This window comes from Bombina bombina, chromosome 3 (assembly GCF_027579735.1).
Source record: "Bombina bombina isolate aBomBom1 chromosome 3, aBomBom1.pri, whole genome shotgun sequence".
NCBI classification, from domain to species: Eukaryota; Metazoa; Chordata; class Amphibia; order Anura; family Bombinatoridae; genus Bombina; species Bombina bombina.
The window spans coordinates 1,124,134,633-1,124,278,811 of NC_069501.1; the positions used below are offsets into that span (position 1 = coordinate 1,124,134,633).

Below are 144,179 nucleotides of genomic sequence, written 5' to 3' on the forward strand. Positions count from 1 at the left end.
TTCATTAAAATCCACAGGCATCAAAGAGGTTAACTAGTAATTGATAACACAGAAAATAGTGCACTCCCTAAATACATACATGCACCTTTTCAAGTAGAGATCCACAATCCATGAGAAAACACAGGTTAGAGATAGAGTATTCTTACATAGCAAAGTAAGAAGAAGGGCACATTCCTTACATAGCAGCACTAAGCAGCAGGAGGATGACAGGCTCTTCCCTGAGAACGAAGGGGTTGTAAATGCAGGGCTGGGCTACTGAGGGAAGGATTTGATTTATAGGTGTTCTCTTATCAGGCAGCGTTCCCACTTGTCATATAACAGCTGCCGTTGTAGGCTGCATTTCCCCTCAGTTCTAAATCACTTAATATATTGTGCTAAGGCAGCAGGCTCTGTGTGTTAGTTAGAGCCGTTACAGGAAAGTGCTGAGCTCAGTATATGGGATTGCCTGAGGTCCCTAGCCCCCTACTGACTTCACAACAGTGTGTGTCCACCGGCTGCAATATACTTTATTTCAGGATCATCTCTCCTCCTGGGCACTCTGTGTTGTTAAGCAAGTTCTCACTGCAGCAGTATGGCTATGTGATGAGATCGTGACATGATGTTATTTTTTTCCTGATCTAAGGGACTGAAGATTCAGAATCATTAGCATTTCCCATTAGAAAATGCTAATGATTCTGAATCTTCAGTCCCTTAGATCAGGAAAAAAATAACATCATGTCACGATCTCATCACATAGCCATACTGTATTACTGCTGCAGTGAGAACTTGCTTAACAACACAGAGTGCCCAGGAGGAGAGATGATCCTGAAATAAAGTATATTGCAGCCGGTGGACACACATTCTTCTGAGTGACTGCTCTAGTCTGTTGGCCTGGCTGAGAGGGTATGCGAGTGACTGTGAGTGTGTATAGCATGGGGGGGGGGGAGGGGATTGGGGAATAGACCTTGATGACCCAAATAAACTGTTATTACTTACCGGTCTGTTTACTCTGACACCGGTCTCTCAGACAGTCCACTCTCTTGCTGCAGCTCCCCCTGTTCACTATTTCCCGCCAACAGCCGTCCCAGTCACTGCTTCAAACAAGCCCGGCCGGCACGCCTCCCTAGCAGCACTGATGCTGATTGGCTGTGGTCACCTCCATCTCATAGCGGCGGTTAAGAGAACCGCCTCTATTGGAGAGAGGCATGGGCCCGGTGAGACACCACTGGGTGGCGCTAGCTCATAGTGAGCACTAAACAGTAGCTAGCATCCATGTTGCGCAATTAATGGAGGGCAGCGGAGCAGCTCACTGCCTCTTAATTGCGCAACATGGATGGGAATGGATGGTATTGCATCTGTGGAGCCGGCAAGGGGGGGGGTATTGTAGCTGGGGGGGGCGTGGTCACAAAATGTACAAAAAAAATTACACAAACTTTATTTATTTTTTTTAATCATAAATAAAAACTTCTTTTTCTGATTGGACAGGGTAGGCACTGCCTCCCTTGCCTCCTATTACTGCACGTCACTGCATGTATGTGTGTGTATGTTTGTGTGTATGTATGTATGTATGTATGTGACTGTGTGTGTATTTATTTATGCATGTATGTGTGTGTGTGTGTGTGTGTATGTATGTATGTGACTGTGTGTGTATTTATACATGTATGTGTGTGTGTGTATGTTTGTGGAACCAGCAAATTACAGACCTTGTTACTACAGCATGGGGGGCGGGTGGTAAACAATGTCAGTCTATACAGTACCACTATATACAGTAAGGGGGGCTGGACCATGTCACAGACTACTGTGGTCACTTTATAAAGTACTGGGGCGGGTAGGGTCAGGCCAGCCATCTCACCGGAAGATTACAGACTTTGTCACTGACTCACTATATACAGTACTGGTGGGTTAAACAGTGTCACTATATACAGTAATAGGGGGTCAGACCATCTCACAGACTGTGGGCACAGGGTACCTCCTTTTGCAGACATGTAATCTGATTCACATTTTTTTTCTGTGTTAAATGTAAAAAAAAAGAAAGAAGATATGTATCTATTTCCCTTTTTTGGGGTGGGGGTAGGGGGGCCCTTCTTAGATTCTTGCACCTGGGCCCTGTGGTTTCTAGTTACGCCTCTGCTCCCGCCCCACTGATATTAAACATTACAAAAGCACAGTACCAAAGATGCTATAATGCAAGATAAACAACGTGCTGAGATGACTGTTAGACTTACATAAAAAAGCTTTAAGAGGAGCCTACTTCAGAGACAGCAAATTGATGCCATACAATCCAGAACCAGTATGGAGGGGAAGGTCAGAACACATTTATTTTGTCACAGAATATTCCCCATATAAGAAAAAATTATAACACAGTATTTATTGGTCTCTAGTGAGTCTGATACACAATTACAATTGATTGCATACAAAAAGGGGTGTAATTAACATGGTATTCTAGTTAAAATGGACCCTGTTAACAGCTGCACCAAACAAACATGGATAAAGTAACCTGGGTGCCTTAGGTGAATAAATGGAGGCCTACTTATCAAGGGCGCGATTCGATATACGGCCTAGTTTTCGGCGCAAGCGAGGAAACCCGCACTGCCCGTAATTTCACCTTGCACATCGGGGTATTACATATACCCCCCGCCGGCAGTTCCTAAAGTGCCGTAAGTCGGATAAACTAGCGATGTCCAGAAATGAGCGTAAATACAAATTTCTGGAGTCGCTAGTGACTTACGGCACTTTAGAAACTGCCGGCGCCTAAGAAAACTAACTAAAATTTGAAATAACCCGTAAATGTCTAACACGCCTCCCAAAAATAAGTACGACACGTATACCCCTTTATCCGCAATCCCCCCTCTCACTCCTAATAATAAATGTATTAACCCCTAAACCGCCATAGCCCACAATGCAATACACCTATTAAAGTATTAACCCCTAAACTGCCATAGCCCACAACGCAATAACCTATTAAAAGTATTAACCCCTAAACCGCCATAGCCCACATAGCCTATTAAATCTATTAACCCCTAATCTGCCGCCGCCAATGTCCCTGCCACTATAATAAAGTTATTAATCCCTAAACCTAACCCTAACACCCCCTAACTTAATTATTATTTAAATAAATCTAAATAATATTACTATTAATAACTAAAGTATTCCTATTTAAAACTAAATACTTACCTATACAATAAACCCTAAGATAGCTACAATATAATTAATAATTACATTGTAGCTATTTTAGGATTTATTTTTATTTTACAGGCAACTTTGTATTTATTTTAACCAGGTACAATAGCTATTAAATAGTTAATAACTATTTAATAGTTACCTAGTTAAAATAATTACAAAATTACCTGTAAAATAAATCCTAACCTAAGTTACAAATACACCTAACACTACACTATCAATAAATTAATTAAATAAAATACCTACAATTATCTACAATTAAATACAATTAAATAAACTAAACCATAGTACAAAAAAAACACAAAGACTAAATTACAAAAAATAAAAAATATTACAAGAAGTCAACCGCAATAACCTTCCAATGTACTTCTATTCTCTAAATTGGGTCACTCTTTTGGTATCTTTTATTGAAGAAGCAGAAATGCACTACTGGGAGCTAGCTGAACTCTGGGTGAGCAAGTAACATGCAGGCATATATGTGCAGCCATGAATCAGCAGCTCATGAGTCTACCTGGGTATCCTTTTCAACAGAGGATACCAAGAGAGCAAAGCAAGTTAGATAATAGAAGTAAATTGGAAAGTTGTTTAAAATAACATGCCATATCTGAATCATGAAAGAAAAAAAAATTGGGTTTCATGTCCCTTTAAGATTTGTACACATTTTAGCCTAACAGGCGCTTCCCTTCTCTACATTGTTACTTACATAATTTGATTAAGAAATTAGTTAAACTTAAAGGGACATGATACCCAAATGTTGAAGCAATTGAAAACACTGCAGCATCGCAGTAAAAAGCTGCTAGAAAATATCACCTGAACATCTCTAATGATTTTCAACCTTTTTTTTGCAGTGACACATTTTCTTTCATGTAATTAGCAAGAGTCCATGAGCTAGTGACGTATGGGATATACATTCCCACCAGGAGGGGCAAAGTTTCCCAAACCTCAAAATGCCTATAAATACACCCCTCACCACACCCACAATTCAGTTTTACAAACTTTGCCTCCTATGGAGGTGGTGAAGTAAGTTTGTGCTAGATTCTACGTTGATATGCGCTCCGCAGCAGGTTGGAGCCCGGTTTTCCTCTCAGCGTGCAGTGAATGTCAGAGGGATGTGAGGAAGAGTATTGCCTATTTTGAATGCAGTGATCTCCTTCTACGGGGTCTATTTCATAGGTTCTCTGTTATCGGTCGTAGAGATTCATCTCTTACCTCCCTTTTCAGATCGACGATATACTCTTATTTATATACCATTACCTCTGCTGATTTTCGTTTCAGTACTGGTTTGGCTTTCTACAAACATGTAGATGAGTGTCCTGGGGTAAGTAAGTCTTATTTTCTGTGACACTCTAAGCTATGGTTGGGCACTTTATTTATAAGTTCTAAATATATGTATTCAAACATTTATTTGCCTTGACTCAGGATGTTCAACATTCCTTATTTTCAGACAGTCAGTTTCATATTTGGGATAATGCATTTGAATCAATCATTTTTTCTTACCTTAAAAATTTGACTTTTTTTCGCTGTGGGCTGTTAGGCTCGCGGGGGCTGAAAATGCTTTATTTTATTGCGTCATTCTTGGTGCGGACTTTTTTGGCACAAAAAAATCTTTTCTGTTTCCGGCGTCATACGTGTCGCCGGAAGTTGCATCATTTTTGACGTCCTTTTGCGCCAAAAATGTCGGCGTTCCGGATGTGGCGTCATTTTTGGCGCCAAAAAGCATTTAGGCGCCAAATAATGTGGGCGTCTTATTTGGCGCTAAAAAATATGGGCGTCGCTTTTGTCTCCACATTATTTCAGTCTCAAATTTTCTTTGCTTCTGGTTGCTAGAAGCTTGTTCATTGACATTTTTTCCCATTCCTGAAACTGTCATTTAAGGAATTTGATCAATTTTGCTTTATATGTTGTTTTTTCTCTTACATATTGCAAGATGTCTCACGTTGCATCTGAGTCAGAAGATACTTCAGGAAAATCGCTGTCTAGTGCTGGAACTACCAAAGCTAAGTGTATCTGCTGTAAACTTTTGGTAGCTATTCCTCCAGCTGTTGTTTGTATTAATTGTCATGACAAACTTGTTAATGCAGATAATATTTCCTTTAGTAATGTACCATTGCCTGTTGCAGTTCCGTCAACATCTAAGGTTCAGAATGTTCCTGATAACATAAGAGATTTTGTTTCTGAATCCATCAAGAAGGCTATGTCTGTTATTCCTCCTTCTAGTAAACATAAAAAATCTTTTAAAACTTCTCTTTCTACAGATGAATTTTTAAATGAACATCATCATTCTGATTCTGATGACTCTTCTGGTTCAGAGGATTCTGTCTCAGAGATTGATGCTGATAAATCTTCATATTTATTTAAAATGGAATTTATTCGTTCTTTACTTAAAGAAGTACTAATTGCTTTAGAAATTGAGGATTCTGGTCATCTTGATACTAATTCTAAACGTTTAGATAAGGTCTTTAAATCTCCTGTGGTTATTCCAGAAGTTTTTCCTGTTCCTAATGCTATTTCTGAAGTAATTTCCAGAGAATGGGATAAATTGGGTAATTAATTTACTCCTTCTAAACGTTTTAAGCAATTATATCCTGTGCCGTCTGACAGATTAGAATTTTGGGACAAAATCCCTAGAGTTGATGGGGCTATTTCTACCCTTGCTAAACGTACTACTATTCCTACGTCAGATGGTACTTCGTTTAAGGATCCTTTAGATAGGAAAATTGAATCCTTTCTAAGAAAAGCTTATCTGTGTTCAGGTAATCTTCTTAGACCTGCTATATCATTGGCTGATGTTGCTGCATCTTCAACTTTTTGGTTGGAAACTTTAGCGCAACAAGTAACAGATCATGATTCTCATAATATTATTATTCTTCTTCAACATGCTAATAATTTTATCTGTGATGCCATTTTTGATATTATCAGAGTTGATGTCAGGTTTATGTCTCTAGCTATTTTAGCTAGAAGAGCTTTATGGCTTAAAACTTGGAATGCTGATATGGCTTCTAAATCAATTCTACTTTCCATTTCTTTCCCCCGGTAACAAATTATTTGGTTCTCAGTTGGATTCTATTATCTCAACTGTTACTGGTGGGAAAAGAACTTTTTTACCACAGGATAAAAAATCTAAGGGTAAGAACAGGGCTAATAATCGTTTTCGTTCCTTTCGTTTCAACAAAGAACAAAAGCCTGATCCTTCATCCTCAGGAGCAGTTTCAGTTTGGAAACCATCTCCAGTCTGGAATAAATCCAAGCCTTCTAGAAAGGCAAAGCCAGCTTCTAAGTCCACATGAAGGTGCGGCCCTCATTCCAGCTCAGCTGGTAGGGGGCAGGTTACGTTTTTTCAAAGAAATTTGGATCAATTCTGTTCACAATCTTTGGATTCAGAACATTGTTTCAGAAGGGTACAGAATTGGTTTCAAGATGAGACCTCCTGCAAAGAGATTTTTTCTTTCCCGTGTCCCAGTAAATCCAGTGAAAGCTCAAGCATTTCTGAATTGTGTTTCAGATCTAGAGTTGGCTGGAGTAATTATTCCAGTTCCAGTTCTGGAACAGGGGATGGGGTTTTATTCAAATCTCTTCATTGTACCAAAGAAGGAGAATTCCTTCAGACCAGTTCTGGATCTAAAAATATTGAATCGTTATGTAAGGATACCAACGTTCAAAATGGTAACTGTAAGGACTATCTTGCCTTTTGTTCAGCAAGGGCATTACATGTCCACAATAGATTTACAGGATGCATATCTGCATATTCCGATTCATCCAGATCATTATCAGTTCCTGAGATTCTCTTTTCTGGACAAGCATTACCAGTTTGTTGCTCTGTCGTTTGGCCTAGCTACAGCTCCAAGAATTTTTACAAAAGTTCTCGGTGCCCTTCTGTCTGTAATCAGAGAACAGGGTATTGTGGTATTTCCTTATTTGGACGGTATCTTGGTACTTGCTCAGTCTTTACATTTAGCAGAATCTCATACGAATCGACTTGTGTTGTTTCTTCAAGATCATGGTTGGAGGATCAATTCACCAAAAAGTTCATTGATTCCTCGGACAAGGGTAACCTTTCTGGGTTTCCAGATAGATTCAGTGTCCATGACTCTGTCTTTAACAGACAAGAGACGTCTAAATTGATTTCAGCTTGTCGAAACCTTCAGTCACAATCATTCCCTTCGGTAGCCTTATGCATGGAAATTCTAGGTCTTATGACTGCTGCATCGGACGCGATCCCCTTTGCTCGTTTTCACATGCGACCTCTTCAGCTCTGTATGCTGAATCAATGGTGCAAGGATTACACAAAGATATCTCAATTAATATCTTTAAAACCGATTGTACGACACTCTCTAACGTGGTGGACAGATCACCATTGTTTAATGAGGGGGCTTCTTTTGTGCTTCCGACCTGGACTGTAATTTCAACAGATGCAAGTCTCACAGGTTGGGGAGCTGTGTGGGGATCTCTGACGGCACAAGGAGTTTGGGAATCTCAGGAGGTGAGATTACCGATCAATATTTTGGAACTCCGTGCAATTTTCAGAGCTCTTCAGTCTTGGCCTCTTCTGAAGAGAGAATCGTTCATTTGTTTTCAGACAGACAATGTCACAACTGTGGCATACATCAATCATCAAGGAGGGACTCACAGTCCTCTGGCTATGAAAGAAGTATCTCGAATTTTGGTTTGGGCGGAATCCAGCTCCTGTCTAATCTCTGCGGTTCATATCCCAGGTATAGACAATTGGGAAGCGGATTATCTCAGTCGCCAAACGTTGCATCCGGGCGAATGGTCTCTTCACCCAGAGGTATTTCTTCAGATTGTTCAAATGTGGGAGCTTCCAGAAATAGATCTGATGGCGTCTCATCTAAACAAGAAACTTCCCAGGATCCTCAGGCGGAAGCAGTGGATGCATTATCACTTCCTTGGAAGTATCATCCTGCCTATATCTTTCCGCCTCTAGTTCTTCTTCCAAGAGTAATCTCCAAGATTCTGAAGGAATGCTCGTTTGTTCTGCTGGTAGCTCCGGCATGGCCTCACAGGTTTTGGTATGCGGATCTTGTCCGGATGGCCTCTTGCCATCCGTGGACTCTTCCGCTAAGACCAGACCTTCTGTCGCAAGGTCCTTTTTTCCATCAGGATCTCAAATCCTTAAATTTAAAGGTATGGAGATTGAACGCTTGATTCTTGGTCAAAGAGGTTTCTCTGACTCTGTGATTAATACTATGTTACAGGCTCGTAAATCTGTATCCAGAGAGATATATTATAGAGTCTGGAAGACTTATATTTCTTGGTGTCTTTCTCATCATTTTTCTTGGCATTCTTTTAGAATTCCGAGAATTTTACAGTTTCTTCAGGATGGTTTAGATAAAGGTTTATCCGCAAGTTCTTTGAAAGGACAAATCTCTGCTCTTTCTGTTCTTTTTCACAGAAAGATTGCTAATCTTCCTGATATTCATTGTTTTGTACAAGCTTTGGTTTGTATAAAACCTGTCATTAAGTCAATTTCTCCTCCTTGGAGTTTGAATTTGGTTCTGGGGGCTCTTCAAGCTCCTCCGTTTGAACCTATGCATTCATTGGACATTAAATTACTTTCTTGGAAAGTTTTGTTCCTTTTGGCGATCTCTTCTGCCAGAAGAGTCTCTGAATTATCTGGTCTTTCTTGTGAGTCTCCTTTTCTGATTTTTCATCAGGATAAGGCGGTGTTGCGAACTTCTTTTGAATTTTTACCTAAAGTTGTGAATTCCAAAAACATTAGTAGAGAAATTGTGGTTCCTTCATTATGTCCTAATCCTAAGAATTCTAAGGAGAAATCGTTGCATTCTTTGGATGTTGTTAGAGCTTTGAAATATTATGTTGAAGCTACTAAGTCTTTCCGAAAGACTTCTAGTCTATTTGTTATCTTTTCCGGTTCTAGAAAAGGCCAGAAAGCTTCTGCCATTTCTCTGGCATCTTGGTTGAAATCTTTAATTCATCATGCCTATGTTGAGTCGGGTAAAACTCCGCCTCAAAGGATTACAGCTCATTCTACTAGGTCAGTTTCTACTTCCTGGGCGTTTAGGAATGAAGCTTCAATTGATCAGATTTGCAAAGCAGCAACTTGGTCCTCTTTGCATACTTTTACTAAATTCTACCATTTTGATGTATTTTCTTCTTCTGAAGCAGTTTTTGGTAGAAAAGTACTTCAGGCAGCGGTTTCAGTTTGAATCTTCTGTTTATGTCTTTTATTAAACTTTATTTTGGGTGTGGATTATTTTCAGCAGGAATTGGCTGTCTTTATTTTATCCCTCCCTCTCTAGTGACTCTTGCGTGGAAAGATCCACATCTTGGGTAATCATTATCCCATACGTCACTAGCTCATGGACTCTTGCTAATTACATGAAAGAAAACATAATTTATGTAAGAACTTACCTGATAAATTCATTTCTTTCATATTAGCAAGAGTCCATGAGGCCCGCCCTTTTTTTGTGGTGGTTATGATTTTTTTGTATAAAGCACAATTATTCCAATTCCTTATTTTATATGCTTTCGCACTTTTTTCTTATCACCCCACTTCTTGGCTATTCGTTAAACTGAATTGTGGGTGTGGTGAGGGGTGTATTTATAGGCATTTTGAGGTTTGGGAAACTTTGCCCCTCCTGGTAGGAATGTATATCCCATACGTCACTAGCTCATGGACTCTTGCTAATATGAAAGAAATGAATTTATCAGGTAAGTTCTTACATAAATTATGTTTTTTTGTAGCCTAATACAAAAAAATAATTTTATTCAATTCAATTAAAGGGACACTGAACCCAAAATTTTATTTTATGATTCAGATAGAGCATGCAATTTTAAGCAACTTTCTAATTTACTCCTATTATAAATGTTTCTTTGTTCACTTGCTATCTTTATTTGAAAAAGAAAGTCCAGAACCATGGACAGCACTTGTTTATTGGTGGATGAATGTATCCACCAATCAGCAAAAACAACTCAGGTTGTTCACCAAAATGGGCCGACATCTAAACTTACATTTTTGTTTTTCAAATTAAGATACCAAGAGAGTGAAGAACATTTGCTAATAGGAGTAAATTAGAAAGTTGCTTAAAATTGCATGCTCTATCTGAATCACAAAATAAAAAAAAATTTGGGTTCAGTGTCCCTTTAAACTAATCTTTATTAGCATGAAAGTCACTACAACTGTATTGCCAAAGCTAGAGGCGCAATAAAAACAATCAAAATATCACTGAGAACAACAACCTGCATCAACAACAAAACATAACAGAAATGTCATTAAATGTGCAAAATTAAAAAAAATCCAGCATTTACCTTGCAGGGACAGGACTACACCCAAGACATGCCAGATTCCCAAGGATCCTGAGCGCCTCATCCTGCAGGGGGCAGTTGTGCCCGGGGTATGGACTGATCCTCAACACAAAGCCAACACCAAGCTCCCAAAACCAAGTCAGCAAAGAGCCAAAGCACATGAGCAGATTGTAGGCTTCCCTTAGACTGGCCAGAGTGGGTGAAAATCAAGGGTGGGACAACCACTGGATAGAGCAGGGTAGTTGCACCCCATAAGCTAAATACCAGTGGCCATGCAGGCCCCTTTAAGCCACAGACAAAGTTTGTATGTGGGTTAAAGGGGCCTGCATGGCCACTCTGGAGTTTTAGTTTATGGGGTGCAACTACCCTGCTCCAGCCAGTGGTTGCCCCCTCCCTTGATTTTCACCCACTCTGCCCAGTCTAAGGGAAGCCTACAATCTGTTCATGTGCTTTGGCTCTTTGTCAAACAACAACTCTCCTTTTACTGTCGTTTCTTGGCAAGTCACGTCAACAACAGATTTTAGATGGGATCTCTGGTTTTGACCGCTGGCGACCCTTTGTCACCAACATTCTTGCAGACACATCTTTAATATCATGCAACATCCACTCAGATCCCACAATATCAATGAAGTCACTCACGCCTAGATTACGAGTTTTGCGGTAACAGGGGTGCGTTGCTAACGAGCCTTTTTTTTTCTAACGATACCTTAAGACAACGCTGGTATTACAGGTTTTTTAAACCTGGCGTTAGCCGCAAAAAGGTGAGCGTAGAGCAAAATTTTGCTCCACATCTCACCTCAATACCAGCGCTGCTTACGGTAGCGATGAGCTGGCTAAATGTGCTCGTGCACGATTTCCCCATAGGAAACAATGGGGCTGAGCTGGCTGAAAAAAAAACCTAACACCTGCAAAAAAGCAGCGTTCAGCTCCTAACGCAGCCCCATTGTTTCCTATGGGGAAATTAATTTTATGTCTGCACCTAACACACTAACATAAACCCGAGTCTAAACACCCCTAATCTGCCGCCCCCGCTATCACTGACACCTACAAGCCAGACAGATAGCTTAGCATGCTAAGGCACTGTGGCTGAGCTCTGTAGCAACCCAAGGGTTGCAGGTTCGATCCCCGGCGAGGTCCACTCAGCCTTTCATCCTTCCGAGGTAGATAAAATAAGCAGCGCCTTGAGACCCTTACGGGGGATTAGCCGTGCTTTACAAGTACCCAATACATACATACATTATATTATTAACCCCTAATCTGCCGCTCCGGACACCGCCGCCACCTACATTATACTTATGAACCCCCAATCTGCTGCCCCCAACATCGCCGACACCTACATTATAGTTATTAACCCCTAATCTGCCCTCCCAACGTCGTCGCAACTATATTAAACTATATTAAATTTATTAACCCCTAAACCTAAGTCTAACCCTAACCCTAACACCCCCTAATTTAAATATAATTTAAAGATATCTAAATAAATTTACTACAATTAAAGGGCCATAATACCCAAATGTTTAAACACTTGAAAGTGATGCAGCATAGCTGTAAAAAGCTGTCTAGAAAATATCACCTGAACATCTCTATGTAAAAAAGAAAGATATTTTACCTCAAAAGTTCCTCAGTAGCCACCTCCCATTGTAAAGGATTTCCAAGCAGCATTTTAGTGTGTCTGTCCTAGGACAGCAGAAGGGATGAGCATTGTGCACTCTCATATTATTTCACCAATCAGGTAAAGGAAGCTTACTATGAAATCTAATGAGAGTTAAGTCAAATCTCATGAGATCGCAGTAAAAGAGTTCATGACCTCAGCACTGCTGATGCTGATTGGCTGCTGTTCATTTCTTCTTTTTTTTAAATTTTTTTTACCTGCAGCTGGGAGCAGCTGAGTATAACTTTTTACACAGAACTTACTCTGCTGAGCTGAGGAGACTGTGAGGTAAAATATCTTCCTTTTTTACATAGAGATGCTCAGGTGATATTTTCCTGTCAGCTTTTTACAGTTATACTGCATCAGTTTCAAGTGATTTAGCATATGAGTATTATGTCCCTTTAAATAAATTATTCCTATTTAAAACTAAATACTTACCTATAAAATAAACCCTAAGCTATCTACAATATAACTAATAGTTACATTTGTATCTAGCTTAGAATTTATTTTTATTTTATAGGCAACTTTGTATTTATTTTAACTAGGTACAATAGTTATTAAATAGTTATTAACTATTTAATAGCTACCTAGCTAAAATAAAGACAAAAGTACCTGTAGAATAAACCCTAACCTAAGATACAATTACACCTAACACTACACTATAATTAAACTAATTACCTAAACTACCTACAATTAATTACAATTAAATTAAATAAACTAAATTACGAAAGAAAAAAAAACACTAAATTACAGAAAATAAATAATTACACCTAATCTAATCCCCCTAATAAAATAAAAAAATCCCCCAAAATAATAAAAATCCCTGCCCTATACTAAATTACAAATAGCCCTTAAAAGGGCCCTTTGCAGGGCATTGCCCCAAAGTAATCAGCTCTTTTACCTGTAAAAAAAAGACAATACCCCCCCCAACATTAAAACCCACCACCCACACACCCAACCCTACTCTAAAACCCACCCAATCCCCCCTTAAAAAACCTAACACTACCCCCTTGAAGATCACCCTACCATGAGCCGTCTTCACCCAGACGGGCACAAGTGATCCTCCAGAGGGTCCGAAGTCTTCATCCTATCCGGCCAGAAGAGGACCTACAGACCAGTAGAAATCTTCATCCAGGCGGCATCTTAAATCTTCATCCTTCCGGAGCGGAGCTGGTCCATCTTCAAGACATCTGACGCGGAGCATCCTCTTCATCCGACGGCCGACGACTGAATGACTGGTCCTTTAAGTGACGTCATCCAAGATGGCGTCCCTTGAATTCCGATTGGCTGATAGAATCTATCAGCCAATCGGAATTAAGGTAGGAAAAATCCTATCGTTAGCCCATAAAACTCTTAACTACTGACTTTTAAATGCGGTAGGAGTGTTGACAGGAGAGGGTCTACTGCTCACTTCTTTCAAGACTCGTAATACCGGCGTTAGGCAAGTCCCATTAAAGGATACGCAATTAACGTAAGGGGATTTGCGGTAAGCTCGAGTCGCGGAAGAAAAGTGAGCGGTACACCTGTACCTGCCAGACTCGTAATACCAGCGGGCGTTAAAAAGCAGCGTTGGGACCTCTCAACGCTGCTTTTTAAGGCTAACGCAAGACTCGTAATCTAGCCGTCAGTTTGCTACATACCTGCATCAAAGCAGGCTCTGGCCCTGCTGCAGCACTGTCATCCATATACTACTCATTTTAGACCAGACAGTACCTATAAGCTGTCACCATGGTAACAACACACCACCCTCCTCCCGCTGCTTAGCATCTAGCACAGTCAGGGGTCTAGCGAGAGTTGCTAGTGCAGCTCAGCGAGAGCAGGCAGAGGATAACTTTGTTTTTAACTTCGGATCGGAAAAGGCTGTGGTTGTTATGGGAGCGCTCGTAGAAGCAAAGGAAGACGCTGAATTATTATCGGTGGCTTTTGTATTTGAATCTTCGTGCAAAGGCAATACATTCTCAGGTCTCTGTAACCTTATGTCTGTCAATGGCTCCTCCTGCAGGCACCGCACAGAGACTCTCTGCCGCATTAAATGAAAACCTGTGCAGTCATTTAATGCGGGCAGAGGGTCTCGGTGCGGTGCCTGCAGGAGGAGCCATTGACAAACACAAGGTTATAGAGACCTCAGAATGTATTGCATGGGTAGCCATGTGCTGTGGTAGGGGGGAAGGCTGCATTCCTATGCAATGTTCGCCACAATGACTGATCATCTCACTCAAAATAAAAAAACGGCCCAGAGTAAAAAACAAAAACAAGCAACAATTTTAAAAAAATATGTCACACTATTGTCAGTCTGCCGGCACACCTGATGATCTCTCACGGCACACTGGTTGAAAATCGCTTCACTCTATGGAATCAGGATGCTAGTCCCAGGACTTGCTAGGGAGCACAGGCATAGTCATGTTATTTTCCTACGCAGTTTAAGGAAGTTTACTATGAAATCTCACAAGATTTTAGTGAAATCTCATGAGATCACAGTAAAGAAAAGTGACATCAGCAGTGATTAAAGGGATACTGAACCCAATTTTTTTATTTCGTAATTCAGATAGAGCATGCAATTTTAAGCAACTTTCTAATTTACTCCAATTATCAATTTTTCTTTGTTCTCCTGTATTTGAAAAAGAAGGCATCTAAGCTTTTTTTTTTTGGTTCAGAACTCTGGAAAGCAATAGGAACAACCCAGGTTGTTCACCAAAAATGGGCCGGGATCTAAACTTATATTCTTGCATTTCAAATAAAGATACCAAGAGAATGAAGAAAATTTGATAATAGGAGTAAATTAGAAAATTGCTTAAAATTTCATGCTCTATCTGAATCACAAAATAAAAATTTTGGGTTCAGTGTCCCTTTAAGCTGATTGGCTGTTTTTGTTTTGTTTTTAACATGCAGCTTACTGTAGCTGAAGAATAACTGTTCACAGAGCTCTTACTATTGTGAGATGAATACATTTTGAGGTAAAAATCTTCCTTTTTTACATAGAGTTATTTTGTTGATATTTGCTTGTCAGCTTTTTAGAGTTCTGCTGCATCACTTTCAAGCGATTTAGGATAAAGGTATTACGTCCCTTTAATATTCAGGTAATTACAAATAGAAGAATATGATACAAGCATTCACTCTACAGTGTTCTCCACAGAAAATTTTGCAAGCCGGGTGCATTATGAAGTACCCAGGTGGGGTCAGTGTAATATTTTCTAATATTATATCATTTTCTGCTATCCGAAGGACAAGTTAATTGCATAATTTAACATAAATGTATTGAATGATAATTTGTGCAATAAAAAAATACATTTTTTAATATTAGCTCATTTTAGTTTAATATTGGATAAAAGCCTGGTAGTCAGTAAAATCAGCCGGGTCGTGCACCCGTTAAAGGGTCTTGGAGAGAACACTGCTCTATATCTTCAGAAGTGTGAATTTTTCAAACACATTGCTTCTCTTGAACAAGACACAGCTGGTGACCACTCAAAAGTTGCATATGCACATAGCTCCTAATAGCCAGCTGCCTCATGCACAGAAAAAGATAGGGAGTGTGCTTGTTTTTTTGTTTTTTTGTTTTTTTACAAATGTGTTAAATGGACATAAAGGAGCAATTGTAAAATGTGTTAATGTGCATTATTGCACTATTGCTTGAACAAAATTATGTGTTTAACTCGAGCAAACTCGGGTTAAACAAACTCGGGTTGCAATATAATAACGATCCTTAGCTGAGCATATATAGTAGGAATGTGCACGAAGGATCCGAATGTGGAAGTAGGCGGCCGCTTATGCCATTCAGATCTTTTAGTAGCTGGATTGATTCTAGTGAAACATCCCCAAACAAAGATCTGGATTAGCATAGATCTTAGTGTGGTGATCTTTTACTAGAATCGATTTGGCTATGAAAAGATTTAAATGGCACAAGCAGCCACCTACTTCCGCATTCTGATCCTAACGACATTACAAACCCCCCCCCAAACCCACAAAATAAAAATAAAAACATCTAAAAAACCTAAGCTACCCATTGCCCTGAAAAGGGCATTTGGATGGGCATTCCCCTTAAAAGAGCATTTAGCTCTTTTCTTTTACTGCCCAAACCCTAATCTAAAAATAAAGGCCACCCAAAAAACCCTTAAAAAAACCTAACACTAACCCCAAGACGATCCACTTACAGTTTTGAAATCCCGCTTGAACGATCTTCATCCCGGCGGCGAAGTCCTCATCCAAGCGGCGAGAAGTCTTCATCCAGGTGGCCTCTTCAATCTTTATCCAGGCGGAATCTTCTATCTTGATCCCGGCGGCACGGAGCGGGTCCATCCTGAAGACATCCGGCGTGGAGCATCCTTTTCATACGGTCGCCGCCGTACACTGAATCTTCAATGCAAGGTACGCGATCCAAGATGGCGTCCCTTGCATTCCTATTGGCTAAAATTTTTGAATCAGCCTATAGGAATTAGAGCTGCTAAAATCCTATTGGCTGTTTAAATCAGCCAATAGGATTTAAGCAGCTCTAATTCTATTGGTTGAATTAATTCAGTGTACGGCGACGACCGTATGAAGAGGATGCTCCAAGCCGGATGTCTTCAGGATGGACCCGCTCCGCACCGCTGGGATCAAGATAGAAGATGCCGCCTGGATGAAGATTGAAGAGGCCGCCTGGATGAAGACTTCTCGCCGCTTGGATGAGGACTTCGCCGCCGGGATGAAGATTGAAGAGGCTGTCTGGATGAAGACTTCTCGGCGCCTAGATGAGGAATTCTCCGCTGGGATGAAGATTGTTCAAGCGGGACTTCAAAAACTGTAAGTGGATCGTCTTGGGGTTAGTGTTAGGTTTTTTTAAGGTTTTTTTTTGGGTCGGTTTTATTTTTAGATTAGGGTTTGGGCAGTAAAAGAGCTAAATGCCCTTTTAAGGGCAATGCCCTTCCAAATGCCCTTTTCAGAGCAATGGGTATCTTTTTCTTAGCTTTTTTAGATAGTTTTTTTTTCATAAACAGAGACGATTTCTTTAGGGCAATGCCCTACAAAAGGCCCTTTTCAGGGCTATTGGTAGTTTATTCTAGATTCGTTTTTTTAATTTGGGGTGTTTATATTTTTTTTTAGGAAAACAGCTATTATCTTTAGGGCAATGCCTACTTTTAAGGGCCCTTGGTAGTTTGGGGGGGGGGGGTTTGTATACTGTTAGGGGGTACTTGTTTTTTTTGCAGCAAAAGAGCTGTTTAACTTAGGGCAATGCCCTACAAAAGGCCCTTTTAAGGGCCTACAAAAGGCCCTTGGTAGTTTATTCTAGATTAGGCTTTTTTTTATTTTGGGGTGTTTTTTTTAAAGGGTATTAGAATAGGAATAATTTTTTTTTTTTGGATAATTAAGTTTTGTTTTTTTGTAATGGTAGTTTTTTTTTATTTTTGTAATGGTAGTTTTTTTTTAATTTTTTGTAATTTTAGGTTTTAGTGTAAGGTAGCTTAGGTTTTATTTTACAGGTAATTTTGTATTTATTTTAACTAGGTAGTTATTAAATAGTTAATAACTATTTACTAACTAGTCTACCTAGTTAAAATAAATACAAACTTACCTGTGAAATAAAAATAAAACCTAAGATAGCTACACTATAACTATTAGTTTTATTGTAGCTATCTCAGGTTTTATTTCACATGTATTTAGTTTTAAATAGGTATTATTTAGTTAATAATTTTTAATTTAGCTATATTTTAATTATGTTAAAGTTAGGGGGTGTTATGGTTAGGGTTATGTTAGGGTTAGGTTTAGGGGTTAATATAGTTTAATTTAGGTTGTTGCGATGTGGGGGGCTGGCGGTTTAGGGGTAATAGGTTTATTTAGTTGATAATTGTAAGTTTAATTTAGCTCTATTTTAACTATGTTAAAGTTAGGGGGTGTTAGGGTTACGTTAGGGGTTAATAGCTTTATTTAGTTGCGGCAATGTCGGAGAGTGGCGGAATAGGGGTTAATATATTTATTATAGTGTATGCGATGTTGGGGTGCGGCGGAATAGGGGTTAATAACTTTAGTATAGTGTTGGCGATATCGGGAGCGGCAGATTAGGGGTTAATACCTTTATTTAGGTAGCAGTGATATCATGAGCGGCAGATTAGGGGTTTACAACTGTAGGCAGGCGTCGGCGATGTCGGGGGCAGCAAATTAGGTATGTTTAGACGTGGGGTTTATGTTAGGTTTAAACCGTATTTTCTTTTTCCCCATAGACTTCAATGGGGCTGCGTTACGGAGCTTTTCTTTCCGCGATCGCAGGTGTTAGACTTTTTTCTGACCTGCTCTCCCCATTGATGTCTATGGGGAAAGCATGCACGAGCACGTCAGAACAGCGCTTGTTTTATGTGCAGTATGGAACTTAAAAACCCCATATCGCTCGCACGAGCCTGTTTTTTTTAAAACTTGTAATGGCAGCGCTATAGGGGATTAAATAACACTAATTTTGCTGCGTTCGTTAATTTCCCTATAGCGCTCAAAACTCATAATCTAGGCGTTAGCAAGCTGGCATTCTGTCAAAGTCATTTCTTATTGTTGCTTTTAGGAACTCCTATATTTGCGTTGGTTGGTTGCTTTGACAACCTGTGTTAGGTTTTCCTTACAATGGGACGGCTTATGCTGGATACAACTCTTTACGTGTTTCTTATTTGGAGTACTATACATATGGATTGCAAGAATCGTGTCCTTGCTCTCTGTAACCATATTTGGTTCCGTTGTTTGACTTGGCTGCTATGGCAACCGTCTCAGAGATCGGATACAGTACATGCATTTACATATTATTTGCATGAAAGATATGCCAACAGTCCATAGTGCAGATCTGCCTTGTTTGTTTACATTTGCATACCTCCCAACATTTCAAAATTGCAAAAAATTTCAAATGTGGTGGGCGGGGCTTAAAAAATCATAAGACCAAAGTAATATAAATAAAATTCTAAATAAAATCATATATTTTAATACACATACGGCTAGATTTAGAGTTTGGCGTTAGCCGTCAAAACCAGCGTTAGAGGCTCCTAACGCTGGTTTTGGGCTACCGCCGGTATTTAGAGTCAGTCATTAAAGGGTCTAACGCCGCGACTTTTCCATACCGCAGATCCCCCTGCGCAATTTGCGTATCCTATCTTTTCAATGGGATCTTTCTAACGCCGGTATTTAGAGTCATGGCTGAAGTGAGCGTTAGAAATCTAACGACAAAACTCCAGCCACAGAAAAAAAACAGGAGTTAAGAGTCTGATTGGCTGATCGGAACAGCCAATAGAATGTGAGCTCAATCTGATTGGCTGATCGGATCAGCCAATCGGATTGAACTTGAATCTGATTGGCTGATTCCATCAGCCAATCAGAATTTTCCTACCTTAATTCCGATTGGCTGATCCTATCAGCCAATCGGAATTCGAGGGACGCCATCTTGGATGACGTCCCTTAAAGGAACCTTCATTCGTCGTCTAGTCGTCGGAAGAAGAGGATGGATCCGCGCTGGAGGTCTTCAAGATGGAGCTGGTCGTCATCGGATGGAAGAACATAGAAGATGCGGCTTGGATGAAGATGTTTGCTGGTCCGGATGTCCTCTTCTGCCCGCTTGGATCAAGATTTCAGCCGGAGGATGGATGTCTTCAGCCCCCCGCTTGGGCTTGGATCAAGACATCGGAGCCAGGACGGATCGGTGTGATACCCGGTGTGGTGAAGATAAGGTAGGAAGATCTTCAGGGGCTTAGTGTTAGGTTTATTTAAGGGGGGTTTGGGTTAGATTAGGGGTATGTGGGTGGTGGGTTGTAATGTTGGGGGGGGGGGTATTGTATGTTTTTTTTTCTCCAGGCAAAAGAGCTGAATTCTTTGGGGCATGCCCCGCAAATGGCCCTTTTAAGGGCTGGTAAGGTAAAAGAGCTTTTCTATTTTAATTTTAGAATAGGGTAGGGCATTTTTTTTATTTTGGGGGGCTTTGTTATTTTATTAGGGGGCTTAGAGTAGGTGTAATTAGTTTAAAATTGTTGTAATATTTTTCTAATGTTTGTAAATATTTTTTTATTTTTTGTAACTTAGTTCTTTTTTATTTTTTGTACTTTAGTTAGTTTATTTAATTTTATTTATTTTTAGGTATTTTATTTAATTTATTTATTGATAGTGTAGTGTTAGGTTTAATTGTAACTTAGGTTAGGATTTATTTTACAGGTAATTTTGTAATTATTTTAACTAGGTAGCTATTAAATAGTTCTTAACTATTTAATAGCTATTGTACCTGGTTAAAATAATTAAGTTGCCTGTAAAATAAATATTAATCCTAAAATAGCTACAATATAATTATAATTTATATTGTAGCTATATTAGGGTTTATTTTACAGGTAAGTATTTAGCTTTAAATAGGAATAATTTATTTAATAAGAGTTAATTTATTTCATTAGAATAAAATTATATTTAACTTAGGGGGGGTGTTAGGGTTATGGTTAGACTTAGCTTTAGGGATTAATACATTTATTATAGTAGCGGCGAGGTCCGATCGGCAGATTAGGGGTTAAAAATTGTAGGTAGGTGGCGGCGACGTTGGGGGCGGCAGATTAGGGGTTAATGAATATAATATAGGGGTCGGCGATGTTAGGGGCAGCAGATTAGGGGTACATAGGGATAATGTAGGTTGCGGCGGTGTACGGAGCGGCAGATTAGGGGTTAATAATAATATGCAGGGGTCAGCGATAGCGGGGGCGGCAGATTAGGGGTTAATAAGTGTAATGCTAGGGGTGTTTAGACTCGGGGTACATGTTAGAGTGTTAGGTGCAGACTTAGGAAGTGTTTCCCCATAGGAAACAATGGGGCTGCGTTAGGAGCTGAACGCTGCTTTTTTGCAGGTGTTAGGTTTTTTTTCAGCTCAAACTGCCCCATTGTTTCCTATGGGGGAATAGTGCACAAGCACGTTTTTGAAGCTGGCCGCGTCCGTAAGCACCGCTGGTATCGAGAGTTGCAGTAGCGGTAAATTATGCTCTACGCTCCCTTTTTGGAGCCTAACGCACTGAAAATGCAGCCATTCTGTGAACTCTAAATACCAGCGGTATTTAAAAGGTGCGGGGAAAAAAAAGCATGCGTTAGCTACGCGGGTCGTTACCGACAAAACTCTAAATCTAGCCGTTAGGCAGCAAATCAAACACAAGCTCAAACCACTGGTATGGCTATGTGAGCTATGTATTTATTTAGCCTTTGCAAAGACATTGCTAAATATTTTTATCTTAATTGGACATTTAATAATAAATTCTTTAAAACTGCTCTCTGCATTCCCCATTAATATTCTAGATGCTGGCCTTTAAAGTCAGCAAAAATGCACAGTAGCACGCTACATAGCATACACTTACACATGCAGATACACACACACTACATAGCATACACTTACACATGCAGATACACACACACTACATAGCATACACTTATACATGCAGATACACACACACACTACATAGCATACACTTATACATGCAGATACACACACACTACATAGCATACACTTACACATGCAGATACACACACACTACATAGCATACACTTATACATGCAGATACACACACTACATAGCATACACTTATACATGAAGATACACACACACTACATAGCATACACTTATACATGCAGATACACACACATTACATAGCATACACTTATACATGCAGATACAAACACACTACATAGCATACACTTATACATGCAGATACACACACACTACATAGCATACACTTATACATGCAGATACAAACACACTACATAGCATACACTTATACATGCAGATACACACACACTACATAGCATACACTTATACATGCAGATGCACACACACTACATAGCATACACCTATACATGCAGATACACACACACTACATAGCATACACCTATACATGCAGATACACACACACTACATAGCATACACTTATACATGCAGATACACACACACTACATAGCATACACTTACACATGCAGATACACACACACTACATAGCATACACTTATACATGCAGATACACACACATTACATAGCATACACTTATATATGCAGCATACACTTATACATGCAGACACACACACACTACATAGCATACACTTATACATGCAGATACACACTTATACAAGCAGATACACATACACACACTACATAGCTAACATTTATACATGCAGACACACACTACATAGCATAAACTTATACATACAGATACACACACACAGTTATGGATACAGATAGACACACACATTACATCATATATGGGTATCTGTAATTCATTGTATGGGGTCCTGGGGTTGGCAAGCACATTAGCTGGCAGTCTGCGGCTGCCACTGTTCGTTACCCTGGTATTAGCACTGCTCATTGTATAAAACTGAAGGCATGCTAGTATTATCACCAGGGGTAAGACATCATCACTTCTTACTCCTGCTTAACCCACACACCATTCCTTTTCCACATGGAATCTAACAGGTATCTAACCCTGTGAGAGCAAAGCCAGCTGCTTCTGAGTATGGCCCCAATAGAATTTAAAAAAAAATAAAAAATTGAATGCATGGATCAAATCGGGAGAGATGGCTAGCAACCCAGGACAAGGGGACAGACCCCTAAAATCGGGACTGTCCCGCGAAAATCGGGACAGTTGGGGGGATATGCATTTGCATTATACATATGTTTCTATTGTTGTTTGGTTTGATGGCCAGTTATAAGGCTGGTGTTTGGCCTAAAACGTTTTCTATTGCTGCCCTTAAGGAACTCCCCCTACACTTGCGGTGTTTGGTTGCTATGGCAACCCGTATTAGGTTTTCCTTACAATGGGTACAGCTTATACAGGACACCGCCCTTTATGTGTCTAACATACTGTGTTTTGTTGCTTATTCGTATGGAGTGCATGGATTTTGCCTCTCTCTTTGTAACCAGATTCAGTTTGGTTGTTTCACTTGGCAACCATCTTACAAAAGATTGGATACGGTGCATGCATTCACATATTGTTTACATGGATGATTTGCCATTTGTTTATAGTATAGATCCGCTTTATTTGATCATGTTTGTATTATGCATTTGTTTTTACTTTCCACATGGTTTTAGTTTTCACGTCGGCACACGCTGCCCTGGATGATGACATCAGTGTTTGGGGCGTGTCTACCTGGGAGTACGTGGGGCCGAGCAGTTGTCACCTTGGTTATAAGTTTGGTGGTGGGTAAGTTTTATATTGTACAGTTTTTGTCTGAGGACGTATCATACTGATCCGAAAACGTTCACAAATAAAGTGAATTTATATATGGATAAAACTTTGGAGTGCGCTTTCCTTGCTCTGATAGATATATATATATATATATATATATATATATCATACAAAAAAAGCTTGCACTCGCTGGATTTTTCAAAAACAAATTTACTGTGACCGTGTAACGTTTCGGGGATAATGTATCCCCTTCCTCAGACTGTCTGAGGAAGGGGATACATTATCCCCGAAACGTTACACGGTCACAGTAAATTTGTTTTGGAAAAATCCAGCGAGTGCAAGCCTTTTTTGTATGCTGTTTATGATCATTTACTAGCACCCTGGTAGTTGACGTTCAAGTGAGAGTGCACTTCTCTGCTACATTATATATATATATATATATATATAGTAAATCCAATAGAAAGGCACTCTCCGGTATTAAAGCAATCATTTTCTTTATTGTGATGTTTCGGGGATTTTAACCCCTTCTTCAGACCTTAAAAAACATATTACATGCTAAAGCCTTACCCCCATATATATATACCCAGCACCGTACAGTGATGATCCAAAGTGAGAATGCATACCGGCATTCCAATGGTGCAACTGCGCATGCGCCAATGGTCAGTGATGGCATCTCACCAGGGACAAACTAAAAAGCAAAGTAGTGAGCGTTACGTTAATATTAATACAGCTGAGGGTGTCCCAGTCCACATGTGCTACTGACAGTTAGTAAATACAACAGATAATAACAGCATGTTCTAACTATTTACTGTTCTAAGACCCTCAGAGTTACAGTTAGCTAAATACAAGTCTAGAGCTGCTTTAATACACGTCTGTAAACGTCGTTCCAACATTATACATTACACCACAAATGCCTGTCTATAACAAAGGGGATGCAGTAGTGGGAGAAGCCACCTCCCTGAAATGAGTTTTTGCAGGTTGGGATGTCTGTATATCATAATCATTATTGGCACTGTTGAGAGTACTGCAATAAAGCTGTCATGCTGGATAACGCCAGGGTTCAGTTATGCCACAGATGCCCAGTAAAGATATCAAATAATAGTGCACCTATTGTTAACCTATTAATCCCAATATACGATATTGTTAATGTAAATAATCATATGTACTGTCTGCCCAATGGCTACAAGCAAATATTTATACCCCCTAACCAAGGCCCTTGAACCACACTCTATACTCTATTCAAATAGGGAGAGGTACTAGTTAAGGGTTTAAAAGTACATATGTAGATAGACTACCATAATTATACAAATTTAGATACAACCCCTCTTAGGTAATCACTGCCAATATGAACATATATGCGCAATTTAACTCCAACATGTCATATAAGCACATAGGTAGAGCAGCTAATGTACCACATTAGAGAACACAAATATACAGGATATTAACCATCTAAGGTTATACCACCTGTAGTACCTACTTGGGAATACATCTGTTAGGATTTATTGTAATACTAAACACATAGAGAAAGTACATAGATAGAGTAGTCAGTAGAATGTCTGTAAAATCCTATAGGCTAGCCATTTAGGCTCCTACAAGTTGAACTCTCTAGGACAAAAATCTCTAGGAAAAAACATTGCAGATATAGATACAGAAGCAATCCAACTTAAATGTCATATAAGCACATAGGCAAAACAGCATATGAGCCTCATTAGGAAACAATAATATAGAATAGCAGTTATCTAAGTTGGTAGCACATGTTATACATATATGAGAATACATATGTTCTGGTCTCTAGCTACACAAGTAAGTACAAGCACAAAGCAATAGTGAGATTCGCATATTTTGAATTAGGACAGTTCTTCTTAAATTATATAAATCGAGCATTATATAAAGATAATATAACTGCCTTTCTGTCGACTAAATGTAGCTTAGATTAAGCGCAACCTTATAACATTTGTGGGCCTAGTTAACAGCTCACTGAGACCTATGCGTCGGGAGCGCGCCCGGTGCGGGAGTTCTGAGCTGATGCCTTGCAGGCGGCGGAGGAGTTAGCCTTGGAAGGGAGTTGCTCTGTTCTATTTCCGCACTGCTTCTGAATCTGTATTGGTGGGGTGCTGGCTTTAGCTGTCTCCGCGAGTTTCCTGTCAGCATCTGTCATAGGCGCTGATTGCGAGGAAAGACCGGGGATGCGCAGCGGCCTAGTGACAGGTTGGGACCGAGACTGTCATTAATATAAATTTCAAGGGAAAGTGGCTATCTCATTTGTTGTGCATTTTGTTTATTATTGTACTTTGAGAATTTCATTTTAAATACCTGCGTGTTTTCTTTTCTAGTATGTATGTGAAAGCGTTGCAAATAAATTTTATTTACTTGTTATTTCAAAGTTTAGTGAGCCATGTTTTGAGCTACTTTATAAAAATCTGGCATTGTTAAATTATACTGCTCATATAGTGAGATTGCATATTCCAAAAAGAAGGAAACAAACATTTATCCCAATAAACGTTTTTATTGCACTCCAGAGGTGACATGCAAGGTGACGTGACACAGATGTAGCAGGCAGGTGCCTAAAATGTGGGCTCTAGTTCCTGATTAAATTTCCCCTGAAGCCCCTGAATTTTCAGTAGTAATAGCCACTCCTCTCAATTGTGCCAAGGCAACTAGGCTTAGGTCACTCATCCTCTTTCCCCTATGCTTGGTATTGTATGTGGCTCACGGTCACCGATAAATAGAGGCTTTGCATGTTCTCCAGGCATCATGATTTAATGTTACTTGTGAGTGATAAGCCCCCTTGTGTTTGTTTAGAGGAGTCAGAGTTTATCACATGTATGTATCGCTTCTTAGTAACAACCTGATAATTCTGCAAGCGTTTTACACAGTAAGTTGTGTGTGGGTTTTTTGTTTTGCCTTTTTATTGTGCTCTGGGCAACCTGTGGACTCAAACCTCCTGTTATATAGGTGTTCGAGGCATGCAAGGGGTGAATAGCTTATGCTAGTGTAGTAGAAATCAATGATGCAAACCCTGGATTGTATTTATGTGTGTGTGTTCTGGCAGAGGTGTAACTAGAAACCACAGGGCCCTCCCCCTCCAAATAAAGGTGAATTTAATACATTTTTTTTTTTTTACATTTAACACAGAAAAAAATGTGAATCAGATTACACGTCTGCAAAAGGAGGTACCCTGTGCCCACAGTCTGTGAGATGGTCTGACCCCCATTACTGTATATATATATATATATATATATATATATATATATATAGTGACACTATTTAACCCCCTAGTACTGTATATAGTAAGTTAGTGACACAGTCTGTAATAGGGCTGCAACAACTAATCGGTAAGATTAATCATAAAAATAGTTGTCACAGAATCTCATTATCAATTAGTTGGTCAGCGATTAGTTGGTTAATTGCACAGCACCAGCTGCTTCAAACCGATGAACACCTGCACATGGTATTGTGCAAATGTTTTTATCTATTATTATTTTTTTCTATCCGATTAATCGGATGATTGTTGTCCGATTAATCGGAAAGAAAAAAAATATATAAATTTTTTTTTTTTTTTGCATATTCTTAGTTGCAGTAGTTCATCAGATTACAGCAGCTGGTGCTGTGCAACTGACCAACTAATCACAGACCACCTAATTGATAATGAGATTTGTTGACAACTATTTTTATGATCAAACTTGCTGATTAGTTGTTGCAGCCCTAGTCTGTAATCTGCCGGTGAGATGGCTGGCCTGACCCTACTCGCCCAGTACTTTTTAAAGTGACCACAGTAGTCAGTGACATGGTCCAGCCCCCCCTTACTGTATATATAGTGGTACTGTATAGTGACACTGTTTACCCCCTGCCCCCCCATGCTGTAGTAACAAGGTCTGTAATTTGCTGGTTCCACAAACATACACACCCACACACATACATGCATAACTACACACACAGTCACATACATACACACACACACACACACACACACACCATACACACACACATAAACACCAATTGGTAAAACAGAAACACTAACGTCATGTCACACTCACATGATATCAGTGCAGGCAGTGGTAGGTTAACGTTTTTTATATAAATTTTATATATATATATATATATATATATATATTTTTTTTTTTTAAGCTGGGCCCCCACCCTCAGGGGCCCAGTCGCACCTGCGAACTCTGCACCCCTGTAGTTTCGTCCCTGTGTTCTGGCAAGTCAGTATATTCTTGCTACATGTCTGATACTGATAATCAAGGGGTTGAATTCTGATGATTTTGTTTTACAAGAGGGATTTGATCCCTCAATTGTCTTGTGTTTTCTGGGCAATTAAAGTATTAAATCACTGCTTTGTACATGTTTCATTTTCAATTTTTCTTTTTTATGATGATGGTTAGGTTTTTACTTTCAGTGTTGCATATTTTGAGGTATATATGTACACACACACTTACATTTTTAACATGGTTTAAGAAAACTGAGCTTCTATATAGGACAGTTTCAGCTGGTAAATAATTATAAATGTTTTAGAAAGACCTTTTGGATATGTATTTATTTTTAATTTCTCAAATTAACAAGGTAAAGTAGCTTTTTCTATTTAACAAATGTTAAATGTTGTGAGAGTGACAGGAAAAATGATAACTCACAAGTTAGGTATCAATATTCACAGTCATGCCATTTCTACATGGAACTAGTGATGCTGACTCTGAGGGCCTGGTTCTCATCAGCTTAGTATATTAAAGTGAATGTAAAGTTTCATCAAGTAGTGCCCGGTTTTTAAAAATACTATTAAAAACAGGGGCACTTTCATTGATAAAACTTTACATTGCACCATATTTGTAGAAATACCTCTTCGTCTTGAAAGCCGTTCCAGCTATTCACCAGCCCGTCGCAAGCTTCTTCCTACGTCAGCAATGATGATTCCGACATCCTCCAATCAAGGCTTCCCCCCCAGGGGAAGCATTGCCTAAAGCAACGCTGTGATTGGAGGAAGGCTGGAATCGTCATTTCTGACTTAGGAAGAGGCTTGCGGGGGAAGCGACATCATCAGCGATCCGGCTTTCAAGACGAAGAGGTAAGAATTTCTACAAATATGGTGCAATATAAAGTTTCATCAATAAAAGTGCCCCTGTTTTTAATAGTATTTTTAAAAACCGGGCACTACTTGATGAAACTTTACATTCACTTTAGGTAGTATATTGTAAAGTAAGTGTCTGGTCTGTTCTTTACCTACAGGGGCATTAAACACTAAATACATTTTATAAGCATAGTATTGAGGTTATGCCATGCCTCCATCTAGGCATGAATGCCATGTAAAAATCTAGCTTTCACTGCACTCTACTGCTGATTTATTTGAACATGTGCAGCAACTCTCCTTCCAATACATGCAGTGGATGAAATTAGAAGTGATGAGTAAGATTTTGCAATTTATAGGGACATTGTAGTCTAAAAAATACACACTCAACAATTTGTCATGTCATTTTTGCAATACTTGCAGTGGAACATGGTGTGTTTAAAGGGACAGTTCACCCCAAAACTTTCTCCCCTTTAAATTATTCCCAATGATCCTTTTTACCTGCTAGAGTGTATTAAATTGGTTGCAAGTAGCTCCTTTACTCCTATTTCAGCATTTGAAATAGCTGATTTAGCTTGTGGTTTCCCAACCTATACTGAAAGTTTTGATACTGGAGTATATGCTATTGACAAGTTTAAGTAAACACAGCCAGCAGAAGAAGTTACACTCTCAGTGGGATGCAGGATAGTTAAGTAATAAAATGCTAATTTTCCATTGTTCTCTCTATGTATTGAGCTTTGGTGTTCCAGCCAAATAAAAGATAAGGAAGCAAGTCTGTGTACACAAACTTAGAACATAATGAGATCTGATATCACCTATTGTAATAGGCTGAGGTTTCAAAGCACAAAACCAGCTACTTCATGTACACAAATAAACCAGAAAATGCAATTTCTCAAATATTTTATACTCTGCAGTTGGTATAACAAGTCATTTAAAATACATTAATGGAAAAACAATTTTACAGTGTACTGTCCCTTTAACCCCTGCAAATATAGATAATATCCTGCTCAGAAGCCGCACAGAACTGCTGGCCCCAAGCTGGATACAGCTAGCTACCCAATTGGCAGTGGATGGTGCATAACCCCCCCCCCCCATCACTGGCTGTACTGCTTGCAAATCACAAGCAGGACGTTACCTATTTGTTTAAACCCCTTAGCAGGGGTCAAACATATAACGGTTTGCTGTATTGAATAAGAGAATGTATAATTTTTACTAAACTGTCCATTTTAAGAAACTCTGTACATTGTGCTTTCTGTTTTTCTTAGGCTGGTAATAAGTATAGGTATATTTCTCTCAGTAGCAAAATGTGCTGTTTAACAACATTATGCACTTGGTTAGTGTTGAGTAGGTGGCTTTTGCACACTATAATCAGGCATAATAACTCTACTATGGCATTTATTTTCTCACACCTGCTTAACAAAATAACAGTATTTTCATTATAAAAACTTTCAGCTTTTAGCCCACACAACCGCATGACAATAGATTATTTTCACTTAGAGTGTAAATGAGAATTCCGACATAGCAGCTGTAGCGTTAACCTGTTACAGTGAGTAATGCACTTATTATCAGATGTATGACATACAGCAGCATGAACCCACTAGCAAGGATGTTCTTGTCTCTTTCTCTCCCATTCAACGTTAATTTTTTTTTTTTTGTGAAAAATACATCAGTGAGTAATTTTATTGTTTAGGAGCTCAATAAAAAAGTATATATAAAAAACAAAAAGTTCCTTAATTTCCGGTAGATTTAGTATTAAAATAGTTGATAGCAGACCAGATTGATCTTCTGGCTCTTCTTTATTTTGTGTGTTTCTATAATTCCCCCCCAGGCATAAGGTACCCACAGATGTAAAGTATGTTAAAGGGATAAAGGGAAAATTTTAAATTTCATGATTCAGAAAGAGATTCCTTTTTTAAGAGACATATATTGGCAAATTTACTTTGCTCTTTTGGTATGCTTTGTTGAAAAGCATACATAGGAATGCTTAGGAGAAACAATGCTTACCTAGCAGAGGGGCAACCACATGTCTCCACCAATTACTGACCATTTTGCTTGAGTGCTGCAATGTTTCAGATGGACTCCATAAAGGGACAGTCAAGTAAAAATGAAAGGGATATGAAATCCAAACATTTTCTTTCATGATTCAGATAGAGCATGCAACTTTTTCTAATTTACTTCAATTATCAATTTTCTCCATTCTCTTGGTATATTTTGTTGAAAAGCAGGGATGCATGCTTAGGAGCCGGCCCATTTCTAGAGTACTATATGGCAGCAGTTTTGCAAGAATGTTATCCACTTGCAAGAGCACTTAATGGCAACACTATTACCTACCATGTAGTGCACCAGATGCCTACCTAGGGATCTTTTCAACTCAGAGTATCATGGGAATGAAGCAAATTTAATAATAGAAGTAAATTCAAACCTTTTTTTAAAATGTTATGCTCGGTCTAATTACCAAATGAAAATGGTTGTGTTTTATATCCCTTTTAAACTTTCATGATTTAGATAGGGCATGCAATTTTAAACAACTTTCCAATTTACTTTTATCATCAAATTTGCTTTGTTCTCTTGGTATTCTTTGTTGCAAGCTAAACCTAGGTAGGCTCATATGCTTCTAAGCCCTTATAGGCCGCCACTTATTTCATTGTGATTTTGACAGTTTCCAACAGCTAGACAGTGCTAGTTCATGTGTGCCATATAGATAACATTGTGCTCACTCCCGTTGAGTTATTTATGACTCAGCACTGTTGTGCTAAAAAGTGTATTAAAGGGACAGTCAAGTCCAAAAAAACTTTCAAGATTTAAATAGGAAATGTAATTTTAAACAACTTTCCAATTTACTTTTATCACCAATTTTGCTTTGTTCTCTTGGTATTCTTAGTTGAAAGTTAAACCTAGGAAGTTCATATGCTAATTTCTTAGACCTTGAAGACTCTAATCTGAATGCATTTTGACCACTAGAGGGCATTAGTTCATGTGTTTCATATAGATAACATTGAGCTCATGCACATGGAGTGAGCACCGATTGGCTAAAATGCAAGTCTGTCAAAACAACTGAAACAAGGGGGCAGTTGGCAGAGGCTTAGATACAAGGTAATCACAGAGGTAAAAAGTGTATTTCTATAACAGTGTTGGTTATGCAAAACTGGGGAATGGGTAATAAAGGGATTTTCTTTCTTTTTAAACAACAAAAATTCTGGTGTTGACTGCCCCTTTTAATATAACAGTGTTGGTTATGCAAAACTGGGGAATGGGTAATATTGGGATTATCTGTCTTTTTCATCAATACAAATTCTGGAGTAGACTGTCCTTTTTACACGAATTGGATGGAGCATACAGTTTTAAACAACATTTCAATTTACTTTCATTATCAATGTGCGTAGTGATCTTGGTATCCTTTGTTATCTAGGTGAGCTCAGGCGTGTGCACGTGTCTATAGCCATTTGGCAGCAGAGTTTATAGCAATGTTATACATAGTTTTAAAACACTGCTTCCATAGATTGTTTAACCCCTTAACGACCAAGGACGTGCCAGACACGTCCTCTAAGGTTTGAAGCGCTGGAAGCAATCGTGATCGCTTCCAGCCGCTTTTAGGGTATTGCATCGATGCCTCACTATTGAGGCATCGTGCAATACCCTTTTTTTTTTTTTTAAAGCAAACCGATGCAGAGAGAGCCACTCTGTGGCCCTCTCTGCATTGGCTAGCGATGGTGCCGATCGTTGGTGGCGTGGGAGGGATAAAAGGGAGGCGGGTGGGCGGCCCATCGCTGGAGCAGTTCCGGCGAGCGGGGATTAGAGTTCCAGGAGCTTGCGCGACCGCTACACATAGCAAGTGTAAGGGAAGGTGGAAGAGGGAGGGATAGGTGTTGGGAAAGGGATCTGGGAGGGGGTAGGGTAATAATGGGGGCCAGTTACATTACCGAAAAAATGGGATTATCTAAAAAAAAAAAAAAAACAACCAAAAAAAAACACAGCCCAATTTTATTGCCAAGTGGGTACTGGCAGATGGCTGCCAGTACCCAAGATGGTGGCAAATAGGTAAAGGGGGAGGGTTACAGAGCTATTTGGAGGGGATCAGGGACGTTAGGGGCTAAGGGGGATCCTACACTGCAGTGTGTGTATATATGTGTGTGTGTATGTGTATGTGTATGTATATATATATATATATATATATCTTTTATTTTAGTACTGGCAGACTTTCTGCCAGTACTTAAGATGGCGGTGACAATTGTGAGGCGGGGGAGGGAAAAGAGCTGTTCTAAGGGGTCAGGGAGGGATCAGGGGGTGGGATGTGGGAGGCTGATCTCTACACTAATGCTAAACTTAAAGAGACAGTAAACACAAGAATTTTTATTGTTTAAAAAGGTAGATAATCCCTTTATTACCCATTCCCCAATTTTGCATAACCAACACAGTTATAATAATATACTTTTTACCTCTGTGATTACCTTGTATCTATGCCTCTGCAAACTGCCCTCTTATTTCAGTTCTTTTGACAGACATGCATTTTTAGCCAATCTGACTCCTAGGAGCTTCACGTGCCTGAGCTCAATGTTATCTATATGAAACACATGAACTAACGCCCTCTAGTGGTGAAAAACTGTCAAAATGCTTTCAGATTAGAGGCAGTCTTCAAGGTCTAAGAAATTAACACATGAACCTCTTAGATTTAGCTTTCAACTAAGAATACCAAGAGAACAAAGCAAAATTGGTAATAAAAGTAAATTGGAAAGTTGTTTAAAATTACATGCCCTATTTAAATCATGAAAGATTTTTTTTGACTTTACTGTCCCTTTTAACCCAACCAGCTACCTAACCCCTTCACTGCTGGGCATAATAAAAGTGTGGTGCTTAGCGGCTTTCTAATTGCAGAAAACAATGCCAAAGCCATATATGTCTGCTACTGGTATACCCCGCTCATACAGTGGGTTAGGGATCGGAGCCCCGCTGTAAAGTGAAAACCGCCTTAAAGTGAAACAAGGCAGTTTTAGCTTTCTTTTCACTTGCCAGTGTGTTTAAAAACATGTTTGAACTAACATATATTAGGGGTGCAATAGTGCTATGTTTAGTTCAACACTAGCACAGCATGCAATTAGTATTCAATAAATACTGTACCTGTAAAATAGTGACAATTACTGTAGTAATATTTGCCAGACTATAGCACTGAGACACAGATTGCACTGTAATGCTGTAAACAGAGAGAACTGTGCGAAACAAAATGGTGCCAGTCACTTTTCTCGCAATCTCACGATGATTACAGCACTGTTTCAAAATCCTTGGAGGTTGAACTTCAGCTCCACAAAGCGCTGTATTAGCGAAGCGCTGTAAAGTGAAGCGCTGTAAAGTGAGGTATACCTGAATTTCTGAACAAAGGGGATCCCAAAGAAGTATTTACAACCATTTGTGCCATAATTGCATAAGTTGTTTGTAAATAATTTCAGTGAGAAACCTAAAGTTTGTGAAAAAGTGAATTTTTTTTTTTTTATTTGATACATTTGGTGGTGAAATGGTGGCATGAAATATACCAAAATGGGCCTAGATCAATACTTTGGGTTGTCTACTTAAAAAAAAAATATATACATGTGAAGGGTTATTCAGGGATTCCTGAAAGATATCAGTGTTCCTATGTAACTATCGCTAATTTTGGACAAAAAAAAATGGTTTGGAAATAGCAAAGTGCTACTTGTATTTATTGCCCTATAACTTGCAAAAAAGCAAAGAACATGTAAACATTGGGTATTTATAAACTCAGGACAAAATTTAGAAACTATTTGCATGGGTGTTTTTTGGTGGTTGCAGATGTGTAACAGAATTTGGGGGTCGAAGTTAGAAAAAGTTTTTTTTTTCCTTTAAGTTTTTCATCATATTTTATAATTGGTTTTTATAGTAAGTTATAAGATATGATGAAAATAATGGTATCTTTAGAAAGTCTATTTAGTGGCGAGAAAAACGGTATATAATATGTGTGGGTACAGTAAATGAGTAAGAGGAAAATTACAGCTAAACGCAAACACCGCAGAAATGCAAAAATAGCCCTGGTCCCAAACGGTCAGAACATTTGAAAAATGGTCTGGTCACCAAGGGGTTAAAGAAATGTGCATGCTCCTAAGCTTCTATCAGCCTACCTAAGGTTTATAGGGTTGTTGTTGTATTATCATTTATTTGTTATATATATAGTTGCAAACATTGTTGCCATAGATTGTTAAATACATGTGCATGCTCCTATCAACCTCCCTAGATTTACTCTTCAACAAAGAATACCAAGAGAAAAAAACAAATTTGATAATAGAAGTAAATTGGAAAGTTCTTTAAAATTGCATGCTCTATCTGAATTATTACTTAAAGTGAAAGTCAACCGTAGCGTTTTTGAAACTCTAGGGTTGACTGTTGAAACAAATAAAGGGCACTTTCATTCATGAAGTATAAGATACTCAAGGATAGGCATGGACAAAGGCTGTGGCGGACATTTTCCAAAGTACAGACCTTAGTGAAGGACACCAAGGTACAATTCAAATTAAAAACATCAAAAAACACTCTCTTTTCCGAGAGGGTAGAGGATTCATGGTGGAATAGCCATCCAACAGAAGTGGAAGAGACAGTAAAGGAATTTAAACATGCATGGGATAGGCATAAGGCTATACTAGATATAAGATAAGGTCAGGAACTAATGGAAGTATTCAGAAAATTGGGTAGACTAGATGGGCCGAATGGTTCCTATCTGCCGACACATTTTATGTTTCTATAAGTCAGGAGCACTTTGCTGTCAAATGAGCCATACATTGGATGCCCCTGGTCTAGTTCCACAAGGGCAAATTAGTCATCTAATCAAACAAGTTTAAAATAACATGTATTTAAAGAATGCTTGTGGTATACTGGTATGAAATGTTTTCAATGTTTTCATTCTTACCTTTTATTTATTTTTGGTTGTATTGAGAGTCTGAAACTCCTGACCAAACCCACCCACCTTGATGTTAATCGCATGATCATCATGGTTGGTTACTTACTTGGTAAGGTAATGTTTGCCAGAGTAGGCAGTGGACTTCTACACAGAGACATCAGCACCATGCTGCCGCACAGATCAAGAAATTGGGACGGGTCACGACTCACTGGTGGTTGACACAGGTTGCACTGCAGGCAGCTTGCTTCTTCCCTCTCACTCACTTTCCCGCTACTGAGCGGCGTCATATGGGTGTGGCCCCAACCCCACGAAACGTGGTGCTGCGTGCGTCAAGGTGGTGTCAGGACCAGCATTTATCTGTCCTACTTCTGCCTCCCCACCACAAAATGAGTGGCGGACACTGCAAGGGCCAGTCACGGACACCAGTGTCCGTGTATGGACACCTTGCCTATCCCTGAAGATACTTCATGCAGAAAGTGCCTTTATTCGTTTCAACCATTCGCCGTTCTTAGCTGCTACAGTGACGTTTTCACCTCTTAGCCAATAGCCGTACGGTAAATCTGGTTTGGCGCCCATGGGAGCCTGATTTACCGCACTGCTATTTGCTAAGAGGTGAAAACGTCACCTCCTTAGCAAAATATTTTTTGCCGTGGGCTGCTATACCCTATGGGGAACACCTTCATGGTACTGAACAGTTGCTTAAAGGGATAGTGTACTGTGTTTCCCCCCTGTATTGTCAACTCATGATAAAATTGCTGTATATTGTTATTGAATAGTACACATTGGAATTCCCGAAGCTTTTCCCACCTGACTATAGTAAATCTCCAGAACGACCTTTCTCGTCTTTAGAGTAACTGTTTTAACTGCATGAATAAACTAATTGTTTGCGACATCATCATTTGTTCCTTTATTTATTCTTCCTCGATTCAGAAAAAGCATACAATTTTTTATACAATATTAAATTTCTATTACTAAATTTGCTTCATTTTCTTGGTATTCTTTGTTGAAGGGGCAGCAATGCACTACTGAGCGCTATCTGTACACATTGGATGAACCAATAACAGGAAGTATTATTGTGCAACCACCAATTAACAGCTAGCTCCTAACCGTGCCTTGCTGCTCCTGAGCCTATCTAGGTATGCCTTTCAACAAGCGATACCAAGAGAACAAAACAAATTAGATAATGGAAATAATTAGGCATATTAAGTAAATTTGCATCCTCTATCTAAATCTTGAAAGTTTAATTTTAACTTTACTTTCCCTGTAACTTTTTTAATATCTAAAAATTGTGCTGTTTCCCATGTGTGTTATTTTTATATAGTTCAAAGGGAAATAAATGTGTTATTACATGCTTAATTATGCATAGTAATATACATTCATTATTTAATTTGCCCCCTCTGATGATTGTGGGGTTCCCTTTTCTGAGAATTTGAAGTGCATGTTGCAGACTTCATAAGTCTACCTCTGCTACATATATGTCCCTAATAACCTCAGCAGAGGTTATCCGATAATGAGCTGCTAAACAATGTAGGTTTTTTGCAATACAATGACCGTGACAAGCCTTGTCTACTCCAGTAACAAGTCTGGATTGGTTCTTCTAAATAAGGCAAGGGTGGGTGTAGTTTTGCTGTTATAAAATAATTGCAGCAAACAAGTTGTTACATGGTTTACATTTTTTTACACATGGCTGTTATGTCATTCTGTAGTAAGACAAGAGAAATGTCCCTTTTTAAATCCTATTGTCTCATATTTCAATTCTTCAGGTGGCTGCTTCTTATGAAACAGTTTGGGGATTGTAAATTGCTGATAATTTGCTAATATTACAGGATTTGGATTGAATGTGCTAAGAACAGAGGTTCATGATAAATTGATTTAAACTATATTTTTATATTTCCCAGAATGTCTGGTCTGCATCTCAGGAAAATAATTTGTCAAGCTACAAATAATGGCAGATGGTATTTGGGAAGACACTTTGTACTTCCCACAAGATGGTTCAAGGTAACCACATTTTTGCCATTGATTCCCATAAATTGCTCAAGAAAAGGACCTATGACCATTCATGTAAAAACTTACACCACTACTGAATTAGAAGATGAGCCAGATGAGAAACTAACCAAAAAGAAAAAAGTAGAAGCAAATGCAAGAAAAACCGTTGGAAATGTTGGCAGGAAGATCCCTTATCGTTTCATACATGTGTTTAATGAGAATGGCGAAGACCTGGGGAACATGCATAGAGCAGATGTGATACGTATCATGGATGAACAAGGTCTAAAACTGGTTCCTATCAGAGAAAATACAGACCCCCCAGTATACAAATTGCTAACTGGCAAACAAATACACGAAGAGCAGATAAAACTCAGAGAGAAACAAAAACTCTCTAGCCATGGTAAGTAATCTGTGACTGAGCATATGTAAATACACTTAATAAAACCCAAAATGTTTCTTACATAATTCAGATCAAGCATACAATTATAAACAACTTTTTAATTAACCTCTATTTTCAAATTTGCTTCATTCTCTTGGTGTCCTTTTTTGAAGGAGCAGCAATGCACTACTGGGAGCTAGCTGAACACAGCTGAGTCAATGACAGCAGGGATATATATATATATATATATATATACAGCCACCAATCGTCAGCTAGCTCTCAGCTCCTGACCCTACCTAGGTATGCTTTCTGACAAATGATACCAAAAGAACAAAGCAAGATAAGTAAAATAAGTAAATTGGAAATTTGTTTAATTGTATACTCTATCCGAATCATGAAATTTTTTTTTTCTGTTTTGTGTCCCTTTTAAAATGATAACAAAAAGTAATAAATATATACGTTTGGTCTTGGATGAATCAGAGGATGCCAATGAACAAATTTTTTTTTTTACAGAAAACTACAGTTTTTTGTGGTATGTGATAATTAATTTATTTCATGATAATTTTACAATAATTTCTTAATAATGAGAATAAATAGCTAGTTGAAACTGTCATCCACTGAAAGCCCTTTTTATGCCTCCACCCCAAAGAATATGTTGTGTGCTAATTTCCTCTCCCACTTGAACGTCAATTGTGCTAGATGTAAGCTTTCGGGTTGTGCTTCTTTTATGAGTTGAAAGTAAAATGTTTTCACTTGCTCGCTAACCCGATGAGTGCAGAAAGCCAAACTTCTCATGTGCGCTAAACCCGACATGAAAATATGAATATCTCACATTCTAATGTTCTGCACATAACAGAATATGTTCTATTTATATATATATATATATATATATATATATACACCAATTTATATAGGTATAGAATATCTATTTATAAATGCATAGAACATATTCTGCTATATGCAGAACATTGGTATGTCAAATATTTACAGTAAATATACACTAACACTTTATTAAATATGAATATTGCATAAATATGCTTTTACATGATTTCATCTACTTAACTGCAAAGGGCTCCAATGCATTTCTATATATGTGCACATATGTATTGTTAAAGATGTATATGTATGTCTATGTTAAAACCCTTTGCCTGCCTGCTTTTTTTTTCTAACACCTGGGATCTCATTTCCTAGAGCTTTTATAACTTTTGTGTATAATATTTATTTTTTTAATAATTTTTATTAGATGATGTTATGAGTGTAATGTATAATACTTAAAGGGACACTGTACCCATATTTTTTCTTTTGTGATTCAGATAGAGCATGGAATTTGAAGCAACTTTCTAATGTACTCCTATTATCAAATTTTCTTCATTCTCTTGTTATGTTTATTTGAAAAGCAAGAATTTAAGTTTAGATGCCGGCCCATTTTTGGTGAACAACCTGGGTTGTCCTTGCTGATTGGGCAGCACCAATAAACAATTGCTGTCCATGGTTCTGAACCACAAATTTGCTGACTCCTCAGCTTAGATACCTTCTTTTTCAAATAAAGATATCAAGAGAATGAATAAAAATTGATAATAGAAGTAAATTAGAAAGTTGCTTAAAATTGCATGCTCTATCTGAATCACAAAAGAAAAAAAATTTGGGTACAGTGTCCCTTTAATACTGTAATACTTTGTAATGTATATTTAATGTGTTTTGTGCAACTTTTATGTTTTGAGAAACAGTTAACCAGAGCTTTGAAGTCTCTAATTGTTCTAGCGTAAATCACGATTGTGCTTAATCGATTGCATTTACTTTCAACTTGTTATACTAGCGTTAAGCCCGACGAACACAAACACCCGCGATAAACCCCTTATCACTAGGGCGCAAACATATGCGCTCCACTCGTAATCTGGCCCATAGTTTTTATAGGTAAATCAAAAAACAAAGGCTCTATTTCTGTGGAAACAGAGTGATTGCAAAAATTCTAAAGATTCTCCAGTACTTTGGGCAAGTTTTTCTCTAAAAATCATGGTAGCAAAGGGGATCAGCAATATGTTGCAAAACATATGCATACAAAATAAATGTTCTAAAGGTATTTTGTATTGTTTTGAAGTACAGGGACTTTTTTAGAAGGCTCTTCTCTTTTCTGCTGAGGCCAGTTAGGTACAGCTATAAATAAACTACTACAGTGATTAAATACTCACTGTGCAGATATTTACTACTACTACATTCTAAAGTGATATGCACTTCCAATTCTTGTGTGAATTGGGAAAAAATACACAATTTCTAATGTTAAAATACAGGAAAAATTGGTAAAATATATATTTTTTTGCCAACTGTTTTTACAACGCATAAAGAATTTCTAGGTAATGTATGCACACTGTGTGCATAGGTTATCAGTGCTAAAATCAGGGATTTAAAAAAAAAAACACAGATGGCTTTTCCATTTGAAAGTCATAGCAACATGTTTTTTTTTTTTTTGTTTTTTTTCTAGTTTCTGTTGGAGTCCATGAATAAGCAAAAAAATAAATTAAACAAAAAGAAAAATAATCTACCTTCTGTTTGGATTTGAAAACTTTATTAATATATTGAGTGCCATGTTTGTCCTTAGAGGTCACTATTTTAGTATACCCCTCACATTTTTGTAAATATTTTATTATATCTTTTTATATGACCACACTGAAGAAATTACACTTTGCTACAATGTAGTGAGTTTACAACCTGTATAACAGTGTAAATTTGCTGCTCCCTCAAAATAACTCAACACACAGTCATTAATGTCTAAACTCTTGGCAACAAAAGTGAGTACAACCTTAAGTGGAAATGTTCAAATTTGGCCCAATTAGCCATTTTCCCTCCCCGGTGTCATGTGACTCAGTGTTACAAGGTCTCAGGTGTGAATGGGGAGCAGGTGTGTTAAATTTGGTGTTATCGCTCTCACAATCTCTCATACTGTTCACTGGAAGTTCAACATGGCACCTCATGGCAAAGAACTCTCTGAGGATCTGAAAAAAAAAAAGAATAGTTGCTCTACATAAAGACTTGCTCAGCGTCATATAAAGAGGTTGTCTTTGGGAAATAGACGTATGAGTGCTGCCAGCATTGCTGCAGAGGTTGAAGGGGTGATGGCGTCAGCCTGTCAGTGCTTAGACCATACTTTGCACACTGCATCAAATTGGTCTGCATGTCTGTCGTCCCAGAAGGAAGCCTCTTCTAAAGATGATGCACAAGAAAGCCTGCAAACAGTTTGCTGAAGACAAGCAGACTAAGGACCTGGATTACTGGAACCATGTCCTGTGGTCCGATGAGACCAAGATAAACTTATTTGGTTCAGATGGTGTCAAGTGTGTGTGCCTGCAAGCAGGTGAGGAGTACAAAGACAAGTGTGTCTTGCCTACAGTTAAGCATGGTGGTGGAAGTGTCATGGTCTGGGCCTGCATGAGTGCTGCCGGCACTGGGGAGCTACAGTTCATTGAGGGAACCATGAATGCCAATATGTACTGTGACATACTGAAGCAGAGCATAAACACCTGCCTTCAGAGACTGGGCTACAGGGCAGTATTCCAACATAATGACCCCAAACACACCTCCAAGACAACCACTGCCTTGCTAAAGAAGTTGAGGGTAAGTGTGATGGGCTGGCCACGCATGTCTCCAGACCTAAAACCTATTGAGCATTTGTGGGGCATCCTCAAACGGAAGGTGGGGGAGTGCAAGGTCTCTAAAATCCACCAGCTCTGTGATGTCGTCATGGAGGAGTGGAAGAGAACTCCAGTGGCAACCTGTGAAGCACTGGTGAACTGTATGTCCATGAGGGTTAAGGCAGTGCTGGAAAATAATGGTGGCCACACAAAATATTGACACTTTAGGCCCAATTTGTACATTTCCACTTAGGGGTGTACTCACTTTTGTTGCCAACGGTTTAGACATTAATGGCTGTGTGTTGAGTTATTTTGAGGGGACAGCATATTTACACTGTTATACAGGCTGTACACTCACTACTTTACATTGTAGCAAAGTGTAATTTCTTCAGTGTTGACACATGAAAAGATATAATAAAATATTACAAAAATGTGAGAGGTGTACTCACTTTTGTGAGATACTGTGTGTGTGTATGTGTATATATATATATATATATATATATATATATATATATATACTGTATATATATAAATATCCTCGCACTTCAAAATGTTAGGTTAAACATATACATAGTTTGTAATTTTCATCAATATTTTGTAGCTGACATTTTGTCCTAGCATGCACACTTGAGCTTTAGCATTCTTTATCCGCTTAACCTATATACAGACCTTATCTATGATAGTTCAAAAGTTTTTAATTGGGTCCTTTTTTTATTATCAACAAATGCATCTCAAGACCTGCTAGTTTTAATTTCCCATGAATAATGGGACAAGGCAGGGATGTTATCTAGATTTTGTTCTTGTGATAGAACCTCTGTCAGAAATCTTAAAGGGGCATCAAATTTGTTTAAAAAAGATAGATATCCCTTTATTAATCCTGGTAATCATCACTCAGATCCGGATATTAGCTATATAGATCCAAGTTTAAACTTTGCTGATATTTGCACTTTGGAGCAATTAAAGGATTTGGATCTGAGTGGTGAGAAACCAGGAGATGGAAACATACCTAAGCTCAGAAAAATTAAATTGATTTTTAACCCTACATAGTTTAGGGCCAATTACCTCAATATGTTCTAAAAGAAAGTAGAACAGGAAGTTATGGAGTTGGGTAAAACAAGTAATATTAGGGATTTAAATAATAATTTAACATATAAGCAAAGGCTTGCAGTTAAACAATTTAAAGGATAATCAAGACATTATTAGGTCATCTGATAAAGGTGGAATCGTGGTGGCATTGAACATGTCTGATTATTTCAAGGAAGCTAACAGACATCTTAATGATGGAATTACTTATAGGAAGTTTACCTATAATCTGGAAAAAGAGTTTAATAAAAAATTTAGACAAACCACTTGAAGATGCAGTGGCCTTGGTGGTTATGACAAGAGACAAAGCATTATCACTCATACCAGAACATCCAATGACGCCGTTTTTTCACCACCTACTAAAAATGCATAAAGACTCACTGAGCCCACCAGGGTGTCCTGTCATCTCTGGGATAGGTTCATTATTTGAACCATTATCTGAGTGGGTTGATTTAATATTGCAACCATTGGTCCAAGGTCTTAGTAGTTATCTAAGAGACTCAGGTCATTTAATTTCTATCCTTAAAGAGATGAATTGGAAGGAAGATTCTAGGTGGGTGGTGATTGATGCGGTGTCATTGTACTCAAGCATACCTCATCATTTGGGTATATAGGCGATAGCATTCTTTTTGGACAAACAAATTACTCTGAGCACAAATTGTTTTTGTGTGAGACTTGAGTTCCTGCTATTCCACAATTATTTTATGTTTGATGGCGTGTACTACCTACAAACCTGTGGTACGGCGATGGGGCAAAATTTGCCCCATCATTCGCTAATTTGTTTGTGGGATTCTGGGAGCTCAACAGTCACTATAGTGAGGATAATCCGTTCTCAAATAACATTAGCTTTTATATGAGGTTCATTGATGACTTGATTTTTGTGACCAAAGGTAATTTTGTTTTTGAGGAGTTTCGTAAATAGCAGTGATTTAGGCTTAAAATTTAAAACAGAAATACAAAATGTTAAAGGACCAGTCAACACAGTAGATTTGCATAATCAACAATTGCAAGATAACAAGACAATGCAATAGCACTTAGTATGATCTTCAAATGAGTAGTAGATTTTTTTTTTCTGACAATTTTAAAAGTTATGTCTTTTTCCACTCCCCCTGTACCATGTGACAGCCATCAGCCAATCACAAATGCATACACGTACCATGTAACAGCCATTCACAAATGCATACACACTTATTCTTGCACATGCTCAGTAGGAGCTGGTGACTCAAAAAGTTTAAATATAAAAAGACTGTGCACATTTAGTTAATGGAAGTAAATTGGAAAGTTGTTTAAAATGGCATGCTCTATCTGAATAATGAAAGTTTAATTTTGATTGAGTGTCCCTTTAAGATACAGTTTTTGGATTTAACTTCGATTGGTTCTAGGGCTGCAACTAACGATTATTTTCATAATCGATTAGTTGGTCGATTTTTATTTTTTCGATTAATCGGTTAAAAAAAGAAAAAAAAAAAGAAACAAGAAACAGCCAATAAAAAAAAACACAAAAAATAAATAAAAATATTATTAGAGCAGATGTGGACTGGTTTCAAGTTCAACCTCTCTCTCCGCTGCCGGTTCCAGAAAACCAAAAATTAAAATGACTACTTTTCCCCAAAATTATTTTAAAAAATTGTTAAGGTTTACATGGGATTTCATCATGGTTATGCTCCCAGTGTTTTTTTTTTACATAAATAGAGAGGTACTAAAATGTTTCTTTTCAATTTTCTGATTTTTCTCTACTCTAAGTATTGGTCTCTGCAAGTAAACGGTGAGAAATAAAATAAGGACTCTTTTGGTCCGCTCTCTCTAAAAGCTAAGCTCATTTTATTGGGTTGTGGGTATAATTAATAGGAACTGCTATATACAAATATACACCTAAGATATAATCTTCCTTCCTTACATGTTAAACTCTGCAGCTGGTATTTATTTATTGGAAATACATGGAAAACTACTACTTTTTACAGTACATTGCCTCCTTAAGGCAATTTATTTGGTGCTTTAAAACAATTATGATTATCTGGCTCAATCAGGGAGATTTCCTCCCCCTAACAGATGTGGGACAGAAAATGGAATGGCCATGATTTCTGTTTATGGGTCTCTGTGAGAGCTGGAAATTGAAGTAGCAATTATGGCTAGATTTATCAAAGCTGAGGCGTACAGGGGCACGTATACACGCCCCTATACGCCTTAGCTCGCCTGTGGCAGGGCGAAATTACCCGCAGGTAATCAACATTGCACACGAGCGCAATTTTGCGCTCACGTGCAATCCTGCCCGCGCACAGCCAATCGCACGCGGGCAGGAGCTGTCAATCTCCTCGGTCGGACTCGAAGAACGAAGAGGTTAAGGAAGCTGCGGTCTGGTGACCGCTGCTTGATAAATTACAGCGAGCAAGTTCTTGTGAGAACTTGCAGCCGTAGGGTTTTGGTAAATCGAGCCCTTAGTATGGTTGGTCTGTAATGTGCCAGACAAATGTGCAGACCAAATGCTCCCCCACTAGACTACCAGGGAGGGAATATTACTTTTTATATATAATATATATTTATTTTAAACAAAAAAAGTAACTTCCAGTATGCTGCTTCCTTAGCGCTGGAATAAATTAATGATGACTGTCCCTGATGCCCCTGCCCACACAGCATTTCCCAACACACGGCCGCACGGCCTGCTTTTATCTCCCTAAGATAAAGAGCTGTGTGAGAGGGAAATTCAAACACTGTGATAAAAGCTTAGGCCTAAACATAGGAAAAAGTTTGAGAACTTGTGTGCTTACTTAGTGACCGGCATCTGCAGGCACCATGTTATATTTTTTAGAGATAAATAAACATGGTACCTGCAGATGCCGGTCACTAAGCACATAAGTTCGCAAACGTTTCCTATGTTTAGGCCTAAGCTTTTAACACTGCGTGTTCCTTTCCCTCACACAGCTCTTTACCTTGTCAGCACTCCCAAGTCTGGCTGCCGTGTGCTAGCAAGCACTATAAGCTTTCTAAGACGGCTTGAGTGTGCAGGATAAATCACAACTGCCCCCACCTACACAGCTCTACCCAACAAATGTTTGCACTCTTACAGGACCGATCTGACACGCTGCAGCCTGCACGTGTATACTATTAAGCATGTAAACTAAGTTAGATAACCAGGGTGAGACCTACCTTACAACAGCGCAGCATGAGGGAAGGGAACTGTCCCACGGTGCCTCTTCCTCACTCTACACACATGCACGCTGGGTGCTGCAAGCAGCCCAACTAATCCACTGACCAACTCATTCTTGGCAATGATTTTTATTGATTATTATCAACTTGTTGAACAAGTTGTCTCAGCCCTAATTGGTTCAATTCAGAGTAATGAAATTATTCATCGTCGACGATCCCTTTATTACCAATTCCCCAGTTTTGAACAGCCAACATGGTTATATTAATATACTTTTAACCTCTGTGATTACTTTGTATCTAAGCCTCTTTTTGACAGCCCCAGATCACATTACTTTTTATTATCTATTGACTTAGCTGTGTTGTGCACAACCCATGGGCGTGAGCACAATGTTATCTATATGGCCCATATGAAGTAGCAGATTCCTGTTGTGAAATGCAAATAAAAAAGCATGTGATAACGAGGCTGTCTATAGTGGCTTAGAAACGGGCAGAATTTAGAGGTTTGAATTTTATAAAGTATATTAATATAACCATGTTGGTTGTGCAAAGCTGGAGAATGGGTAGTAAATCCGTTGCCTAACTTTTTAAACAATAACAATTTTAGTGCTGACTGTCCCTTTAACATAAAAATACATACTCATGGCTTATCAATACATGCCTCTGCTTGTAAAGCTATTTATGTAAGATGCTTACCATAGTCCCATTTGGTTTTATATTTCCTTATAAAATATTTGGTATTTAGCCAGTTTAATTTCACTTTTACCAAACCTGAATCTTGTAAATACAAAAATTGAGCAGCCTAGTATCTTCCTTAAAGAGACATTTCAGCCAAAATTGGAATCTAGATGGATGTATTTCGGATTTGAATAGAAGCTTTTTTGTAATATATATGTACTAGCAAAAATGCTTCTAATAAAAGCTTTACCCATTTCAAAAGTGTATTTAAATATGCAACCGGGGAGGCCTTCCGGTTGGGTGGACTCAGCAACACACTACCCTTGCTGCTTGTTTCCTTTGGCTGTAACACTGCGCTACAAGCCTGGAGATATCAGGCTCTATGGAGCCGCATTGTACTTGAAAGCCTCTCTTCGCCGCCTTGTTCAGTTGCAAAGCCAGCACCTTTCCTGGGTGATCATTGCCTCAGCTCAAGATAGCCTGATACAGCGTGACTGCATGCATGTCACAGGCTCTATCCACTGGCAAGGTGTTGCTGCAGGAGGAGCCGCAAAAATCAGAGTACCCGGAGTCACACGGATTGGACGTGGGCCGCGTTTACTCAAAGCTGTCTGGCACAGTCGACCCTTTCTTCCGTGAGGACGTGGTGGTCTTGCCTGGCTGCTGGCCTGGTACCAATACTCTGCAAAGTCGCCAAACCGCAAGTATAGTGAAGTTTTAATTGGTTACTGTATACTCTAGCCTGCTGTGATTCATCCACTTATCTCAAACGTCTTGTGGGCTCAAATCTAAGGTAACACTTCATAAATCACCAAGGTGCACAGGCTGACAAGGTCCAAATAGAGCTGGGATTATGCACCAACGGCTGGGTTAAACTCTGTATTGAGCCATCGCTATTCCTTGGATGACATCAACAGCCCTGATTAGCTAATCCAACTACAACAGTTAATGTTATAAATATCTTCATATATATGTAGGAATTTAGCCCTGGACCTAATTCTGGATGCTACCCTGTATTTGACTACCCTGTATTTGACTATGTGAGTAAGCACATGTGTACTCATACCTTGAGCCGACATCACATAATCTTACAAGGCAACAAGTAAAGTGATCTGGGAACAGTTTCCATTTATCATTTGGTTTATTCACCCCCAAACAGAATTTTTCGCTCACAAGCAGCAACTCCTACATAAAGTAGACTTTCTGGAGACCATCAGTCTATGGGCTATCGTATGCTTGTTTTGTATGCAGGCATAAGGCTCTGGGCAAACATGGACACCTTGCTGCCCCTTTTGAGTATATGTTATACAGTTTATATATGGAATAACAAATGGGCACATTATATGTATATATGCATGGACATCATCGGTGGTTATAATTCTCTACCTTCTTGAAACAATATTTACTCATATGTTCTTTGTTTACCAAGCTATATCTTATAAGGATTACGGTAATACGTTTCTCCTTTAGTACCTCAATCCAGCCTTGGTCTACTATCCAACTGGAGGTTTGCACATATATGTTGTCTTTATGTCCAGAGGTTTCCTAGTTGGTTATAAATATAATATTGACTAATAGACACTTAAAAATATAAATTTTGTTTAAGGATATAGATACGGTTCAGGCTCTGTACGGGGCCCCTCATTGCTCAATCTACTGACAGGATAAATCATTAGTTAAAGATAAGTCTGGAAAGAGACAATTGAGTAATATACTAAAAGTGAATACTACACTTTCCCTCCAGCCTGTAACAGGTAGAACTGGGTCCTGAGACCTATTCAGTGTTGGTTGTAGTTCCTCTGATGTGGAGGCTCCAATCTTATTTTTAGACAAAACATATTAATATGTCAACCACATAAAATATATAGGCGCTAATATAACTAAGTCAGAAATCGCCTTAGTAAATAGATAAAGGCAACTCCGAAAATAGAAAAATACAATTAAAAAATACAATTTAAAAAATGTGACAGATGCCATACGAAATAAAAGACCAATGTCCTAAAAAATAAGATAGTCCATTCCAAGTATAGTCTCCAAATATTAGATACAAATAACAAATTGTAGCAATGCTTCAAAAACATTGAGTTAAACAATACCGATCTCAAGTGTGTGAGTTCTAAAACAACAATCCTTTTTATCAAGGTGCTGTAGTAAAAATAAGACCTTATAGGAAGTACTGTGATCCGTATTGCGGGGTGCTGCTCCTCTAAAAAATATCTCCTTTGTTCGGATGGAACAATGAATCTGTGTAAAAAAACAACAAGAGCGCAAACTCTGCCTCAAGTGAAATTTATTTTAACACAAAGTAAGTGCTAACACTCTCAACGCGTTTCTCCTGACTCCGGTCGGGCTTTCTCAAGAGGTGAATTAAAATGACGACTAAGGCATACTCTGGCTTTTTGAAGTTTAGAAATAAACACCCCTAGGCGTGTTTCTATTTCGAGTTGGCCAATTGAAGGATAACTGTATTGCCTTGACGTAAAAATCAAACAATGTTTCTTTAAATACATATTACATACAATATTTGATACAAATATGCAACAACCCTTACAATATCTTATTCATTTAAAATTGTTAAACGGAATTAATAAGAATACATCTTATGATATATAATTTAAATGAACACACTCATACTGTATGTTATTCATATTAATATGTACTAATACAAATCCTAAAAAAATATTAAAAATTCTATTTGAAAGCAAGAAATATATGCATACTATCACAGACAAAACAAAAATTTAAACTAAGCAAACTGAACCAGAGAACTTGCATATATGCCTGGATATCTATATCTACATATAGACCCTTGGGTTCAGAACTATCCAATTTAAAAATCCAATAGGCTTCCTTAATTTCAACAACCTATTATGTACTGAGGGTTCAATCCAGTCTATTACCTGAAATTTTAAAGATCTAGGATCGCAATTGTGGACATCTAAAAAATGCTTAGATACATTGTGTTTTAATAATTTTGATTTAATATTATATAGATGCTCACTAAAGCGTCTTCTCTTTATTTTTGTACGACCTACATACTTTAGGCCACATCCACATGTTAAAAGGTAGACTACAAACATGGTATCACAATTATTTTTATATTTAATTTCAAAACTTTTAGAATTATTAAAATTATAAAAGTTAATGTGTGCACATACTGCACCTTATTTTTCCACATCTTTTCGTACCTTTAATATTAGAAAGCCCATTGCGGTTTTCTAATCTTACAGAGTTATCTTTTAGTTTGCTGGGGGCCAAGATATTTTTTAAATTTCTTCCTTTTTTGTATATTATACATTGTCGATTCCCTAGAGTTGGGCCTAAAATGCGGCCAGCTTTTAGTGTTGCCCAATCTTTATTTAAAGTTTTTTTTTTTTTTTTTAATTAGATTAGAACCCTCATTGCAAGTGGTAACATCTTGCTTCCCTAATATTTTTGGTTTCAGTTTGATTATGTTTATTTTCCTTTTTGTATTCTAACAGCCTAGCTCGATCCTGTGTGAGAGCTTTTTGTTTAGCTGTTTCTAATAATTTGCTATCGTAACCTTTACCTAAAAACGTCCTTTCTAAAATAGTTGATTCCTGCAAACTACTACAATTTCTTCTAAGCCTGAGATATTGGCTATATGGTGCATTTTTCTATCCAATTTCTTTTATGGGCACTTTTGGCATCTATAAGACTATTTTTCAGTAGGTTTCCTGTAGTTCTTTACTGATAGCAAATTGAGTTAATCTTTGAATAAGATTAAGTCTAGGAACTCAATTTCATTTTTGGAATGTTTTCCTGTAAATTTAAGATTATAATTATTGTTAATATATTCATAATATTCCATTAAACTCTCTAATTTGCCCTTCCATACAATAATTATGTTGTCTATGTACCAATTTATATTTAATTATATTCCCACTTAATGGATTGTTTGCCCAAATAAATTTGTGTTCATAACCATTTACATATAAGTTAGCATAGGATGGGGCGAAAGTTGCAGGTGGCATTTATTTTCAAACCATTGAATCTTATGAATATATCAGGCTTACAAGAAATTGTAGTAGTTTGCAGGACTTTGAAAACGAATCAACTATTTTAGAAAGGAAGTTTTTAGATAAAGGTTACTATAGCAAATTATTATAAACAGCTAAGCAAAAAGCTCTCACACAGGATTGAGCTAGGTTATTAGAATACAAAAAGGAAAATAAACATAATCAAACTGAAACCAAAAATATTAGGGAAGCAAGATTTGTTACCACTTACAATGAGGGTTCTAATCGAATACAAAAAACTTTAAATAAACATTGGGCAATACTAAAATCAGACCCCATTTTAGGCCCAACTCTAGGGAATCGACCATGCAGAATATACAAAAAGAAGAAATTTAAAAAATATCTTGGCCCCCAGCAAACTAAAAGATAACTCTGTAAGATTAGAAAAGGGCAATTGGCTTTCTAATATTAAAGGTACGAAAAGATGTGGAAAAACAAGGTGCAGTATGTGCACACATATTGATCCATCCATTGAGAATTATTAAAATTATAAAAGTTAAAGTTTTGAAATTAAATATAAAAATAATTATGATGCCATGTTTGTAGTCTACCTTTTTACCTGTGGATGTGGCCTAAAGTATGTACAAAAAAAGAAAAATAAGAAGACTCTTTAGTGAGCATCTATATAATATTAAAACAAAATTATAAATCACAGTGTATCTAAGCATTTTTTTAGAAGTCCACAATTGCGATCCTAGATCTTTAAAAATTCAGGTAATAGACTGGATTGCACCCTCAGTACATAATAGGTTGCTGAAACTAAGGAAACAGGAGACCTATTGGATTTTTAAATTGGATAGTTCTGATCCCAAGGGTCTGAATGTAGATATAGATATCCAGGCATATATGTAAGTTCTCTGGTTCAGTTTGCTTAGTTTTTAATTTTTCTTTTCTTGTTTTGTCTGTTCTAGTATGCATATATTCCTTGCTTTCAAATAGAATTTTTAATCTTTTTTAGGATTTATATTAGTACATATTAATATGAATAACATTCAGTATGAGTGTGTTCATTTAAATTATATATCATGATATGTATTTTTATTAATTCCGTTTTAACGATTTTAAATGAATTTGATATTGTAAGGGTTGTTTCATATTTGTATTTAATATTGTATGTAATATGTATTTACACAAACGTTATTTGATTTTTTTATATCAAGGCAATATCCATCAACTCTAGAAAAAAAACGCCCCTAGGCGTGTTTATATTTCAACTTCAAAAAGCCTGCATATACCTTAGTCGTCATTTTAACTCGCCTCCTTGAGAAAGCCCGACTGGCATTGGGAAAACGCATGGAGGAATCCCTGGTCCTGACCTCCCTAGCGGTATCAACTTATGGCCTCAGTGTTCCGGTTAGGATCACGATAATATACCAGTGAGGATTAAGGAGCCATATAGTGGCGTTTTAAAAGTATCCGCAGGAGCTCAGTGGACTTCATGTTATGCTTTTTATCTACTGCTTTTTAGTAAGTGCATAGAGTGTTAGCGCTTACTTTGTGTTAAAATAAATTTCACTTGAGTCGGAGTTGCTCTAGTTGTTTTTTACACACATTTAATATGTATAGATCTGGTACTTACTAACTAAAGTTAGCCCAAAAGCAATTACAAAATTGGTACCTAATAACCATCCCATAGAAGATATACATACAAAGGTATTATTCAAAAGCCCCATTGGTTTGGTACCAACCATTTAATCTCAAGTAGGGGAGGGGCACTAACCGCTAAGATTCTCCTTGGTAATTAAGGCGGACCATTGATATCGTGGGCCTTTGAGCACTCTTATTGCACCCGCAGTTTTGCAATTTTCCACACACCCTCCCCCTTTTTTTTTTTTCTTTTTTCCTTTTTTTTTTTCTTTCACTTATGTTATAGATAGCTTGCTTCTGCCCTGTGCTTGTTTACATGGAGCCTTCACAGGTTTGAACACTTGTAAATTTGTATATACACTATCTCACTCTATGTTAGTTTATATTTGCACATGGAAAAATTTGTATCATACACCAAATCTTACTCTCCGGCAATGCCACTTAAACAAAAAGGAAAAAAAAAAAAAAAAAAGCTGATATCGGCTCAGAATCTCACATTGAACCCCCATATCTACCCTCCTGGTACAACAACTTTCTGAATTATTTATGCCCCAATTGTAATCACTTAAACTAGAAATGACCAACTTGGCCAGTTAAATTAGGCTATTCTCCACCAGGTTGGCAGAAGTAGAAGTAAGGGTTTCAGATGTAGAGGACCGTCTTAATGTCCAAGAGCATCCCATCACAACCCAAGGTAATAAAATAAATGCAATCTAGAATAAAATGGAATAACTAGAAGACAGAACCCGTCGCAATAACCTTAGAGTAATTGGTTTACCTGAAACTGGGGAGTTTTAGGACCTCTTAACTTTCGCCTCATCCAAGCTACACCAACTAGTTAGCATGCAGATAGATAATTGCCCGATATTGATAGAGCTAATAGGGTAGGGCCCCGCCCATAGAAATCCAGATGGTACACCCAAAGTAAGATGGGTCCTAATGAAATTCTTAAATTTTCAGGACAAAACTAATATCTTAAGGAACTATTGTAAAACTAACTGTATTATTCTGGAACAACATAAAGTATTGATGTTTCAAGATTTTTCGTCAGAAACGCTGAACAAGAGGAGAGAAATGTCACCCTTCTGCTCAAGGATAATTAAAGCTAATATCAACGCAAGATTACTCTATCCTGCTAAATATGTCCTGGAAAAGAACAACAAAGTTTTAACTCTTAATAACACAATGGATGCTCAGGAATATTGTCGTAAAAATCAGATTGATTAAACGAATGCTCAGGAATATCGTTGTAACAACCAGATTAATTATGATTCTTATAATGTTTGTCAATATTACAGTACAGGTTATTGACTCTACGTGTATTAATTTTAAATGTTTTTCTCCAACATAGGTGTGTCCGGTCCACGGCGTCATCCTTACTTGTGGGATATTCTCTTCCCCAACAGGAAATGGCAAAGAGCCCAGCAAAGCTGGTCACATGATCCCTCCTAGGCTCCGCCTACCCCAGTCATTCTCTTTGCCGTTGTACAGGCAACATCTCCACGGAGATGGCTTAGAGTTTTTTAGTGTTTAACTGTAGTTTTTATTATTCAATCAAGAGTTTGTTATTTTGAAATAGTGCTGGCATGTACTATTTACTCAGAAACAGAAAATAGATGAAGATTTCTGTTTGTATGAGGAAAATGATTTTAGCAACCGTCACTAAAATCCATGGCTGTTCCACACAGGACTGTTGAGAGCAATTAACTTCAGTTGGGGGAATGGTGCGCAGTCTCTTGCTGCTTGAGGTATGACACATTCTAACAAGACGATGTAATGCTGGAAGCTGTCATTTTCCCTATGGGATCCGGTAAGCCATGTTTATTACGATCGTAAATAAGGGCTTCACAAGGGCTTATTAAGACTGTAGACTTTTTCTGGGCTAAATCGATTCATTATTAACACATATTTAGCCTTGAGGAATCATTTTATCTGGGTATTTTGATATAATAATATCGGCAGGCACTGTTTTAGACACCTTATTCTTAGGGGCTTTCCCAAAGCATAGGCAGAGCCTCATTTTCGCGCCGGTGTGGCGCACTTGTTTTTGAGAGGCATGGCATGCAGTCGCATGTGAGAGGAGCTCTGATACTTAGAAAAGGCTTTCTGAAGGCGTCATTTGGTATCGTATTCCCCTTTGGGCTTGGTTGGGTCTCAGCAAAGCAGATACCAGGGACTGTAAAGGGGTTAAAGTTCAAAACGGCTCCGGTTCCGTTATTTTAAGGGTTAAAGCTTCCAAATTTGGTGTGCAATACTTTTAAGGCTTTAAGACACTGTGGTGAAAATTTGGTGAATTTTGAACAATTCCTTCATGTTTTTTCGCAATTGCAGTAATAAAGTGTGTTCAGTTTAAAATTTAAAGTGACAGTAACGGTTTTATTTTAAAACGTTTTTTGTACTTTGTTATCAAGTTTATGCCTGTTTAACATGTCTGAACTACCAGATAGACTGTGTTCTGAATGTGGGGAAGCCAGAATTCCTATTCATTTAAATAAATGTGATTTATGTGACAATGACAATGATGCCCAAGATGATTCCTCAAGTGAGGGGAGTAAGCATGGTACTGCATCATTCCCTCCTTCGTCTACACGAGTCTTGCCCACTCAGGAGGCCCCTAGTACATCTAGCGCGCCAATACTCCTTACTATGCAACAATTAACGGCTGTAATGGATAATTCTGTCAAAAACATTTTAGCCAAAATGAACACTTATCAGCGTAAGCGCGATTGCTCTGTTTTAGATACTGAAGAGCATGACGACGCTGATAATAATATTTCTGAAGGGCCCCTAACCCAGTCTGATGGGGCCAGGGAGGTTTTGTCTGAGGGAGAAATTACTGATTCAGGGAACATTTCTCAACAAGCTGAACCTGATGTGATTGCATTTAAATTTAAGTTGGAACATCTCCGCATTCTGCTTAAGGAGGTATTATCCACTCTGGATGATTGTGACAAGTTGGTCATCCCAGAGAAACTATGTAAAATGGACAAGTTCCTAGAGGTGCCGGGGCTCCCAGAAGCTTTTCCTATACCCAAGCGGGTGGCGGACATTGTTAATAAAGAATGGGAAAGGCCCGGTTTTCCTTTCGTCCCTCCCCCCATATTTAAAAAATTGTTTCCTATGGTCGACCCCAGAAAGGACTTATGGCAGACAGTCCCCAAGGTCGAGGGAGCGGTTTCCACTTTAAACAAACGCACCACTATACCCATAGAGGATAGTTGTGCTTTCAAAGATCCTATGGATAAAAAATTAGAAGGTTTGCTTAAGAAAATGTTTGTTCAGCAGGGTTACCTTCTACAACCAATTTCATGCATTGTCCCTGTCGCTACAGCCGCATGTTTCTGGTTCGATGAGCTGATAAAGGCGGTCGATAGTGATTCTCCTCCTTATGAGGAGATTATGGACAGAATCAATGCTCTCAAATTGGCTAATTCTTTCACCCTAGACGCCACTTTGCAATTGGCTAGGTTAGCGGCTAGGAATTCAGGGTTTGCTATTGTGGCGCGCAGAGCGCTTTGGTTGAAATCTTGGTCGGCTGATGCGTCTTCCAAGAACAAGCTACTTAACATTCCTTTCAAGGGGAAAACGCTGTTTGGCCCTGACTTGAAAGAGATTATCTCTGATATCACTGGGGGTAAGGGCCACGCCCTTCCTCAGGATCGGCCTTTCAAGGCAAAAAATAAACCTAATTTTCGTCCCTTTCGTAGAAACGGACCAACCCAAAGTGCTACGTCCTCTAAGCAAGAGGGTAATACTTCTCAAGCCAAGCCAGCTTGGAGACCAATGCAAGGCTGGAACAAGGGAAAGCAGGCCAAGAAACCTGCCACTGCTACCAAGACAGCATGAAATGTTGGCCCCCGATCCGGGACCGGATCTGGTGGGGGGCAGACTCTCTCTCTTCGCTCAGGCTTGGGCAAGAGATGTTCTGGATCCTTGGGCGCTAGAAATAGTCTCCCAAGGTTATCTTCTGGAATTCAAGGGACTTCCCCCAAGGGGGAGGTTCCACAGGTCTCAGTTGTCTTCAGACCACATAAAAAGACAGGCATTCTTACATTGTGTAGAAGACCTGTTAAAAATGGGAGTGATTCATCCTGTTCCATTAAGAGAACAAGGGATGGGGTTCTACTCCAATCTGTTCATAGTTCCCAAAAAAGAGGGAACGTTCAGACCAATCTTAGATCTCAAGATCTTAAACAAGTTTCTCAAGGTTCCATCGTTCAAGATGGAAACCATTCGAACTATTCTTCCTTCCATCCAGGAAGGTCAATTCATGACCACGGTGGATTTAAAGGATGCGTATCTACATATTCCTATCCACAAGGAACATCATCGGTTCCTAAGGTTCGCATTCCTGGACAAACATTACCAGTTCGTGGCGCTTCCTTTCGGATTAGCCACTGCTCCAAGGATTTTCACAAAGGTACTAGGGTCCCTTCTAGCTGTGCTAAGACCAAGGGGCATTGCTGTAGTACCTTACTTGGACGACATTCTGATTCAAGCGTCGTCCCTTCCTCAAGCAAAGGCTCACACGGACATTGTCCTGGCCTTTCTCAGATCTCACGGATGGAAAGTGAACGTGGAAAAGAGTTCTCTATCTCCGTCAACAAGGGTTCCCTTCTTGGGAACAATAATAGACTCCTTAGAAATGAGGATTTTCCTGACAGAGGCCAGAAAAACAAAACTTCTAGACTCTTGTCGGATACTTCATTCCGTTCCTCTTCCTTCCATAGCTCAGTGCATGGAAGTGATCGGGTTGATGGTAGCGGCAATGGACATAGTTCCTTTTGCGCGCATTCATCTAAGACCATTACAACTGTGCAAGCTCAGTCAGTGGAATGGGGACTATACAGACTTGTCTCCGAAGATACAAGTAAATCAGAGGACCAGAGACTCACTCCGTTGGTGGCTGTCCCTGGACAACCTGTCACAAGGGATGACATTCCGCAGACCAGAGTGGGTCATTGTCACGACCGACGCCAGTCTGATGGGCTGGGGCGCGGTCTGGGGATCCCTGAAAGCTCAGGGTCTTTGGTCTCGGGAAGAATCTCTTCTACCGATAAATATTCTGGAACTGAGAGCGATATTCAATGCTCTCAAGGCTTGGCCTCAGCTAGCGAGGGCCAAGTTCATACGGTTTCAATCAGACAACATGACAACTGTTGCGTACATCAACCATCAGGGGGGAACAAGGAGTTCCCTAGCGATGGAAGAAGTGGCCAAAATCATTCTATGGGCGGAGTCTCACTCCTGCCACCTGTCTGCTATCCACATCCCAGGAGTGGAAAATTGGGAAGCGGATTTTCTGAGTCGTCAGACATTGCATCCGGGGGAGTGGGAACTCCATCCGGAAATCTTTGCCCAAGTCACTCAGCTGTGGGGCATTCCAGACATGGATCTGATGGCCTCTCGTCAGAACTTCAAAGTTCCTTGCTACGGGTCCAGATCCAGGGATCCCAAGGCGGCTCTAGTGGATGCACTAGTAGCACCTTGGACCTTCAAACTAGCTTATGTGTTCCCGCCGTTTCCTCTCATCCCCAGGCTGGTAGCCAGGATCAATCAGGAGAGGGCGTCGGTGATCTTGATAGCTCCTGCGTGGCCACGCAGGACTTGGTATGCAGATCTGGTGAATATGTCATCGGCTCCACCTTGGAAGCTACCTTTGAGACGAGACCTTCTTGTTCAGGGTCCGTTCGAACATCCAAATCTGGTTTCACTCCAGCTGACTGCTTGGAGATTGAACGCTTGATCTTATCGAAGCGAGGGTTCTCAGATTCTGTTATCGATACTCTTGTTCAGGCCAGAAAGCCTGTAACTAGAAAGATTTACCACAAAATTTGGAAAAAATATATCTGTTGGTGTGAATCTAAAGGATTCCCCTGGGACAAGGTTAAGATTCCTAGGATTCTATCCTTCCTTCAAGAAGGATTGGAAAAAGGATTATCTGCAAGTTCCCTGAAGGGACAGATTTCTGCCTTGTCTGTGTTACTTCACAAAAAGCTGGCAGCTGTGCCAGATGTTCAAGCCTTTGTTCAGGCTCTGGTTAGAATTAAGCCTGTTTACAAACCTTTGACTCCTCCTTGGAGTCTCAATTTGGTTCTTTCAGTTCTTCAGGGGGTTCCGTTTGAACCCTTACATTCCGTTGATATTAAGTTATTATCTTGGAAAGTTTTGTTTTTAGTTGCAATTTCTTCTGCTAGAAGAGTTTCAGAATTATCTGCTCTGCAGTGTTCTCCTCCTTATCTGGTGTTCCATGCAGATAAGGTGGTTTTACGTACTAAACCTGGTTTTCTTCCAAAAGTTGTTTCTAACAAAAACATTAACCAGGAGATTATCGTACCTTCTCTGTGTCCGAAACCAGTTTCAAAGAAGGAACGATTGTTGCACAATTTGGATGTTGTTCGCGCTCTAAAATTCTATTTAGATGCTACAAAGGATTTTAGACAAACATCTTCCTTGTTTGTTGTTTATTCCGGTAAAAGGAGAGGTCAAAAAGCAACTTCTACCTCTCTTTCTTTTTGGATTAAAAGCATCATCAGATACGAGTCTGCCGGACGGCAGCCTCCCGAAAGAATCACAGCTCATTCCACTAGGGCTGTGGCTTCCACATGGGCCTTCAAGAACGAGGCTTCTGTTGATCAGATATGTAGGGCAGCGACTTGGTCTTCACTGCACACTTTTACCAAATTTTACAAGTTTGATACTTTTGCTTCTTCTGAGGCTATTTTTGGGAGAAAGGTTTTGCAAGCCGTGGTGCCTTCCATTTAGGTGACCTGATTTGCTCCCTCCCTTCATCCGTGTCCTAAAGCTTTGGTATTGGTTCCCACAAGTAAGGATGACGCCGTGGACCGGACACACCTATGTTGGAGAAAACAGAATTTATGTTTACCTGATAAATTACTTTCTCCAACGGTGTGTCCGGTCCACGGCCCGCCCTGGTTTTTTTAATCAGGTCTGATAATTTATTTTCTTTAACTACAGTCACCACGGTACCATATGGTTTCTCCTATGCAAATATTCCTCCTTAACGTCGGTCGAATGACTGGGGTAGGCGGAGCCTAGGAGGGATCATGTGACCAGCTTTGCTGGGCTCTTTGCCATTTCCTGTTGGGGAAGAGAATATCCCACAAGTAAGGATGACGCCGTGGACCGGACACACCGTTGGAGAAAGTAATTTATCAGGTAAACATAAATTCTGTTTTTCATTTTAATGTTTATCTCTATGAGAGGAGAGGGATAGTCCGGAGTTATTTTTCCTCCACTTCTCAAGTGAATGTTAGATAATTTGACAATTGTATCTTGGAATGTTGGTGGTATCTCATCTCCTATCAAGAGGAAACTAATCTTGAAACAACTTGGAAAACATAGGCCAGACAGCGTTACTTCAGGAAACACACCTTTAAAACACAGGAAACCCCTAAACTAAAATCGAAATGGGTAGGAGAAGTTCTTGCTACCCCATATAACAAGAGGAAAAGGGGCGTCACTATCTTATTTAACAAGAATTTAACATATAAAATTATTTCTCAAGATAATGATCTGGAAGGGAGGTTTCAAATAGTAAAATTACAAATACAAGAGTGTAAGTTTGTCATTTTGTAATGTTTATGGCCCGAGTATTCTAGAGAAAGCCTTTTGGGAGAACTTAAGTCTTAAATTTATTTCAATTCGTAGGGGAAAATATAATCTTGTCAGGAGATTTTAATATGACCTTCTCCCCTCTGTTCGATCGATCCAATATGAGACAGTCCGTGAGGAAGGGTAGAGAAGTCAAAGTTTTGCCAAATCTATGTTAAAAATTATCCTTGAAGGATATCTGGCGATTACAAAATCCCGACCTTAGGGAGTATACCTGCAAATCCAAATCTTTCAAATCCTTCTCCCAAATTGACTATTTCCTGGGTCTAGAAATGAGGGCATAAATAAAGGACATATCTATTTTGGATCATGCCATTATTACACTAGAAATAAATACCGGTAGATATCAGAGTCAAAATAAGTGCCGTTTTTTTCTTTCCCCAAATTTTATTACATAATGTACAATTCAAACATTGGTTGAAGATAAAATGGGAGGAATTTTACAAATTTAATGCAGATTATAGTAATAAACCAGAAGTATTTTTGGAAACGGCCAAGTCAGTTCTTAGAGGAGAAATTAAGGCCTTTCTCTTTACATAGAGGAAAAAGACTAAGAGTAGGGAAGAACAACTTTCTAATACAGTCAGGAATACCTACAGGGAATATGTTGGTAATCCCACTCAAATTTTATGGACAAAATATCTTAATGCTAAATTAGAATGGGAGCTTTTTCCTAAAGCAAAATATTACAATTGAAGAACAGAGACAAAAGGCCCTCTTCAGTGGCCAGCTTGGAAAGTCTGCAAAATACCTAGCTAAATTAGTCAGAAATCGAAAGAATTTCATAGCAGCAATTAAGTTCAGAGATAAAAGACTCACTAATATTAATGACATAAGGCAAGCACTACATTTTTTGAAGTAGTTATCTCTGAGGGTGAGATTAATGAGATTAATAAAAAGAATTTCTGTCAGAGTCTGAGATTACCTCAGATCTTGAATGTGGACGTGCAAAGACTGAATAAGTAAATCACTGAGACCTCTAAATAAAGCTCCAGGTCCTGATTGCCTTTCAGCAGAATTCTACAAACCTCTACACAATCAGCTGCTATCCCCTCTATCCCTGCTTTTTAATCAATATTATAAAGGAAATAAGATGCAGTCTAAATATTTTACAGCCTCTAATATTATTCTAATAAAGATCCAGAATGTCCAGCAATATAGACTTAATCAAGACTATAACATTTTAGCTTCCATTATTTCGCAAAGGCTTAACGTTTGTTTAGGTTCTATAATCCACACAGATCAAGCTGGGTTCACGATAGGTAGAAGCCAAGTTAAAAACTTGCGTAAGGCTATGCTACAGACATCGCAGGAAATCAATCTCTTCCAAATACTCATCGTATTTGATCGGGTTGATTGAGACCCCCTGCTAGCGGCCGATTGGCCGCGAATCTGCAGGGGGCGGCGTTGCACCATCAGTTCACAAGAGCTGCTGGTGCAATTCTGAATGCTGAGAGCGTATTGCTCTCCGCATTCAGCGATGTCTGTCGGACATGATCCGCTGATCGGATCATGTCGGACAAAGGGTTGATAAATCGGCTCCTGGGTCCCATCCCCTCTCCAAACTCTCCCATTTTACAGATACAAATATTCCAAAATCCAAGCTATTCTGAAATCCAAACCTTTTCCAGTACTAAGCAGTCTACCGGTCTACCTGTACTATATTGAACAAAATATATAAAATATAACTAGATAGTTATTCGAGCATATGCCAAAGGGAATTTTTCCATCTCAATCTTATATAATACTATTGTTGGTTTCCATGGGAGGACTCATATTGAAACTATCGCTTAAATGGAATAAGATTTTAGTAGATCTTCCAAGAGAAAGTATCATGCAAAGTATCCCACTAGTTAATAAAACATTGGTCTCCACGAATTGTAAAGAATCCCACTTTAAGTTAATTAATTTATTATATATTCCTCCCTTGAGTCTAGCAAAATGGTATAGCAAAGAAGAGAATTGCCCAAGATGTAAGGTAGCTTCGGCAAACATTTTACATTGCCTTTGGCATTGTCCCAAAATGTATCAGTTCTGGAGTTAAGGTGACCTTCTGGTTCAATAGACTATATGACATGGATCTCAGACTTCAACCCGACCAGATCATTTCTTTTGACTAAGTATTCCACTATTAACATTCACTATAAACTTATAAATACAATAATCTTGATAGGATGAAATTTGATTTTAAATTACTGGAAGAATAGAATGGGATCCAAATATACTGAGTTTGTAAAAAGGGTACACAATCAGATGATTTTAGAACAGTTTAGCCTAGGATATTCAATGAAAAACAGGTGCAATGTTTTTTTCTCCAAATGGAAAACACTGATTATGTCTTTAGCCACTAAGGCACAAATACAAGTCGTTTTCCCAGTCATTTGGAGAAACAATAATTGAATTACCTCCCCCCCAGTGATTCCTTGTGGGGGTTTTTTTCCTCCTCTCATAAGGTCTCACATTTTTTGTAAAACTTTAAACTTAGAGCTGAAAAGACATATCTAAGCATAACTTAACTATATTTTAATATAAGTTTAAAAGCTTTTCTATAATATGAAGCCATTTTTCTGTGTAATATTTCATATTAATCTGGGTATATTTGAATGTTTATTTTTTATATATAGCATATCCCATGTTATGTTGTTAGGCTTATGTAAATGTTATATGCACAGAAAAATTGTGCTATTTCTATACTAGACTAATATGTATGGACATTATAGATCTCATGAATAGAACTGTTTAGTTATTAATGACGTTATTTTGTCCAGAGCCTTTGTCCATATGAAATTTCTTTTTTCTTTTTTTCCTGTTTTTATTTTTATTAGGCTCACTATGTATGGGAATGTTTAATTTATCCTTTCTTTTGGATTCTGTGAAATCCTTTCAGATATTCTGAAGTTATATACTTTGTCAATAAAAAAAGAGAGAAAAAAAAAAAGTATGCAACCTGCACCAACATTTTAAACACAGCACTTGCTCGGATAGCTTAAAGCTCTTGTACCATCTGCATCCAAATAATGAAGCATTCTATCTACCAGGAACGAACAACAGCTCAGTAGCTTGTTGTATGGTGAGTTACCACCTAGGAGCAGCCTCCTTTTGCCCAGTTGTGCTTTTCATAGAGGAATATGGCTGCACCTCACTGACGAGGCCCACAGAAGGCTGAAACAATTGTCAGGGTTGTCATGTTCCTTGTTCAGAGGAGAATGGCCTGGTATTTTGGGGCTGGACTGACCTTACTCAGTGGAATCAGACTAATGAACTTCAGGAAAGTTTTCCTCTGTGAAAAGCACAACTGAGCTAAAAGAGGCTGCTCCTAGGTGGAAACTCGCCACAGAACAAGCTACTAAGCTATTGTTTATTCTTGGTAGAGTGCTTCTCTCTTTGGATGAACTTGTACCATCTGGTAATGACTCGATTTGTTTATTGCTGACATGATACAAGCCCCAATGGTGCTCTTAGCAGCTGCAGTATTTAAAATGCTGGTACAATGAGAATATCTACCTAAGCTTCACATGCATGTGCAGAGAAAAATGCTAACACTAAAACAGTGATTACTTACTAGAAGCATTTTTTGCCAAAACATGTATATTGCAAATATGTTTATATTCAAAGATGTAATTCATCTATGAGCATTTAAATTTTTTTTTTATTTCATACAAACTTTATTGATTCATGTATCATCCGTTAAACAATACAAATGAAAGATTATGTAAGTAACGAGAGATAATTATACAAAAAAAAGCTGAGTAACAAGTACCACCTGCAATATGTCGGCTGTATCGTGTACAGTAAATCCCTCGAACAAACAATAATAACTGAAAGTGAGATAAAAAATATCAAGTTTAAGTTCTTTTTGTAAGCTTGATTTTTTTTTTTTTTTTTTACTGTAGCTAAATATGTGCTGTGTACACACACCATAATTTGAGTCAAATAAAGATGAGTATTTTGAAGAGATTATAGGGAGTGAAAAGAGGGGAAAGAGAGGGCGAGAGAGAGAGAGGGGGGAAAAAAGGGGGAAGGTGGAGAAGGCTTCCAGAGGCATAGGCCAATCATCCAATAATCAATGCATCCAGTATGAACGCAATGATTTTCTAGTATGTGTTTCAATGTTTTAAAGGGGAGCATCCTTCCAGGCTGCCAACATCAGTTCATGAGTGTCTATTTTGTAAGTTTTAAAGTAATGGAATCTCTCAAGGGTCAACAGTTCGTCGACCGATAAGATCCATTCCTCAATTGATGTAATATCTCCAGACTTCCACTTTCTGGGTATAATTTTTTTGCTCCCGTGAGCATAATCAGCAGTAAAGCCTGTTTGTATGATTCTTTGATTTTTTGGAAGTTTAAGGAATAGAATTGTTTCATGCGAGTTTGGTATAGTGATCTGTATTTTATCGGACATAAGGTTGAATCCATTGGTCCTTGGACAGGACCACCAGATGTGGAGTTGCATGCCGTTTTCGCCACATCCCCTCCAACAAAGGGGGCTCACTGTTGGGAAGCATCTCTGTAGTCTTGTTTGTGTGAGGTACCATCTGCACATTAATTTGAGTTGTATCTCTTGTACAGTAGCAGATATAGATGAGTGCTTTACTAGTCTGAATGACCTATGCCATGTCTCCTGGTTAATGTCATGTTAAGTTCTTTATTCCAGGCCCCGGTGTATGTCGGAAGTTGTGTGTTTGGGGGTAGGAGTAGGATTTTATATAATAAAGATGGGGTGGATGTTGTACATAAGTGTTCAAATGGGGTAAGTTTCCTTGCAAAACTCTGTCTGTATGATGTGTCAAGAGTGCAAGAGTTGGTTGTATCTCAGGCAGTAGGCGAATAACTCGCCGTGTAATTCTACCATACACTGTTGTGAGCGTAGTTTCCCATTGTCGATAATAAAAGTGTAAGGAACCTGTTCTTAAGCTATACCGTTTACACATCCGTGTTCCCAACTTATGGTATGGTAGCTCCGGGTTCTCGAATATAGGTAGTAAGGGAGAATATTTAGAGGAGAGGTGCGTACTAGTGGACAGTAACCTGTCCCATTCATGCAAAGTTTCAGAGGATATGGGGTAGTTGTTAAGTGTTTTGGGACGTAGCGTATGTGGTGTCTATGCCAGAACCCCTACATTATTAAGTTTAAATATCTGTCTGTCCAGTCGCACCCACGCTTTGTTTGTATTATTTTGGGACCATTCTATTAAGCGCTGTAGTAGTATAGCACTCCTATAAGTTGTCAGGTAAGGGAAGCCCAAACCCCCGCTATCTCTGGGTAAGAACATTGGTTTTCTTGGCACGCAAGGCTTCGCGCCCTTCCATATAAATTGTTCTAGCGATTTTTGTAAGTGAGGAAGAAAGTCTTTAGGTAGGGAGATTGGGACAGTTTGTAAGATATAAAGTATACGTGGTAAGACATTCACTTTAATTACTCCTTTTTTGCCTAACCATGAGAGTGGCTTATTATTCCATGTAGAGAGATCTCTGACTATCTCTTCTTTTAGTTTCAAGAAATTGTTCTTATATAGATCCCGCAGTTTGCTGTAATATAAATCCCTAGGTATTTTAATGGTGAAGGGGTTATTGAGACTTTGTATCTGTCCTGTAATAGTTGTATTTCTTCTAATGGTGCATTTATATTTAGAAGTTCAGATTTTGTAAGGTTAAGATGAAAGTTGGACATGTCTCCCATAGGTTTTGATATACCTTAGTAGTTCAGGGATTGATGTGTTTATATTTGTAATGGTGTAAAGGATATCATCAGCATAGAGTGGTTGCTTATGTTTGGAGACTCTTATGTTGAGTCCCGTAATTTTCTGATTATTCCTAACTTTTTGGGCTAGGGCTTCTACGGAGAGGGCAAATAAAAGAGGCGACAAAGGACACCCTTGCCTGGTTCCGTTTGTTATTTTAAATGTATCTGAGAGTGCTTCGTTAACTCGAACTCAAGTGTTTGGTGTAGAGTAAAGTGCGAAAGTCATGTTAATCTATGATTCACTGAAATTCATTGTTTTCATGACTTGACACAGAAAAAGCCAGTCGACACGGTCGAAGGCCTTCTCTGCATCCGTAGAAAAAAGAGCCATGGGCACATTCTCCATTTTGGCGTATTGTACTAGTTGGAGTACTTTGAAGGCGTTATCCCTGGCCTCCCTTCCCGAGATAAAGCCCACTTGGTCTGTCCAAATGAGCATGGGAAGATATTTGTTTAGACGTTTTGTTAAAATTTTAATATCTGTATTTATCAGAGATATAGGTTGAAAATTTTCAGGGGCATTGGGGGGCTTACCCGGCTTAGGAATGACGGAGATGTGGGCTTCCAACATTGAGCTGGCAAGCTGGGGGCTGTCTCTCAAGCTATTGAAAAGTTGGATCATAGTTGCTGTTAGAGATCTAAGGAATGTTTTGTAGTACCTGATAGTGAACCCATTGGGACCCAGACATTTGCCTTGTGGTAAATCCTTTAATTGCCTGGGAAAACTGCTCTTTGGAGATAGGGGCATCTAGAAAGGCCACACCCTCGCTATCTAGTCTAGGCAGCTCCAGTCCACCCAAGTAAGTGTCCATTGCTTGTTGTTTGTTTAGGTTAGTGTTATTTTGTGTTTGTGATCCCGCCATGTTATTAATGTTGTATAAGGCATTATAGTAGGAGTGAAAGGCATGGGCAAACTGTTTGTTGCATTTTAGTAACGATCCGTCTTCAGTCTTTATATGATGTATATATGATTTAAGTTGTTTTCTTCATAGTGATCTGGCTAACAACTTTCCAGGTTTGTTACCGCCTTCGTAGTATTGTTCTTTGATTGTAAGTGTTCTGCGGTGGTAGGCTTCCATTAAAAGCTGTTTTAGATAATTTCTAGTGTGTATTAGTGTTTTTCTAGTGTCCTCATCCAAGGGATTTTATTTGTGTTTTTTCTCTAGGGTGGATATGGTATTAAGTAATTGAGAGTGTTTAGCCCTGTATTGTTTGAGCAACTCGGCTTTATGTTTAAGGAATTCACCACGCATAACACATTTGTGGACTTCCCAAGTGGTTGTTAGGGATGTTTGAGTAGGGTCATTATGTGTGAAGTAGTCTGTTAGTAATCAAAGCAGAACTGCAAAACTCACTGAGTTGTCAAGGAGTGTCTCGTCCAGTTTCCATATGTATGTAGTGGGGGGATATCAGACCAAGTTATGTGGCCAATACTGCTTGTGTTAACCATGTCAAGACCCACAGTGTCGGTAAAAATGTAGTCAATACGCGAGTATTTATTGTATGGAGGTGAGTAGTATGTGAAGTCTTTATGTGTTGGGTGTAATACTCTCCAAACATCGTGCAAAACAAGATCAGAGATGGTTGTTTTGATTTGTTTTAGAATCCTGTTAGGTATACTAGTAATGCCATTAGAGGTGTCCAGACCAGGGTCCAGGAGAACATTGAGGTCGCCCGTTGCAAAAACCCGGCCCTTTGCATGGTCTAAGAGTGCTGTGGAGAATCTTTTTAATGAACCGATATTGGTCAGTGTTTGGAGCGTATATTGTGGCCAGCGTTATAGGGTGATCATAGAGCGTGCCTCTTAAGACAATAAACAGCCCATCTGGGTCTTTTTCGATATGTGTAGGTTTGAGGGGGGTGGAGTGATGAATTAAGATTCCCACCCTGCATTTTTTAGTTGTACCAGAAGCAAAGTGCATTTTGGCCCCTACGAAAATGTGTTTCCTGAATGAAGATAATGTGGCTTTGTAGTTTTTTAAGATCTCTTAATGCAATTGATCTCTTACCTGGGTTATTCAACCCTTTAGCGTTTATGGTGGTGAAGATGATATTGTGTGTCTGAAATTTGCTAAACTGGTGATCCATTCTATGAGAAAAAAAAGGGTGAAGGATAGGACTAGCACAGAAAGAAGGGAAGGGGAAAAAAGGGTTTAGTGAGAGTTAGTAGAGGAGTTAGTTAAGAAGAAAAAAGTAAAGTATTTAAGATTCAAGACCGCAAACAGTGAGAGCGGTAAACTTTTTTGTTGCAATAAAAGATGCTAATAATTATTAACCAAGTACTCAATAACTGTATAACATGTAACAAAGGTCAATGAGGGTAAGAATCCATAAGGACGAACAACCTCATAACAGATTAAACACCCGGGGTCTAAAACGTTCGGCCATGGGTAGTGCATAATAAATGGTGTATAAGAGTGTAGTAAGGGTGGAGTGGCGTAGTGAGGGTTACTACTTTGATTTTGGGCTGAACAATATCATTAATGGAGCTATACAACTACGCTTAGGGAGCTCCAGGTAGTGTGTCCCTAAATGCTTTTTCGGGGTCCTCCAGGCCCGCTGGAGTGTATCCAGGCGGCCTCCTATTTAGGGGAAAGAGCACTGAGTTAAAATGTATATTAAAGGCACGCCTCAAAATAGCTTTGTGTAGGAAGTCCCTATGTCTATGTTTTGTCAAGGTTCTTCTATTGTATTAGGGGGGCCTGTTTGGCATCCTAAGAGGGAGATCAGTGTTGGTATGAGCTATGCATTACAGCTTTATTTCCTATTATCTATAGAGAAAAATTGTCATTAGAACAAGGTTATGATGGATTGTTGTTTTGCTAACAGCGTATTGCAGATGCTTATACATTTAAGTTGCATAGAGGCTTAGATTAGTATAAGTTGAGCACCAACATTTTTAAGTTAGAACAGCTAGATAATAGTGCTCCATTGGTACTACAAGCTGATTTAGCAATCCTAGTCCAAAGAGTGTAATTGCATACAAAAAAGAATACAACATTTTCCTTGTTTCAACATAAGATGATTTCTTATTGTTTTTAAGTCTTTGGCAACAGCGCTGGAGGAATTAAGAAATACCAGAGTTTCCTAACTCCATGTTGTCCTCGGCCTGTGGATGTTCCGTGTTGATTAAGTTGGCGTAAAAGGCCTGCACCTCGGATCCCGACCTAAAGATGACAGTCTTATTGTTGTGCGTAGTGATTAGAGATACTGGGAAGCTCAGTGGTAGTTTGCTGTATAGAGGTGGTGGCATTAGCTTGTGCCTCTTCTACTTGAGATACTCTGTTTTCTAAGGTGTTGATATATTTTCTTAAATCCCCAAAGAGGCTGCACATTTCCGCAATTACATTCTGAATATCATTTTTTGAAGATATATGTTGCAGGTCATCTCTAGTTAATGGAGTTTGTGACTGCAGGCCACTCTAGCAAGTCGGTATGGGGAGTGTTTGCTGGCTGTTGGCCATATCTTCGCTCGTTATTGCACTTGGTGGCTCTGTTGGCTTCAGGAATTTGCTCAGTGGTCTGGATGATGTGCTTTTTTCAGCTTTACCTTGTCTTTTGTGAGGCATTACCTAATGGCCGCTCTGCAGGATGTTAAATTATATTTTTAAAGCGTTAGGTGTAAGGAGTTTAAGGCCCCTGCGTCTGGGGTGAGTGTGGTAGGTTTTGTATTTGAGCAACAAATTCTGCGCTTGGTGCTTTCACTCCCGGTACTTATAAAACCAAAGAAGAAAAGTCCTGGAGAGGGTGAAGCAGCACTATAAGTGCAGTATGGTAGACAGACTCATATAAGTGCAGCTAGTAATGCTGGTATGAGATGAGGTTGTGCTGAACTATGTTTTGTGTATATAGGCTGTTTAGAATCTCAGTCCGTATTCTTTAGATAAAGCTTCCATGCGCAATGCAGTAAGGTTAATTCCTCACTTTAAAGAATGAAGTGCCCCCTGGTTAGTGTGTTTCTAGGCACAGCAGTGCGATAAGGAGCTTTGCAAGCTGGAGTTTTAAATCGAAGATAGTAGGTGGTGCCTAAGCAACTCAGCAATGGCATCTATTTGTTTTGTCACTAAGAGGCAGCGTAGCAGTGAGATTGCTTATTTGTATGGCCCTTAGTATCAGGGAAGCAGAGGTGCTCAATACCCAGGGGCTGTTAAGATGCCACAAATTAAAAGTATGACTTACTTTCTGGGACGGTGTGGATGTCTTGCGGCTGTTGCGCTTGTGCCTTCCTTGGTCTCGCACTGAGATAATGTCACGGCCCCAGTGCTTTCCGCGGGTTAGCAGCAGTGTATGCAATGGATGGAGTCAGTGTTACACGGCAAATTAGAAAGCCTCACCGCATCGCTATGTAGCTTGGCTTCTTCGCTTCTCCACAGCCTGCAAAATGGTTCCTCTGTGTAGCGCATCAAACTTTGAGCAGGTTCAGCGCCTAAGCCAGTTGACTCGATAGCCCAGCTTCACCTCTTATAATAGGTCAGAGTAGATCGCCACTTCTCCCCTTTATGTTAGCTGCGGTATTTTAATGGATTTACACCATTTTATGAGGTTGTATTGCCGTTTGTATTAGGAGCTTCTCTGAAACACAGCCATCCGCCTGCGTGGCCAAGCTCCGCCCGAGCATTTAAATTTTGACCGAAATATCCCATTAAACTATATTTACACTTTTTTGTCAACTATTTTTCACATGACAGAATAGGGATAGACCGATTTGTTTTTTTCCAGGGCCGATACCGATTATTGACCACCTTTTAGGCCGATAAACGATGACAGCGGCCGATATTCTGTACATTTAAAGTTTTGAAATATCAGCACAATTTCTACACAAATCTGGTATAAACTAAACATGCTTATTAAAATTTTAAACATTAAAGGTAAACAACTGGAAAAAATAAAGTGCTTGAAAATTAACTTATTAAATGGCTTCCCAAAACATAGAAAAATGGCATAAATCCCTATTAAACTGCACACCGATATAAAATAAATTTAAGCCACTACTGCAAAGCTAGACACTACACGATTTCTTTAATACTCCCAGTTAAGTAGAAAAAGATTATAGTGCAGAAAACATAACATTTCAGCATGTTCTCCTAATGGTCAGAGCATTGTATCCACTGCTAGAGAATAATTATACTAGTCTCCTATAGTGAAAAGCTTTCTACTCAAGGTTTGTTGTGGACATTTAATTGATGTGCCTGAACTATCATTTTTTTTAAAATGTTTTTTTTTCTATGCCCATGAAAGGGGAAAATTAAAATATTTAAATTAAAAAAATCGTCAAATATAGACGCTTTAGTAAAATATTTTGCAAATGTGTAAAATTTATCAGAATGCAACAAATAATGTTCTATTTGTGACAGTAATTAGATTGATTTTATGTGTTGCTGACCCCTATGAGCAAATCAAAAGTAATTTAGCTCTGTGTACTTCAGGGAAACTCTGTAGCTTTAAGTGCCACTTAAATATCAGATTTTCCATTTCACAAATCATATATGTTTGTTTATGCAAGTCCATCTACAGGCCTGCCATTGGGGGTATGGTAGCTGGTAACTGAGCTCCCAGGAATACCTTAGCTTGGACTCTGTTATCAGTGCTATTTATTATTAGATGCTATGCTATGTCAAGCTTATATCTGCTATAGATGATTAGTGTGATGATTTGTGTCACTTAAAACTACATAGTTTCCCTGAAGTACACAGAACTACATTTCTTTTGATTTGCTCCATATCTGTAAGTTTCTGGCTGATACAGATTATTTCAGAAATTTCAAACATCGGCCCTAATAATCGTCCGCTCCGATATATCGGTCTATCCCTATGACAGAAGAGAGATTATTTTTCTTAAGGGGAAGATAAGCCCCAATTGTTGATACATATAGACCATGCAATTTTAAAAATGGTTCTAATTGACTTCTTTCATTATGGGACAGTCTAGTCAAAATCAAACTTTCATGATAGGGCATACAATTTTAAACAACTTTGCAATTTACTTTTATCATCAAATTTGCTTTGTTCTCTTGGTATTCTTTGTTGAAAGCTAAACTTAGGAAGGCTCATATGCTAATCTCTAAGCCCTTGAAGGCTGCCTCTTATCTCAGTGCATTTTGACAGTTTTGCACAGCTAGATAGTGCTAGTTCATGTGTGTCATATAGATACAATTTGTGCTCACTCACATGGAGTTATTTATGAGTCAGCACCGATTGGCTAAAATGCAAGTCTGTCAAAATAACTGAAATAAGTGGGCCGTCTGCAGAGGCTTAGATACAAGGTAATCACAGAGGTAAAAAGTATATTAATATAACAGTGTTGGTTATGCCAAACTGGGGAATGGGTAGTAAAGGAATTATCTATCTTTTCAAACAATAACATTCTGTAGTAGACTGTCCCTTTAAATTAACTTTTTCCTCTTGGCATTCTTTCTTTTGAAGATCCCTTCCTATGTTGTGTCGGGAGCACTACATGGCAGCAAACACTGCTCCATCTATTGTTCTTGTTAAAAGTATTTTTGTAAAACTACTGTCCTGTAGGGGTCAATTTATTAAGCTGGATTTAAAGCTTTGCAGGGCAGCCTGTCATGAGCAAACCTGCACCCACAAATTTAAGAAACATGAACTGATTATTTTGCTTCTCTGCCACCTCAAATGCAGAGATCAATTGCTCATTCTGGGTGATTGAAATGCCCTGCTCTAGAGCAGTTGGTAGGGTAGAGCAGGGGGGGGGGGGGCATTGCACAAGGAAACTCTTGTGCAATATTACATTTTGCCATGTTTTGCAGCATTACAAGTGGTGATTGCGGGCGGACTGTTTCTCTATTTGTGAACCTGTCCACCTACAATCATGATAAATTTTGCCAATAGTGTTTCAGAAATGTGCTCGCTCCTTGCTGTATCTGAATCATGAAAGAAAAAAAGTTTAGTAGTGTGAGTAAAACTTGATTTCTTTCCTATGGCATGGCGAGTCCACGACTTCATTCCAATTACTATTGGGATAGTCAACTCCTGGCAAGCAGGAGGAGGGAAAGAGCACCCCAGCAGAGCTGTTAAGTGTCATTCCCTTACCCATAACTCCCGTGATTATGGCTTCATAGCCAAAACGCATAGGACCTGTCTGCCTACACGTGTCCTGTTGACAAACTTGTTTGTGCGTTTCCTCGTTTTAATATTTTGGATGATTAATACATTTTGACATTTTTACTTTTGGATCCGGAACTCCTCTTTTTGTTTTTTGCCATAACCCCCAGTCATTCTTTGCCTCTATCAACGGGAGGATGACGAAGATGAGTGTCTGAAGATATTTAATCCTTTAATGGGTACTTTTCCCTGCAAGCAAGGATTGGGGTCTAGCTGTGTCCATGTCAATCTCTTTAGTAAGAGTAATGGTGGTAGAAGCTGGTGAGGTAGTCTTTGCTTTACTTCTAACACTATTGCTACGCCTTAGTAGAAAACCAAAGTTGGTTACTCTGTTTTTTCTCTCTCTTTCTACAGGTCCCTGACAGAGTGTGATTTGTCTGTCACACCTAAGAAGCTGTTCCTGCCCTGCAGCTGGATCCACAGTTAAGTGCGTTTGCCTTCTAGGTACTAAAGGGCAGCACTTTGGTGGTTAACTTTCCAAGTGGATCTTTATTTGCAACACAATATCCCTTTTTATAAGGGATCATGTAGTTGAGCAGCTCTGCAGGCCTTTTGTGTGTGTGTGGAGGACATAAAGGGTTATTACATTTTCCCTTAATATGAGGATATAATTACTGGCTCAAGGGTTAAGGGGTTAATTCTCATAGTAAGGAGTTAATACTCCTTTATTTATCAGCCTATATTTTCAACTTGGCATTCAAGGCACAATATTGTAGGGGACAGAGATTGATATTTGCATTTTTATAGTTAACGGTTCCCTCAAGAAATGCACGCTTTTATTATATGGCAGTGTTTCTTTTTCTCTACTCCGCTCACGTGATTCTTCGCTCTTCTGCATTTTTCACTTGAAGAGTGGAGCGTAGTTCGTCAGTGAGTTCTTCTGTGACGGCTGATATTTGAAGTTTGCATTGTCTAATTTAGGAGGAAGTTCTCTGATCTGTGCAGAGGAGACTCCCGACGATATCTAGTGGTGCCTTCCTGGTCCAGTGCGGTAAGACTCCTCAGTGAGACTGAGGTTATAGAGGTGGCAATTTCAAAATTTAGTTTTATCTTTTTTTCTGCAAAACTGCTATTTGACTGCTTATCGTTTAGGGATAAGGGAGGTGGTTTTTTATTTTATATATATATATATATATATATATATATATATATATATATATATATATATATATATATATATATATATATATATCCCTGTGATTATGGACACAGATCAAGATTCTGTTGCTTTTGACAAATGTTTACTCTGCTTGGAGGCTAACATCAATACCCCCTTTGCAATTTTGCTCTACTTGCTTATCCAAGACCTTAAAATTTAAAGATAAATTAAACCCTTCTGAGCCAAATGTTGTTCAGGATATGCCTCTATCTCCTCAAACGTCCCAAACCTTATTGGGTTCACATGCAGTGCCCTGCGGTTCCTCTCAACATTACCAGGAGATTTTGCTGCGCAGATAACTTTTGCGTTTTTTTCTGCAGCTTTATCGGCTTTCCCTGCTTTGGGTAAGCGGAAGAGGAAATCTAAAAATATTTCTGTTAGTAAGGTTTCTGAGCCCACTAAATCTGCGTTAGTCAACCTTTCCCATATGTCTGATGAAGAAGATACCTCAGTAGCTTCTGAGGGTTAGATCTCAGACTCTGACTTCATAGGGGAAAATTCAGCAGAATCTGAGGAGTTTTATTTTAGATTTAAACTAGAACACCTGTGTTTACTTTTAATGGAGGGCCTTGCTACTTTGGATGACTGAGTCTTCTGTCGCTATCAACCCTAAAAAGTCTAGTAAACTTAACAGGGTTTATGATGTCCCTTCATCTGTGGAAGTTTTTCCAGTTCCAGACTATATGTCAGAAATTATAACTCAGAAATGGGAAAAGCCGCCAGTGATCCCCTTTTCCCTGTCCCCTGTTTTTGAAAAGATGTTTCCTGTTGCTGACTCTATACGTGACTCATTGCGTACAGTACCCAAGGTTGAGGGAGCTATCTCTACTCTAGCCAAGAGAACTACTATTCCTATTGAGGATAGTTGTTCTTTCAAGGACCCTATGGATAAGAAGCTAGAGGCTTACTTAAAAATATGTACATTTATCAAGGATTACAATGGCAACCTGCTGCAAGTATTGCTACAGTTGCGGGGGCAGCATCTTATTGGTGCGATGCCTTGTCTGACCCGATTTCAGAAAAGACTACTATAGAGGAGATCCAGGATAGGATCAAGGCTCTTAAACTGGCCAATACTTTTATCTGTGATGCCAACATGCAAGTGATTAAACTGGGAGCCAAGATGTCTAGCTTCGCTGTTCTAGCTTGCAGAGCTATGTGGTTAAAATCTTGGTCTGCAGATGTTTCTTCAAAGTCCAAACTTCTGTCTTTGCCTTATAAGGGTAAGACCTTGTTTGATCCTGGTCTGGCTGAGATCATTTCCAAAATTACTGGTGTAAAGGGATCTTTCATTCCTCAGGACAAGAAAAATAGACCTAAGAGTCGCCAGAATTCTAATGTTTGTTCATTTCGTAACTTTAAGGGATAGAAGTCTTGCTCCTCCTCTTCCAAGCCGGATCAGTCCAAGTCTTCTTGGAGGTCCAGTCAGCCTTGGAATAAGGCGAAGCAAGCCAAGAAGCCTTCCTCTGATTCTAAATCAGCATGAAGGGACTGCCCCGATCCAGTCTTGGATCAGGTGGGGGGCAGGCTTTCTTTTTTTCAACAGGCTTGGGTACTCAATGTCCCAGATCCTTGGGCCGTGGACATAGTATCCTAGGGTTACAAAATAGGATTCAAGACTTAACCTTGACAGGATAAATCTGCCCCTGGGAGGACATCTGCAAACCAGGTAAAGAGAGAGGCCTTCTTAAACTGCGTAAAGGACCTATATTCCCTGGGAGTGATTGTTACTGTAGAGGAACAGGTCAAGGATTCTATTCAAATCTGTTTGTGGTTCCCAAAAAGGAGTGAACTTTCCATCCTATTTTAGACCTAAAGTGTCTCCTTCAAAATGGAAACCATTCGTTCCATTCTTCCATTAGTTCAAGAGGGTCAGTTCATGACGACCATAGATTTGAAGGAGGCTTATTTTCATGTTCCCATTCACAGGGATCATCACCAGTTTCTGAGGTTTGCCTTCCTGGACAAAAACTTCCAGTTTGCTGCTCTTCTTCTTGCTACGACTTTCAGAATTTTCACGAAGGTTCTGGGGGCTCTTTTGGCAATGGTCAGATCTCAGAGAATAGCGTTGGCGCCTTACCTAGACGACATCTTGGTTCAAGCACCATCTTTTCAACTAGCAAGATCTCTTACAGAGATGTTGTTGTCTATTCTATGTTTCCATGGGTGGAAAGTGAATCTGGAAAATAGTTCACTAGTACCAGACACAAGAGTGTGTTTCTTGGAAACAATTATAGATTCTTTCTTGTTGAAAATCCAAACTTCTGGCTTCATGCCTTTCTCTCCAGTCTTCTGTTTGTCCTTCTGTGGCCCAATGCATGGAGGTGAGGTGATTGGTCTGATGGTAGCTTTCTTGGATATCCTTCCTTTTGCTCTGTTCCATCTGAGACCTCTGCAATTATGCATGCTCAGTCAATGGAACGGAGACCACTCAGATCTCTTACAGAGGATAGATCTGGGTCCCCTCATGAGAGACTCTCTCTCATGGTGGATTACACAGGACCATCTGCCTCGGGGCACATGCTTCCTAAGACCTTCCTGGGTGATTGTGACCACGGATGCCAGCCTGATGGGCTAGGATGCAGTTTGGGGCTCATTAAAAGCTCAGGGCCTCTGGACTCGGGAGGAGTCTTCTCTGCCCATAAACATCTTGGAGTTGAGAGCAATCTTCAATGCTTTGACGGCTTGGCCTCAATTAGCCTTGGTGTGGTTTATCAGATTCCAGTCAGGCAACATCACCTAGGTGGCTTACATCAACCACCAGGGAGGAACTTGGAGTTCCTTAGCAATGAAGGAGGTGACACGCATTCTGCAGTGGGCAGAAGCTCACAATTGTCTCCTATCTGCCATCCATATTTCAGGGGTGGACAACTGGGAGGCGTATCTCCTGAGCAGACAGACCTTTCATCCCGGGGAGTGGGTTCTCTATCCGTAGGTATTTTCAAAGATAACCCTCATGTAGGGGGTTACCGAATTGGATCTGATGGCTTTTCGTCAAAAGGCCAAGCTTCCAAGGTACGGTTCAAGGTCAAGAGATCCTCAAGCAGCTCTGATAGACGCTCTGGCGGGTTCCTTGGATCTTCAATCTGGCATACCTGTTTCCTTTGTTCGCTCTCCTTCCACGAGTAATTGCTTGTATCAAAGAGGAGATAGCGTCTGTGATTCTAATAGTTCCTGCATGGCCTCGCAGGATCTGGTTCGCGGATCTGGTGAAGATGTCATCTCTTCTACCTTGGAGGTTACCTCTGAGGAAGGACCTTCTACTTCAGGGTCCCTTTCTTCATCCAAATCTAGATTCTCTGAAGCTGACTGCTTGGAGATTGAACGCTTAGTTTTGGCTAGGTGTGGCTTTTCTGAGACAGTTATTGATACCATACTTCAGGCTCATCAGCCTGTTACTCTCAAATTGCGAAATTACCTCTGTTGGTGTGAATCGAAGGGTTTCTCTTGGAGCAGGGTAAGGGTACCCAGAATTTTCTTTTCTCCAGGAGGGTCTGGAGAAGGGTTTGTCAGTCAGTACTCTGAAGGGTCAGATTTCTGCACTGTCTATTCCAGATGTCCAATATTTTGTTCAGGCCTTGGTCATAATCAGGCCTGTGTTTAAATCTGTTGCTCCTCCTTGGAGTCTTAATCTTGTTCTTAAAATTTTGCAGCAGGCTCCGTTTAAGCCAATGCATTCTGCTGATATTAAATTATCTTGGAAGCTTTAGTTTCTTCTTGCTTTTTCTTCTGCTCGCAGAGTTTCTGATCTTTCTGCTCTGCAGTGCAATTCCCCTTACCTTATTTTTCATGTGGATAAGGCAGTCCTTCGTACTAAGCTGGGATTTATTCCAAAGGTTGTGTCGGATCGTAATATTAATCGAGAAATTGTTGTTCCTTCTTTTTGTCCCAATTTTTCTTCCCAGAAGGAACATATTTTGCAGAACTTGGATGTTGTGCATGCTTTAAATTTTACCTTCAAGCAACTAAAGATTTTCGGCAATCTTCTGCCCTGTTCGTTGTTTTCTCTGGTAAGCGTAAAGCTCAGAAGGCTACTTCTACTACCCTTTGTCTCTGGTTGAGAAGCGTTATCCGGTTAGCTTATGAGACAGCTGGACAACAGCCTCCTGAGAGAATTACGGCTCATTCCACTAGGGCCGTCTCCTCTTTGTGGGCTTTCAAAAATGAAGCCTCTGTGGAGCAAATTTGTAAGGCGGCAACATGGTCCTCCTTGCATACCTTTTCCAGATTCTACAAATTTTTTACTTTTTGCCTCGGCTGAGGCTTCATTTGGGAGAAAAGTTCTTTAAGCAGTTCTCCCTCCTCTTTTCATTCTGTGTCCTCTAGCTTGGGTATTGGTTCCCACTAGTAATTGGAATTAAGTTGTGGACTCTCCTTGCCATAGGAAAGAAAACAAATTGATCCTTACCTGATAAATTTATTTATTTCCGGGCATGGACAGTCCAAGGCCCCCGCCCTTATTGAAATTTAAGACGGCAGTGTTTTATGTGTAAACCTCAGGCACCTCTATACCCTTGTGTTATCTTCTTTTTCCATTTCCCTTTGGCCAAATGACTGGGGGTTATGAGTAAGGGAAGTGACACTTAACAGCTCTGCTGGGGTGCTGTTTGCCTCCTCTGCTGGCCTGGAGGTGAATATCCCACTAGTAATTGGAATGAAGTTGTGGACTCTCCATGCCCGGAAAGAAATAGATTTATCAGGTAAGCATACATTTTGTTTGTTTTGTTGTTGTAAATATTGAAATATTTATATTTCAGTTGCTTGATAGATTATAAAATGCATTTACAAAAATAATAATAATAATTTTTCCCCTCATCAATAGGTCCGGTACAGATTAAAGAACTGTCTTTTTCTGCACTTATTGCAAAGCATGATTTAGATACAAAAATGAAACAGGTGATGCACTGGATTGAAAAGAAGCATCATGTCCGAATCACAGTTCAGAAGGGTAGCTCTGCTGAGGGAAATGACAAACTGGTAAGTGGGAATTCACTCTCTGAGCTTTTTACATTTGTAACTGTTCTGTTTTAGTGTAAAACACATCAACTAACGTGCCTACTACCATCTTTTAATAAACTGTAATTTGGTTTTATTTACTGCCTATCTGTATATGGGTTCTATGAATAGCAAGTTTTTGGGCTAGGTACATATACAATTCTGGCAATTATTATTTAAAAAAAAAACAAAAAAAAAACCAACTAACTCTATACCTATCAGTGTGTCCCATTGATGGGATCCAAAAAAAAGATGTCCCATGCGGCAACAAATTTATACTATCTTTATACCCCCCCCCCACCCATTCCCACCCTCTCTTCAATGCCTACCCATTCCATATCCTTTTGTTATTTTTTTTGTTGTTTCTTTTTTTAATTAAAGGGATATGAAACCCATTGTTTTTTTCTTGCAGGATTCAGAGAGCATGCAATTTTAAGCAACTTTCTAATTTACTCCTAATATCAATTTTTCTTAGTTCTCTTGGAATCTTTATTTGAAAAAGCAGGAATGTAAGCTTAGGAGCCAGTTCATTTTTGGTTCAGCATCCTGAGTAGTGCTTGCTGATTGGTGGCTACCGAAGGGCAAGCACGGCTATTGGCTAAGAGGTGGAAATGTCACCTTTAAAAAAAACAAAAAAAAAAACATCTGTGTGGTGGGCACTTAAAGGCCCTTATGTTAGTTCATGAATCTGCAGCGAAATAAAGGTACCTTTTGATTAATGAAGGTTGCCTTTATTTTTAGTGATGGTAAATTCTAATGTTTTTGAAACACTAACATTTACCATCACTTTAACTGTGAAGGCACAGTGCTACTGCTTGCAATTCCATATAAATCGGGCACACATGTTAGCTACAACTCCCTATGTATATGAGGTTGCTGTTACTATAGACATTTCTGTGCTGGCTTCTGGATTTTGTAAAGCCATTCAGCATTGCAAGAGTAGTAACCAAGCTTTTCAGTGTTGTGTACATAGTGTGGTTTACCTTGTGGGAACTATGATTCTTGCTTGCTTGCAGATTCCACGTATTCATGCTATTACTTTGGTTAATGACGATGGAAGCATAACCAAATAACCTGGTAACCAGACGTGTAGCCAGTTAAGTGACAACCCACTTGCAGGCTTATTTGTGTACACTGATTTTAAAGGATAGTTGTCACTAATTCTTTTTAACAACTTAGAAATTCTGCTGTTGTACTTTTGATTAAATGCAAAGTATCTGTCACAGCCGATACATGCTCAAGGTTTCAGTTCATTATTGAAAAAATATGTTTAACTGCAAAACAATGGGGAAAACACGAGACTGAAAATGTGTGTCAGGGGGGGGGGGGCACTTTTTTGAGCTTTGTCTCCTTTTTTAACTTGTTTACTTGGCAGCATTCATTTGATTTAATGTCATTTGCAAGTGGCAATGGCAGCCTGTGTTGAAATGTGGCGATAGAAATAAAAGTATTTCAGCTCCTGCTAGAATCTGGAGCTTTTTTTGTAAGTATATTCGATTTGTATAGGTTGAACTCAATGTCTTTTTTCAACCTCATCTACTTTGTAAGGTAGCAAATGCAATAATTGTATTATATCTCCCGTTTATAGTAGGAGCTTAGCCTTAGTTTAGGGGCCAGATTTCAGACGATCTAGTTGCTATTTTTTTTTAATTATTTTTTATATATATTAAATAAATAATTCTCCTTTTTTATCAATCAGATTCTGATTGTAGCTTAATTAATTATAAATATATAATGCAGGTCTGCCTTTGACTTGCTATTATCTTATTCATTCTTTCTTTTTTTTTTCTAACGAGATTAAAGGGACAGTCAACCTAAAAAAATATTCCAAGTTATTTAGATAATGTTTGCAACGATTAGTACTGCAAACATCATCCCAATGTGGATAGATATGTAGTGTGAAAGTAAAAATAGTTACAAGTTCATCTTCGGCCGTTTTGAGATGGCCGCCTGAGCCCTCCTACCCCCCATGCGTAGTCCTGATTATGTACTCATCTCCACCATGAAACTACTCGATCCTGCTCGGTCCTGGGATTTGCGGAATGCGCCGTTTATGCTGAAGGGGGATAATTAAGTAACTAAAAATGACCGCTCCGAATCATAGCTTGTTTATTACTGCTTTACAAAACCATTGCTTTATTAACCATGTCTGCATGCTGCATACAAGAACCGCTATAATTCTGAGCAGTCATTTTTAGTTACAGAATTATCCCTCTTCAGCATAAACGGCGCATTGCGCATGCGCAAATCGTGGGACCACGCAGGATCGAGTAGTTTCATGGTGGAGATGAGTACATAATCAGGATGAGGCTTGGGGTAGGAGGGCTCAGGCGGCCATCTCAAAACGGCCGAAGATGAACTAGTAACTATTTTTGCTTTCACACTACATATCTATCCACATTGGGATAATGTTTTCAGTACTAATCGTGGCAAACATTATCTAAATAAGTTGGAACATTTTTTAGGTTGACTGTCTATTTAAGTATTTTTATCTTGCATGTGTGCTTGTTTGAGGGAATTTCCAACACAATAAATAGATTGGAATGAAAGTATGTGATTTATTTATGAGCACAATAATTCTGTACCATATAAATATAGAAATCGGGGAATAGCAATTTTCTCTTTATTTTTGCAATCCTCTGCAATCTGTACAAATCCTTTGTCAGTAATGTCTTTGAAATTGTTTCATTTTTTCTTATTTTTATAGAGGCAGTTTTCAGAAATGTGAGTTTAGGGGGGGACTCTTTCTCCAACATAGGTGTGTCCAGTCCACGGCGTCATCCTTACTTGTGGGATATTCTCTTCCCCAACAGGAAATGGCAAAGAGCCCAGCAAAGCTGGTCACATGATCCCTCCTAGGCTCCGCCTACCCCAGTCATTCTCTTTGCCGTTGCACAGGCAACATCTCCACGGAGATGGTTAAGAGTTTTTTGGTGTTTAAAGCGATGTTCTATATGTATGAAAACCAAGGTTTCTCCCCATTTAAATTTATGTGATGATTGTGCCATAGTGTCCAAACAAAGTAGGGACAATGATGCCACAGATAATGATATTGCCCAAGATGATTCCTCAAATGAGGGGAGTAAGCATGATACTGCATCATCCCCTTCTGTGTCTACACCAGTTTTGCCCACACAAGAGGCCCCTAGTACATCTAGTGCGCCAATACTTATTACCATGCAACAATTAACGGCTGTAATGGATAATTCTATTGCAAACATTTTATCCAAAATGCCTACTTATCAGAGAAAGCGCGATTGCTCTGTTTTAAACACTGAAGAGCAAGAGGACGCTGATGATAACTGTTCTGACATACCCTCACACCAATCTGAAGGGGCCAGGAGGGAGGTTTTGTCTGAGGGAGAAATTTCAGATTCAGGAAAAATTTCTCAACAAGCTGAACCTGATGTTGTAACATTTAAATTTAAATTAGAACATCTCCGCGCACTGCTTAAGGAGGTATTATCTACTCTGGATGATTGTGACAATTTGGTCATTCCAGAGAAATTATGTAAGATGGACAAGTTCCTAGAGGTTCCGGTGCCCCCCGATGCTTTTCCTATACCCAAGCGGGTGGCGGACATAGTAAATAAGGAGTGGGAAAGGCCCGGCATACCTTTTGTTCCTCCCCCTATATTTAAAAAATTATTTCCTATAGTCGACCCCAGAAAGGACTTATGGCAGACAGTCCCCAAGGTCGAGGGGGCGGTTTCTACTCTAAACAAACGCACTACTATTCCTATAGAAGATAGTTGTGCTTTCAAAGATCCTATGGATAAAAAATTAGAGGGTTTGCTTAAAAAGATGTTTGTTCAGCAAGGTTACCTTCTACAACCAATTTCATGCATTGTTCCTGTCACTACGGCAGCGTGTTTCTGGTTCGAAGAACTAGAAAAGTCGCTCAATAAAGAATCTTCGTATGAGGAGGTTATGGACAGAGTTCAAGCACTTAAATTGGCTAACTCTTTTATTTTAGATGCCGCTTTGCAATTAGCTAGATTAGCGGCGAAAAATTCAGGGTTTGCTATCGTGGCGCGCAGAGCGCTTTGGCTAAAGTCTTGGTCAGCGGATGTGTCTTCCAAGACAAAATTGCTTAACATCCCTTTCAAGGGTAAAACACTGTTTGGTCCTGATTTGAAAGAGATTATTTCAGACATCACCGGGGGAAAGGGCCACGCCCTCCCTCAGGATAGGTCTTTTAAGGCTAAAAATAAGCCTAATTTTCGTCCCTTTCGCAGAAACGGACCAGCCTCTAATTCTACATCCTCTAAGCAAGAGGGTAATACTTCACAACCCAAACCAGCCTGGAGACCGATGCAAGGCTGGAACAAGGGTAAGCAGGCCAAGAAGCCTGCCACTGCTACCAAAACAGCATGAAGGGATGGCCCCCGATCCGGGACCGGATCTGGTGGGGGGCAGACTTTCTCTCTTTGCTCAGGCTTGGGCAAGAGATGTTCAGGATCCTTGGGCACTAGAAATAGTTTCTCAAGGTTATCTCCTAGAATTCAAGGAACTACCCCCAAGGGGAAGGTTCCACAGGTCTCAATTATCTTCAAACCAAATAAAAAGACAGGCATTCTTACATTGTGTAGAAGACCTGTTAAAGATGGGAGTAATTCATCCAGTTCCAATAGGAGAACAAGGGATGGGGTTTTACTCCAACCTGTTCATAGTTCCCAAAAAAGAGGGAACATTCAGACCAATTTTAGATCTCAAGATCCTAAACAAATTTCTCAGGGTTCCATCGTTCAAAATGGAAACCATTCGAACGATCCTTCCCACCATCCAGGAAGGTCAGTTTATGACCACGGTGGATTTAAAGGATGCGTACCTACATATTCCTATCCACAAGGAACATCATCAGTTCCTAAGGTTCGCTTTTCTGGACAAGCATTACCAGTTTGTGGCACTTCCATTCGGATTAGCCACTGCTCCGAGAATTTTCACAAAGGTACTAGGGTCCCTTCTAGCGGTTCTAAGACCAAGGGGCATTGCAGTAGTACCTTACTTGGACGACATCCTGATTCAAGCGTCGTCTCTGTCAAAAGCAAAGGCTCATACGGACATCGTCCTAGCCTTTCTCAGATCTCACGGATGGAAAGTGAACAAAGAAAAAAGTTCTCTGTCCCCGTCAACAAGAGTTCCCTTCTTGGGAACAATAATAGATTCCTTAGAAATGAGGATTTTTCTGACAGAGGTCAGAAAATCAAAAATTCTAAGCTCTTGTCAAGTACTTCATTCTGTTCTTCGTCCTTCCATAGCGCAGTGCATGGAAGTAATAGGATTGATGGTTGCAGCAATGGACATAGTTCCTTTTGCACGAATTCATCTAAGACCATTACAACTGTGCATGCTCAGACAGTGGAATGGGGATTATACAGACTTGTCTCCGATGATTCAAGTAGATCAAAAGACCAGAGATTCACTCCGTTGGTGGCTGATCCTGGACAACCTGTCACAGGGAATGAGCTTCCGCTGACCAGAGTGGGTCATTGTCACGACCGACGCCAGTCTGGTGGGCTGGGGCGCGGTCTGGGAACCCCTGAAAGCTCAGGGTCTATGGTCTCGGGAAGAATCTCTTCTCCCGATAAACATTCTGGAACTGAGAGCGATATTCAATGCTCTCAAAGCTTGGCCTCAACTAGCAAAGGCCAAATTCATAAGGTTTCAATCAGACAACATGACGACTGTTGCATATATCAACCATCAGGGGGGAACAAGGAGTTCCCTGGCGATGGAGGAAGTGACCAAGATAATTCAATGGGCGGAGGATCACTCCTGCCACTTGTCTGCAATCCACATCCCAGGAGTGGAAAATTGGGAAGCGGATTTTCTGAGTCGTCAGACATTCCATCCGGGGGAGTGGGAACTCCATCCGGAAATCTTTGCCCAAATAACTCAATTATGGGGCATTCCAGACATGGATCTGATGGCCTCTCGTCAGAACTTCAAGGTTCCTTGCTACGGGTCCAGATCCAGGGATCCCAAGGCGACTCTAGTAGATGCACTAGTAGCACCTTGGACCTTCAACCTAGCTTATGTATTCCCACCGTTTCCTCTCATTCCCAGGCTGGTAGCCAGGATCAATCAGGAGAGGGCTTCGGTGATCTTGATAGCTCCTGCGTGGCCACGCAGGACTTGGTATGCAGACCTGGTGAATATGTCATCGGCTCCACCATGGAAGCTACCTTTGAGACAGGACCTTCTTGTTCAGGGTCCATTCGAACATCCGAATCTGGTTTCCCTCCAACTGACGGCTTGGAGATTGAATGCTTGATTTTATCAAAGCGTGGGTTTTCAGATTCTGTAATAGATACTCTGATTCAGACTAGAAAGCCTGTAACTAGAAAAATTTACCATAAAATATGGAAAAAATATATCTGTTGGTGTGAATCTAAAGGATTCCCATGGAACAAGATAAAAATTCCTAAGATTCTATCCTTTCTACAAGAAGGTTTGGAGAAAGGATTATCTGCAAGTTCTCTGAAGGGACATATCTCTGCTTTATCTGTTTTACTTCACAAAAGGCTGGCAGCTGTGCCAGACGTTCAAGCGTTTGTTCAGGCTCTGGTTAGAATCAAGCCTGTTTACAGACCTTTGACTCCTCCCTGGAGTCTAAATCTAGTTCTTTCAGTTCTTCAAGGGGTTCCGTTTGAACCCTTACATTCCGTAGATATTAAGTTATTATCTTAGAAAGTTTTGTTTTTGGTTGCAATTTCTTCTGCTAGAAGAGTTTCAGAGTTATCTGCTCTGCAGTGTTCTCCGCCCTATCTGGTGTTCCATGCAGATAAGGTGGTTTTGCGTACTAAGCCTGGTTTTCTTCCGAAAGTTGTTTCCAACAAAAATATTAACCAGGAGATAGTTGTACCTTCTTTGTGTCCGAATCCAGTTTCAAAGAAGGAACGTTTGTTACACAATTTGGACGTAGAGGCTACTAAAGATTTCAGACAAACATCTTCTTTGTTTGTTGTTTATTCTGGTAAAAGGAGAGGTCAAAAAGCAACTTCTACCTCTCTTTCTTTTTGGCTTAAAAGCATTATCCGATTGGCTTATGAGACTGCCGGACGGCAGCCTCCTGAAAGAATCACAGCTCACTCCACTAGGGCTGTGGCTTCCACATGGGCCTTCAAGAACGAGGCTTCTGTTGACCAGATATGTAAGGCAGCGACTTGGTCTTCACTGCACACTTTTGCCAAATTTTACAAATTTGATACTTTTGCTTCTTCGGAGGCTATTTTTGGGAGAAAGGTTTTGCAAGCTGTGGTGCCTTCCATTTAGGTGACCTGATTTGCTCCCTCCCTTCATCCGTGTCCTAAAGCTTTGGTATTGGTTCCCACAAGTAAGGATGACGCCGTGGACCGGACACACCTATGTTGGAGAAAACAGAATTTATGCTTACCTGATAAATTACTTTCTCCAACGGTGTGTCCGGTCCACGGCCCGCCCTGGTTTTTTTAATCAGGTCTGATGAATTATTTTCTCTAACTACAGTCACCACGGTATCATATGGTTTCTCCTATGCATATTTCCTCCTGTACGTCGGTCGAATGACTGGGGTAGGCGGAGCCTAGGAGGGATCATGTGACCAGCTTTGCTGGGCTCTTTGCCATTTCCTGTTGGGGAAGAGAATATCCCACAAGTAAGGATGACGCCGTGGACCGGACACACCGTTGGAGAAAGTAATTTATCAGGTAAGCATAAATTCTGTTTTCTTTAAAAATATGTACATATGCATTATGCACAGATAAATGGATAAAGGTAATTCCATAGACAGAGAGACAGTTGTATGTACGTATGTTCTATAGACAAAAAGTGCCCTCCAGTGAAATCCATGGAATATTTTAACATAGCTATTACCTATTTGATGCATTCATTTGGAGTGCTACAAAATAAATTGTGAAGTATGATTTCTTTTTTGTCTTCCATTCTGGTGCAAAAACTTGCATAAAGTTTCTTTAGCAAATTTGCTCTGATTTATAAACCATTAGAGGAACAGTTCTCCAAGATGGCCGCATGTCCTTAGATATAGCAAAAATATGCAATTGTGTGTTGACAATCAGCACAAGCAGCATTTTGTAGAAAGGTGCTTCAGATAGTACTAACTCTGATGTAGGCAGCAGTTTTACCACCGACTATGATCTAACTTTGGTATTGACTCATCATTGCTCTTATGACTCTGAGAACGAGAGAGAAAAACAGATTTATACTAACTGATATGTTTCTTCACACTTGAAGTGGATCCGCCCTGCTTTTGCACAATATTTCAGGTCATGCCTATACCTCTTAGAGATGTTTCAAATTCAGACTGCATTCTCTAAACTGAATTAGTATCTGAAGGGATTTATGTATCAGTGGGGGTTCTCACCCCCCCAGACGTATAACAGACCATCTACTCGCAGGTATTGACGTAGTCCTAACTTGAGTGTGACTACATTGATTTATTGATAGGTTTCAATATGGTTTAAGAGATGAACAAGCTTAGGTAATGAATTCTTCTTCATCTTGGTGTCACTTCTAAAATATGATCATATGCCTCACTAGAAACTAGGTAATTTCTAGTGGTAAGGGAGGGGGGCCTTTACAGACCACCTGTCTGACTTCATTAAATGGGTAGAAAACATGAATATTGTGAAGAGAAAGCACTAAATGGAGAAAATGTAAATATTGGTATGTATCGCTTTAATGAGTAAAATATAAGAAATATATAATAACATTTCTAATTTAAAGCAATGATCTAAAATCAAACTTGGTAAAATAATATTCTACAAGGTTGGCCAACCTGTTTTACAATGTCGTGGGATGTCTTTGTTTAAATTATGAAATAACTGACGATGAGCACTGTTGTGCTGTGTAAAATCCAACTTCAATCTGAAGTATTGTGCAATGAAGGCTTTAGTGATATACCCTCTCCTTATTAAACCAAGTCTTTGTATTTTTCCTTATTGCAACCCTGGTAGAAGAAATCCACACAGGATCTGTATTGTTCAGATTAATGTTTTGAAGTCGGAATCAAAGTAAAGTTCAGAGTAAAATTCAAAGTCCCCTACTATTTGCCATGTTAATCCTTGTAGACCGATCTTGGAGCCTGCACTAGTGACTCACCGCTGACTGCTTTCAGCGTCTGCCTCCTTGCCGCTGGATAGTTTCCTAATGTGGTCCACTGGCTCTATGGTTCTATGGATGCTATGTGAGGCAAAAGCAGTGAATTGGTAATCTGTGCAGTGTTCATGCTACGTGTTTCAGCTGTCAGCAGCAGCCTTTGTCAAGCTGATCACTGCTTCCTGTCTTCCAATATTTATACCATTGGTGGCATAAAGCAGGGTTTGTCAAACCTCGGTGTTGGGACCCTTTACTGGGTTGCAACACCATGTTTACTGGGTCGTGACTTGTGTGGGTTGTATGTTAAATAAGGGTGTATGTGTGCGCGTGTTTTGAGTGTATGTGGTGTGTGTTGTATGAGAGAGTGTGTGTGTTATTTCCTTTTGCAACTTTTCAAATTTGACTACAATCAGAAATAAAGTATGCACACATTTTAGTCACTGCTGAAAATAGCAGCTATCTTGTATATTACTTAAAATTTTTTCAGTCCGAGCATTAAAATATGGTTGCAAAGGTATGTGGTATCATGGCACTGGGTCCTGGGGAAAAATGTTTGAAGAACTCTGCTCTACATGATATACAAGATGGGCGCAGGGTTCTTCAAACGGGTCGGAAATCATTGCTGGGTCGCATTACAATGTTTACTAGGTTGCATCTTGTGTGTGTGTTCTATGTGTGTGTGTTATTACCTTTTACAACACTTTCAAATTTGACTACAATCAAAAAAAAAAGTATGCACACATTTTAGTCACAAAAATTGCAGCTATCTTGTACTATATTACTTCAAACATTTTCAGACCAAGCATAAAAATAGGTGTGCAAAGCTATGTAGTATCATCGTACTGGGTCTTGGGGGGAAAAAAGTCTGAAGAGCCATGGCATAAAGCATAGGTTTAAAGTTCCAATTGGACATTTTGTGTTCCCCTTTATATGAGACTAGTCCTAAAGCCCGTGTACACGGGCCATTTTTTGCTGTACAGCGGTCCCACCCCTTGCTCTCTCTCTATCCCCCCTCTCTTTTGTGCTCCCTCCCCCCCCCCTCTCTTTTGCGCTCTCTCCCCCCACTCTTTTGCGCTCTCTCCCCTCTCTCTTTTGCTGTCTCTCTCCCCCCTCTCTTTTGCTGTCTCTCTCCCCCCTCTCTTTTGCTGTCTCTCTCCCCCCCCCTCTCTTTTGCTGTCTCTCTCCCCCCCTCTCTTTTGCTGTCTCTCTCCCCCCTCTCTCTTGCTGTCTCTCTCGCCCCTCTCTTTTGCTGTCTCTCTCCCCCCTCTCTTTTGCTGTCTCTCTCCCCCCTCTCTTTTGCTGTCTCTCTCCCCCCTCTCTTTTGCTGTCTCTCTCCCCCTTCTCTTTTGCTGTCTCTCTCCCCCTTCTCTTTTGCTGTCTCTCTCCCCCCTCTCTTTTGCTGTCTCTCTCCCCCCTCTCTTTTGCTGTCTCTCTCCCCCCTCTCTTTTGCTGTCTCTCTCCCCCCTCTCTTTTGCTGTCTCTCTCCCCCCTCTCTTTTGCTGTCTCTCTCCCCCCTCTCTTTTGCTCTCTCTCTCCCCCCTCTCTTTTGCTGTCTCTCTCCCCCCTCTCTTTTGCTGTCTCTCTCCCCCCTCTCTTTTGCTGTCTCTCTCCCCCCTCTCTTTTGCTGTCTCTCTCTCTCTCTCCCCCTCTCTTTTGCTGTCTCTCTCTCTCTCTCTCTCCCCCTCTCTTTTGCTGTCTCTATCCACCCTGCCTTTTCTGCTCCCTCTCTCCTCCCTCTCTCCATCCCTCCATCCCCCATTAGAGCTCTCTGTCTCCCGGCATCTGGCTCGGCCCCGCCCGTGTCACGCCCGGCCCCGCCCACGTCACACCCACCCAGTCACGCCCACTCCACCACACAACGCCAGGAGGTTAGTTGGAAGGACAGGTGTGTTTGTCCTCACGCGCAGTCTCTACTGCCCCTGACAGCTTCGGACAAACACACTTGGCCTTTTATTATATAGGATACGACCAGGAGAGGAGAGGGTATATCGCTAAGTCTTCATTGCATCTAAGCCTTTATTGCACAATACTTCAGGTTTAAGTTAGATTTTACACAGCACAACCGTGCTCATTGTCAGTTATTTCATATTATAAACAGACATCTCAGAACATTGTGAAACAGGTAGGCAAACCTTGTAGAATTTTATTTTACTAAGTTTGATTTTAGATAATTGCTTTAAATGAGCAACTTTAATCGTATACATTTTCTTAAACAACTTGTTATATTTTACTCATTAAAGCGGTACATACCGATATTTGCATTTTCTCCATTTATTATAGGTTTTAGCGCTTTCTCTTCACAATATTCACTTTTTCTATCTTTCTGTAGTTGTGTGAGGGAAACATTTAGAAGATTAAGCTTACCTATTTTTTGCAGCACAAGAATAAACAACTTTACACACAGACTTAATTAGATGGGTACAAGGCTCCTTATGTGAAACTGGGAATTTCTCTCTTCTAAAAGAGGGGTTACACTCATTGGTAATTGTCATGTGAATACTGTGATAGTGGTAATTACCTACCCCAATTACACACATCTGCAGTGTTTGAGGAGGAGCTTTTAGAGCCTCATGAAACGGGGGAGTATGAGACCTCTTTCCAATGTGAGGTCTTATACACCTGTCATGACCTGCCTAATGCACTAACTGTACGTGGCAGTGGCTTCAAAAGAGCCCCTATCCCCTATTTCAGGTCACCCGTGTATTATAATTGAATAAACAAGTCTGATACAGGACAACATGCAAGTTTTTTGTTTTTTTTTGTTTTGTTTTTTTAGGTCCCCTGAAAATAGTTTTAAATATTTTCCCTGTTTATTTATCCTAGGACGTTTTGAACCAAATTGCCGAATCATTGTCAGAGCAAGCTACTTGCGTATTTAAGCCAAAACTCATTAAAGAAGGAAGGGCAGCAGTTTGTGTGTTACGACCATTGTCTGACAAAGAACTACGTGAGCACAAGAAAAAGCTTCAGACAGACTCTACGCAGACTGAAAGCACCAAATCAGAGGTTTCTTAACCAACCTGTGGTAAAAGGCACAAGTGACTTCTGTTCTGCTAAACAAAGACTTGCATCAAATTGTTATAAATCATAAAATAATTATATTCACGTTTTACTGTTTGTAATACAAATAAAAATCAGCTACCAAAAATCTGCTTGTTTTCTACTTGACAGGAAAATGGTTTATGAATAGGTTTATATGGTACTGTTACATAAGGTGTCTATCGTGGGAGCGATATCAATGGTGGAAGAAGAGCACAATGACAGGTATGGTGACTAGAGGAGGTGCCATAGACTGAACCCTAACTAGTACTTTTTTACGTTTTATATTATCTATAAATACTTATATACAAAATCTACATATCCTTCCAGCACATAAGGTGTTTGGCAGGAATACGCACAGCATGGCATGACTGTATTCCTGAATATACTAAACAAAAGCAAGTCACAAATACCTAAACAAATGTGTGAAGATGGTAGATTGTTAGATACAGAATAATTTGATGACAGCATGACATGACACACATGGCTCAAGACATTTCAACATCCTATTTAAATGGACACTAAATACATTTCATGCAAATCCCTCTAATCATGGGTGCTGCCATTATAGAACCTAGATTACACTGCAGGGATCTGGAGGAGAGTTGCTTGGTAGTGTAAAAAAGATAGACGAGGAATTGTTAGAAATATGCTGCATTTACTGTGAAACTTGTTTTGCATATAGATTATGTGAAAGGGAGGTGGTGAGTAACCTTAATAATATGCTTTTAACCCCTTAATGACCAGCCCATTTTTCAATTTTCTTACCCTTAAGGACAAAGTCTATTTCTCCAACATAGGTGTGTCCGGTCCACGGCGTCATCCTTACTTGTGGGATATTCTCTTCCCCAACAGGAAATGGCAAAGAGCCCAGCAAAGCTGGTCACATGATCCCTCCTAGGCTCCGCCTACCCCAGTCATTCTCTTTGCCGTTGTTCAGGCAACATCTCCACGGAGATGGCTTAGAGTTTTTTAGTGTTTAACATTATTAACACATATTTAGCCTTGAGGAATCATTTTATCTGGGTATTTTGATATAATAATATCGGCAGGCACTGTTTTAGACACCTTATTCTTAAGGGCTTTCCCAAAGCATAAGCAGAGCCTCATTTTCGCGCCGGTGTGGCGCACTTGTTTTTGAGAGGCATGGCATGCAGTCGCATGTGAGAGGAGCTCTGATACTTAGAAAAGACTTTCTGAAGGCGTCATTTGGTATCGTATTCCCCTTTGGGCTTGGTTGGGTCTCAGCAAAGCAGATACCAGGGACTGTAAAGGGGTTAAAGTTCAAAACGGCTCCGGTTCCGTTATTTTAAGGGTTAAAGCTTCCAAATCTGGTGTGCAATACTTTTAAGGCTTTAAGACACTGTGGTGAAAATTTGGTGAATTTTGAACAATTCCTTCATGTTTTTTCGCAATTGCAGTAATAAAGTGTGTTCAGTTTAAAATTTAAAGTGACAGTAACGGTTTTATTTTAAAACGTTTTTTGTACTTTGTTATCAAGTTTATGCCTGTTTAACATGTCTGAACTACCAGATAGACTGTGTTCTGAATGTGGGGAAGCCAGAATGCCTATTCATTTAAATAAATGTGATTTATGTGATAATGATAATGATGCCCAAGATGATTCCTCAAGTGAGGGGAGTAAGCATGGTACTGCATCATTCCCTCCTTCGTCTACACGAGTCTTGCCCACTCAGGAGGCCCCTAGTACATCTAGCGCGCCAATACTCCTTACTATGCAACAATTAACGGCTGTAATGGATAATTCTGTCAAAAACATTTTAGCCAAAATGAACACTTATCAGCGTAAGCGCGGCTGCTCTGTTTTAGATACTGAAGAGCATGACGACGCTGATAATAATATTTCTGAAGGGCCCCTAACCCAGTCTGATGGGGCCAGGGAGGTTTTGTCTGAGGGAGAAATTACTGATTCAGGGAACATTTCTCAACAGGCTGAACCTGATGTGATTGCATTTAAATTTAAGTTGGAACATCTCCGCATTCTGCTTAAGGAGGTATTATCCACTCTGGATGATTGTGACAAGTTGGTCATCCCAGAGAAACTTTGTAAAATGGACAAGTTCCTAGAGGTGCCGGGGCTCCCAGAAGCTTTTCCTATACCCAAGCGGGTGGCGGACATTGTTAATAAAGAATGGGAAAGGCCCGGTATTCCTTTCGTCCCTCCCCCCATATTTAAAAAATTGTTTCCTATGGTCGACCCCAGAAAGGACTTATGGCAGACAGTCCCCAAGGTCGAGGGAGCGGTTTCCACTTTAAACAAACGCACCACTATACCCATAGAGGATAGTTGTGCTTTCAAGATCCTATGGATAAAAAATTAGAAGGTTTGCTTAAAAAGATGTTTGTTCAGCAAGGTTACCTTCTACAACCAATTTCATGCATTGTCCCTGTCGCTACAGCCGCATGTTTCTGGTTCGATGATCTGATAAGAGCGGTCGATAGTGATTCTCCTCCTTTGGAGGAGATTATGGACAGCCAAGGTGCTACGTCCTCTAAGCAAGAGGGTAATACTTCTCAAGCCAAGCCAGCTTGGAGACCAATGCAAGGCTGGAACAAGGGAAAGCAGGCCAAGAAACCTGCCACTGCTACCAAGACAGCATGAATTGTTGGCCCCCGATCCGGGACCGGATCTGGTGGGGGGCAGACTCTCTCTCTTCGCTCAGGCTTGGGCAAGAGATGTTCTGGATCCTTGGGCGCTAGAAATAGTCTCCCAAGGTTATCTTCTGGAATTCAAGGGACTTCCCCCAAGGGGGAGGTTCCACAGGTCTCAGTTGTCTTCAGACCACATAAAAAGACAGGCATTCTTACATTGTGTAGAAGACCTGTTAAAAATGGGAGTGATTCATCCTGTTCCATTAAGAGAACAAGGGATGGGGTTCTACTCCAATCTGTTCATAGTTCCCAAAAAAGAGGGAACGTTCAGACCAATCTTAGATCTCAAGATCTTAAACAAGTTTCTCAAGGTTCCATCGTTCAAGATGGAAACCATTCGAACTATTCTTCCTTCCATCCAGGAAGGTCAATTCATGACCACGGTGGATTTAAAGGATGCGTATCTACATATTCCTATCCACAAGGAACATCATCGGTTCCTAAGGTTCGCATTCCTGGACAAACATTACCAGTTCGTGGCGCTTCCTTTCGGATTAGCCACTGCTCCAAGGATTTTCACAAAGGTACTAGGGTCCCTTCTAGCTGTGCTAAGACCAAGGGGCATTGCTGTAGTACCTTACTTGGACGACATTCTGATTCAAGCGTCGTCCCTTCCTCAAGCAAAGGCTCACACGGACATTGTCCTGGCCTTTCTCAGATCTCACAGGTGGAAAGTGAACGTGGAAAAGAGTTCTCTATCCCCGTCAACAAGGGTTCCCTTCTGGGGAACAATAATAGACTCCTTAGAAATGAGGATTTTTCTGACAGAGGCCAGAAAAACAAAGCTTCTAGACTCTTGTCGGATACTTCATTCCGTTCCTCTTCCTTCCATAGCTCAGTGCATGGAAGTGATCGGGTTGATGGTAGCGGCAATGGACATAGTTCCTTTTGCGCGCATTCATCTAAGACCATTACAACTGTGCATGCTCAGTCAGTGGAATGGGGACTATACAGACTTGTCTCCGAAGATACAAGTAAATCAGAGGACCAGAGACTCACTCCGTTGGTGGCTGTCCCTGGACAACCTGTCACAAGGGATGACATTCCGCAGACCAGAGTGGGTCATTGTCACGACCGACGCCAGTCTGATGGGCTGGGGCGCGGTCTGGGGATCCCTGAAAGCTCAGGGTCTTTGGTCTCGGGAAGAATCTCTTCTACCGATAAATATTCTGGAACTGAGAGCGATATTCAATGCTCTCAAGGCTTGGCCTCAGCTAGCGAGGGCCAAGTTCATACGGTTTCAATCAGACAACATGACAACTGTTGCGTACATCAACCATCAGGGGGGAACAAGGAGTTCCTTAGAATGATTTTGGTCACTTCTTCCATCGCTATGGGCGGAGTCTCACTCCTGCCACCTGTCTGCTATCCACATCCCAGGAGTGGAAAATTGGGAAGCGGATTTTCTGAGTCGTCAGACATTGCATCCGGGGGAGTGGGAACTCCATCCGGAAATCTTTGCCCAAGTCACTCAGCTGTGGGGCATTCCAGACATGGATCTGATGGCCTCTCGTCAGAACTTCAAAGTTCCTTGCTACGGGTCCAGATCCAGGGATCCCAAGGCGGCTCTAGTGGATGCACTAGTAGCACCTTGGACCTTTAAACTAGCTTATGTGTTCCCGCCGTTTCCTCTCATCCCCAGGCTGGTAGCCAGGATCAATCAGGAGAGGGCGTCGGTGATCTTGATAGCTCCTGCGTGGCCACGCAGGACTTGGTATGCAGATCTGGTGAATATGTCATCGGCTCCACCTTGGAAGCTACCTTTGAGACGAGACCTTCTTGTTCAGGGTCCGTTCGAACATCCGAATCTGGTTTCACTCCAGCTGACTGCTTGGAGATTGAACGCTTGATTTTATCGAAGCGAGGGTTCTCAGATTCTGTTATTGATACTCTTGTTCAGGCCAGAAAGCCTGTAACTAGAAAGATTTACCACAAAATTTGGAAAAAATATATCTGTTGGTGTGAATCTAAAGGATTCTCTTGGGACAAGGTTAAGATTCCTAGGATTCTATCCTTCCTTCAAGAAGGATTGGAAAAAGGATTATCTGCAAGTTCCCTGAAGGGACAGATTTCTGCCTTGTCGGTGTTACTTCACAAAAGACTGGCTGCTGTGCCAGAGGTTCAAGCCTTTGTTCAGGCTCTGGTTAGAATTAAGCCTGTTTACAAACCTTTGACTCCTCCTTGGAGTCTCAATTTAGTTCTTTCAGTTCTTCAGGGGGTTCCGTTTGAACCCTTGCATTCCATTGATATTAAGTTATTATCTTGGAAAGTTTTGTTTTTAGTTGCAATTTCTTCTGCTAGAAGAGTTTCAGAATTATCTGCTCTGCAGTGTTCTCCTCCTTATCTGGTGTTCCATGCAGATAAGGTGGTTTTACGTACTAAACCTGGTTTTCTTCCAAAAGTTGTTTCTAACAAAAACATTAACCAGGAGATTATCGTACCTTCTCTGTGTCCGAAACCAGTTTCAAAGAAGGAACGTTTGTTGCACAATTTGGATGTTGTTCGCGCTCTAAAATTCTATTTAGATGCTACAAAGGATTTTAGACAAACATCTTCCTTGTTTGTTGTTTATTCTGGTAAAAGGAGAGGTCAAAAAGCAACTTCTACCTCTCTCTCTTTTTGGATTAAAAGCATCATCAGATTGGCTTACGAGACTGCCGGACGGCAGCCTCCCGAAAGAATCACAGCTCATTCCACTAGGGCTGTGGCTTCCACATGGGCCTTCAAGAACGAGGCTTCTGTTGATCAGATATGTAGGGCAGCGACTTGGTCTTCACTGCACACTTTTACCAAATTTTACAAGTTTGATACTTTTGCTTCTTCTGAGGCTATTTTTGGGAGAAAGGTTTTGCAAGCCGTGGTGCCTTCCATTTAGGTGACCTGATTTGCTCCCTCCCTTCATCCGTGTCCTAAAGCTTTGGTATTGGTTCCCACAAGTAAGGATGACGCCGTGGACCGGACACACCTATGTTGGAGAAAACAGAATTTATGTTTACCTGATAAATTACTTTCTCCAACGGTGTGTCCGGTCCACGGCCCGCCCTGGTTTTTTTAATCAGGTCTGATAATTTATTTTCTTTAACTACAGTCACCACGGTACCATATGGTTTCTCCTATGCAAATATTCCTCCTTAACGTCGGTCGAATGACTGGGGTAGGCGGAGCCTAGGAGGGATCATGTGACCAGCTTTGCTGGGCTCTTTGCCATTTCCTGTTGGGGAAGAGAATATCCCACAAGTAAGGATGACGCCGTGGACCGGACACACCGTTGGAGAAAGTAATTTATCAGGTAAACATAAATTCTGTTTTTTACATTTCTGCTGTGTTTGTGTTTAGCTGTAATTTTCCTCTTACTCATTTACTGTACCCACACATATTATATACAGTTTTTCTCGCCATTAAATGGACTTTCTAAAGATACCATTATTTTCATCATATCTTATAATGTACTATAAAAAATATAAAATATGAGGAAAAAATTGAAAAAAACACACTTTTTCTAACTTTGACCCCCAAAATGTTACACATCTACAATCGCCAAAAAACACCCATGCTAAATAGTTTCTAAATTTTGTCCTGAGTTTAGAAATACCCAATGTTTACATGTTCTTTGCTGTTTTTGCAAGTTATAGGGCCATAAATACAAGTAGCACTTTGCTATTTCCAAACCACTATTTTTCAAAATTAGCCCTAGTTACATTGGAACCCTGATATCTGTCAGGCATACCTGAATATCCCTTGACATGTATATATTTTTTTTTAGAAGACATCCCAAAGTATTGATCTAGGCCCATTTTGGTATATTTCATGCCACCATTTCACCGCCAAATGCGATCAAATAAAAAAAAAAAGTTCACTTTTTCACAAATTGTTTCACAAACTTTAGGTTTCCCACTGAAATTATTTACAAACAGCTTCTGCAATTATGGCACAAATGGTTGTAAATGCTTCTCTGGGATCCCCTTTTTTCAGAAATAGCAGACTTATATGGCTTTGGGGTTACTTTTTGGTCATTAGAAGGCCGCTAAATAACGCTGCGCACCACACGTGTTTTATGCCCAGCAGTGAAGGGATTAATTAGGTAGCTTGTAGGGTTAATTTCTTCTGTTAAGTGTGATCAGTCCACGGGTCATCATTACTTCTGGGATATTACTCCTCCCCAACAGGAAGTGCAAGAGGATTCACCCAGCAGAGCTGCATATAGCTCCTCCCCTCTACGTCACTCCCAGTCATTCTCTTGCACCCAACGACTAGATAGGATGTGTGAGAGGACTATGGTGATTATACTTAGTTTTATATCTTCAATCAAAAGTTTGTTATTTTAAAATAGCACCGGAGTGTGTTATTACCTCTCTGGCAGAGTTTGAAGAAGAATCTACCAGAGTTTTACTATGATTTTAGCCGGAGTAGTTAAGATCATATTGCTGTTTCTCGGCCATCTGAGGAGAGGTAAACTTCAGATCAGGGGACAGCGGGCAGATGAATCTGCATAGAGGTATGTAGCAGCTTTTATTTTCTGACAATGGAATTGATGAGAAAATCCTGCCATACCGATATAATGTCATGTATGTATACTTTACACTTCAGTATTCTGGGGAATGGTACTTCACTGGAATTACACTGTAAGAAATACATAAAACTTTTTAATAACTAAGAAATTATGTTTAACGTTTTTGCTGGAATGTAAAATCGTTTTCATTTGCTGAGGTACTGAGTGAATAAATGTTTGGGCACTATTTCTCCAACATAGGTGTGTCCGGTCCACGGCGTCATCCTTACTTGTGGGATATTCTCTTCCCCAACAGGAAATGGCAAAGAGCCCAGCAAAGCTGGTCACATGATCCCTCCTAGGCTCCGCCTACCCCAGTCATTCTCTTTGCCGTTGTACAGGCAACATCTCCACGGAGATGGCTTAGAGTTTTTTAGTGTTTAACTGTAGTTTTTATTATTCAATCAAGAGTTTGTTATTTTAAAATAGTGCTGGTATGTACTATTTACTCAGAAACAGAAAAGAGATGAAGATTTCTGTTTGTATGAGGAAAATGATTTTAGCACCGTAACTAAAATCCATGGCTGTTCCACACAGGACTGTTGAGAGCAATTAACTTCAGTTGGGGGAACAGTGTGCAGTCTCTTGCTGCTTGAGGTATGACACATTCTAACAAGACGATGTAATGCTGGAAGCTGTCATTTTTCCCTATGGGATCCGGTAAGCCATGTTTATTACGATGGTAAATAAGGGCTTCACAAGGGCTTATTAAGATTGTAGACTTTTTCTGGGCTAAATCGATTAAGTTTTAAAACATATTTAGCTTTGAGGAATCATTTTATCTGGGTTTATTGATATTATAATATCGGCAGGCACTGTATTAGACACCTTATTTCTCTGGGGCTTTCCCAAAGCATAAGCAGAGCCTCATTTTCGCGCCGGTGTGGCGCACTTGTTTTTGAGAGGCATGGCATGCAGTCGCATGTGAGAGGAGCTCTGATACTTAGAAAAGACTTTCTGAAGGCGTCATTTGGTATCGTATTCCCCTTTGGGCTTGGTTGGGTCTCAGCAAAGCAGATACCAGGGACTGTAAAGGGGTTAAAGTGTTAAAACGGCTCCGGTTCCGTTATTTTAAGGGTTAAAGCTTCCAAATTTGGTGTGCAATACTTTTAAGGCTTTAAGACACTGTGGTGAAAATTTGGTGAATTTTGTACAATTCCTTCATGTTTTTTCGCAATTGCAGTAATAAAGTGTGTTCAGTTTAAAATTTAAAGTGACAGTAACGGTTTTATTTTAAAACGTTTTTTGTACTTTCTTATCAAGTTTATGCCTGTTTAACATGTCTGAACTACCAGATAGACTGTGTTCTGAATGTGGGGAAGCCAGAATTCCTGTTCATTTAAATAAATGTGATTTATGTGATAATGACAATGATGCCCAAGATGATTCCTCAAGTGAGGGGAGTAAGCATGGTACTGCATCATTCCCTCCTTCGTCTACACGAGTCTTGCCCACTCAGGAGGCCCCTAGTACATCTAGCGCGCCAATACTGCTTACTATGCAACAATTAACGGCTGTAATGGATAATTCTGTCAAAAACATTTTAGCCAAAATGAACCCTTGTCAGCGTAAGCGTGGCTGCTCTGTTTTAGTTACTGAAGAGCATGACGACGCTGATATTAATATCTCTGAAGGGCCCCTAACCCAATCTGAGGGGGCCAGGGAGGTTTTGTCTGAGGGAGAAATTACTGATTCAGGGAACATTTCTCAACAGGCTGAACCTGATGTAATTGCATTTAAATTTAAGTTGGAACATCTCCGCATTCTGCTTAAGGAGGTATTATCCACTCTGGATGATTGTGAAAAGTTGGTCATCCCAGAGAAACTATGTAAAATGGACAAGTTCCTAGAGGTGCCGGAGCTCCCAGAAGCTTTTCCTATACCCAAGCGGGTGGCGGACATTGTTAATAAAGAATGGGAAAGGCCCGGTATTCCTTTCGTCCCTCCCCCCATATTTAAAAAATTGTTTCCTATGGTCGACCCCAGAAAGGACTTATGGCAGACAGTCCCCAAGGTCGAGGGAGCGGTTTCTACTTTAAACAAACGCACCACTATACCCATAGAGGATAGTTGTGCTTTCAAAGATCCTATGGATAAAAAATTAGAAGGTTTGCTTAAAAAGATGTTTGTTCAGCAGGGTTACCTTCTACAACCAATTTCATGCATTGTCCCTGTCACTACAGCCGCATGTTTCTGGTTTGATGAACTGATAAAGGCGCTCGATAGTGATTCTCCTCCTTATGAGGAGATTATGGACAGAATCAATGCTCTCAAATTGGCTAATTCTTTCACCCTAGACGCCACTTTGCAATTGGCTAGGTTAGCGGCTAAGAATTCTGGGTTTGCTATTGTGGTGCGCAGAGCGCTTTGGTTGAAATCTTGGTCGGCTGACGCGTCTTCCAAGAACAAGCTACTAAACATTCCTTTCAAGGGGAAAACGCTGTTTGGCCCTGACTTGAAAGAGATTATCTCGGATATCACTGGGGGTAAGGGCCACGCCCTTCCTCAGGATCGGCCTTTCAAGGCAAAAAATAGACCAATTTTCGTCCCTTTCGTAAAAACGGACCAGCCCAAAGTGCTACGTCCTCTAAGCAAGAGGGTAATACTTCTCAAGCCAAGCCAGCTTGGAGACCAATGCAAGGCTGGAACAAGGGAAAGCAGGCCAAGAAGCCTGCCACTGCTACCAAGACAGCATGAAATATTGGCCCCCGATCCGGGACCGGATCTGGTGGGGGGCAGACTCTCTCTCTTCGCTCAGGCTTGGGCAAGAGATGTTCTGGATCCTTGGGCGCTAGAAATAGTCTCCCAGGGTTATCTTCTGGAATTCAAGGGACTTCCCCCAAGGGGGAGGTTCCACAGGTCTCAGTTGTCTTCAGACCACATAAAAAGACAGGCGTTCTTACATTGTGTAGAAGACCTGTTAAAAATGGGAGTGATTCATCCTGTTCCACTAAGAGAACAAGGGATGGGGTTCTACTCCAATCTGTTCATAGTTCCCAAAAAAGAGGGAACGTTCAGACCAATCTTAGATCTCAAGATCTTAAACAAGTTTCTCAAGGTTCCATCTTTCAAGATGGAAACCATTCGAACTATTCTTCCTTCCATCCAGGAGGGTCAATTCATGACCACGGTGGATTTAAAGGATGCGTATCTACATATTCCTATCCACAAGGAACATCATCGGTTCCTAAGGTTTGCATTCCTGGACAAACATTACCAGTTCGTGGCGCTTCCTTTCGGATTAGCCACTGCTCCAAGGATTTTCACAAAGGTACTAGGCTCCCTTCTAGCGGTGCTAAGACCAAGGGGCATTGCAGTAGTACCTTACCTGGACGACATTCTGATTCAAGCGTCGTCCCTTCCTCAAGCAAAGGCTCACACGGACATTGTCCTGGCCTTTCTCAGATCTCACGGCTGGAAAGTGAACGTGGAAAAGAGTTCTCTATCCCCGTCAACAAGGGTTCCCTTCTTGGGAACAATTATAGACTCTTTAGAAATGAGGATCTTTCTAACAGAGGCCAGAAAAACAAAACTTCTAGACTCTTGTCGGATACTTCATTCCGTTCCTCTTCCTTCCATAGCTCAGTGCATGGAAGTGATCGGGTTGATGGTAGCGGCGATGGACATAGTTCCTTTTGCGCGCATTCATCTAAGACCATTACAACTGTGCATGCTCAGTCAGTGGAATGGGGACTATACAGACTTGTCTCCGAAGATACAAGTAAATCAGAGGACCAGAGACTCACTCCGTTGGTGGCTGTCCCTGGACAATCTGTCTCAAGGGATGACGTTCCGCAGACCAGAGTGGGTCATTGTCACGACCGACGCCAGTCTGATGGGCTGGGGCGCGGTCTGGGGATCCCTGAAAGCTCAGGGTCTTTGGTCTCGGGAAGAATCTCTTCTACCGATAAATATTCTGGAACTGAGAGCGATATTCAATGCTCTCAAGGCCTGGCCTCGGCTAGCGAGGACCAAGTTCATACGGTTTCAATCAGACAACATGACAACTGTTGCGTACATCAACCATCAGGGGGGAACAAGGAGTTCCCTAGCGATGGAAGAAGTGACCAAAATCATTCTATGGGCGGAGTCTCACTCCTGCCACCTGTCTGCTATCCACATCCCAGGAGTGGAAAATTGGGAAGCGGATTTTCTGAGTCGTCAGACATTGCATCCGGGGGAGTGGGAACTCCATCCGGAAATCTTTGCCCAAGTCACTCACCTGTGGGGCATTCCAGACATGGATCTGATGGCCTCTCGTCAGAACTTCAAAGTTCCTTGCTACGGGGCCAGATCCAGGGATCCCAAGGCGGCTCTAGTGGATGCACTAGTAGCACCTTGGACCTTCAAACTAGCTTATGTGTTCCCGCCATTTCCTCTCATCCCCAGGCTGGTAGCCAGGATCAATCAGGAGAGGGCGTCGGTGATCTTGATAGCTCCTGCGTGGCCACGCAGGACTTGGTATGCAGATCTGGTGAATATGTCATCGGCTCCACCTTGGAAGCTACCTTTGAGACGAGACCTTCTTATTCAGGGTCCGTTCGAACATCCGAATCTGGTTTCACTCCAGCTGACTGCTTGGAGATTGAACGCTTGATTTTATCGAAGCGAGGATTCTCAGATTCTGTTATCGATACTCTTGTTCAGGCCAGAAAGCCTGTAACTAGAAAGATTTACCACAAAATTTGGAAAAAATATATCTGTTGGTGTGAATCTAAAGGATTCCCTTGGGACAAGGTTAAGATTCCTAGGATTCTATCCTTCCTTCAAGAAGGATTGGAAAAAGGATTATCTGCTAGTTCCCTGAAGGGACAGATTTCTGCCTTGTCGGTATTACTTCACAAAAAGCTGGCAGCTGTGCCAGATGTTCAAGCCTTTGTTCAGGCTCTGGTTAGAATCAAGCCTGTTTACAAACCTTTGACTCCTCCTTGGAGTCTCAATTTAGTTCTTTCAGTTCTTCAGGGGGTTCCGTTTGAACCCTTACATTCCGTTGATATTAAGTTATTATCTTGGAAAGTTTTGTTTTTAGTTGCGATTTCTTCTGCTAGAAGAGTCTCAGAATTATCTGCTCTGCAGTGTTCTCCTCCTTATCTGGTGTTCCATGCAGATAAGGTGGTTTTACGTACTAAACCTGGTTTTCTTCCAAAAGTTGTTTCTAACAAAAACATTAACCAGGAGATTATCGTACCTTCTCTGTGTCCAAAACCAGTTTCAAAGAAGGAACGTTTGTTGCACAATTTGGATGTTGTTCGCGCTCTAAAATTCTATTTAGATGCTACAAAGGATTTTAGACAAACATCTTCCTTGTTTGTTGTTTATTCAGGTAAAAGGAGAGGTCAAAAAGCAACTTCTACCTCTCTCTCTTTTTGGATTAAAAGCATCATCAGATTGGCTTACGAGACTGCCGGACGGCAGCCTCCCGAAAGAATCACAGCTCATTCCACTAGGGCTGTGGCTTCCACATGGGCCTTCAAGAACGAGGCTTCTGTTGATCAGATATGTAGGGCAGCGACTTGGTCTTCACTGCACACTTTTACCAAATTTTACAAGTTTGATACTTTTGCTTCTTCTGAGGCTATTTTTGGGAGAAAGGTTTTGCAAGCCGTGGTGCCTTCCATTTAGGTGACCTGATTTGCTCCCTCCCTTCATCCGTGTCCTAAAGCTTTGGTATTGGTTCCCACAAGTAAGGATGACGCCGTGGACCGGACACACCGATGTTGGAGAAAACAGAATTTATGTTTACCTGATAAATTTCTTTCTCCAACGGTGTGTCCGGTCCACGGCCCGCCCTGGTTTTTTAATCAGGTCTGATAATTTATTTTCTTTAACTACAGTCACCACGGTACCATATGGTTTCTCCTATGCAAATATTCCTCCTTAACGTCGGTCGAATGACTGGGGTAGGCGGAGCCTAGGAGGGATCATGTGACCAGCTTTGCTGGGCTCTTTGCCATTTCCTGTTGGGGAAGAGAATATCCCACAAGTAAGGATGACGCCGTGGACCGGACACACCGTTGGAGAAAGAAATTTATCAGGTAAACATAAATTCTGTTTTTTCCACTTGGCAGTTGCTTGATCTTTTTTCTGACAGTTTCTGTTCTCTCTCACTGCTGTGTGTGAGGGGGAGGGGCCGTTTTTTGGCGCTTTTGCTACGCATCAGAAATTTCAGTCAGCAGCTCATTGTATTTCCTGCATGATCCGGTTCATCTCTACAGAGTTCAGGGGTCTTCAAAACTTGTTTTGAGGGAGGTAATTTCTCTCAGCAGAGCTGTGAGATTATAGTTGACTGAGATAAAAAACGTTTATTCTGTAATTTTTTTCTGCTTTCAGAATTAGTTGTCTTTTGCTAATGGGATCAAACCTTTGCTAAAGTTGTGTTGTTTACAAGGATTGAGGCTATAACTGTTTCAATTTATTAATTTTCAACTGTCATAAATCTTCTGTGCTTCTTAAAGGCACAGTACGTTTTTAATAATATTCTAATAGAATTGTATTCCAAGTTGCAAGTTTATTTGCTACTGCACAACCTGGACGTAGTCCGTGCTCTAAAATTTTACTTACAGGCAACTAAGGAATTTCGACAAACGTCTTCTCTGTTTGTCGTTTACTCTGGTCAGAGGAGAGGTCAAAAGGCTTCTGCTACCTCTCTTTCTTTTTGGCTTCGTAGCATAATTCGTTTAGCTTATGAGACTGCTGGACAGCAGCCTCCTGAAAGAATTACAGCTCATTCTACTAGAGCTGTGGCTTCCACTTGGGCCTTCAAGAATGAGGCCTCTGTTGAGCAGATTTGCAAGGCTGCAACTTGGTCTTCGCTTCATACTTTTTCCAAATTTTACAAATTTGACACTTTTGCTTCCTCGGAGGCTATTTTTGGGAGAAAGGTTCTTCAGGCAGTGGTTCCTTCTGTATAAAGAGCCTGCCTATCCCTCCCGTCATCTGTGTACTTTTGCTTTGGTATTGGTATCCCAGAAGTAATGATGACCCGTGGACTGATCACACTTAACAGAAGAAAACATAATTTATGCTTATCTGATAAATTCCTTTCTTCTGTAGTGTGATCAGTCCACGGCCCGCCCTGTTTTTAAGGCAGGTAAATATTTTTTAAGTTATACTCCAGTCACCACTACACCCTTGGCTTCTCCTTTCTCGTTGGTCCTTGGTCGAATGACTGGGAGTGACGTAGAGGGGAGGAGCTATATGCAGCTCTGCTGGGTGAATCCTCTTGCACTTCCTGTTGGGGAGGAGTAATATCCCAGAAGTAATGATGACCCGTGGACTGATCACACTACAGAAGAAAGGAATTTATCAGGTAAGCATAAATTATGTTTTTAGCTTTAGTGTAGTGTAGTAGACAACCCCAAGTATTGATCTAGGCCCATTTTGGTATATTTTATGCCACCATTTCACCGCCAAATGCGAGCAATTAAAAAAAACAAAAAACTTTACATTTCTCTTGTTAAGTGTATCCAGTCCACGGATCATCCATTACTTGTGGGATATTCTCCTTCCCAACAGGAAGTTGCAAGAGGATCACCCACAGCAGAGCTGCTATATAGCTCCTCCCCTCACTGCCATATCCAGTCATTCTCTTGCAACTCTCAACAAAGACGGAGGTAGTAAGAGGAGAGTGGTGTTTTATAGTTAGTTTTTTAACTTCAATCAAAAGTTTGTTATTTTTAAATGGTACCGGAGTGTACTGTTTTATCACAGACAGCATTAGAAGAAGAATCTGCCTGTGATTTCTATGATCTTAGCAGAAGTAACTAAGATCCACTGCCGTTCTCACATATTCTGAGGAGTGAGGTAACTTCAGAGGGGGAATGGCGTGCAGGTTTTCCTGCAATAAGGTATGTGCAGTTAACATATTTCTAGGGATGGAATTTGCTAGAAAAATGCTGCTGATACCGGATTAATGTAAGTTAAGCCTAAATGCAGTGATTTAATAGCGACTGGTATCAGGCTTATTAACAGAGATACATACTCTTATAAAAGTGTAATATAAAACGTTTGCTGGCATGTTAATCGTTTTTATATATGTTTGGTGACAAAACTTATTGGGGCCTAGTTTTTTTCCACATGGCTGGCTTGATTTTTTGCCTAGAAACAGTTTCCTGAAGCTTTCCACTGTTGTAATATGAGTGGGAAGGGCCTATTTTATCGTTTTTCTGTACAGCTAAAATTACAGACAGAGACATTCAGCTTCCTTCTGCATGATACAGGACATCTCTGAGGCTTCAAAAGTCATGTTTGAGAAGGGTAACAACCACAGTAGACCTGTGGCAGTTGTGACTGTGTTTAAAAACGTTTTTGTCATTTATTATTCCGTTTTTGGTATTAAGGGGTTAATCATCCATTTGCAAGTGGGTGCAATGCTCTGCTAACTTGTTACATACACTGTAAAAATTTCGTTAGTGTAACTGCCTTTTTTCACTGTTATTTCAAATTTTGTCAAAATTTGTTTCTCTTAAAGGCACAGTAACGTTTTTTATATTGCTTGTTAACTTGGTTTAAAGTGTTTTCCAAGCTTGCTAGTCTCATTGCTAGTCTGTATAAACATGTCTGACACAGAGGAAAATACTTGTTCATTATGTTTAAAAGCCATGGTGGAGCCCCATAGGAGAATGTGTACTAAATGTATTGATTTCACCTTAAACAGTAAAGATCAGTCTTTATCTATAAAAGAATTGTCACCAGAGGGGTCTGTCGAGGGGGAAGTTATGCCGACTAACTCTCCCCACGTGTCGGACCCTTCGCCTCCCGCACAAGGGACGCTCATTAATATGGCGCCAAGTACATCAGGGACGCCCATAGCGATTACTTTGCAGGACATGGCTGCAATCATGAATAATACCCTGTCAGAGGTATTATCCAGATTGCCTGAATTGAGAGGCAAGCGCGATAGCTCTGGGGTTAGACAAGATACAGAGCGCGTAGATGCTGTAAGAGCCATGTCTGATACTGCGTCACAATATGCAGAACCTGAGGACGGAGAGCTTCAGTCTGTGGGTGACGTCTCTGAATCAGGGAGACCTGATTCAGAGATTTCTAATTTTAAATTTAAGCTTGAGAACCTCTGTGTATTGCTTGGGGAGGTATTAGCTGCTCTGAATGACTGTGACACAATTGCAGTGCCAGAGAAATTGTGTAGGCTGGATAAATACTATGCAGTGCTGGTGAGTACTGATGTTTTTTCAATACCTAAAAGGCTTACAGAAATTATTAGTAAGGAGTGGGATAGACCCGGTGTGCCCTTTTCCCCACCTCCTATATTTAGAAAAATGTTTCCAATAGATGCCACTACACGGGACTTATGGCAGACAGTCCCTAAGGTGGAGGGAGCAGTTTCTACTTTAGCAAAGCGTACCACTATCCCGGTTAAGGACAGTTGTGCTTTTTCAGATCCAATGGATAAAAAATTAGAGGGTTACCTTAAGAAAATGTTTATTCAACAAGGTTTTATTTTACAGCCCCGTGCATGCATTGCGCCTGTCACTGCTGTGGCGGCGTTCTGGTTTGAGGCCCTGGAAGAGGCCATCCATACAGCTCCATTGACTGAAATTATTGACAAGCTTAGAACTCTTAAGCTAGATAACTCTTTTGTTTCTGATGCCATTGTTCATTTGACTAAACTAACGGCTAAGAATTCCGGATTCGCCATCCAGGCGCGTAGGGCGCTATGGCTCAAATCCTGGTCAGCTGATGTGACTTCAAAGTCTAAATTACTCAACATTCCTTTCAAGGGGCAGACCTTATTCGGGCCTGGTTTGAAAGAAATTATTGCTGACATTACTGGAGGTAAGGGTCATACCCTTCCTCAGGACAGGGCCAAATCAAGGGCCAAACAGTCTAATTTTCGTGCCTTTCGAAATTTCAAGGCAGGTGCAGCATCAACTTCCTCTGCTTCAAAACAAGAGGGAACTTTTGCTCAGTCCAAGCAGGCCTGGAAACCTAACCAGTCCTGGAACAAGGGCAAGCAGGCCAGACAGCATGAAGGAGCGGCCCCCTATCCGACAACGGATATAGTAGGGGGCAGACTCTCTCTCTTCGCCAAGGCGTGGGCAAGAGATGTTCAGGATCCCTGGGCGTTGGAGATCATATCTCAGGGATATTTTCTGGACTTCAAAGCTTCTCCTCCACAAGGGAGATTTCACCTTTCAAGATTATCTGCAAACCAGATAAAGACAGAGGCATTCCTAAGCTGTGTACAAGACCTCCTTGTAATGGCAGTGATCCATCCAGTGCCTCGAGGCATAGCGGTGGCTCCTTACCTAGACGACATCCTGATACAGGCGTCAAGCTTTCAAATTGCCAAATCTCACACAGAGATAGGTCGCATGGGTGGAAAGTGAACGAAGAAAAGAGTTCTCCATCTCCTCTCACAAGGGTTTCCTTCCTAGGGACTCTAATAGATTCTATAGAAATGAAAATTTACCTGACGGAGTCCAGGTTATCAAAACTTCTAAATGCTTGCCGTGTTCTTCACTCCATTCTGCGCCCCACGGTGGCTAAGTGCATGGAAGTAATCGGCTTAATGGTAGCGGCGATGGACATAGTGCCATTCGCGCACCTGCATCTCAGACCGCTGCAATTATGCATGCTCAGTCAGTGGAATGGGGATTACACAGATTTGTCCCCTCTACTAAATCTGGATCAGGAAACCAGAGATTCTCTTCTCTGGTGGTTATCTCGGGTCCATCTTTCCAAGGGTATGACCTTTCGCAGACCAGATTGGACAATTGTAACAACAGATGCCAGCCTTCTAGGCTGGGGTGCAGTCTGGAACTCCCTGAAGGCTCAGGGTTCATGGACTCAGGAGGAGAAACTCCTCCCAATAAACATTCTGGAGTTAAGAGCAATATTCAATGCTCTTCTAGCTTGGCCTCAGTTAGCAACACTGCGGTTCATCAGATTTCAGTCGGACAACATCACGACTGTGGCTTACATCAACCATCAAGGGGGAACCAGGAGTTCCCTAGCGATGTCAGAAGTCTCCAAGATAATTCACTGGGCAGAGACTCACTCTTGCCACCTGTCAGCGATCCATATCCCAGGTGTAGAGAACTGGGAGGCGGATTTTCTAAGTCTTCAGACTTTTCATCCGGAGGAGTGGGAACTCCATCCGGAGGTGTTTGCTCAATTGGTTCTCCGTTGGGGCAAACCAGAATTGGATCTCATGGCATCTCGCCAGAACGCCAAGCTTCCTTGTTACGGATCCAGGTCCAGGGACCCAGAAGCGGCACTGATAGATGCTCTAGCAGCGCCTTGGTTCTTCAACCTGGCTTATGTGTTTCCACCGTTTCCTCTGCTCCCTCGTCTGATTGCCAAAATCAAACAGGAGAGAGCATCGGTGATATTGATAGCGCCTGCGTGGCCACGCAGGACCTGGTATGCAGACCTAGTGGACATGTCATCCTTTCCACCATGGACTCTGCCTCTGAGACAAGACCTGCTAATACAAGGTCCTTTCAATCATCCGAATCTACTTTCTCTGAGACTGACTGCATGGAGATTGAACGCTTGATCCTATCAAAGCGTGGCTTCTCCGAGTCAGTAATTGATACCTTAATACAGGCACGAAAGCCTGTCACCAGGAACATTTACCACAAGATATGGCGTAAATATCTTCATTGGTGTGAATCCAAGAATTACTCATGGAGTAGGGTTAGGATTCCTAGGATATTGTACTTCCTCCAAGAGGGTTTGGACAAAGGATTATCAGCTAGTTCTTTAAAGGGACAGATTTCTGCTCTGTCTATTCTTTTACACAAACGTCTGGCAGAAGTTCCAGACGTTCAGGCATTTTGTCAGGCTTTAGTTAGAATTAAGCCTGTGTTTAAACCTGTTGCTCCTCCATGGAGCTTAAACTTGGTTCTTAAAATTCTTCAAGGGGTTCAATTTGAACCCCTTCATTCTATTGATATCAAACTTCTATCATGGAAAGTTCTTTTTCTGATGGCTATTTCCTCGGCTCGAAGAGTCTCGGAGTTATCTGCCTTACATTGTGATTCTCCTTATCTGATTTTTCATTCAGATAAAGTTGTTCTGCGTACAAAACCTGGGTTTTTACCTAAGGTGGTTTCTAACAAGAATATCAATCAAGAGATTGTTGTTCCATCATTATGTCCTAATCCTTCTTCAAAGAAGGAACGTCTTTTGCATAATCTAGATGTAGTCCGTGCCTTGATGTTTTACTTACAGGCTACTAAAGATTTTCGCCAAACATCTAACCTGTTTGTCGTTTATTCTGGACAGAGGAGAGGTCAAAAGGCCTCGGCAACCTCTCTTTCTTTTTGGCTTCGGAGTATAATCTGTTTAGCTTATGAGACTGCTGGACAGCAGCCTCCTGAAAGGATTACAGCTCATTCCACTAGAGCTGTGGCTTCCACCTGGGCCTTTAAAAATGAGGCCTCTGTTGAACAGATTTGCAAGGATGCGACTTGGTCTTCGCTTCATACTTTTTCCAAATTTTTCAAATTTGATACTTTTGCTTCTTCGGAGGCTGTTTTTGGGAGAAAAGTTCTACAGGCAGTGGTTCCTTCCGTTTAAGTTCCTGCCTTGTCCCTCCCATCATCCGTGTACTTTAGCTTTGGTATTGGTATCCCACAAGTAATGGATGATCCTTGGACTGGATACACTTAACAAGAGAAAACATAATTTATGCTTACCTGATAAATTTATTTCTCTTGTAGTGTATCCAGTCCACGGCCCGCCCTGTCCTTTTAAGGCAGGTCTACTGCACCCTATGGTTTCTCCTTTCTTGGCTTGTTTTGGTCGAATGACTGGATATGGCAGTGAGGGGAGGAGCTATATAGCAGCTCTGCTTTGGGTGATCCTCTTGCAACTTCCTGTTGGGAAGGAGAATATCCCACAAGTAATGGATGATCCGTGGACTGGATACACTACAAGAGAAATAAATTTAGCAGGTAAGCATAAATTATGTTTTTTCACAATTTTAGGTTTCTCACTGAAATTATTTACAAACAGCTTGTGCTATTATGTCACAAATTGTTGTAAAAGCTTCTCTGGGATCCCCTTTGTTCAGAAATAGCAGACTTATATGGCTTTGGCGTTGCTTTTTGGTAATTAGAAGGCCGCTAAATGCTGCTGTGCACCACACGTGAATTATGCCCAGCAACAAAGGGGTTAAATTAGGTAGCTTGTATAGAGTTTGCAGGGTTAATTTTAGCTTTAGTGTAGAGATCAGCCTCCCACCTGACACATCCCACCCCCTGATCCCTCCCAAACAGCTCTCTTCCCTCCCCCACCCCACAATTGTCCCCGCCATCTTAAGTACTGGCAGTACTAAATAAAGAGTTTTTTTTTTTTTTTTTAAATAAAAATAATAAAATATTTTAGCTGTGATGGACCCCTGCCTTATCCCCAATCTCCCTGATTCCCCCCCCCCCCCAGCTCTCTAACCCTCTCCCCTACCTAATTGCCGCCATCTTGGGTACTGGCAGCTGTCTGCCAGTACCCAGTTTGCACCCAAAAACAAAAGTATTTTTTTTTTCTTTTTAACTTTAAACTCTTTCTGTAGTGTAGCAACCCCCCACAATACCCCCATCCCAGGTCCTTTTATATATATATATTTTTTACTTTTTCCCCCTCTCCCTCCTCATTGGTGTCAGTGTGGCCCCTGCAGGCCCCCCCGCACGCACCCGGCGTGCACATTGCACTTACAGGAACCGGATGGCGGGTAGCGATGGGCCGCCCACCTGCCTCCCTGCTACGCTCCCACCCACCAACGAACGGCACCATCGCTACCGGTGCAGAGAGGGCCACAGAGTGGCTCTCTCTGCATCGGAGTCTTGTAAAAAGGTATTGCAGGATGCCTCCTTATTGAGGCATCACTGCAATACGCTGAGAGCTGCTGGAAGCGATTGCGATCACTTCCAGCACTCTGTTAGACAACTGACGTACCAGGTACGTCTATTGTCATTAACTGTTAGTTTTTGCACGACGTACCTGGTACGTCAGTTGTCATTAAGGGGTTAAAATGTATTTAGTGTTTAATGTCCCTTTTAAAATTGGTTATTCTCAAGTAGGACTTTCTTTTTTTTAAGCATTACTTTATCCTAATTATAAAAATTACTTTCCATCTAGTTTAGTAGTTTTAATATTGGACAATGTTTTTGTCTTGTTTTTTAGCATACAATTTTCATTTTACTTGCACTGTGTTTTTTGTTTTGTTTGGGTAGAATAAAACGCACATTACTAGTTCCCTTGCTCTGGTATTTCAATGTCACAAGTAGGTCTGCCTGCAGTGCTAGATTGTGAAAACAGTCATAGGTAAGGTAAGTGACCTCTATCATTTTCTTAGGTTAAAAATTAGATGGCCCCAACAATGTGATCTATATAACAAATGCATTTTTTTTAACAAATTTGAGATATACTCACCCATGATAATTCTATGGACCTCAGTGTATATAAGATTTGTTGAAGGGTAGGGCTGTGAGTGATATGTCTTGTTTACCATTACTTTTTCAAGACTCTACATATCACACTATGTGATGCACATTAAACTAATACCTTGATTGCATGTCTCCAATTGTGATATCTATAGGAGTATATATTTATAGTCGTGTTAAAAGAAGATGGTCGGGACTAGTAGTTTAACTAGACAGTGTGTGGTTGCGTTTATAAAATTGATAGACACTAAAAATGTTTGTTGAATCACAGGTGTCTGAACTTACTCAATTAACGAAAACAGCACCATAAGTATCATAGAAACTAATACAAAATCATTAAAGGGACAGTATACTGTAAAAAAAAAATTCCCTTAATGTGTTTCCAATTCCTTTTTTTTTACCAGTTGCAGTGTATAAAATGTATGATAATTTGCTTTTTAAGGTTTATTTGTTTATGAAATAGATGAATTTGTGTTTTAAAGCCACTGGGTTGAGCTTCTAGGTATAATCAGATCTCATTACTTTATCACATTATGTAAATATACCTTCTTCTTTATCTTATATCTGTCTATAAACCAAAGACCAATACTTGGACAGAACAGTGGAAAATTAACGTATTACTGTATCTGTTTTATACCCCACTGGGAGTGTAATTTCTTCTGCTGGCTGTGTTTACACAGCTTATCTATAGCTTGGACCTAAGGCTAAAAACTTTCAGAATAGGTGGGGATACCGCAGACTAAAACAACTATTTCAAATACCAATATAAGGGTAAGTGAGCTACTTGTAAACAATTTAATACACTCCAGCAGGTAAAGTGGATCATTGGGAACAAATTAAAGGGGAGAACATTTTTGAGTAAACTCTCCCTTTAACTAGGTCTTATCTTCCCCCATAGACCAAAGCCTTTCCTCAAGCTGTAGCTATGTATTGGAGGGGTGCTCAGATTTGGACATAGTTACCTATGCACTACCTGAGGTCTGAGTCTTGGTCTGAAGATATTCATATAGTATTGGAAACAAACACATGTGCCGTCCGTTGAAGAGTCAAAAAGACAGGTATTTACAACTTTTGACATTAGAAAAATACCACCACATGTTAAATCAGAAATTACCGGATTATCATCCTAGTATTTATATGGAAGGAATATCTTGCAAATGTGTTGTGTTGATTTGTATGGGCGACTAGATATCATTACCATGATTTGATTTTTGTACACTTAACTTTATTACTTTTCACTTCTTGTAACAAAAACATCATACCTGTTTGCACTCTTGCTGCATATTTGCTTGTGCTATGATTAAAAGGGAGAGCGCTAAAACATTAGCTGGTTGAGATCAAAGACTAGAATGAACTACGAATATAGCTAAGATAATACAAATGTAACTGAGCATGATGGCGACAGATTGATATTATTTAACTGTAAAATAAAAACCGATACAATGTTGGGTACTTTTACTGAGTAAATGCACATTTAAAACATAACATTGATTGCAACTTAACATTAATTGCAACAAAGTAAAAACAGTGAGCTCATGTGTATTTTGTTGGCCGAAACGCGTAGATTTGTTCACTGAATGTTATGTGATAGCAACAACATAGAGAGTAACCTGACAAAGAATCCTGGACCTGTGGGTGACCGGTTATGAACTGTTTTTTTGGAAAAACTTCATTTCTTGTAAAACAGGCGATTCATCGCAACCCATCTTAAGTCCGTTTGACACACGGACCACCTTTAACACAACTTTGCAAACGTTACAATTTCAGTGGACATACGGATCCATAAGGACTTGCCACCCTAAACCAATCTTCACCCTTAATCCCAAGTGACCCGGAAGTAAACACTGATCTAATACAGACACAACATAGCCGTTTTTTTCCTGCATAGATGCCGCTTGGTCAACCCAGCTTTACCAACACATCCACCGGCACTACAGAGTACCTCCTAAGGTTTGATTATCTATTCCACTGCAGTGTGAACTTTTTAAGCTTTTTATATTTTAACGTTCTTTTCACATTGGTACCATACAAAGATTATTTTTTTCAGGAATACACATGAGCTCACTGTTTTTCTTTGTTGCAATTAATGTTAAGTTGCAATTAATGTTATGTTTTAATGTGCATTTACTCATTAAAAGTTAAATTACCCGACAGTATTTGTTTTTATTTCACAGTTAAATAATATCAATCTGTTGCCATCCTGCTCATTTACATCTTTATTATCTTATTTATATAACTCATTCTAGTTTTTTGATTCTCAACCAGCTAATGTTTTAGCGCGCTCCCTTTTTGTCGATTTCTCATTTTTATTTTGGCATTTGTTTTGGAGGAACATTTGTTATTTAGGGAGTAGCAGTGTTGAGAATACATGAGGGTGTATTTTCTCTAATATGTTTTTGAACTTGTGCTATTATTGCCTCTCTTGTATTGTAACATTCCTAATAAAAATAATTTTAAAAAGTTATTTAAAATATTTCAGGAATAAAAGTACACGTTTCTTGCCAAACAGCTTATTGAAAAATTGAATATGCACATATGACGATCAAAATACTTTTTAATGGGGTGGCTGCAAAAATACATCAGCACCCAGGTGGTAGCTCTATTTGGCTCAAGCCTGAGGATAAGTCAAGTACAAGAATAACTAGATCACATTATTAAAGGGACATTAAAGTCAAAATTAAACTTTCACGATTTAGAGTGTGCAATTTAAACAACTTTCCAATTTACTTTTATTTACTTTTTATTTTACTATTTTATTAAAATTTGTTTGTTTTTTCTATTGGTATCCTATGTTGAGCAGCAATGCTCTGCTGCGAGCTAGCTGAGCGCATCTGGTGAGTCAATAACAAGAGTCATGTGTAGCAACCAATCACAAGCTAACTCCTGGAAGTGCATTGCTGTTCCTAGTGGTTTACTCTTCAAAAAGGGATACAAATAGAAAGCAGATTTGATAGTAGAAGTAAATGGGAAGTTGTTAAAAAATTGCATGGTCTTTCTCAGTGGTTTTCCACTCCAGTCCTCAGCACACAAAAGGGACCGATTTTTGTGATATCCAAAATATCTGAGGACCTATTTGTAATGTAAAATAATGAGTATTTTTGACATCCAGACAAATCCTGGGAGGTCAAATCAGGCCGGCATAACGATGGAACTAAGTGAATCCAACGGACCCAGGCAGCAGTTAACAGAGGTAGCACTTCAGTTATTGAGTCCATCACTGTCATATCCTGGCTAGCCTCCTCTCCTCTGCTCCAGCTCCTCTTGTGGAGAAAGCACTTGCATGTCGCACACAGGGGCAGGCGGCATCAGCAGCATGACCACTGTGCCAGAATGATCAGACCACAACTGCACTATGCCACAACTACTAAAGGGATGTTAAATTATTTTTAATATATGCATAGTTCATACCTGCAGTTAAAGGGACATTATACACTATTTTTTTCATTGCATATATGTTTTGTAGATGATCTATTTGTATAGCCCATAAAGTTTGATTTTTCAAAAAATGTATAGTTTTGCTTATTTTTAAATAACATTGCTCTGATTTTCAGACTCCTAACCAAGCCCCAAAGTTTTATGAGAATACCGTCAGCTACCTTCTCCAGCTTGCTCCTGTTTATGTAAAGGGTCTTTTCATATGCAAAAGAAGGGGGAGGGGGTGTCTTATTTCCCACTTGCAATGGGCTTTCCAGCTAACTTTTCATCAGAGCTAAACTGAGAGTTTCTAAGTTAGTCTTTAAACAGTTTTATACTGGATTTTTATATCAGTATCTGGGCATCTTGTTCTTTATAGTAGTGTCTATTGCATGCAGTTATATGAAAATGAGTGTATACTGTCCCTTTAAAGGGACAGTCTAGTATAAATTAAACTTTCATTATTCAGATAGGACTTTTAATTTTAATCAACTTTCCAATTTACTTTTATCATCAAATTTGTTTTTTTTTCTCTTGGTATTCTTAGTTTAGCATATGTGTCTACCTATGTTTAGTTTAATTTCTAAGCCTTTGAGGGCTGCCTCTTATCACAGGCTTTTTAAATCTCTTTTCAACACAAAGAGACAGAATGTACACGTGGGCCATATAGCTAACACTGTGTTCAGGCACAGGGGGTTATTTAAGATTTAGCACAACACAATGCTAAATGCAAGACCATAGATAATAAACAGTCACAGTCATGTGATCAGGGGGCTGGAAGAAGGTTCTTAGATACAAGGTAATCACAGAGGTAAAAAGTGTATTAATATAACTGTGTTGGTTCTGCAAAACTGGGGAATGGGTAATAAAGGGATTATCTATCTTTTAAAACAATAACAATTCTATGGTAGGCTGTCCCTTTAAGTATTAAACTACAAACAACCTACATGCAAAAGTTTTGAAAGTATTTAAATATTAAGGACCAGATTATGAGTGGCGTGTTAACAGTTATGCGTGAGCAATAGGGTGTTTGTGTGTGTCAGGTCTTCCGCTCGTATTACAAGTTGAAATTAACCCCTTCGTGACCAGAGAACTTTTCCATTTGTTGACCGTCTGGGACCAGGGCTATTTTTGCATTTCTGCTGTGTTTGTGTTTAGCTTTAATTTTCCTCTTACTCATTTACTGTACCCACACATATTATATACCGTTTTTCTCGCCATTAAATGGACTTTCTAAAAATACCATTATTTTCATTAAATCTTATAATTTACTATAAAAAAATGATAAAATATGATGAAAAAATGGAAAAAAACACACACTTTTTGTAACTTTGACCCCCAAAATCTCTTACACATCTACAACCACCATAAAATACCCATGCTTAATAGTTTCTAAATTTTGTCCTGAGTTTAGAAATACTCAATGTTTAGATGTTCTTTGCTTTTTTTGCAGGTTATAGGGCAATAAGTACAAGTAGCACTTTGCTATTTCCAAACCATTTTGTTCAAAATTAGCAATAGTTACATTGTAACACTATCTGTCAGGAATCCCTGAATAACCCTTCACATGTATATATTTCTTCTGTTATGTGTGATCAGTCCACGGGTCATCATTACTTCTGGGATATAACTCCTCCCCAACAGGAAATGCAAGAGGATTCACCCAGCAGAGCTGCATATAGCTCCTCCCCTCTACGTCAGTCCCAGTCATTCTCTTGCACCCAACGACTAGATAGGATGTGTGAGAGGACTATGGTGATTATACTTAGTTTTTATGACTTCAATCAAAAGTTTGTTATTTTACAATAGCACCGGAGCGTGTTATTACTTCTCTGGCAGAGTTTGAGGAAGAATCTACCAGAGTTTTTTACTATGATTTTAACCGGAGTAGTTAAGATCATATTGCTGTTCTCGGCCATCTGAGGGAGGTAAAAGCTTCAGATCAGGGGACAGCGGGCAGATGAATCTGCATTGAGGTATGTAGCAGTTTTTATTTTCTGAATGGAATTGATGAGAAAATCCTGCCATACCGTTATAATGACATGTATGTATACACTTCAGTATTCTGGGGATGGTATTTCACCGGAACTACTCTGTTAAAAGTCACTAATCCTTTTAATAAGTATTTATCATGTTAAACGTTTTTGCTGGAATGTAGAATCGTTTACATTTCTGAGGTACTGAGTGAATAAATATTTGGGCATTATTTTCCACTTGGCAGTTGTTTGGTTTTAATTGTGACAGTTTCGTTTCTCTTCACTGCTGTGTGTGAGGGGGAGGGGCCGTTTTTGGCGCTCTTTGCTACGCATCAAAAAATTCCAGTCAGTTACTCTTATATTTCCTGCATGATCCGGTTCATCTCTGACAGATCTCAGGGGTCTTCAAACTTCTTTGGAGGGAGGTAGATTCTCTCAGCAGAGCTGTGAGAATTTTATATTGACTGTGAATAAAAACGTTGCTCTGTAATTTTTATGTCAAATTTAATTATTGTTATTTTTCTAATGGGAACAAACCTTTGCTAAAAGTTGTGTTGTTTTAAAGTTTGATGCTATAACTGTTTTTCAGTTCATTATTTCAACTGTCATTTAATCGTTTAGTACCTCTTTGAGGCACAGTACGTTTTTGCTAAAAAAGATTATAACCAAGTTGCAAGTTTATTGCTAGTGTGTTAAACATGTCTGACTCAGAGGAAGATATCTGTGTCATTTGTTCCAATGCCAAGGTGGAGCCCAATAGAAATTTATGTACTAACTGTATTGATGCTACTTTAAATAAAAGTCAATCTGTACAATTTGAACAAATTTCACCAAACAGCGAGGGGAGAGTTATGCCGACTAACTCGCCTCACGCGGCAGTACCTGCATCTCCCGCCCGGGAGGTGCGTGATATTATGGCGCCTAGTACATCTGGGCGGCCATTACAGATAACATTACAAGATATGGCTACTGTTATGACTGAAGTTTTGTCTAAATTACCAGAACTAAGAGGCAAGCGTGATCACTCTGGGGTGAGAACAGAGTGCGCTGACAATACTAGGGCCATGTCTGATACTGCGTCACAGCTTGCAGAGCATGAGGACGGAGAGCTTCATTCTGTAGGTGACGGTTCTGATCCAAACAGATTGGATTCAGATATTTCAAATTTTAAATTTAAATTGGAGAACCTCCGTGTATTACTAGGGGAGGTCTTAGCAGCTCTCAATGATTGTAACACCGTTGCAATACCAGAGAAACTGTGTAGGTTGGATAAATACTTTGCGGTACCGGCGAGTACTGACGTTTTTCCTATACCTAAGAGACTAACTGAAATTGTTACTAAGGAGTGGGATAGACCCGGTGTGCCGTTCTCACCCCCTCCAATATTTAGAAAGATGTTTCCAATAGACACCACCACTCGGGACTTATGGCAAACGGTCCCTAAGGTGGAGGGAGCAGTTTCTACTTTAGCTAAGCGTACCACTATCCCGGTGGAGGATAGCTGTGCTTTTTCAGATCCAATGGATAAAAAATTAGAGGGTTACCTTAAGAAAATGTTTGTTCAACAAGGTTTTATATTGCAACCCCTTGCATGTATCGCGCCGATTACGGCTGCGGCAGCATTTTGGATTGAGTCTCTGGAAGAGAACCTTAGTTCATCTACGCTAGACGACATTACGGACAGGCTTAGAGTCCTTAAACTAGCTAATTCATTCATTTCGGAGGCCGTAGTACATTTAACCAAACTTACGGCTAAGAACTCAGGATTCGCCATACAGGCACGTAGGGCGCTGTGGCTAAAATCCTGGTCAGCTGATGTTACTTCTAAGTCCAAATTACTTAATATACCTTTCAAGGGGCAGTCTTTATTTGGGCCCGGTTTGAAAGAAATTATCGCTGACATTACAGGAGGTAAGGGCCACGCCCTACCTCAAGACAAAGCCAAAGCTAAGGCTAGACAGTCTAATTTTCGTCCCTTTCGGAATTTCAAAACAGGAGCAGCATCAACCTCCACTGCACCAAAACAGGAGGGAGCTGTTGCTCGTTACAGGCAAGGCTGGAAGCCTAACCAGTCCTGGAACAAGAGCAAGCAGGCCAGGAAACCTGCTGCTGCCCCAAAGACAGCATGAACCGAGAGCCCCCGATCCGGGACCGGATCTAGTGGGGGGCAGACTTTCTCTCTTCGCCCAGGCCTGGGCAAGAGATGTTCAGGATCCCTGGGCGCTAGAGATCATATCTCAGGGATACCTTCTAGACTTCAAATTATCTCCCCCAAGAGGGAGATTTCATCTGTCAAGGTTGTCAACAAACCAGATAAAGAAAGAAGCGTTTCTACGCTGTGTACAAGATCTGTTATTAATGGGAGTGATCCATCCGGTTCCGCGGTCGGAACAAGGACAAGGGTTCTACTCAAACCTGTTTGTGGTTCCCAAAAAAGAGGGAACTTTCAGGCCAATCTTAGATTTAAAGATTCTAAACAAATTCCTAAGAGTTCCATCGTTCAAAATGGAAACTATTCGGACAATCTTACCCATGATCCAAAAGGGTCAGTACATGACCACAGTGGATTTAAAAGATGCTTACCTTCACATACCGATTCACAAAGATCATCACCGGTATCTAAGGTTTGCCTTCTTAGACAGGCACTACCAGTTTGTAGCTCTTCCATTCGGATTGGCTACGGCTCCAAGAATCTTCACAAAGGTTCTGGGTGCCCTTCTGGCGGTACTAAGACCGCGAGGGATTTCGGTAGCTCCGTACCTAGACGACATTCTAATACAAGCTTCAAGCTTTCAAACTGCCAAGTCTCATACAGAGTTAGTTCTGGCATTTCTAAGGTCGCATGGATGGAAAGTGAACGAAAAGAAGAGTTCTCTTTTTCCTCTCACAAGAGTTCCATTCTTGGGGACTCTTATAGATTCTGTAGAAATGAAGATTTACCTGACAGAAGACAGGTTAACAAAGCTTCAAAATGCATGCCGTGTCCTTCATTCCATTCAACACCCGTCAGTAGCTCAATGCATGGAGGTGATCGGCTTAATGGTAGCGGCAATGGACATAGTACCTTTTGCACGCCTACACCTCAGACCGCTGCAATTGTGCATGCTAAGTCAGTGGAATGGGGATTACTCAGATTTGTCCCCTACTCTGAATCTGAATCAAGAGACCAGAAATTCTCTTCTATGGTGGCTTTATCGGCCACACCTGTCCAGGGGGATGCCATTCAGCAGGCCAGACTGGACAATTGTAACAACAGACGCCAGCCTACTAGGTTGGGGCGCTGTCTGGAATTCTCTGAAGGCTCAGGGACTATGGAATCAGGAGGAGAGTCTCCTTCCAATAAACATCCTGGAATTGAGAGCAGTTCTCAATGCCCTTCTGGCTTGGCCCCAATTAACAACTCGGGGGTTCATCAGGTTTCAGTCGGACAACATCACGACTGTAGCTTACATCAACCATCAGGGAGGGACAAGAAGCTCCCTAGCAATGATGGAAGTATCAAAGATAATTCGCTGGGCAGAGTCTCACTCTTGCCACCTGTCAGCAATCCACATCCCGGGAGTGGAGAACTGGGAGGCGGATTTCTTGAGTCGCCAGACTTTTCATCCGGGGGAGTGGGAACTTCATCCGGAGGTCTTTGCCCAAATACTTCGACGTTGGGGCAAACCAGAGATAGATCTCATGGCGTCTCGCCAGAACGCCAAACTTCCTCTCTACGGGTCCAGATCCAGGGATCCGGGAGCGGTTCTGATAGATGCTTTGACAGCACCTTGGAACTTCGGGATGGCTTATGTGTTTCCACCCTTCCCGCTGCTTCCTCGATTGATTGCCAAAATCAAACAGGAGAGAGCATCAGTGATTCTAATAGCGCCTGCATGGCCACGCAGGACTTGGTATGCAGATCTAGTGGACATGTCATCCTGTCCGCCTTGGTCTCTACCTCTAAGACAGGACCTTCTGATACAGGGTCCATTCAAACATCAAAATCTAACTTCTCTGAAGCTGACTGCTTGGAAATTGAACGCTTGATTTTATCAAAACGTGGTTTTTCTGAGTCGGTTATTGATACCCTGATACAGGCTAGGAAGCCTGTTACCAGAAGGATTTACCATAAAATATGGCGTAAATACCTATACTGGTGCGAATCCAAAGGTTACTCCTGGAGTAAGGTTAGGATCGCTAGGATATTGTCCTTTCTACAAGAAGGTTTAGAAAAGGGTTTATCAGCTAGTTCATTAAAGGGACAGATTTCAGCTCTGTCCATCTTGTTACACAGGCGTCTGTCAGAAAATCCAGACGTCCAGGCCTTTTGTCAGGCTTTAGCTAGGATCAAGCCTGTGTTTAAAGCTGTTGCTCCGCCATGGAGTTTAAACTTAGTTCTTAACGTTTTACAGGGTGTTCCGTTTGAACCCCTTCATTCCATTGATATAAAATTGTTATCTTGGAAAGTTCTGTTTTTAATGGCTATTTCCTCGGCTCGAAGAGTCTCTGAGTTATCAGCCTTACATTGTGATTCTCCTTATCTGATTTTTCACTCAGACAAGGTAGTTCTGCGTACTAAACCTGGGTTCTTACCTAAGGTAGTCACTAACAGGAATATCAATCAAGAGATTGTTGTTCCATCCTTGTGTCCAAATCCTTCTTCAAAGAAGGAACGTCTTCTACACAATCTGGATGTAGTTCGTGCCCTCAAGTTCTACTTGCAGGCAACTAAAGATTTTCGCCAAACTTCTTCCCTGTTTGTCGTTTATTCTGGACAGAGGAGAGGTCAAAAAGCTTCTGCTACCTCTCTCTCTTTTTGGCTTCGTAGCATAATACGTTTAGCCTATGAGACTGCTGGACAGCAGCCTCCTGAAAGAATTACAGCTCACTCCACTAGAGCTGTGGCTTCCACTTGGGCCTTTAAGAATGAGGCCTCTGTTGAACAGATTTGCAAGGCTGCAACTTGGTCTTCGCTTCATACTTTTTCCAAATTTTACAAATTTGACACTTTTGCTTCTTCGGAGGCTATTTTTGGGAGAAAGGTTCTTCAGGCAGTGGTTCCTTCTGTATAATGAGCCTGCCTATCCCTCCCGTCATCCGTGTACTTTTGCTTTGGTATTGGTATCCCAGAAGTAATGATGACCCGTGGACTGATCACACATAACAGAAGAAAACATAATTTATGCTTACCTGATAAATTCCTTTCTTCTGTTGTGTGATCAGTCCACGGCCCGCCCTGTTTTAAGGCAGGTAAATATCTTTTAAATTATACTCCAGTCACCACTTCACCCTTGGTTACTCCTTTCTCGTTGATTCTTGGTCGAATGACTGGGACTGACGTAGAGGGGAGGAGCTATATGCAGCTCTGCTGGGTGAATCCTCTTGCATTTCCTGTTGGGGAGGAGTTATATCCCAGAAGTAATGATGACCCGTGGACTGATCACACAACAGAAGAAAGGAATTTATCAGGTAAGCATAAATTATGTTTTTTTAGACAACCTAAGGTATTAAACATGGGGTATTTTGACTCTTTCCATGCAACCATTTTACCACCAATCTATGCCAAAGTAAAAAAAAAAAAAAAAAAAAAAAGATTTTTTGACAAAATAGCAATTTAAGAATATATTTGCTGAGAACATTAAGGGTTACTGTCAAATAACACCCCAATATGTCTTCAGAAGCATCTCCGGAGTACAGTGATACCACCCATGTATAGGTGTATCGGGTTCTCTGGGGGCTAAAAGGCCTTATTTTTAGGGGACGCATTCCAGTTTTTCAACTTGGAATTTTCACATCTGTCATAATGCACCCATGTCCTATTTGGGACATTTCTGAAGCTGGCCAATGTAATTTACCCCTATCAAACCATATATTTTTGAAAAGTAGACACCCTAGGGTATTTGAAATGCTGGTATTTTAACACTTTCTATGCACTAATTCAACCACCAGTCTTTGTCAAACTTTTGGGTAGTCATTTTTTTGTGTTATTTTTCTTTTAGGCATGGATTCTCAGCTCCTGTTATGTGTTACTGCCAAAGAAGACCCCAATATGTGTTCACCAACATCTCATGAGTACAGTGATACCACATATGCATAGGTTTGTTGGCTTATTTGGGGGGGGGGGGGGGGGGTGGAATGCCAAATGTCTGACATGTGTTTGATTTTTTTTTCCCCACATTTAACATATCTTCTTTGCTTATCATCTTTTTGGGGGCCTTTTTACATTCCCCAATTTATTTGCTTGCCATGAATGTGCATATATTTGAAAAGTTGACACCCCAAGGTATTGTATATGGAGTGCTTTGCCTTTGATGCAACCATTTTAGCCAAAACAATTGGAGAAAGTGTATGGTGGTAATTTTTCAATTTTCATTTTTTCACACACATTGCTTTTTGACTATGATTTAGGACAGCTTGTTGTAAATTATTGCAAGAAAACACTCTAGGTTGTTTTCTGCAAGATCCCCTGAGTACACCCATGCCCCCCATGTATAGGTTTGCCAGGATTTTGGGAAGGTTCAGTTAAAATTGTATGACTTGTAATTTGAGTTGAAAGTGAAAGTATTTCTTCTGATAGGCTTATCTTTAGTTTGGGGCCTATTGCATACCCCAGTTTTATTTATTGCCATGAAAGTGTATATTTTTGAAACCCCAAGGCATTGTATAGGGAGTGATTTGATGCCTTTGATGCAATCATTCTGGAGAAAGTGTATGGTGGTAATTTTTCAATTTTCATTTTTACACACGCATTGCTTTTTGACTGATTTAGGAGAGCTTGTTGTAAGTTATTGCAAGAAAACACTCCAGGTGCAAGACCCCCTGAGTACACCCATGCCCCCCATGCATAGGTTTGACAGGGGTTTGGTAAAATACTGCACAAATTTTAGATCTTATAAAAAATAGAACAGTGAAATGTAAAACTCTGACACAGTAACAGTAAAAAACAAAAACAAACTCACTCAGTAACAGTAAACATAAGCAACCCCCCCCCCAAAAAAAAACACAACGGCAAATGTAAAAAAAATAAATAAATACCAGTGTGTGATACTGCTTGAAGCAGTCCCCAGTGCAGGGTCCAGGCTGTCCAGGGCAATCAGGACAGTAAAAGGTGGTGTCCCTTCTTTGCTCCCTCTTGGTACAGACTCTGCAATTTTTTTTTTAGGTTTCTGCTTTGCGGCAGTAGGGGGGATTTTAAAAATAAAATGAGTAGCCCCCAACTCTGCTCTCTCCCATCACCGCCCGGGGAGCAGGTGCATCTTGGTACAAAATCCCCAAAATGATCTGGAGCTGAAACTGTAAAAAAGTCAGTTTCATTCCGGGGTTTGCTTTTTTGAACAACAAAAAGGCGTTGTGGGTTGCAATCTGCATTAAAGGGACACTCAGGTTAAATTACATTTTCATGATTCAGATACAGCATGTAATTTTAAACAACTTTCCAATTTACTTCCATTAAAAAAAATGTGCACAGTCTTTTATATTTACAATTTTTGAGTCACCAGATCCTACCGAGCATGTGCAAGAATTCACAGACTATACGTATATGCATTTGTGATTGGCTGATTTCTATCACATGGTACAAGGGGAGTAGAAATATACATAACTTTGAAATTTGTTATTAAAAAATGTACTACTCATTTGAAGTTCAGACTAAGTGCTATTGCATTGTCTTGTTATCTTGCATTGGTTGATTGTGCAAATCTAATGTGTTGACTGGTCCTTTAAGTAAATTGCAACCTTTTTGTACCAGGCCCTTGTCCTCTGCATAATTAGGTAGGGCTGCAGCAGCTGACCTTCACAGTCCTCTCATTGTGGATGGTGGTAAGAAGGTACACATCCTTCTTGTCTCTGTACTTAAGTGGCAACAGCTCCTCTTGGCGCAGAGTTGCGGTCTCCCCCCTTTGTAGCTGGGTGCATGCAAGTTGTCCTGTGAAACCTGCGTGGTTCTTTTTAATTGTACCGTAAGCTACTGTATCAAAGCAATACAGTAGCTTGTACAAAAGGACACTTGTATAAAAATTATCTAAATACAAGTGGTACCCTTTGTTCATTAGGGGTAATATCCGGTCCCAGACAATCTTGCCAGTGGTTCCCATATGTTCTGGGCAACCTGGAGGGTCAAGGTGGCTATCCTTTCCCTCATACACCCGGAAGGCCCGAATATACCCATTCTTGCTCTCACAGAGCTTATACACATATACTCCATATCTGGAGAGCTTGGAAGGAATTTACTGCTTGAATCCCAGCCTTCCTTTATACTTTATCAGGGATTCATCCACACATATATTCATTCCAAGTGTATAAACCTCTGCAAACCTGGCAGCAAAGTGGGTAATCAGTGGGCGGATTTTATACAGCCTGTCAACCTGGGGATGCTCCCTAGGGGGGCACAGGCTGTTGTCGCTGAAGTGCATGAAATGTAGAATCAATTCATAACTCATCCTCTACATACTTTGGGAGAAAATTGGGGTAGAGCAAATGGGGCTACTGCTCCAGTAGGAGCGGATGGAGGGTTTCTTTATGATGCCCATCAGCATAGTTAATGCCCATAATTTTTTAAATTCTGGCACATCGACGGGGGGCCCATTGCTGCTTTGCCAAAAAAGTGTCAGGCATTGCAGCACGGAACTGATGGGCACATAATTTAGTTTGGGTGACAATGTTCCCCAATAAATCATCACCCAGAAATACCTACATAAACTGCTGGAGGCTAAATCCTGCCACATCGATGCCAGGATTTGCTGTGAAGGGTGGGATATCTGGCCTCTGGAGATGAGGCATTACCCACCCTTTAGCAGCAATGGCAGCTGGAGCAACAAGTCTCCTTCTGGCAGGGGGGTAGCAGTCTCGCTCTCTCTCGCGCGCGCGCTCTCTCTCTCTCGCGCTCTCTCTCTCTCGCGCGCTCGTTCTCTCACGCTCTCCCTTGCTCGCGCTCTCTCTCATCCACACTGATCAGTGTCAATATTTACTAATATTGACATGATCAGACAAATGGGATATTTTATTATTATAAATTAAATTATAGAGCAAGCTCAGATTGGATGACCCCAGCCTGCCCCATATGATGAGGCAGGCTAGTGACACCCCTAAGAAGCCCCATGATGCACTGGGCATCGCCATCTTTGAAGCCACATGGGGGAGGGGGGCTATATTGGGCTTTTTTATTAAAAAAGGAAATTTATGCTTACCTGATAAATTGATTTCTTTTACGATATGCCAAGTCCACAGGTTTCATCCTTACTTGTGGGATTTATTCTCCTGCTAACAGGAAGTGGCAAAGAGCACCACAGCAGAGCTGTTACATAGCTCCTCCCCTAACTTCTCCCCCAGTCATTCGACCGAAGGTATAGGAAGAGAAAGGAAAAGCTAAAAGGTGCAGAGGTGACTGAAGTTTTGAAAAAATAAAATAAATCCTGTCTTAAAATGACAGGGCGGCCGTGGACTCGGCATATCGTAAAAGAAATCGATTTATCAGGTAAGCATAAATTCCGAGTCCACGGGTTTCATCCTTACTTGTGGGATACCAATAGCAAAGCTTTAGGACACGGATGAAAGGGAGGGACAAGACAGGAACCTAAACGGAAGGCACCACTGCTTGAAGAACCTTTCTCCCAAAAATAGCCTCAGAAGAAGCAAAAGTATCAAATTTGTAAAATTTGTAAAAAGTATGAAGGGAGGACCAAGTCGCAGCCTTACAAATCTGTTCAACAGAAGCATCGTTTTTGAAAGCCCATGTGGAAGCCACAGCTCTAGTAGAATGAGCCGTAATTTTTTCAGGAGGCTGCTGTCCAGCAGTCTCATATGCCAGGCGGATGATGATTTTCAGCCAAAAAGAGAGAGAGGTAGCCGTAGCTTTTTGACCCCTACGCTTTCCAGAATAAACAACAAAAAGAGAGGATGTTTGTCTGAAATCCTTGGTCGCTTGTAGGTAAAACATCAAAGCATGGACCACATCCAAGTTATGTAATAGACGTTCCTTCTTAGAAGAAGGATTAGGACACAAGGAAGGAACAACAATTTCCTCATTAATATTCTTATTTGAAACAACCTTAGGAAGGAATCCAGGTTTAGTACGCAAAACCACCTTATCAGAATGGAATATAACATAAGGCGAATTACATTGTAAAGCAGAAAGCTCAGAAACTCTTCGAGCAGAAGAGATAGCAACTAAAAATAAAACCTTCCAAGATAACAGCTTAATATCTATGGAATGCATGGGTTCAAACTGAACCCCTTGAAGAACATTAAGAACTAAATTCAGACTCCATGGTGGAGCGACAGGTTTAAACACAGGCTTGATTCTGATTAAAGCCTGACAAAAAGACTGAACGTCTGGGACATCCGCCAGACGCTTGTGTAATAAAATTGACAAAGCAGAAATGTGTCAATTTAAAGAACTAGCAGACAATCCCTTCTCCAATCCTTCTTGGAGAAAGGACAAGATCCTATGAATCCTAATCTTACTCCATGAGTAACCCTTGGATTCACACCAATAAAGATATTTACGCCATATCTTATGGTAAATCTTTCTAGTGACAGGCTTGCGAGCCTGAATCAGAGTATCAATGACCGACTCAGAGAATCCCTGCTTAGATAAGATCAAGCGTTCAATCTCCAGGCAATCAGCTGCAGAGAATTTAGATTTGGATGTTGGAACTGACCTTGAATGAGAAGGTCCTGTCTCAATGGCAGTTTCCACGGTAGCAGAGACGACTAGATCCGCATACAAAGTCCTGCGTGGCCACGCAGGCGTTATTAGAATTACTGAAGCTCTCTCCTGTTTGATTCTTGCAATCACACGAGGCAGGAGAGGAAATGGTGGAAACACATAAGCCAGGTTGAACGACCAAGGTACTGCTAGCGCATCTATCAGTACAGCCTGGGAATCCCTTGACCTGGACCCGTAGCGTGGAAGTTTGGTATTCAAGTCCCATACTGACATTGTTCTGGCCTTTCTGAGGCCTCACGGGTGGAAAGTGAACAGAGAAAAGAGTTATCTTTCTCCCTTCACAAGAGTTTCCTTCCTAGGAACTCTGATAGATTCAGTAGAAATGAAGATTTTTCTGACGGAGGTCAGGATATCTAAGCTTCTAACTTCCTGCTGTGTTCTTCATTCCACTTCTCGGCCGTCAGTGGCTCAGTGTATCGAAATGGTAGCGGCAATGGACATAGTTCCATTTGCCCGCCTACATCTCAGACCACTGCAACTTTGCATGCTCAATCAGTGGAATGGGGACTACACAGATTTGTCTCCTCTGTTAAATCTGGATCAAAAGAACAGGGATTCTCTTCTGTGGTGGTTATCTCGGGTCCACCTGTCCAGGGGAATGAGTTTCCGCAGGCCAGAGTGGACTATAGTGACGACAGATGCCAGCCTTCTGGGCTGGGGTGCGGTCTGGAACTCCCTGAAGGCTCAGGGTTCGTGGACTCAGGAGGAAGCCCTCCTTCCGATAAACATTCTGGAACTCAGAGCGATATTCAATGCTCTTCAGGCTTGGCCTCAGCTAGCTGCGGTCAAGTTCATCAGATTTCAGTCAGACAATATCACGACTGTAGCCTATATCAACCATCAGGGGGGAACAAGGAGTCCCCTGGCAATGATGGAAGTTTTCAAAGATAATTCTATGCCATCTATTTGCTATCCATATCCCAGGAGTAGAGAACTGGGAGGCGGACTTTCTAACTCGGCAGACTTTTCATCCGGGGGAGTGGGAGCTCCATCTGGAGGTATTTGCCCAGCTGATTCAATTATGGGGCAAACCAGAACTGGATCTGATGGCGTCTCGTCAGAACGCCAAACTTCCTTGTTACGGGTCCAGGTCGAGGGATCCCCAGGCGACACTGATAGATGCTCTAGCAGTGCCCTGTTCCTTCAGCCTGGCTTATGTGTTTCCACCATTTCCTCTCCTCCCTCGTCGGATTGCCAAGATCAAGCAGGAGAGAGCTTCAGTGATTTTGATAGCACCTGCATGGCCACGCAGGACTTGGTATGCAGATCTGGTGGACATGTCATCCTTTCCACCATGGACTCTGACGCTGAGGCAGGACCTTCTACTCCAAGGTCCATTCAAACATCCAAATCTAGTTTCTCTGCGTCTGACTGCTTGGAGATTGAACGCTTGATTTTATCAAAACGTGGTTTCTCCGAGTCGGTCATTGATACCTTCATTCAGGCTCGAAAGCCTGGTACCAGGAAAATCTATAATAAGATATGGTGTAAATATCTTCATTGGTGTGAATCCAAGGGTTACTCATGGAGTAAGGTCAGGATTCCCAGGATACTATCTTTTCTCCAAGAAGGATTGGAAAAGGGATTATCGGCTAGTTCCTTAAAGGGACAGATTTCTGCTCTGTCTATTCTTTTGCACAAGCGCCTGGCTGATGTTCCAGACGTTCAGGCATTTTGTCAGGCTTTGGTTAGATTCAGGCCTGTGTTTAAACCTGTTGCTCCGCCATGGAGTTTAAATTTAGTTCTTAAGGTTCTTCAAGGGGTTCCGTTTGAACCCTTGCATTCCATAGATATCAAGCTTTTATCTTGGAAAGTTCTGTTTTTAGTAGCTATCTCTTCGGCTCGAAGAGTTTCAGAGTTATCTGCCTTGCAGTGTGATTCCCCTTATCTGATCTTCCATGCAGATAAGGTAGTTTTGCGTACCAAACCTGGGTTTCTTCCTAAGGTAGTATCTAATAGGAATATCAATCAGGAAATTGTTGTTCCGTCACTGTGTCCTAATCCTTCTTCAAAGAAGGAACGTCTGTTATACAATCTTGACGTGGTTCGTGCTTTAAAGTTTTATTTGCAAGCTACTAAGGATTTTCGTCAAACATCTGCATTGTTTGTTGTCTACTCTGGAAAGAGGAGAGGCCAAAAGGCTTCGGCAACTTCTCTTTCTTTTTGTCTAAGAAGCATAATTCGTTTAGTATATGAGACTGCTGGCCAGCAGCCTCCTGAAAGAATTACAGCTCATTCTACTAGAGCGGTAGCTTCCACATGGGCTTTTAAACATGAGGCCTCTGTTGAACAGATTTGTAAGGCGGCGACTTGGTCTTCACTTCATACTTTTTCTAAATTCTACAAATTTGATACTTTTGCTTCCTCAGAGTCTATTTTTGAGAGAAAGGTCTTACAGGCAGTGGTGCCTTCTGTTTAAGTACCTGCCTTGTCCCTCCCTTCATCCGTGTCCTAAAGCTTTGGTATTGGTATCCCACAAGTAATGGATGAACCCGTGGACTGGATACACCTTACAAGAGAAAACAAAATTTATGCTTACCTGATAAATTTCTTTCTCTTGTGGTGTATCCAGTCCACGGCCCGCCCTGTCACTTTAAGGCAGGTGTTTTTATTTTTTAAACTACAGTCACCACTGCACCCTATAGTTTCTCCTTTTTCTTACTTGTCTTCGGTTGAATGACTGGAGGTGGGGGTTAGGGGAGGAGCTATATAGACAGCTCTGCTGTGGGTGTCCTCTTCCTGTTGGGAAGGAGAATATCCCACAAGTAATGGATGAACCCATGGACTGGATACACCACAAGAGAGAGAAATTTATCAGGTAAGCATAAATTTTGTTTTTTAACTTGAAGAATGTCATTTTTGGACAGTTATTGCTGTTCTTCACATTCTAAAAACATTTTATTGAGATGGTCACTAGGAATACACAGCTCTGAAGGAGAGAGGAAATTTTCCTGTGCAGTTTCAAGAAGAGAAGAACTATTTTTAAAACGGTTTTAGAATAACCTTGCAATATTTTTCCAAACCGCAGTATGCACTGTAAAGGTCAGAGTTCTCTTTCTGTAAAGATAAATTCATAAATGCCAGAAGAGGTAAAACCCAATTTAGAAAATGTAAGTAAAGGATAAACTTTGGTGATTGTAACATTTCACAAATATTTTGACAGCTACTTTTGTCATTGTTTGGCCAATTCTCAAATGATTCTCTCTCAAAATACTGAACTAGAGACTCACATAAACTCACAAATCTTTCAGCACATGCTGCTAAGCTTAACCACCAAATGTTTTTGTGTTATTAAATTTGTATAGTCCTCTTCATTTAACTCACAGATTTGTCTGAACTCTTTTTTTCTTACAGCTCCAGAGAAGTGTTTTAAGGTTGCTTTAATGCTATCCTCAAAAAAGTCAGGAATAACGCTTTCAGCATCTTTAGCCATTAATGCTTGTCGATGAGTCGTACAGTGTTGCACAAATAAATCTCCAAAGTGATCCTTCAGCTTCTTTGACACACTTTCACGTTTTGCTAGCATTACAGATGCACCGTCTGATGTAAACCCAACAATTTTTTGGGTAGGATATTGATTTTGCTCTTTCTCCAAGCAATCTCTGATGGCTGCAGTTATGTTTTCAGCATTACAACGTTCTGATATCTCAATAAAGCTTAAAAAATCGGTACTAATTTCAGCTTTATCAGTATCTACATAGCGGTGGTAAATAATCAGCTGACTTTTATCACTATGGTCATTGCTTTCATCACATATTAAATTAATGAAAGGGGCCTTTTTTACTGCTCATATATGGGCCTCTAGTTATTAAGGTCTGGCGGACCTGATCCGACACTGCGGATCAGGTCCGCCAGACCTCGCTGAATACGGCGAGCAATATACTCGCCGTATTCAGCATTGCACCAGCAGCTCACAAGAGCTGCTGGTGCAATGCCGCCCCTGCAGACTCGCGGCCAATAGGCCGCCAGCAGGGGGGGTGTCAATCAACCCGATCGTACTCAATCGGGTTGATTTCCGGCAATGACTGTCCGTCTGCTCAGAGCAGGCGGACAGGTTATGGAGCAGCGGATAACTAGAGGCCATAGTCGCCTATGTGTTCAGTGTTTCTTGCTACTTTTCTGGCACTACAGTGTAGGTGTTGAAATGGTATGGATTTTGAATCAATTTTTATTATTATTATTTTTGTTGAGGACATTACAGAAATAAAGAAAATACATTAGTAATATAGAATACAGTTATACAGATATTTCTTTCATGTAATTGGCAAGAGTCCATGAGCTAGTGACATATGGGATATACAATCCTACCAGGAGGGGCAAAGTTTCCCAAACCTCAAAATGCCTATAAATACACCCCTCACCACACCCACAATTCAGTTTTACAAACTTTGCCTCCTATGGAGGTGGTGAAGTAAGTTTGTGCTAAGATTTCTACGTTGATATGCGCTTCTCAGCATTGTTGAAGCCCGATTCCTCTCAGAGTACAGCGAATGTCAGAGGGATGTGAAGGGAGTATCACTTATTGAATACTATGATTTCCCTAACGGGGGTCTATTTCATAGGTTCTCTGTTATCGGTCGTAGAGATTCATCTCCTACCTCCCTTTTAAGATCGACGATATACTCTCATATACCATTACCTCTACTAATAACTGTTTTAGTACTGGTTTGGCTATCTGCTATATGTGGATGGGTGTCTTTTGGTAAGTATGTTTTTTATTACTTAAGACACCTCAGCTATGGTTTGGCACTTTATGCATTTATATAAAGTTCTAAATATATGTATTGTACTTATATTTGCCATGAGTCAGGTTCATGTATTTCCTTCTGCAGACTGTCAGTTTCATATTTGGGGAAAATAAACATCTTTTAAAATGAAATTTATTTCTTACCTGGGGGTTTAGTCTTTTTTTCAATTGACTATTTCTTACAAATTGCGGGCGTTATTAGGCCCGCGGGTGCGAGAAATGCTAAACTTTATTGCGTCATTCTTGGCGCGAAATTTTTTTTGGCGCGAAAAAGTACGTTTATGACGCAAGTTCGTCACTTCCGGCGTTATACTTGACACCGAGACCTTTCACATTGTTGCGTCATTAGTGACGCGAGTGTGTCATTTCCGGTTATTTTTTTTTTTGGCGCCAAAAAAAGTTTAGGTACGTTGTGCGTCATACTTGGCGCCAAACTTTTTCATTATTTCAATACCCCATTGATGTTTGCTATGCTATTTGCATTTTTTCCCATTCCTGAAACTGTCATATAAGGAAATAGATAATTTTGCTTTATATGTTACATTTTGCAAGATGTCTCAACCTGATTCTGCCTCAGAAGTTTCTACTGGAACATTGCTGCCTGACATCGGTTCTACCAAAGCTAAGTGCATTTGTTGTAAAATTGTAGAAATTATCTCGCCGAATGTCATTTGTAATAGTTGTCATGATAAACTTTTACATGCAGATAGTGTATCCATTAGTAATAGTACATTGCCAGTTGCAGTTCCTTCAACTTCTAATGTACATGATATAACTGTAAATTTTAAAGAATTTGTTTCTGATTCTATTCTGAAGGCTTTGTCTGCATTTCCACCTTCAAATAAACATAAAAGGTCTTTTAAAACTTCTCATTTAGTTGATGAAATTTCAAATGACCAACAACATAATAATTTATCCTCTTCTGATGAGGATCTATCTGATTCAGAAGATCCTTCCTCAGACATTGACACTGACAAATCTACTTATTTATTTAAAATTGAGTATATGCGTTCTTTATTAAAAGAAGTGTTAATTACTTTGGATATTGAGGTAACCAGTCCTCTTGACGTTCAGTCTAATAAACGTTTAAATGCTGTTTTTAAACCTCCTGTAGTTTCTCCAGGGGTTTTTCCTATTCCTGAGGCTATTTCTGATATGATTTCTAAGGAATGGAATAAGCCAGGTACTTCTTTTATTCCTTCTTCAAGGTTTAAAAAATGGTATCCTTTACCAGCAAAATCTATAGAGTTTTGGGAAAAGATCCCCAAAGTTGATGGGGCTATTTCTACTCTTGCTAAACGTACCACTATTCCTATGGAAGATAGTACTTCCTTTAAGGATCCTTTAGATAGGAAGCTTGAATCTTATCTAAGGAAGGCCTATTCATATTCAGGTCATCTTCTCAGAGCTGCAATTTCTTTGGCTGATGTTGCGGCTGCATCAACTTTCTGGTTGGAGAATTTAGCGCAGCAAGATTTGGATTCTGTCATATCTAGCATTATTCGCTTACTGCGACATGCTAATCATTTTATTTGTGATGCCATTTTTGATGTTATCAAAATTGATGTTAGATCCATGTCTTTAGCTATATTAGCTAGAAGAGCTTTGTGGCTTAAATCTTGGAATGCTGATATGACATCTAAATTATTATCTCTTTCTTTCCAAGGTAATAATTTATTTGGTTCTCAGTTGGATTCTATTATTTCAACTGTTACTGGGGGAAAGGGAGTTTTTCTGCCTCAAGATAAAAAATCTAAGGGTAAATCTAAGGCTTCTAACCGTTTTCGTTCCTTTCGTCAGAATAAGGAGCAAAAAACTCAATCCTTCCCCCAAGGAATCTGCCTCCAATTGGAAGCCTTCCTCAAATTGGAATAAATCCAAGCCTTTTAGGAAACCAAATTCAGCCCCTAAGTCCGCATGAAGGTGCGGCCCTCATTCCAGCTCAGCTGGTAGGGGGCAGATTAAGGTTTTTCACGGATGGATTCAGAGCATTGTCTCTTAAGGGTATCAAATAGGATTCAGAGTAAGACCTCCTGTGAGAAGATTTTTTCTCTCACGTATCCCAGTAAATCCAGTAAAAGCTCAGGCTTTCCTGAAGTGTGTTTCAGACCTGGAGTCTTCAGGGGTAATCATGCCAGTTCCTCTTCTGGAACAAGGTTTGGGGTTTTATTCAAATCTATTCATTGTCCCAAAGAAGGAAAATTTATTCAGACCAGTTCTGGATCTGAAAATTTTGAATCGTTATGTAAGAGTACCAACTTTCAAGATGGTGACTATAAGGACTATTCTGCCTTTTGTGCAGCAAGGACATTATATGTCCACAATAGACTTGCAGGATGCATACATTCATATTCCGATTCATCCAGAACATTATCAGTTTCTGAGATTCTCTTTTCTAGACAAGCATTACCAATTTGTTGCTCTTCCATTTAGCCTAGCAACAGCTCCAAGAATCTTTTCAAAGGTTCTGGGTGCCCTACTCTCTGTAATCAGAGAACAGGGTATTGCAGTGTTTCCTTATTTGGACGATATCTTGGTACTAGTTCAGTCTTTACGTTCTGCAGAATCTCACACGAATCAACTAGTGTTGTTTCTTTGGAAACATGGTTGCAGGATCAATTTACCAAAGAGTTTCTTGATTCCTCAGACAAGGGTCACCTTTTTAGGCTTCCAGATAGATTCAGTGTCCATGACTCTGTCTCTAACAGACAAGAGACGTTTACATTTGGTTGCAGCCTGCCGGCACCTTCAGTCTCAGTCATTCCCTTCAGTGGCTATGTGCATGGAAGTTTTAGGTCTCATGACTGCAGCATCGGACACGATCCCCTTTGCTCGTTTTCACATGAGACCTCTTCAGCTTTGAATGCTGAATCAATGGTGCAGGGATTTTACAAAGATATCACAATTAATATCATTAAATTACAATGTACGACACTCTCTGACATGGTGGTTAGATCACCATCGTTTAGTTCAAGGGGCTTCTTTTGTTCGACCAACCTGGACTGTGATCACAACAGATGCGAGTCTTTCAGGTTGTGGAGCTGTTTGGGGTTCTCTGACAGCACAAGGGGTTTGGAAATCTCAAGAGGCGAGATTACCAATAAATATTTTAGAACTCCGTGCAATTCTCAGAGCTCTTAAGTTTTGGCCTCTGTTAAAGAGAGAACCGTTCATTTGTTTTCAGACAGACAATATCACAACAGTGGCATATGTCAATCATCAGGGTGGGACTCACAGTCCCCAAGCTATGAAAGAAGTGTCTCGAATACTTGTTTGGGCGGAATCCAGCTCCTGTCTAATCTCTGCGGTGCATATCTCAGGTGTAGACAATTGGGAAGCGGATTATCTCAGCCGCCAGACTTTACATCCAGGGGAGTGGTCTCTCCATCCAGATGTTTTCTCAGATTGTTCAGATGTGGGGTCTTCCGTAGATAGATCTCATGGCCTCTCATCTAAACAAGAAACTTCCCAGATACCTGTCCAGGTCCAGGGATGTTCAGGCGGAAGCAGTGGATGCGTTGACACTTCCTTGGTGTTATCATCCTGCTTACATCTTCCCACCTCTAGTTCTCCTTCCAAGAGTGATTTCCAAAATCATCATGGAACAATCATTTGTGTTGCTGGTGGCGCCAGCATGGCCACACAGGTTTTGGTATGCGGTTCTGGTTCGGATGTCCAGTTGCCTGCCTTGGCCACTTCCGGCTAGTCTTGAGAAAGGCCCTTTTTTGAGGGCAGAAACGCGTTGACATATTGGAAAGAAAACACCTGTAATTCCACCTTTATAAAAAAGTATCCGAAAAAGGACCAATCAGAATCATCTACAGCCTACTTAAGAACACCTTTTGCCAGTCACCTGCATCTTGATAAAGCTCCCTGGTGAGTGAAACGCGTCGATCTAAGTGACTGTGCCTATTACAGATGATGACATCTGATTCCCAAATCAACTTTTAATCAATATCTGAGGTAACCCGGGTTATTCTGCTACGTTCTGATTCATCAATATCGGAGTCTAACTTTTCCCTGCGTGCATTGGCACTAGGTGCAGGGCATAATCTCTACTGACCGACAAAGAACTTATTTCCCAAATCATATCTGGATATAATATACACTCCAGCTGAGAAAAAATCTTTTTTTGACAACCGGAGATTTTACCGGTGACGTCAGACGCCAAGATCCATGCGGCGTGCTGACTCGACTGAAAGATAGCCGGTGGACACAGGCTCCAGAAGCTCTTCAAGGATTCAGATAAAGTAAGCTTTAAAAATTCTGTCTTAACCACAACTGTAGGGAGTGTGTAATCACCCCAAGATAGCATACCTCTGCGTGTCAACATATTTTTACGGAACTTGCATAGAGACTATGTACTGTCCACTCATAATCCTTAGGTGAAATAAAAAATTCACTTTGGATAACGAATCTATCGTAATAGTCATTACGAGAGTTCATAATACGAAATTCTATCGTGCTTATATGATATTGGTTTCTGAGTATTTACTGACCATTACAGAGATTGTTGTATTTCAGTTTTTTAGATTTTTAATGGTTTTAGAGAAATTTTAGGCTGTGCATTTGGTGAGACGTCCCCTTTATAACTGCTATATTGGAAAACCTTTTTTAATAATACATTTGTAAGATTCTTTACATCTGTGTGCATTTACTATTTTGGGACTATTTGAGAGGTCCCTGGGAACCCGCTATTTTTCAGTTCTGGACCCATAGAATAACATAATCTTAATATACTACTATCGATAATCTATTCTTACTTTTTAGTATATAATTACCTTATATAAGGAATTTCTCACTTGTAACAAATTTAAAACATTACTAATGATACATTTTCGCACATTACCTTAGTTACTTTTTTATGATATCACTTAGAGATTTGAAATCCACTCCCAATTTTAATACAAAGAACAACCTTTGTACTATTTAATTTATTTTTATTTTTTGCAAATCACAATTTATTTTTCACATTGTTTAAATATAGTTAAACATAAACATTTCCCCAAATATTTACACTGTTAGCAATTAAACTTTTTTTGATACCTTCAGCTTTTTTTAGCGCACTTACCCCACTCCCCCTTTTTCACTTTCGTTACGGCCAGACCTACTATCTCAAGGTCCGTTTTTCCATCAGGATCTCAAATCATTAAATTTGAAGGTATGGAAATTGAATGCTTAGTACTAAGTCATAGAGGTTTCTCTGACTCAGTGATTAATACTATGTTACAAGCTCGTAAATCTGTCTCTAGAAAGCTTTATTATAGAGTTTGGAAGACTTACATTTCATGGTGTTCTTCTCATAAATTTTCATGGCATTCTTTTAGAATTCCTAGAATTTTACAGTTTCTTCAGGATGGTTTGGATAAGGGTTTGTCTGCAAGTTCCTTGAAAGGACAAATCTCTGCTCTTTCTGTTTTATTTCACAGAAAGATTGCCATACTTCCTGATATACACTGTTTTGTACAGGCTTTAGTTCGTATTAAGCCTGTCATTAAATCAATTTCTCCTCCTTGCAGTCTTAATTTGGTTCTGAAGGCTTTACAGGCTCCTCCATTTGAGCCTATGCATTGGACATTAAACTACTTTCTTGGAAAGTGTTGTTCCTTTTGGTCATCTCTTCTGCTAGAAGAGTTTCTGAGCTATCTGCTCTTTCTTGTGAATCTCCTTTTCTGATTTTTCATCAGTATAAGGCGGTTTTGCGGACTTCATTTGAATTTTTACCTAAGGTTGTGAATTCTAACAACATTAGTAGAGAAATTGTTGTTCCTTCCTTGTGTCCTAATCATAAGAATCCTTTGGAAAGATCCTTACATTCTTTGGATGTGGTGAGAGCTTTGAAATATTATGTTGAAGCTACTAAAGATTTCAGGAAGACTTCTAGTCTATTTGTTATATTTTCTGGTCCTAGGAAAGGTCCTAGGAAAGGTCAGAAGGCCTCTGCTATTTCCTTGGCCTCTTGGTTAAAGCTTTTGATTCTTCAAGCTTATTTGGAGTCGGGTCAAGACCCGCCTCAGAGAATTACAGCTCATTCTACTAGATCAGTCTCCACTTCGTGGACTTTTAAGAATGAAGCTTCAGTTGATCAGATTTACAAAGCAGCGACTTGGTCCTCTTTGCATACATTTACTAAATTCTACCGTTTTGATGTATTTGCTTCTTCTGAAGCAGTTTTTGGTAGAAAAGTTCTTCAGGCAGCTGTTTCAGTTTGATTCTTCTGCTTTTGATTTGTTTTTTTCTTTCAAATGAAAATAAACGTATTTTTTGGGTTGTGGACTAATTTTTTCAACAGTATATGGCTGTTTTTATTTTATTCCTTCCCTCTCTAGTGACTCTTGAGTGGAGATCCACATCTTGGGTATTGATATCCCATATGTCACTAGCTCATGGACTCTTGCCAATTACATGAAAGAAAACATAATTTATGTAAGAACTTACCTGATAAATTCATTTCTTTAATATTAGCTAGAGGCCCACCCTTTTTATGGTGGTTATGATTTTTTGTATAAAGCACAATTATTTCCAAATTTCCTTTGTTGATGCTTTCTACTCCTTTCTTTATCACCCCACTGCTTGGTTATTCATTAAACTGAATTATGGGTGTGGTGAGGGGTGTATTTATAGGCATTTTGAGGTTTGGGAAACTTTGCCCCTCCTGGTAGGATTGTATATCCCATATGTCACTAGCTCACGGACTCTTGCCAATATGAAAGAAATGAATTTATCAGGTAAGTTCTTACATAAATTATGTTATTTATCATATTTGCAAGATAAGTTCGTATTCAATACAATATAGTCCTCATTTTTATCCCCATGTTGAGATTGGACACTTTTGGTCCTGCTGTAATAATACATTTGACAATTGGGGTTTATCCATAAACAAACAGAAAATTGAAGATTAAAACGGTTATGGAGAGTCAAGAAAACTGCATCTAGTAAAGTTCAGTGTAAAAATGAATAAGACATATGAGTTGTAAAGATGCTGTTACCAAGTCTGGGCACACCAAAAACATGCAACTAAATAGAGCTCACAAATTATTAAGAGTGTCATTATAATGATAAATCTTATATTTTAAATAGAAAGTGGTATATAGGACCAACATATCATTTCAGAAGTAATTGTGAAGGGTTTTTACAGCTACATGCAGTTTGATATACTCTGCTTTGAGTGCATAACCTAAACACTAATTTTTAAGTACCACACTGAGGTTATGGAGGTATAACATTTCATATGTCATGTGTTATTTCTTGCCTTACCCTCCCACAACCCCGGCTGCTGGCCACAGGGGGGCAATCAGCCTTACTCCAGATCTAGGTATAGGAACGTTATTTAGATGATAGTATAAACCCGTCTGTAGATAATGTGATCATCGTCTCCATAGGGGCCCACCACATACCCCCACCAAGACAAAAGAGAACATGTAGATTTAAAACAGAAGCATTATACAGGTCAATAATAGGCGTTGTGTTAACATAACATAGCAAACCTTTAAGGTACTTGTGAATACATAATGTGCACTCTAAGAGAGGTATAATATCTGGCATCTCCATATATGGTCTATGGCTGTAAAACGATATGACAGGTGCATACTTTAAATTAATAATTACACAGAAGAAAACAACCCAGGAAAGAATATATAAACGATCTAACTGCTTAACCAATTATTAAACTCACTACCACAGTCTTAAAAAGGTTGTAGCTGCTCATGGCGCCATTATGTGGTCAAATTTTATCCCCAAGATTTTGGCTGTACAATTACGTTGTTTTGTGCTACTAGTTCCTCTGTTTGATATACAAGCCAAGTTGTGACATTTCTGTGGGTGCAGGAATTGGAGAAGAATACGGCACAATTCAAATGCGATACTAGTCTGGGAGAGTCCTTAGCCAATGTCCCTGTAGGAGTATACACAGCTTGGATTTAAGTAAGATCTCGAGATGAGAGCTGTGCTCTTCAATGAGGCTAGTTGTGACACAAGTTGTAGACAGGTAATTTGTATTTGGATCCCTTAAGGCCTCCCGGGAGCCCCCCATAAACCCCCGCAAGGCCCACCTAATGGTGGATGTTTTCCCATCTGCCATGCTTTGTTCAATGTTTCCAGTGGTTTCATCATGCTGCAAGGTAGAATCCAAGAGCCTTTTTCCTTGTGGTCTGTGATAAGGGAAGTTTGAAATAACTGGGGTGTTTCTCCTCCATTCATGGGTGCGAGTGTTGGTAGGATAATGTTCTTGGAGGGCTGAGGCTCCTGCCAGTAGTTGGTAATGGCTGGAGTTTGTATTGCCGTTGATACGATTGGAACTGCTATTGCTGAGCTCACGGCAAAGCAGCGCTCCATCAGATAATCCTTCGGTGCCCTAACCAATAGGTGTAGGATGAGTTCCTCTAATTTGGCTATGCGATTATTTATTCCGGTAGAGTGAACAGCTACGCTTGCGGTGGACATTTTTAGCTTCCGTGTGGTAAAGGCCCTCTGAAGCTTTAGTGTCGTCCTCTGTTTTGTTGTGTCCTTTTTTCTTTATTTGTTATGTATGTGTTCTGCAAGGTCAGTGTTGAGCCCTTAGAGTGCCCATAAATGGCAAGGTACCTCGGTTTCCCGAGGGGGTGACGTCGCCTTCTGTGAGCCGCCGCTCAAGGCCCTTAATGTCAATTTTCGGACTCCGGAGTCAAAAATACAACTTGGTATGAATTGAGCAGAACACCACTATGTAGAGAACCACAGCGGTAGTCTGGATGTATGTTTGAGTTGTAGGTTTTCTCTTTGAAATTGGCAGATTAAACGAGTATCATCCGGAGCTCTGAAGGATGCGACTACTCCGAGTCACTGCTTAGACACGCCCCCGGATTTTGGATCAATTTTTACTGCAACTTCTTTAAAAACAACGCCAGCAGTAAATAGTAGTTTGGCTTTAGCCAAACAAAAGGCCAGATTGATGTCATTCTGTTCCTCTTTGGCATCCCTTTTTAAAAAAAAGTTGACATACTTTTTATCTGTGTGACTCTCTTTGATTTGGACTCTTGAGCAAAATTTTTGTTTTTGAAAATTGGTCATATTTGCAGTTTTAGACATATTTCTACACCATTTTTCAGAATGATCACGAGCTACTGTTGATTTCAGTTGCTTCATTGATATCCCATATGTCACTAGCTCATGGACTCTTGCCAATTACATGAAAGAAAACATAATTTATGTAAGAACTTACCTGATAAATTCATTTCTTTAATATTGGCAAGAGTCCATGAGGCCCACCCTTTTTATGGTGGTTATGATTTTTTGTATAAAGCACAATTATTTCCAAATTTCCTTTGTTGATGCTTTCTACTCCTTTCTTTATCACCCCACTGCTTGGCTATTCGTTAAACTGAATTGTGGGTGTGGTGAGGGGTGTATTTATAGGCATTTTGAGGTTTGGGAAACTTTTCCCCTCCTGGTAGGATTGTATATCCCATATGTCACTAGCTCATGGACTCTTGCCAATATGAAAGAAATGAATTTATCAGGTAAGTTCTTACATGCAAATATGATAAATAACATAATGTAAGATAAGTTCGTATTCAATACAATATAGTCCTCATTTTTATCCCCATGTTGAGTTAGGACACTTTTGGTCTTGCTGTAATAATACATTTGACAATTGGGGTTTATCCACAAACAAACAGAAAATTGAAGATTAAAACGGTTATGGAGAGTCAAGAAAACTGCATCTAGTAAAGTTCAGTGTTAAAATGAATAAGACATATGAGTTGTAAAGATGCTGTTACCAAGTCTGGGCACACCAAAAACATTTGTTTAATGATAGTGTAGTGTTAGGTTTAATTGTAACTTAGGTTAGGATTTATTTAACGGGTAATTTTGTATTTCTTTTAGCTAGGTAGTTATTAAATAGTTAATAATTATTTAATAGCTATTGTACCTAGTTAAAATAAATACAAAGTTACCTGTAAAATAAATATAAACCCTAAAATAGCTACAATGTAATTATTAATTACATTGTAGCTATCTTAGGGTGTATTTTACAGGTAAGTATTTAGTTTTAAATAGGATTAATTTATTTAATGATAGTGTAGTGTTAGGTGTAATTGTAACTTAGGTTAGTTTTTATTTTACAGGTACATTTCTCTTTATTTTAGCTAGGTAGCTATTAAATAGCTAATAACTATTTAATAGCTATTGTACCTAGTTAAAATAAATACAAACTTGCCTGTAAAATAAAAATAAATCCTAAGATAGCTACAATATAATTATTATTTATATTGTAGCTATATTAGGGTTTATTTTAAAGGTAAGTATTTAAAATAGTAGTTAGATTAATTTAGTTAATAAGAGAAATATTATTTAGATTTATTTAATTAATATTTAAGTTAGGGGGGTGTTAGGGTTAGTGTTAGACTTAGGCTTAGGGGTTAATAATTTTATTACAGTGGCGGCGGTGTAGGGGGGGCAGGATAGGGGTTAATAAATTTATTATAGGTGGCGACGGTGTAGGGGGGGCAGATTAGGGGTTAATAAGTTTAATATAGGTTGCGGCGGGGTCCGGGAGCGGCGGTTTAGGAGTTAAACTATTTATTTAGTTGCGGCGAGGTTCGGGATCCGCAGGATAGGGGTTAATAACTTTATTATAGGTGGCGGCGGTATGGGGGGGGGCAGGATAGGGGTTAATAGGTATAATGTAGGTGGCGGCGGTGTCCGGGAGCGGCGGTTTAGGGGTTAATACATTTATAAGAGTTGCGGCGGGGTCTAGGACCGGCGGTTTAGGGGTTAATAACTTTATTTAGTTGCGGGGGGCTCCGGGGGCGCCGGTATAGGGGGTAGAACAGTGTAGTTTAGTGTGGGTGCTTAGTGACAGGCTAGCAATAAAGCTGGGAAAAAGCCGAAGAGCAGCGAGATCGGATGAGTGATAACTCTCACAGTCCGCTGCTCATTGCCCCGTACTTGGTGCGCGGCTTTTTGACAGCTTTATCGATAACTTAAGCAAAATTTTTCAGGTCCGTGGCGGCGATGGTAGGCGAGCTTAGGCGGGCGTATTGGGCTGGCGAAGGCAGGTAAAGTAGATGGCTTGATAACTAGGCCTCTATGACTAAAACTAAATCAAAATGACATTTTAGTCAAAAGACTATGACTAAAACTAAATCAAAATTTGCTGACAAAAACATTTTATGCAAGGTGTTATAATCAATCCATATCTAATAACTGCTCTTTTGTCAAATTTT

General features: G+C 40.1%; 1 protein-coding gene across 1 annotated transcript; it reads left to right on the forward strand.

Moving 5' to 3' along the window:
- The first annotated feature begins 25,237 nt into the window (after window positions 1-25,237).
- Window positions 25,238-90,606, forward strand: MTIF3 (mitochondrial translational initiation factor 3). The gene is made up of 4 exons (XM_053705045.1): window positions 25,238-25,434; window positions 37,082-37,569; window positions 78,187-78,341; window positions 90,282-90,606. Exons 2-4 carry the CDS (start codon window positions 37,083-37,085, stop codon window positions 90,471-90,473), a joined length of 834 nt encoding a protein of 277 aa, XP_053561020.1. The 5' UTR covers window positions 25,238-25,434; window position 37,082; the 3' UTR covers window positions 90,474-90,606.
- The last annotated feature ends 53,573 nt before the right edge of the window (window positions 90,607-144,179 follow it).

Excerpts from the sequence above, each read along its gene's own strand:
- MTIF3 (XM_053705045.1), top strand. The coding sequence starts at position 37,083 with ATGTCTGGTCTGCATCTCAGGAAAATAATTTGTCAAGCTACAAATAAT. Across the intron at positions 37,570-78,186 it reads ACAAAAACTCTCTAGCCATG|GTCCGGTACAGATTAAAGAA; the intron begins GTAAGTAATCTG and ends CCTCATCAATAG. Across the intron at positions 78,342-90,281 it reads CTGAGGGAAATGACAAACTG|GACGTTTTGAACCAAATTGC; the intron begins GTAAGTGGGAAT and ends TATTTATCCTAG.